This window comes from Heterodontus francisci, chromosome 3, assembly GCF_036365525.1.
Source record: "Heterodontus francisci isolate sHetFra1 chromosome 3, sHetFra1.hap1, whole genome shotgun sequence".
Lineage (NCBI taxonomy): Eukaryota > Metazoa > Chordata > Chondrichthyes > Heterodontiformes > Heterodontidae > Heterodontus > Heterodontus francisci.
In genome coordinates, this window is record NC_090373.1 from 137,472,955 (window position 1) to 137,614,537 (window position 141,583).

The 141,583-nt window shown below is 43.1% G+C and overlaps 1 protein-coding gene across 1 annotated transcript; it reads left to right on the plus strand.

The window, feature by feature from the left end:
* Positions 1 to 40,800: 40,800 nt before the first annotated feature.
* LOC137367143 (uncharacterized) lies at positions 40,801 to 116,052 on the plus strand. Its single transcript, XM_068028583.1, has 6 exons — positions 40,801 to 40,826; positions 42,691 to 42,768; positions 43,155 to 43,233; positions 48,121 to 48,336; positions 72,206 to 72,406; positions 115,810 to 116,052. The coding sequence occupies exons 1-6, from the start codon at positions 40,801 to 40,803 to the stop codon at positions 116,050 to 116,052; spliced, it is 843 nt and encodes a 280-aa protein (XP_067884684.1).
* Positions 116,053 to 141,583: the final 25,531 nt, after the last annotated feature.

Consider the following 141,583-nt stretch of genomic DNA (forward strand, 5'->3'; position numbering starts at 1 on the left):
CTGGTGCTATGCCTTAGTCTCAGGTGCACAGGGTGGGAAGCCAATAATTGAGGCAACTTACATGCCAGACTTTCCTCTCATTCTTTTCAGGAAGCACCTTGCCTCCCATTCAGCTTCTGACTGGTCAACTTGCCCAAGATCACTAATTCTTCAGGTAAGGAATCATGGGCCTGGTACCATGGTCTCTGTGATGCTAAACAATATGCTGTGCTAATTGGCAGCCCTTATTTTTATCACTTATTTCTTTTAAAAATCTGGTTTCTTTTCAGCAGACATCAAGTCAAGCTTGTTCTGCAACATTTTCAAATAGTACCATGAATGTCACACTGAAGTCCTAATTCAGTGGCTGATGGCTTGATGCTGCATCCCAGTAGTTAATGACAATACTATAATGGATATATTTGCCACAGGGACTGCAAAATATATCTGAAAGGAGTTTACAATTTTCCTACACCCTCTGCACAGAGGAAATCTTCCTCCATTGTGAGTAGCTGGCTTCATTATCAGACATGCAATATGCATCAATCTGAGGGGTTTGAGTGACTGTCATTTCAGTGTCTTATATTAATTCAATTTTACTGCATTTCAAGGCTTAATTACTCCACCAAACTAATCTTTCAACCATACTATTCCCACTTAAGGTTTTTATAATCCATTTACCATTGAATCATATGGCATCAAACTCTGATCAGTCATGTCCATTGTTTGGGCACTATGGTGCTGTTTGGTGTCCAAAGTGGTGTCTGCAGCATGTGCACACACTTTTGGGGGTGAGTTGCACCAGGTGCCATTTAGCAAAGGCATTAGTGCAGGCAATGCTTTGACACCAGAAGTGCCATTTTGGAGCTCAACACTCCAGCTAACACCCTCTCTTAACCTCACACAGCTGAACACATGTTCAGCAACAGGAAGGACCTCCCACCAGTGCTTTCAAAGAGATCATTAACTACTTACAGGTTAATTGCTGGTTGATTTCTTCTGGATGTTGCTTTGATTCTACAAGTGTTTGGTGCTTTCCTTAGTTGTTTCAAGTTGCAAAAGTCTGCAGGGAGTGGTATGGCAGCTGCTCGGGGTGTTTTTGCTGACTTCAAGGCTTCTGCACAAACCAGTTGCTCCCAGACGTGGGTGTACTAGTAGCCATTCCCTGTGATAACACCATGCAAAATGGTGAGGATGGGAATTCCTATTGGTTTGGGGCATGTATCCATACAGAGAGAAGCCATCCCTATGGTCAATGTTGTCTGAGATCAGCTTGCAGCAGATCGAGGATGTAGCAAACATCAGGCTTCTGTAATGTGCAGGTAGGTATGACAGGATCCATAAACGCAAGTTCTGAGGTAGTGACTGGTTTGGATATATGCCTCAGGCATTTATTGCCTTCTCTTGAACTTATCTTTCTCATCTAGATCGCACAGCATTATTGGAACCCCTATAGAATTTCCCATCCTTTTGTATGGGCTATTTAAATAGCAGCAGCAAGAATAATGAGGATAATTACTAGAAGGAACAAACCCAAGACATGTGTGCTACTCGACCACAAGGAACTCATGCATGGAGTAAAATGTATCAAAATCTGATTGCAAATAACATAAAAAATTAAAACCTTTTCCTGAAACTGTGTAACAATAATCGCCTTTCAAGAAACCTATTCAAGCAAGCAATCCTACAGGATTAATCCTGTCCTGGAGTGTTTTGCACTGAAAGGATGTGACTCTCTGTTGCAGGCCTTACCCATTATGTCTGCAAGCATATTATTATCATATTATAATATTATTGCAAGCGTAGGATCCCATTCAACACCTGGGCCCCGAATTTCTGTGGGATTCTTCTAGTCTTCTGTCACAGCTTTGGCAGAAGAGCTGCAGACACCCTGGAAATATGAAACAAATGTCATTTGTACTGATTTTCAGGAGTTTCTGTGGCTCTTCTGCTGTGGTCATACTGGGCAGGCAGGAAAACTCCTGCAGGAATTCGCCACCCAGCTCCACCACCAACCACACCCCCCCCCCCCCCCCCGCCCCCCACCGCAACCCCAACCCACCCCGGCACAACTCCAGAGAAGGATTATTTTACACTACTTTCAAGCCTTTAATGAGTTTGTTCCAGATCCACCGCACAAACTTCCCACACTCCCAAAAAGGTTTTCACAACATGTGGCATGGATTCACCCTTGGTGCACAGGCCCAATTTCATGATGCATTCTGGCCTATGGTGAGACTCTGCCTTGGGCAGCTTTGTCGAAATTGTCCTTAGAAGTTTACCCACAACTAAATTGAGAATATCTGGCCTATAATTTCCTGGCTTATCCCTTTTTTCCCTTTCCTGGGCTGGGATGTAACATTTTTTAGTCTTCAGTCTTTTGGCACAACTCCCATTTTTTGTGGAGATCTCTGATTACTCCCCAACCCTCCTTCAGTACTCCGAGATGCTTACCATCTGGGTGATACTTCTAGTTCAGTCCCAATCAATTCTTTTAACATGGTTTTTCTTTTTCAAAATTGAGGTGAAATACTTATTAAGCATCTCTGCCATCCCTTCACTTCCAATTTCAAGACGGTCCCCTCTGTCCTCATTTTTGTCTATTTTCTAAGCCCTTATTATTTCCCCTTACCTGTCTTCTTGCAGACTTGTTCTTAGCCTTTTTGCTTCCTTTTTCTTTTAGGTATTTTGTAGTTTCTTTCCCTTGTTATTCCCTTTATATTTATCACATCCTTTTTTCTCTGAAGAACAACATTTTAATGAACCCCCATCCCCAAGCAACCAAAAGAAAGTCACAGTTACTTTGTAAATGCTTCATCATTAAAAGAGAACTGCTGTTAAGAGGCCCTCTTGAAATGTGATACTTGAAGCTAGAATTATTTACAATGCACAATGACCTCTTTTCTTGAGTCATGTATTGTGGTAATAACTACATTTGGAAAATGAATGCTTATTATGTAATGAATGTAATGTGACTTTCAGGATCTGATCAAATAAGTGTTCAGTCAAGGATTAATATAGCACAGCAGCACATGATGAGTGAAAGCCAGCTCACCTTCCATTTACTGATATTTGACAGGCTTTTGCTGTAATTACTCTTGTTCCAGTCAGCTGAATAGGTACCAACCTCAGGGCTGATAGCCAGTTGCACAAGGATAGTGTAAGAATAAAAATTTAGTGACTTCACATCATCAGATTTACACCCTTGCTTAAGTGTCAGGCTAGGTCTGCTCTTATATCGTTGTAATATAATCCTACCAATGTAAAATGGAATAATGAGATGGAGAAGGAGATTAAACTTGCACATTTTCACTGGAGTGGAGCCTTTTCTAGGAAATACTTGGTGACTGGAGAAAGGTAGGAAAACAGACCCAGTCTGAGATGGAGGCAGATTACAGTTCTGAAGAAGGGCCACTGACCTGAAATGTTATCTCTTTCCACAGATGCTGCCCAGACCTGTTGAGTATTTCCAGAATTTTTTGTTTTTATTTCAGATTTCCAGCATCTGCAGTATTTTGCTTTTCTTTCTTCTGAACGATATGTCTAAATCTGTAATAATAAAAGCAAAATACTGCGGATGCTGGAAATCTGAAATAAAAGAGGAAATTTTTTTTTTCCCTTCCATCCTTTTTCCTGGCTCCACATTTGCTCAAAAACTGTTACATTTATCAGTTCTTCCCATTCTGATGAAAGGTCATCAGCCTGAAACATTAGGCTTGATTTTCAATTCAGAGTCGGAAACCCAAAGCCCAAATAATTTCTGGGTCCCAACCCTGCACCACATCTGCATCACTCATGTGATGCAATTGTCAAATGTAAATGCTCTAATTGGGCTGGAGGCAAGCTCGGCGTCCAATTAGTGGTGCCGAGCGTTACCAGGAGGCGGGAGTTGTATGCAGTGCATGACTGGCAAAGGCAGACGGCAGCCTTGATGGGGCCTGTCACTGCCTTGCAGAAGAGAGGTGGCCGCACAGTGGAATGTCAGCAGCCTCACTACGTACAAAAGCGGACAAATGGCCACCATCAGGTACTGCACCTGATTTGGAGCAAGATACCCAGGTCGCAAAAGTTTGCAGTATAATTTAAAAAAAACCTTCCTTTCTATCTGCATTGAGCCTGACAGCTGTGTACTAACATGCACCGGACTGGTTGGGTTCGGTGATTTGAAAATTGAAACTTGCCTTCTCGCCCTCACCAGCCCATTAATAAGCTCCTTAAGGAGCTTAACAGGCTGCTAATTGGAGGCGAGCAGGTTCTGATCTTATCCCCTGTGCCCTCACTTTGAAAATTGGAGCACTTTCTGGAGGCATCAGGACACTGACATGTCATCCAGCAGCACTATTTATAAAGCAGCATGTTCATGTTCCAGCCCCCACGGGCAACTGAAAATTCTGCCCGTTATCTTGCTTTCTCTCTCTTTCTCTCTTCACAGATGCCACCTGACGTTCTGAGTATTTCCAGCATTTTCTGTTTTATATCCTTCAGAAGAGTTTATAAAAAGCTAATCTGTCCAGGTATTCCACAACAGCTAAAACAACTTGCATTTATAAAGCACCTTTAACATAAGAAAATATCCCAAGACACTTCACAGGAGCGGAAACAGACAAAAATTAACACAAGCCACAGAAGGATATATTAAAAGTGATGATTCTGGTAATAAACTTTGTTTAATTTCCTATAAATGAGTGTGTCCTCCAGTTTATTAGTATTAAGGAAAAAAAACTCCATTTAATCAAAAACATTTCATTATAACAATCAAATTTGATAACAGTCCCAAAATAGTAGCAACAACATTCATTGAATCATTCAAAGTTCTCAGAATCAAGGGTCATAGTTTTTCTTGGATAAATCCCAGTAAAAGATAAATACGAATAAACAGTTGCAAAAAGAAAACTGATACAAAGTGTTAATGGACTATTTGCTGGTTTTTAGCACGACTCTCAGATTACTGCTATCTGAAGATGGAATCAAAAAACATAAAATTTAATAAAAACAATTTTGGCTTATTAAGGCCTTGTTAAGACTAATCATGCGTACTTTATTCAGAGTTCTGTCGAGACAGGGTGCAGGAGTCAGAGATGGAATATAAAGAAAATGTGGGACCTGGTACCAGCCCAGATCTGGTATTAATAAGTGAAATGAAGGGCAAGATTTCAGATTATAATCACACACTAACAACATTAAGTTGTAAATAGGAGCTTTCTGGAGATCAGCCCAAGAGCAACAATTATTACCAGGTGTACCTTAGTACAGTAGAAGTTTGAGCAGAAGGTGGCCTAGCTACTCAAAAGCAATTTGCAGGACAAGTTGCCCCACACAAGGGATCTACAAATCAGGCACCTGTGAATGATGTACGAGACACAGACTCAGCAGGGAACTGTGACTGAGGGCTGTCACTAGTCCATAGAAGACCTGCAGCTACAGTCAACTATTTGACCTGGCAGTATTACTATCCTAAACCTTTATGCAGCAGGTTCTTTTAAGTAAGGGCTGTCCAACATATGATCCAGCAGGCCAAACCTGATCCATAAGTTTTGTTTATCTACCTGGAGAAGACCATGCCAGTCAATATAACCTTTGAGTGCTTGTGCATAACAGTCAATTTAGATTTCAGTTCAGCTTCAACTTCCAAACTTCCGAGGCCTGGCAGATTGGAAAAAGGTGCATGCTAAATGATGGAGTTAGATCAATCAACATGCTGCTACTTTGTACCAATCAGAAACTGGTCTTGCCCAGTCTTTCAGACTAAAGGGCTGAGGTTGACAGCCCCAAGCTTTGGAGGTCTTGCATTTTTTGTAATTGGGTATCTTGCTTTATCGTGTATGAGGGACTCGGACAGTTTGCCAATAGCAGTTTGTTATTTTTCTCTACAAAACAGCTTGCACCTTGGTGGTTTGACAACTTTGCTCAGGGATTTTGCGTCTCATCTGTTGCAGTTCTTTCTGCAGTTTCTCCCTCTCTGCATTCATTTTCTGTTGCGCTGCATTCAGTCTGCTAACATACTCTGTTGCTTTTCTCAAGATAACCACTTTTGGGGTCTCGTCATTCTTGAAAAGTTCCGGCACCTCATCTCGAAGAGACAATAGACAGTGCTTCAACTCATTCTTCCTCTACCTCATCAGGACACTGCGTATCCTTCACCTCTCCTCATCCTCCGCGTCTGAAGACTTGGGGCTCCAGGTTGAGGACTTGTTGGGGTAAGAGTACTTGGCCTCATGGAGATACCTGTCCGTTCTGGCTCATTGTGGTGCTGGCGGTTCTCTAGAGAGCAGAAGTGAAGGCACAGCATTGTTGTGTTGTTACTGGGTTTCCAGACTGTACCATTTGACGCTGGTCAGAGTCTTTGAGCAGGTTCCGGTCCTTGGAGATTTCCCCTTGGCAAAGCTCTCGTGGATGGTTATGATGTTGAGGTCCTTACATGCTGGTAGTGCTGCCACTGCTGGTCCGCTCATGTCTACTAGGTAGAACGTTTGTGGTTTCCATGCTGACTTGCCATATTTGCATTGCATTGTTAATGTGCCACTGCAAGGGATGGGTGACCCATTGTATGCAGATAACTTGGGAGTTGTCGATTGTATCATCGATCTCCAACGATTCCGGTACATATCTTTGAGGATTCAGACTGGTAGGATATTTGCACTAGCGCCAGTGTCAACCTTAACCCTGAGTGTGTGTTTGCCAGCTTTCCTTGGGCACGTGATGTTGATGGTGGTGAAAGCTTCCAATTGTTGGACTTCATCAAAATGATGTGTCAGGTGTACAATGTGGAATGCTTATTCATCTTCTGACTGAGACTTATTTCTCACTGAGTCTTGTCCCAGGTCTGTTTTGCTGTGGACCTCATGCATCAGCTTGTGATTTTGCAGGTCTCTGGCGCTTTCCTTACTGCTGCTGCAGTGCTGCTGTGCCTGTCTTCTGTTGGCCCATGTCCTACCATGGCTTCTGGGCATAGGCAGGCCCAGTGTCCTTTTACACTGCATGCCTTGCACAGTTCTCAAAATGTAGGACCATTTCGCTGTGAGTGGGACCAACCACACAGCTTGCTTGCTCTTTTCGACCTGGTCATGGTGCCGATACTGTTAGCTGCACTCAATACTGGTAGATGCTGTTGTTCAGCTACAATGGTTTCATATTTTCTACCATCTTCCTGCAGTGCAACAACCTTTCTTTTTTCCCCCCAAGAGGTCTTTCTGAAAAACTTCAATGGTTGCTGATACAATCACCAGCTCCATTCTTCGGTCTAACAGCTCAACTTCTGAGAAATCACATTTGTTGCCCTTACTTCGGCATCTACTGATGAACTGATCTATTGATTCCTGTGGCTGTTGCCTGTAGGACATCAATTCCAGGCAGTGAATTTGAAAATTCACTCTTAATCTGAGCTGATCTTTCAGCACTTTCCATATTTTTGCAGGATCTTTCTGGTCCTGTTCAGATAATCCAGAGGTATTGATTCTGTGCAATCCGTCATTTCCAATCACTATCATTATTCTTAGAGCTTGCTTCTCTGGTTCTACCATCACTTGGTCTGTGAAACACCACTGCATTCTCTATTTGAACAATTGGAACTCAAATAGGGTATCCAAGGCTTTCCAGCTCATGCTGGGAAAATTGGTATCAATTTTTCTGCTGTTCTTCTGCTTTAAACATTGCTTTAACAACTTTCTTTGTGACTGCACTACTTTCCCATTTAAGAGACTTGCTCATCTGGTTTGATTGACAGAAGCAGCTTGTTTGTTTGTCTAGCTTCCAGCACTAAGCCTGTTTGCTTATACAGCTGTCCAATGGGCATTTTAAGTGCTTTTTTTTGCTAGTTTGTTTATACCGCCATTCAAGAGGCAATTCTTAAGGCTTGTGTGGTTTTATGAGTTTTTTAAAAACTCAGGCTGAATGATTGAAAAGTCCTTCACGTTTGAGTGGTTTTAATGGTGTTTCTTTATTAGCTTCAGTGGCGAGCTGCAATAATGGAGGATTCCTGCGCTTTTTTGCTGTCGGGTGCCTGCTGTAATGGCGCCGACCACCATTCAGCCTGGGAAGGGAGTCGGGTCTTCTCCATATTTTTGTTGAACAGAGGCTTTGAAAAAATCAATTTTTAGGCACTTCACAGCATTTTGGGAAAAAAAATCCATCTGCTGAAGGACCTCAAAGCTTTTTTTTAAAGCAGTATCTTTCGTCTGTCAGCAGAAAGGTTGTTGGAGGTCAATCATTTCAGCTCCAGGGCATCACTGCAGGAGTTCCTCAGGGTAGTGTCCTAGGCTCAACCATATTCAGCTGCTTCATCAATGCCCTTCCTTCAATCATAAGGTCAGAAGTGGGGATGTTCGCTGATGATTGCACAATGTTCAGCACCCTTCACGACTTCTCAGATACTGAAGCAGTCTGAGTAGAAATGCAGCAAGACCTGGACAATATCCAGGCTTGGGCTGATATTTGGCAAGTAACATTTGTGCCACACAAGTGCCAGGCAATGACTATCTCCAACAAGAGAGAATCTAACCATCTCCCCTTGACATTCAATGGCATTACGATCGCTGAATCCCCCACTATCAACATCCTGCGGGTTACCATTGACCAGAAACTGAACTGGAATAGCCATATAAATACCATGGCTACAAGAGCAGGTCAGAAGCTAGGAATCCCGTGGTGAGTAACTCACTTCCTGACTCTCCAAAGCCTGTCCACCATCTACAAGGCACAAGTCAGGAGTGTGATGGAATACTCTCCACTTGCCTGGATGGGTGCAGCTCCAACAACACTCAAGAAGTCCGACACCATCCAAACAAAGCAGCCCACTTGATTGGCACCCCATCCACCACCTTCAACATTTATTCCCTTCACCACTGACGCACAGTGGCAACAGTGTGTACCATCTACAAGATGCACTGCAGCAACGCACTAAGGCTTGTTAGACAGCACCTTTCAAACCCGCGACCTCTACCATGTAGGACAAGGGCAGCAAATGGTTGGGAACACCATCACCTGCAAGTTCCCCTCCATGCCACACACAATCCTGACTTGGAATTAAATCACTGTTCCTTCACTGTTGCTGGGTCAAAATCCTGGAACTCCCTTCCTAACAGCACTGTGGTTGTACCTACCCCATATGGACTGCAGCCATTCAAGAAGGCAGCTCACCATCACCTTCTCAAGGGAAATTAGAAATGGGCAATAAATGCTGGCCTAGCCAGCGATGCCCACATCCCATGAATAAAAAAAAGAATGACTCACCCGATTTCCTTGCAGCCTGTCATTCAGCTTTGTCTTCTACAGCTTGAGATCAGTGTTTTCTTTCTTCTTTGTGTGGGCCAGTATTTCTTTTAACTTTCTCTCTTTCAGCTGTAGTGAGGTAGATTTTAAAAGCTGTTTTCTTGTGGTCTTCAAACTTGGATTTTTTTTTTCTCACCACAACTGCTACCATGCAATGAGAAGCTTTTTAATGTTCTCTGATGCAACATAAATGAGATGCGTGGAGTTCAGGTTAATTGAAGATCTCATACAGTTTTATTAACAGCTAACTAATATATACAGTACACAGCTAACTAGAACAAGTCTTGCCTCTTGGTGTTACAGTAGCAGGGTGAGACTGGCATGTAGTCACATGACTATGTCCTGGTACTTGGCTCATTAGCATATTAAGATTTTAAAGGTACATTACTCTTAAAGGCAATCACACAACAGGTGCAACAATCCAGAGCTGGAGATGCAGAGGGATCCAGGATGTGCAACAATCCAGAGCTAGGGACGCAGAGGGATCCGGGATGTGCAACAATCCAGAACTGGGGGCGCAGAGGGATCCGGGATGTGCAGCAATCCAGAGCTGGAGACGCAGAGGGATCCGGGATGTGCAGCAATCCAGAGCTGGAGACGCAGAGGGATCCGGGATGTGCAGCAATCCAGAGCTGGAGAAGCGGAGAGTTCTGGATCACCTGAAGCTTATGAAGGTTGAATGAGTGAAGAAACCTGTCAAGAAACCAGTCCTTGATTTGATGCTGTTGTGGATTAGAGTTTTGGCAGCAGGAGCGATACAGGGGCTCAAAAGGGCAATGCTGCAGAGGTGGAAAAATGCAGTCTGTTGACTGACAGGTTGTGGTGTCAAAAAAGCTCAAGGTTGAACAGTCAGGGTTGTCTACTAACTAATTCAACATGAGCAGACAGCTGAGGAGGTGATGGAGCTGCAGCCAGAGGTATGCAGGTGCAGCTGGGAAGTGAACTCCCATTGACCTCTAATGTACGGCCTCTTTAAGTTCAAAATTACCTTTTAATTTCATGCACTCATGATTTCTCCCGTGTTATGTCTTAAAAAATTATTTGATGCAAATGCAGAAAACTCTTTCAGCAACTCTCCACGTGCTTATATCAGAGGCTGCATCAGTGCTTAAGGATCTTTGGCTTTGGCTTCACACTACGAACATCAGCCTCATATTGAACCTCTTTGTCTGTGTCAGCTAGTGTACATGGAAAGTTTTATCTGGATCAGATCCAAGTTAAAGGGGAACTGGAACTGAAAGGCTATGGTCTAGATACACAGGAAGTCTTGAGAGGCAATTAAAGTTCTCCCATCTCACTGGTGTGTTAATGAGAACTGTGAGTGTGCATAATGACTGAATTAAAATGACCAGATTTGCCACATGCAGAGCTCTATTTGAACAGGGTTTTTGCAATGCCAGCCTTGCACAGATCTGCATTATTTAGTGTCAGGAGGCAGCTAGTGATAACTCTGGCCTTGTGCACTTTATGATATTGGTCTGTACTGCTCTGCCTGACAGAATTTATAGGGAAAGCATTGCTTAGCTATGTCCAGTACTGATTTCCTGCAAGTTCCCTATTGTCAGAAAATTTATAACCTGCTGTGAAAGAATTTCAGCATAATCAGTGCAGCTGTTAACAGTGAACTGCTGCCAGTTCTTTCCTGACAATGGGAACAAATCTATAGCAAGGTCACAGATAAGATTGTCTTTTCAGTTTCTCTTGTTCTGTATAGTGAAAATAGTTATTTTATTATTTACTCCACCTAGGCCTTGCGTTCCTTTGGTTGCTAATAAAAACATCAAAACGCAAATGGCCCTTTCAAACACACAAGCATTTATTTTACAAAATGATTGATGATATTGGATAATGAAAAGAGACCACAAATTAAATGAGCAAACGGTGTAACTATGGTATTGATTATATTATGCAATACTTCCAGGACAATTTGGAGACAGCAAGAGAACGAGGCGTATCTATCTTTCCCATAATACCGCCTTCTTTCCTGAAGGCAGTGACTGTTACTGAGATACAGTGTGTGTGCACTGGCAACTCTCTGATACCTCATCCAAGGGGCCATTTATTTGTTAAGTATTAGCTTAGACAACATGAGCCTAGAATTCCCACAGGATAGCTCTGCTCGCGCAAGAGTGACGAGTGGCTTTGAACGTCATCAATTTCCGTGGTGGGGGGTGGGGGGGGGGGTGGTGGTTCCCAACTGTTTGTAGTAATTTCAATGGAAGATCTGTACAAACACTGGAGAAACAGCATAAGCAGTTAAGGTAGATGATTTTAAAATTTTTTATGAAAGTTCAACTCTGAAGTACGCCATAGTGGAGAGGCCCAGACCCAGTCCCAAATTATAGAGATGGAGGAGTCATCTACATACGTGGCTTAGGCAGCCTTGAAACGTCCATTCCAAACAACCACTAGAGATGTCAGAGCAACGATTTGCCTGATGGCAGAGAGAAGACCTTTAAATGGACAACTAAAACCTTTATTTCAAAATCTTCTGCCTTTCTGCATACTTTATGGTATCAATTATTTTTTCTTAATAAAGGATGGCTAAAGGCCACTATTCTGCAAAAGGTGTGATCAGATACCACCTGAACATTCATTTGAGTGTCAACTCTTTTCATTCATGTAGACGATGGGATGAGTATGCGGATTATTATTGTTCATATGGATGCCATTTGTAAAGCTCTACACTCGAGGGAATCCAGCCTCGTGGTACACAAACTGTACTCTTTCCACAGGGAAAATTCTGAAGATGGTATTTCTTGCAAACATAGCATTTGTCTCTTGCTTGCTAAATATGGACTCAGCGGAGAGCCTGATGTGGCAGATGTTTCCTTCAATGGCTTGGAAGGATCTGGTAGCATAAAAGCTTCAATAGTGTGGTAACCAGTGCTTCTCTGGGAAGAGCTTTCTCTGATACATGGGTTGTCTCTGTGACAGTCACGCTTGGAAAATGGAAGATGTGAAGATAGATCTCCTCTAACATCTCCAGGTACCTGTAGGGATCTCTAATCATGAGTCTTTGGTTAGTGAGGAATGAGTAGGAAATGCCTGTTTTTGTTGTTCCTTCTTGAAATTGTCTTTCTCTTCTAAATCCTGTAATGCTGTCAGGACCCACAAAGGAATTCCCATCCTCACCACTTAAACAACAACATTAGGCAAGGAAAGCATTGTTAGAGAGAAAGAAAATTCTAATAACAGTGTGTTCCCAGTAAAAGCATGGAGCAAAACTCTTCAAATCAATTTCTAAAAGATACAAAACAAAATGTACCAAAATAATCTCCCTATAAGTCTACTTTACAAGACTAGATTCGGTCAATTGAAAAGATGGACTTTTGCAAGACAAAGGTGTTATGGACAGGTGGTAAGGGGTGTGAGCGCTTCCCACTTTTCACCTCCCATACTGAGGTATTAATACAAATTATTAATTCCATAAGCCAGTCAAGCTCCAGTTCCAGGTTTGATTTTGCCATTTTATTAACTCTTGAAGCTAAAACCCTTCAAAACCTCAAAGACCTTAGCAACTCACTCATAATATCCTAATTTATGAGTTATCTTCTCCACCTGTGAATTAAGTGATATAACTCACAGTTCCTCATAAGCAGGCTGTAGTTATCACAGTTTAGTGTTGCCAGACTATTTCCCCGTAAGGTACATTAAAATTAGCATCAATAAAGTTAAAACAAGATGACAGAGTTGCCATCCATGTCCGCCATGAAACCCTCTAATGGTAAAAAGCCTGATGACATAACACTGCAAAATAACAGTGTTATTTTGGTAGGGTGTTTCTCTGAGTTCAGATGTTGTTGACAAACTATTTGAGCTCCACCTCCATAATCAGAATCAGGAATCTCATCTGCTAACCTCTCAGTGTGCTATTGCTTAAAAATATACTGCAGCATTTTTATTACCCCATACATCATAGATACCAATTATGGACAATCTTGTACTATACTGAAAAAATATAAGGACCAATCCTGCACTCCCAGTGGGGAGTGATGCATGCAGGGAGTGCATCGGGGAAACTCACCAGCTCACAGCCCATGATTTGCCCTCCACACCAGTTAACAGATGCACTCCCTGTAAGTGCTATTGGGAGTAGTGAACAAGACCTGTAAACTCAAAATTATAAATGACTAACATGCCCCAAAGGAATTAAATACTGTACGTTCATCTACCTTTCTTCCTCTCCTGAAGAACAGTCTAAACTCTTCTTCTTCTTAGGCAGTTCATTGGGAACGTGGATGACTTTCTTTCATTCCAGGGATGTGGGTCCTTAGGTGACCAAATAGTCCAATCCTGATATTACAAGTCCTGAAGTTCATTTTGAGGGAGTGGAAGATGCCTGTGTGTGGGTTCTTTTAACGTGGAGTGGGCATTGCACACTACCTCACGGTCCGAGTGAAGCAAGGTCATTGTCCAATGGCAGGGATGGCCGAGATGATTGGCGACCAGGCTCCGCTACACAGTTGGGGACTAATACACACACATGGCCCGCATGTCCAGCTGGCGAGCCCAGATGCAGGCTGAGTGGATCTGCGTCAGGATGTTCTTGAAGGGGTAGCTGAATGCCTACTCCAAGGGCTCCTAAGGCCTCCCTGGGACCCTTCATGCAGCTGGCAGGAATAGGCTGAAGCAGAAAAAACAGTAATAGCCTAAACACTGCTGTCTCCAGTGACATGTTTTCAGTACCTGAGTTGTGCCACATTTCCACTTTAGCACTTGAGTGCCAATAATCGTCTGGGCAGAGGAGATGGGTGAACAGCGGTTGGGCTCCAATTGGGTATGTAATCCTCTTCTCTTGACTCTCCTCCACATACCCCATAGGGAAGTATTTCTTTATACAAAGGGTAATCAGCTGCTGGAACAGGTTGCCAGGAAGGATAGTTGAGACCAGGGCACTGGAATCATTTACAAAACAAGCAGATGCTGTGATGGGAAACAATAGAGTTGTTTTTCCAGAAGGTAGAAATCAATGGGCTGAAGGGCCTTCATCTGAACTTAGCCAATGACTTTATAAACAGGAGTATAAATAAATGTGATCCGTACCCATAATTGCAGACAATTCTACTGCTGCACTTGGTAACAAGAACACTTCTGCTTTATCCTGGCTTCTCAGTTATGTCAAATATAAAGCTATTCATAGTGTCCATGAATCAAAGAGGTGGACATTTAGATTACAACATCTGTCAGCAGAGGCCATTTCGTTTCTCCACCATCAGCACTTAGCTGTCCACAGCAATAACACCAACACCTTGCATTTATATATCATTAACGTACAAAAATATGCCAAGGTGCTTCACAGAGGCGTAATCAGAAAGAACTTGGATATGAGGCCAAAGGCGGAAGTATTAGGAGTTGTGTCCAAGATGGTGGTCAACGAGGTGGGGTTTTAATAGTGTAAGTGCCAGTGCTCATTTAAGTAGTGTCATAAAGGATGGAAGGGAAGTGGAAAGGTGGAGGGGTTTAAGCAGGGAATTTCAGAGTGTGAGGCTTGGCCAGCTGAAGGGCAGAGCCACCAATGCTGGAGTGAAGGGACGCTGGACAGAGGAGAATTCCCCTGCTCTTCTTCGAAATTGTTCTATTGGCAGATGCTATTATTCTTTCGAACTCAAGATGTTGTATATAATGGAGTATAACTGCCCTAAGAATGCAGACATTTTAAAATGGAGGGAAATAAAACAGAAGTAAGTTTATGATATTTACCAGATTAAAATAAAAGCCATTACTAATTAAAGAACGACCTACACCCTCAGGATAGGAGGGTAGAGAAAAGGAGTAAATCTGTGTGGAACAATAAAAAGAGGAGGAACCCCTCCCTCACTGATGGTTTAGCATTTTATTTAGCCAACAGCTGAGCCACAGAGGCCAAGAGAGTTCCAGATTCAATACCCAGTTTGTACTGAATTAGTTGATCTCAGCTGAGATGTCGGTAAGGGTACAAGAGTTTGCCTCAGTACCATTGAATTAGGTATGGACCAACTAGCTGAGGTTCTTAATTCTGATCATGTTCCACTGATGCCTGCTATATCACATGAGGCCAGAACTGGGCTCAGATGTGATGCCACGGAGGGAGAATAACCTGCCAGAACCCTCTGTCATGGCTCATAACTAAATAATTGTCATTTGGGTGATGTACTAGAGGGCTCCAGGTGCCTGTAGAACCCATACCCTAGTAAAGGAAAAACAAAGGAAAAAAGGCCATCTTTGCAAAGACATATCCTTGCCCAACCACAATATCAATCACCCAATAACATTAATATCAAGGTGTTGGAGGAGGAGGGGGGTTGGGGAAGTTGGCAAAAGCTTGGAGCAGCCTAACATAATAGAAGAGACCAAGAGGTCCACCAGACATTTTGGTAACAATGACTACATTCCATTGAGCTTGCACTTCAAGGGAAATCTTGAGCATTGCTTCACTGATCGGGTCAGGTGCATTCACAGCCCAGTTAAACAAACAAGAGGTTCTGTACCTGGAATCTGCTTGGTAGTTCAGAGTAGAACATACTGTACAGTAAAACAATTTGGTGCAGCATGAGATGATGGGACAGCAGGTTAAATTGTTTAATTATTGGATCAGTAAAGGACAGTACATACTACGCTGCAGGGACAAAGCTGTCGCCATGAACCAGGCTTGCTTTTGTCCTGGAAAGTGTTCTTTGCAGCAATGTCATTCATACACTGTGCTAAGGAAGAGAGGGACAGTTATGCTATTAAGCTGCTTTATGGCTAGACGAAAGAATATTTGCATTCAATTTCTTTAAGCTGAATAGCTGTCGGCAGAAATCCAATATGATAATTTAACTTTTTGAAAGTATATGTGGTGTGGTATTTGGCCCTTAACTTAAACTGTGGCTATGGTTCAGGTTTGAAAGCAGTAGCTGTTTTCAGATTGACGAGAGTAGGCAGCACCTGCACTGCCGTACACACAGCGCTCCTCACTGAGAGTTAATGGATGGAAAGTCATATGAGGCACGTTGAATTCCATACACAGGTTCCCAAACGGACAGCATTCTCAACAGTGCTTTTTTGCTGGATCCACCCAATGCTGTGAATCTTATGTTGTTGCTCTGCGCAACTGCACTATTATCGGCATTGATTCTGCCTATGAAGGACTGAAAGTAGTAACTTCCAACAAGTTATCTTGCAACCTATATCATTAAAAACAGTAGAACTGGTTCTATCCTTCATTGCTGCTAGTAGGATCTTGTGGTATGAAATTTGGATTCTTTAACACATTTCATGTCAGAAACTGAAATGGACCGGCCACATAAATACCATGGCTACAAGAGCAGGTCAGAGGCTGGGAATTCTGCGGTGAGTAACTCACCTCCTGACTCCCCAAAGCCTGTCCACCATCTACAAGGCACAAGTCAGGAGTGTGATGGAATACTCTCCACTTGCCTGGATGGGTGCAGGTCCAACATCAGTCAAGAAGCTCGACACCATCCAGGACAAAGCAGCCCGCTTGATTGGCATTAGAGGCCTACTTTAGGTCGGGAAAACAAACCTGACCCGAGCCCGACCGAACCACCGTGGACCCGAGCCCAACCTGGCCCGAGTCCCTCCGCTTTTGCCCCAAGCCCGACACAACCCAAGCCCACCCCGACTCGACCCAACCCAAGCCCAACCCAGCCACCCGATTTGGAACCTCCACGAAGCTGCCGCGCATGCGTGATGACGTCATGGTGACACCACCCGCTCACTGCGCAGACTCAGTTTCGTCCAGGACTCCCAGCTCAGGTCAGTTTTTTATTTTTAATACTTACCGCACAGCACTGACCCTGTATGTCCGGCCTGACCCGATCCGACTCGACTTGGACTCGGCACGACCCAGCCTGAGCCCGAAAGCCGGAGCCTGAAGATGGGCCCGACCCGACCCGACCTGAACCGAGCCCGACACATGTTGTCGGGTCCCGTCGGGTTTGGGTCGGGTAGCAGGCCTCTAATTGGCATCCCATTCACAACCTTCAACATTCACTCCCTCCACCACCGATGCACAGTGGCAGCAGTGTATACCATCTACAGGATGCACTGCAGCAATTCGCCAAGGCTCCTTTGACAGCACCTGCCAAACCTGCGACCTCTATCACCTGGAAGGACAAGGGCAGCAGATGCATGGGAACACCACCACCTGCAAGTTCCCCTTCAAGCTGCACACCATCCTGACTTGAAACTATATCGCTGTTCCTTCACTATCATTGGGTCAAAATCCTGGAACTTCCTTCCTAACAGCACTGTGGGTGTACATGCACCCCAAGAACTGCAGTGGTTCAAGAAGGAAGCTCACCACCACCTTCTCAAGGGCAATTAGGGATGGGTCATAAAAGCTGGCCTAGCTAGCGATGCCCACATCCCATGAGCAAATAATTAAAAAAATGGCTCCTCTGCATATCTACAAAACAACAGTAACTACATGTTAACAATCATTCGTTGGCTGTGAAGTTCTTTGTGTCACACTGAAGACATGAAAGGTGTTAAAGAATCTAAATTCCTTTTCTTTCCTTTCTTTCTTAACTCAGTAAGATATGCCAGTAAATATTATGTGTTGAAAATGTAATATTTTTGTCCTGACTTTGTGGGTTCTCAATTTGTATTTTAATTCTCATCTTGAAAAGATGTTCTTTTAAGAAAAATGTCACCCTCACAATGGGTTTTGCAATGGCATGCTGCATGTTGGGAAATTGGCTTCTATTCTTTTTTGTTATGTTTTGAGAATATTCAAGAAAGCCAGTAAAGCCATTATTGTTGATTACTAACAGACTGCATGCCTGTTTCAGTGCTGTATCTCTAAATAAATAAAATAAATTTTGTTATGGAAGTGATTCTGTTTTTTTGTTAAAATATTTTTTGAGGAATTCATAGTCAAACTGAATAAATGTTGGACCAGTTTTTTTTTAAGATGGTATTGCAAGAACTAGTTGGCAACAATGTCACTGATTGTCACATGACTCGGGTTAAAAATAGAAACAAAATCCTGAGAACAGGGAAAAATGTGGGCAGAGAAGTCAGCAGCGCCCCTTGATTGGACAAGCCTGGCAGCAACAACATGTACCTGAGAGGGCAGAAAATTCACAAGCCTTTGGTTGTGTGTCAGAGTGTGTTTTAGTTTCTGGAGTGAGTGGCTGATAAAGTTCACCTGAAGAAGTGTTAAGGAAGGAGAAAAGACCACAACCCAGCTCACTTTCCAGCAAATCTCTAAAAGTCCATGAGAAGTCCACTGTGTCAGTTCATCTCATCTTCCGTCTTTGAAGAAAGCCTGCTACATTAATTCTCAACGCTGCCTGAAAAGAACTGTTCTAAAAGTTCCCAGCGACCTGTCTATGTGTACTCAGAAGTTAACTGTATGCCAGTTTTGGAACAGCATATCTCATCTGCTGTTTTCTTCAAAAGTGAGCAAGGAATCAGCCCAAGTGTTTTTTTTTGTCTGTAACAGAGCTCTGAATTTTTAAAAATCCCTTTTATTTTTCCAGTTTTCTGGTGTATGTGTATGTGTGAGAGAGAGAGCATGAGGGGCTAAGGTAAAAAGAGACTTTAAAATTTGGCTAAGGTAAATAGGGGACTTTAAAATTTTAAATCTGTGTGTTTATGTTTTACTTCATTACTAGTTAAGACTTATTCTTTAATAAACTGATAATTTTGTTGTTCATTAAAGAAACCTGGTTAGTGTGTTCTATATTGGAAAAAGTAAACTATATGATTGACTGTATTAACAAGTGGGAAAATTTAAAATATATGTTGTGAGCTGTGGAGAAGTGGGACTAGAATAAACAGTGCTCTCCTCCCACCTCAGCTGTAACAATTAAAAAAAACAATCAACCAAGTAATAGCAACAATTATAGTTTATAAGCGGATGAAATTGGCTGTGCACTGTTCAAGTAGGGGTCTCAATCTCACAGATTGCTTTCTCAAAGAACTTTAGGGTGTATAAGAGTTATAAATCTTCGATATACAAAGCAGATTTGGTTTTAGCTACTCTGCAAGTGGAGTCGAGAAAAACATTTATCTACAAGTAGGAACACATAAGCAATTTTTAAAAAGCCTGTTACTGGTGGGGTTCAGACACATGCTTCATTTTCCAAGAAATGTTGGCCTATTGTTCATTTGAAAGATATGCAAAGAAAGCCTTTTTAGAGTAATTCGGCTGATTTTTTTTGTGGAGCTCTTTCATGACCTAGTTCCAAGTTGCTGTTATTTGGACTACCTTCAACAACTCTTTGTTACTGCCAGTTGGTCTGAATGACTTTATGACTAAACCTGTTTTAGTCTATTACAAAAGTGTCTGGTGCAGTTGATATTAATCATCCTCTGAAGTGGCGTCACAAAGTAGAAATCTTAGGTAGAAATCCAAAGAAAACAAACTGGGCTGTCTGCCCTAGCAATGATACCTCAGACTACTCTGTGCACAATGGTTTTAGTTTAGTTCATAACAGATGAAGCTTACTTAATTTTGTGTTGGGCAACAGAACAAATATCTGCAGAAGCCCAAATAGTAACAGAACATAATATGCTTGGACTTTTAAATGCAAGCTTTATTTTAAAGGGATTTATACCTCCATTAAGATAGTGGACAGAACAATCTCATATGAACGTGCTAAGCAATTGTCAATTGATATCACTGTTAATAATGTTTAGCCTTTAGATAGGGAACACTTCTGGATGTTGATGTGATTGGTATTCAAGGTGACTTGCAATCTTCATTGGACGAAGGATAAACAACCATGCCTCAGCTAGATGCCAGTTCTGAAAAATCATCTTTCAGTTTGTTTTGGCATTCCAACATAGGACATCCAGCAGCATGTTGCCATCCACCAGCCCAGTTCACATTCTATCAGAATGCATGGGGATGAGTTTGCTGCCCCTTCTAGCAGTGGCTTAGCTGAAAATGCACAAGGAGCACAAAGAGAACCACCTCGAATATGCAAGGGGAAGGAGCGTACGGGCTTCCTGGGGTAGACACACTAAATGCAATCGCTGGGGTTCATTTTACACAGCTATTTTGTTAGATATACAAATTAGTACAATGTATTGTGCTCAGTTTTAATCGCATTATATCATGGGTATGGTACTGTGATGGCTATGATAATGGGCTAGCAAACTAGAGATTGTGTAATTGCAATCCCAGCATGGCAAATTGTGAAACAGATTTCAATAAATCCAGTATATTGTGGCTGGCATCAGAAAATAACATGAAAGGCCCACAGATTGTGACAAAAAGCAAACTGAGTCATTAGTATCCTTCAGAGAAAGGATCCCGCATGCCTAACTGGTCCAGGCTATAAATGGGGACCAAGTGAAAACTCTCAATTCTGTTCAACTCAGGCATCTTATCTATTGGAAAAGTCGTAAAAATGCCTCCCTTAGCAAATATAGCATTTTTCACTCACTTGATACAAGTGTAGACTACCCAATGTGACAGGTGCATCTTGGGGGACTTGGAAAAATGTGATGACATGAAAGCTTCATATGTTTGTAATGTTCACTTGTGCAGGAGAAACTATACTTGCTCCAGATATCTGCAGATGACTGTGCAGAAGATGACACAGCTCAGTGGCAAATTGTCTAGTGAAGAAGAGGCAACAAAGACAGATCACATCTGTCACATCCCTCTGACATGAGGTACATGAGAAGAGATCTATTGACACATTGTGGGGCATCATCAGGCGTGAACAAAGTGTCTCACAGGCTTTGAAGTTGTACTTGTTGGCCCCTCACAAACTCCTCTCCCTCATTTAAATTTTGCAATCCATTCCAATTAATGGAATACTCATACTTGCCTCCTCAAATGGTGCAATTTGAACTCCAGTAGCATTTGAGAATGGTGATGAATAGTATTGGCAGAGAAATTAACTCAAAAAAGCAAAACTGGAAGAACATGCTGCAAAGCCAACTAATGCCTGGAGCAAAATCAAATTACCATGAACAGGACTTCTATTGTTCTAAGAAGCCTGCACGAGCAGGTTAGTTCTGGGTTGCCCAAAGATTTTTTTTTTATGGGTGAGGCTTGAGCTGTGAATGGAGTATTGCTTGAAGGTGTGAATTTTGCAGTGGGAGCATTAATGAGGTAATTTACATATTACAATGAAGATGCACATTGCTGGTAGCAAGATTTTGGGTTCTGCCTGAAATATCCCAGTGCAAAATTGAACACCTTACAACTTGGTCACATGAGATCGGGTGCCCATTTGTCTGAATGCAATTTGTCTGAAAACATTACGTATCTGCTTGTTTTGCTAGTTGAAGGGTTACAAGGTGTCAGCAGGGTGCAGTTTTTAAGTAGTAGGGTGCAGTCTTATTTTTGTTCTGATAACCATAACCAAACTTCTTGTCATAGTTCCAAAGGGATTCTCCTGAGTGGTTGAAATAAATGGAACTACTCTCTTAGGATGTAAACTGTTTTCTTCACTGTTTTAATCTGCATTGTTTCTGATGGTTTTTGAACTCCATGTTTTGCTAAGGTAGCATTCAGCAGGGATAGAAACAGCTTCCATAATACATAAAAATTCATATGGTCTTTTTTCCATCAAGGTATTTCTCAATAATATTGCTGTTTGTGTCCCTGGGCACCTCCTCCTTTTTGTAATTGCTGAAGCATTTTCACCTTCCCCGAATTTATTGATACGCATGCACGCTAGGTAGTGAAGTTATGAGTGGTTGAAACAATGGAACTATTTGCTTAGGGTGACAAATATTTTCTCAACAGTGTTGATTTGTATTGCCAGATGTGCTTTGTTGTATGTAATCTCACCTGAGGGTTGTGGATAGGCACTGCAACCATGTGTTCAAACGATTCTGTACACAGATTCCTAGCACATCCTCAAGTCCTAGCACATCTTCAAGTTCCAAGTTCTAACTTCTGAAATTATACTGCAATAAAAATAATATCTATTAAGTCAACAAATTCAGAAAAACAAGAACACAGAAATTCGCAGATGCTGTGCTTACAATACGCAGCGTACAAGGCTTCAAACAGACAAAATCTGATCATCTTGCAGACCCCTGGAACCTGGTCATGGACTCCCCCTGGTCTACAGACTTTAATTTGAAAAGAATAACTAGCAGGGAATTAGAAATAGTCATTCAGCCGATAAAGCATGCTTCTCCCAGAATCCAGTCTATTTCATGGAATCTCCCTACACATTTAAGCTCCGGAAGGAAAGTTCTGCATAAACTCTGTGATCCCATTTTGAAGGTCCTCAGTACCCGCATATGAATGAGTCAGAGGGCAAGCTAGGTAAACTCACAGTAATCTAATAATTTGGTGCTTCCAGGCAGAATTTAATGCGACTGTTTAAAGCGGAGATGGTGGTGTGGGGGGGGGGGATGAAGAAATGCGTCAAAACTGTCCGTCCAGAAATATGGCATCGTGATATCGGTTCTAGGTTTTGTCAGCGGTGGAAAAGCACCTAGGCGGCATTGACGCCCCGCGCAATGGGAAGTTACTGTAAATGGTAGAGCAGTTATTTTAAATGCATTTACATCTAATTATCCTTGATTTAATGTTTGGTACTTGATTTAGTGGATGGCGGGCGGCACTCATATGCCTTTGGATTCATGATTGTTAAAAGCTGATGGCACTGAGGTGAGAGGCTTCAGTGCCAAGATGGGGAAGCAGCTGCGAGCATTGCTGCATAGGGGAAGAGGAGAGTGTGGAGGCCATTGCCACTGTGTGGCTGTGGGCTCTGCAAGGGGGTTCGGAGTTTCAGGGGCTCTGCATGGGGCTCAGGGTCCCGGGGCCTCTGCAAGGAGATTCTAAGGTGCACTGCAAAGGTTGTGGGGGGGTGGTGGTTGGAGCCTCAAAGGGGTTTGAATGGGTTTGTGGAGCTGTATTGAGTAACCAAACTGCTATTTGAGATGTTTCATTGCTGATACTGCTGGATGAGAGGGTTGGCTATCAGCAAGGGTGGGCACTGAGGGTCATCATGAACTCTGCCGAGAGAATTGTCAAAAGCTCAGCTATCAAGGCAGTGTTGTCTCCACATCGACAATGATCTGTAGGCCCACTGGTTACTTGGCATGTGTCTCATACAGCCTGTCTTTTTGGACCCCCGTGGCGTGATGTGGCACTTCTGACAGAGGGAGGGCCAAGCTGTGCTTGCCTGTGAAGCTCCACGACAAGAGCTGCAGTATCTTGTCTTGCATCAGAGAGTGTAAAAACTCAAATTAGCTACCTCTAAATGTCCAAGTGCCAATGTCAGTGAAGTCTACAACTCTCCAGGGAGGCCGTGACCAATCTATGCGCCCTGCTATGGGATGAGTTGTGACCTATGGGATTTGGGGGAGGTTACCCTATGCCAGTAGGCCTGAAGGTCACAGTGGCACTAAACGTCTATGCATGTGGATCTTTCCAGGGTTCCACCAGGGACATGTGTGGTGTCTCCCAGGCATTAGCCAACCGCTGCATCAAGGAGGTGACCAATGCCCCGTTCAAGAGGGCCGGCGACTATGTATGCTACCGGACCGACCCTGAGGCCAAGAGGGCCATCGGATTTTGGGGCCATCGCTGGCTTCCCCCAGGAGCAAGATGTAATAGATTGCATGCATGTGGTCATCAAGGCTCCCACGGACCAGCCAGTCGCCTTCATCAACAGGAAGGGCTTTCATTCAATCAATGTTCAACTGGTCTATGACCACCAAAAGTGTTTCCTGTAGGTGGTGCCTGCTTCCCGTGAAGCAGCTATGATGCCTACATATTTTGAGAGCCGCAGCTTTTTAGACCCCCAGCTCACCTTCAAGGATGCATTCGCGGAATCAATGGCTACCCATTGAAGACTTGGTTTCTGTGGCCTGTGAGGAACCCTTGCAATGCAGTGGAGGCGCGGTACAACAATTGCCATTGCTCCAACTGAGCGACCATCGTGCAAGCCTTTGGGCCGCTGAAGATGAGATTCTGTTGCCTCCACCACTCCGGTGCAGCCCTGCAGTATGGCCCAGCGAGGGTCTTGTGTATCGCTGTGGTCTGCTGTGCTGTGCACAATCTAGCACTGCAGAGCGGGGAGGCCTGGCCTGTCAATGAGATACCTGAGCGAAACTCCACCACCGATGAGGAGGAGGGAGAGGAGCAGGCAGCACTAGATGTGAAAATCTTGCATGGAGGCCAAGCAGATTGAGTGACGTGCCAAGGAGGCAAGAGACAATCTCATAATCACTCACTTCCAGCCACCCTGATGTGCAGTCACAGAGAATCCAATAAAGACTTAATGCATATAGTCTGTCGCCTCCTTTCCATTTGTGTTCCCTGACCTGCAACCAGCTGCAATCCGCACTAGTGCACATCGGGGAACATATGTTAATGAGGCCTGTTGTCACATTGGCACTGCACTTCTAGAGCGCTTCAATCAGTGCTGCCTCCGGAGCATCCTCAAGATCTGCTGGCAGAACCGCATCGCAAACATTAAAGTCCTGGAAATTTTAGTTTAGTTTAGCGGAGGTGGTAGATGCGGGCACGATGGCGTCTTTTAAGATGTATCTAGACAGATACATGAATGGGCAGGAAGAAAAGAGATACAGAACCTTAGAAAATAGGCGACATGTTTAGAGAGAGGATCTGGATCGGCGCAGGCTTGGAGGGCCGAAGGGCCTGTTCCTGTGCTGTAATTATCTTTGTTCTTTGTTCTGGAGATACAGCACTGAAACAGGCCCTTCGGCCCACCGAGTCTGTGCCGACCATCAACCACCCATTTATACTAATCCTACACTAATTCCATATTCCTACCACATCCCCACCTGTCCCTATATTTCCCTACCACCTACCTATACTAGGGGCAATTTATAATGGCCAATTAACCTATCAATCTGCAAGTCTTTGGAATGTGGGAGGAAACCGGAGCACCCGGAGGAAACCCACGCAAACACAGGGAGAACTTGCAAACTCCACACAGGCAGTACCCAGAACTGAAGCCGGGTCGCTGGAGCTGTGAGGCTGCGGTACTAACCACTGTGCCGCCAACATCACCAGCATCGAGGCCATCCTCTTGCAAAGTCAACTGAGTTGGGCAGGTCATGTTGCCCGGATGGTGTTGTATGAGAGCTGACCACTGGTAAAAGGAACAGAGGGGCCCCACGCAAACGTTTCAAGGACTCCCTGAAAAAGTCCCTCTCTGTGTGCCACATTGACCATCGCCAGTGGGAAGTGCAGGCCATAGATTGCGATGCCTGGAGATGCTACATCAGGAAGGCTACAGACACCTTTGAGACTGAGCAAAGAACAAGCATGAAAGAGAAAAGGAGGAGAAGGATAGATCCAATTGACCCCAGCAACGACAACACCTTCTCTTGTACCCGCTGTGGAAGAATCTGCCAGTCACAGATAGGCCTGACTAGTCACCAGCAGGCCTGCAACTGATGAGTACAACCTTTCCAAAATCTTCATCCGTGAAGAAATGCCAAGAAGGGGGAAGGGGAAGTCAGCAGCTCATTATTAAAGCATAATGATGGCTAATGATTTGAACAAAAGAACCTCTAATTAATCAATACATGTAAGATTTCTGACACCCATAAATCCCCAAGTGTGGCTAAGTGGTTTTCTTAATATGTTTGCATGTGCTCCTACACGGTGTGATCCCAGCGACAGCAGCTGGGCTGGAGGCAGGCTGCTGATCAGACTGCTCCTAGGCCTGTGAAGACTTTGGCGGCCGTCCTCTGGCTGCCTGAGGAGTGGAAGGCCCTGCTGCCTGAGGGTGTGCTGCACAGGTGCAGGACTCTCTTCAGGCATTGCGATTGCTGGAGCTGGGCTTACAGGGGGAGAGGCTGAGGAGTTGGTGTCCACACTTAGAAGGCCCTGACGAGAGTCCCCAGATGTGGAGGACAGCTTCTTTTCCTCTCTTTCAAGACTCACTTGAACCTCCCTGCTCATCAGAGAAGGACATGGAGTGGGAGAAGTCTCCAGGCTCCTAGTCATTCTCTTGCCTTGCAACTGCTGCATCGAGCTCATGGCCAAGGCAATGGTGTGCAGGTCTGCACACATCTGAGGGATCTGGCTCTCCATGAGGGTCACCAACCTCTCAATAGAGGAAGCCATGTGCTCACATGCTTGAGACATGGCAGCACTCATGTCATGGATGGACTCTTCCATCGTCTGATGGTGTCCGCCAGACGTTGCCTTATCTCTCTCTGCAACTCCCGCATACCCTGTGCTATCAACACCAGAGGTTCATCATCAGTTTGGGGCTCAGCATGGGCCTGGCCACCCACAGTCCTCGGCTGTCAGAGGCCTCGGCTGTCTCAGCCTCAGCCAACTGATTGGGTGCGTGTGTGGTGTTCTCACCAACTTGTGACCCTGATTCTACAGCTGAACAGAACCCTACTGAGGAGAAAGTATTTGTGCTGGTGGAAGGTGCAGGAGAGTCATGGGATGGTGCATCCTCTGAGTGCTCCTCCTCCTCAGAAGTGGATGGCTATCCACCTGTGGCTGCAGTCTCCTGTGATGCCGACCTGCCCAAGAGAACACAAACGTGTGTGGGTTAGGCTGTACCGATCTCATCATGCCAACCAAAAGTGATGTGTAGTTGATGGAAGCCAGAGACTCCAGTCTCTCCATCCAAGATTGCCTGGCCACCCTGGGGTCCCGCCAATTCCAAGGCTTTTTCCTCATCTGGGTTGAGAGACTGTAGATCAGGAACCCCTCTGCCAATCTGGGCCGTCTCCCTCCTGTTGTGGGCCCTGTTATTCTGCAAGAAGAAGGATGGAGATAACAGAGATTGGCAGAGAGCTTAACATGACAATTCTGCTCGTGTCAGCCCCTCGTCGCCTACTGGGATATCTGATATCTCTCATGCTGACACACACTGTCAGGGGAGTTAATGGGGGCGAGCTATGAAAGAAGGTAGCCTGTGGCCCAGATGCTGCTGTGCATCTGTCAGGATCAGGTAATACCCTAGCGCCTCTGCCATCACCATGAGGTTGTGCCACCCTCCCCATGCTGCTCACCCTTCTGTGTAGTCACATGCACACCCCAAAAAGGCGAGTGGTATGGAACACTCACCTTGGCAGAACACAGCAGGTCATTGACCCTCTTCCTGCCCTGCACCCAGTTGCATTGGGTGACCCCACAGCTCCTCAGCAATCTCCATCCAGACTTGCTTGGTCAGGTGGGAGGACCTCTTCTTGCCATTGCTGGGGAAGAGAACCTCCCACCTTCCCTTGCAGCCTGAAGGAGAATCTGCAGGGAGGTATCACTGAACTGTGGGGCCAGCCAGTGTCTTGCCTTGGTCATCCTGTGCTGTCCACCATGGGGGGTGTGTGAGGGGTTCAGGAACCAGTCCAACAACATTTTCAGCAGTATACTGAAGGCTGTCAATGACCCTGAGGCAGCAATGAATGTAGAGCTGGCAGGCCTTTAAATATGACACGAGCACCTGCTCTGGAGTCATCTGACGCCGTAAACGGTGACTCGTCACGCACCCCACCCCAGGACTGGTGGCGGGCTCATTAAATTTGGCCAGTACAATGCCAGATTATTAGCCCTTATAATTAATATGTATGAAAGTAACTTGAACCTTGTGGCCCCGGTTTTCACATGCAGCGCAGTCCGCCACTCCAGAAACACAGGAACTCCAGCCCTATATAGAAACCATACTAATTAGCAATCTGTATCTCTGTTGATCTTCTGAAGTCTCTCTCTCTCTACGTCTCAGTAAAATTGCATCCTTTATTTCATCAATTCAATTGGGCACTGCTGACTGTAATGCCATAAAATTCTACAAAAGTGACTTAAGGATAACCTTCACTGTTAATAATAGGGCTGTGGCAATTCAGGATGGCAATCAGGCTCAAGACATTTGACAGATGTCAATGATTCATCCCTGATGAGATAAAACTACTGTACAGACTGCTGTTCAGTGAGTCACATCCTTTGGGCAGGATTCCCTCATTTCCTTTAACCTCCACCTCCTCCCTCAAACTCGGTTATCACACATAGCATCAAAAAAAGTTCCTTTCATATACATTAAAAGGATTATGTGTCTGGGCAATAATGTCCAACCATGCTTCAAATCTGATGAGACACCCCAGATGAAGTTGGTTGGAATTTCAAAGGGAGCCTATTTTTCTCACTTTATTTAGATCTCCCCCTTTATAATTATCTTTATTCTGTGTTGTCCAACAGAAATCGTTGACTATTCACCAGCATGGCTATGGCAACTCCACTGTTGGCACATCAGTTAATCTTAATAGAAAATGCCTTATGCACAATACAGTATTCACTTTACTTAACAAACATCTACCACTGCACTGTTCAGTACATAACTTTGTAGTCTTTGTCCTAAAGTTTGGAATTCTGGCATGAATTTTTATCAAACATGGAACATGTTTGTGCAACTATAAGGTTTGTGACCAGCAGTTGTGAGCTGTACTTTGCTGAGAATGTTGGCTTCTACAATGAGAAGCACCATACCTGCCACTGCTTCCATCCCAAACATGGGTGAATGCTGCATGCCCTTTGTCATCTACTGCCCTGCTGGATTTGCTTGGTATTAGTTGATCATGTTTTTTTCCATTGGTCTGGAGTGATTATTCCAACTGTTTGAACTGATTGTGATTACAGCTTCCCTCTCCATTGAATGTTGTTGGTGTTCCCATAATGCTGAACTCTGGCATTTTCACCTGTGCCACCTACTATTTTACTAGATAATCAATAAGCAGTAACCAAAATGTAAGCATACACAATAATTAAAAAACACTCTACTTTTCATCTTCCCATGTGCACAAAAAGGTTAAAGTGCACACGCATACGCTGTGACTATAAATATTAAGATCACATGCCCATTGACAAGGCTAGATTTTGTTCTCCCCCAGGCGTTGGGGTCTGTGGCAGGGGGGACCTGATGATACTCTAGGAGAGGGCCGCCACACATCCCAATGGCGGGAGGACCCAGCCTGATATTACTGGCGGCGGCGAGGCCTCATGGCGGTCCCTCCGCGGCTCAGCAATAGGACCCCCATTTGAATGTATAAATAAATTAAAATAAATGGATAAATGATACTTACGTCGCCGTCTGGTGTCCCACCACGATCTTTGGCCAGCACTCCTGCGCTTTCCCCATTGGGGGAAATGAGACACCACACTGGTGGGGAGGGGGAAGGAGGTAAATTTATCAATGTGGGGGGTAACGGGGTCAAAGTAACATCATGGGTGTAGGGGATGGTGGGAAGCTTTGGAGTTTAAAGTTTATGCAGTTTGTAGGGGGAAGAACGGAAGGTCAGATGGACAAGGTAAGTGTTTTATGGATGGCAGAGGGCAAATAATTAATTTAATTGTTATTGGGAGGTGGGAGAGGGGCAAAAGAGATGTCTTTATTTATTTATATTTTCTTTATCTTTTAAGTTAAATTTCCCGCTAGGGCTGACAGCCCTTTAAAAACGGTGCCAGGGCCTGCGCAGAGGCAGCTGATGTCATTGCTGGAGATGGACAGCCAGCCCTCTCCAAGTGATCGGGGGGGCGGCCCACCCCAACTATTTCAATGAGCTGCACGGAAGATTGCGGCGGCTCCACGACCTCGCGGGCCGCCACTTTTTCGCCCGCCGCTGACATGAACGGTGGGCACAGAAGATTCATCCCACAGTATCTACTACTCATTTTTTATTCATTAATCAATTAGCCATCTGGAATCCCAATTATCTGCCTTAATATGTATTTGCATTAATGTTTGATATTCAACTCAATTTATGGAAGGCTTACACAGCTGTTGTAGGTTGTAGTGTTCATTGTATGTGGGCCTTGATATTAACGCAAAGGCAGGTTCCGAGCAGGAGGAATTGTGGGCGCAAAATCCCAAAGTAAAATTAATGGGTCAGATTCTCCAATTTCGACTTGATTGAATCAGTAAATTTTTGCATTCAGGTTGAGCGTCTCCAAGGTGCACAATGGGCGTGAAGCACACCCACATAATAATCTGAAGTCTGCAATTTAAAGGGCCAATGCAGAAATGGAATTTGGAGGAGCGAGCAGGTGTTTATCATGGATTCATGAAAAGCAAGGGCAGCATCCAGATTTAGTGATACTTCCCTGGAATTACTGCTGGGTGCAATCAGGAGCAGGGGGGACATCCTTTCCCTCCAGCAATGGGAAGGAGAAACCTGTGGCTGACACCAAGAAGTCATGATTGGAAGTGGCTGAGTGGCAGGAATATTTTGCCCAGGTATTGAATGCAGAGAAGGAGGCAATTTAATGATCTAACCAGGTAAGGAAAAAGGAGTACATTCGTTGATTCACCTACACCCTGTGGTGTAAAGCCCCCACCCCTTCCATTCAGTTTGGTCAAGTGTACTCTGTCACATCACTTCTCACACTTACTTCAGTTTCAGCAGCACCCATCCTACACTTTCTGTGCACTTCCTCACCACCTCATGTATCCATCCACTGCCACTCACCTCAAACCTGATGCAATGTGTGGAGGTGGTGGCGTAGTGGGATTGCCACTGGACTAGTAACCCAGAGACCCAGGGTATTGCTCTGGGGACATGGGTTTGAATCCCACCATGGCGGAAGGTAGAATTTGAATTCAATTAATAAATCTGGAATTTAAAGCTAGTCCAGTGATGGTCATGAAACCATTGTCAATTGTTGTAAATACCCATCTGGTTCACTAATGTCCTTTAGGGAAGGAAATCTGCTGTCTGTACCTGGTCTGGCCGACATGTGACTCCAGACTCACAGCAATGTGGTTGACTCTTAAATGCCCTCTGAAATGGCCTAGCAAGCCACTCAGTTATACCTCACCACTATGAAGCCAATCGTGGGAAGACCACCACCTACAAGTTTCCCTCCAAGCCACACACCATCTTGATTTGGAACTATATCGTTGTTCCTTCACTGTCACTGGGTCAAAATCCTGGAACTCCCTTGTAGGTGTACCTACCCCACATGGACTGCAGAAGTTCAAGAAGGCAGCTCACCACCACCTTCTCAAGAGCATTTTGGGTTAGGCAGTAAATGCTGGCTCAGCCAGTGACACCCACTTCCCATGATCGAATAAAAAAAATGTGATCTATCTATCTATCTCACAGTCATGTCATTGAATGTACTGCATCCTTCCTTCACTCACTCTTAGATCTGTTTTTTCACCCCTTGTAGGAGAAGGGAGCACAAAACACATGTGAAAGGGAGAGAACTGGAGGTAACCTGCCACAAATTGTGCAGCTTAGCAATGCAGAGGAGGATGCTATGGAGATATGTGGTACATCTACATCCCACTTAATCGGAGATGGAGAGAATGGGAACTCGCAAATACCTGATGACAGAATTCAAAATATCTCTGACACATGCTGGCTTAATTTCATCAATGACTGAATTCTGAGAGGCCTGCACAAGGTGATTGTCAAGATTTTTATTTTACCTCAACAAATGTATATCCTTTTCCTTTGTCTTCTAGAAATTTCACGTGTACAAGAGTCACTGGAAATATATGAGAGTGATTCCTCAGAGGACCTCAGACATTCTGAGGGTGCATAGGCACAGGATGTACAACCATGCACTAGTGCAAATACTTGCACTTTGGTGGGTCCAGTTAGGGAGTTGGTTGGGTTTTCACCTGGTGATTCACAATTCACAAGTGAGCATGAGGAGACACTGGTGGCAGGGCCAGCTGTGGAGAGTCCATGTCAGGGGGCACAATCCTCTCTAAGCTCTGCTCAGCTGCACTCATATGCTGAGAACCAGGGGCTTTCGCACAGAAGGAGAATGATAGTGATACCGGAACAAGTTCGCCAGGTACCGACAAATGTGCCACACATAACCTCCATAATAGTGGAGAGGATGGAGGAGTCCAACTTGAGTAATAGTAAATTAGTTATACAGACACAGTGACAGGCAATGCGTGACAACCAGGTCCAGCAGCAAACAGCTCTTCTTGAAGGATGCTGCAGATGTCTATGACCACCTGCCGTACCAACCAGTTCCTGTGGAAACACTGCTCTTCAGATAGGTCAAGGAAACTGAGCCTTTATCAATGACCCCATCACAGATGATGCTTCCTGTGACCTCGGCCCCTCTATTAGAGCCATAGAATAATTAATGGATAGAAGGAGGCCTTTTGGCCCTTTGAGTCCATGTTGGTTCTCCGCAGAGCAAACCAACCAGTCCCACTCCCCTGCTCGATCCCTGTAGTACTGTAATTTTATTTCCTTCAAGTGCCCATCCAATTTCCTTTTAAAATCATTAATTGTCTCTACTTCCACCACCCTTGTTGCTCTCCTCTCTGCTGTTCTCCAGATCTGTATTGTGCACCTCTCTCTTGTGCACCTGCTGATCCCACCACAATATGACGTTGCTGCTGTTGATTGTCCTCCTTGTCTGATGTCCTCTCAAAAACATTCATGGCAACTCCCATCCTGATGTTGTCTGCTTGAAAGGTTCCAAACTGCTCAAAATCCTCTATTGATAAAGCAGCTGTAAGCATTGAGAATTTATTGTCATTGGGCAATCTGAACTTTTAACACCCCTGTACAATGTCGTTCAATCTCGCCTCCATTTCACTGGCAAGTTTCCCGAGCCCCAGAAAACTCATGCTGGAGGCGTTAGATTCAATTGCCTGTTTAACCGTCATACTAATTACCAATCCTTCTGCCTTAATGATTGTGTCGACTCTGGTGAGCTGGTAAGTCAGACGCCACCAAATTCACCTCTGTTAAGCCCATGTATTGGAGGCAGATTGTAGCTGTGCTTGAAATTGCTACAAGTTTTACTTCCCACCCAACCCAAACCCACCTGTTCTTGGAGGTTAAAATTCTCCCCTGGGTCTTTACTGTCAATCTTGCATAGGACCTAACCTGCATAATTTATGTATGAAATTATGAATATTTGTTTTATTTTGAGGTTACAAAATGATTAATATTAAATTAAAATAGAATGGATGAAACATTCAGAAGGGAGATTATTATACTGTCATCACAACAGTGATAGAGTAACTGGAGAAAAAAGCTGAAGGTTACCAAACAAGAATTTTTAAATTTAAAGGTGGCTCTTAACAAAGATTTGAAATTTTTCTTGCTTCAAACAAACACAAGTTTGGTGATATTCCCTCTGGTCCTAACTTTGCCCATTCTGGTCTCATCTGAGTACTCTTGCTGCAGCTTTATTAGTAAAAAGCACTGTCGCTGATAAATGAAGCAGCATCAATGAATGGCTGAGGTAGGCTGCACCCATCAGGCACTCTGGTTTCTAGTGAAATTCAGAAGCCTGCTTTCTGCCTATAATGGATCTTCTGTGTAATCTAAAATTTACAGCCCACAGTGCATGTACTGTTACCTACCATGCTTCTGCATGTATAATGGCACATTGAATTTCAGTAGAAACTAGAGTGCTCTGTTGATGCAATCTGCCTCAGCCAGCTTGTACTAAAATCTACTTATTGATACGACTCTACTGACCTTCTTCAAAAAGAAATTTTCTGGGGCGGGTGGGGTGGTTGGGAGATGGATTTTTTTTATAACATGCATCAGTTTGTGGAAAACTTTGTCAGTCCTCGCACCATACATGAGGTGCTTTCAGCCACCTCTTTCTGCCTGTTAGTGGCATTAAAACCAGATTAGTAGTGAGGTGGTGTCATATTACAGACGTATGGCCAATTTTATGCCAATACTGATGATACTAATGTCTGCGGTTAATTAAGCTTCCTTCAATCCTGATTTCACCTAACCAATAGTGCAAATGAAGCTTAAAAGCTTTGCTTGCTCCCAGCTGTGACAGATGGAACACTGACCAGATTAGTTTAAGGAGGCTCTGCCTACAATTGATGTTTATGTTGATATGCTACATTTTTGGAATTGCTTTAAGCTGCTTACAGATAACACAGCCATCAGGTTCCAGGTTTGGGTTTTGCTGGGTATCAGGTTTAACCTATTTTCTCAGATAAACCACAAGCAAAAATGTTGTGTTGATAAAGAATCCTGTCTCATTCCCCTTCCCTGAGAAAACTCATAAATCCAGTTCTTTACTCATTCAGCCTTGCAGCCCATCAGGATTCAGAAGATAGGAAGGCTGAAAACATATTTGAATACATTAAATACAAGACTTGATTAATCAAGTATGTATTTTCTATATGATCTTGTAGGTGATAAGACAATATTGAACACATTGAGAAGCTACACAGCAAAAAAAGACTGAGTACAGCAAGCCACTTGAATATGGTAATAATCTTAACCAAAACATACTGAAGATGATTGCAGGAAATTAAAAAATGGACTTGTTTATCTGAAAAAGTTGTGCTATGTCTCTGATTTTTATTTTTGTATTTTTCACTCCCCTGATATTTAGGAGGCTGCTTGAGAACTATTATTATAATAGTGCTGAACTGCCTAATGTATTGTGCAGCCTCAAAATGGGGAATTTATTAATGCAGCTATTCGGAACAAGGAACATCCCTCTTCTATTCAGACAAGAAAGGGATGCTCAAAAGAAAATGCTAATTACTCAAGGAACAGGTGTTCCTCACCATAGTCCTGACAAATAAGCCCGATTTTCTGAGTCCAGGAAGTTTGGGGTTCCCACCGCCCATGGCAAATGGCATGCCTTTAGGAGATTTTTAGACTCAACCTTATTAGAATGAGCTCCATCTGCATAGAAAATATGCATAGGAATTTAGGACATAGTGCTGATTAGCTGTCAATAGGAAAATTGGACCAGTAGATAGCACTTGAAGGTCTGAAGCTGGCACATAAAGGGAAAACACATAGTGGCTGGATTTGGAGCTGCAAAACTCTGGTATTTGTGAGATGGTCATTGGAAAGACTCCAGCATTCACCCAATGCACAATAACAAGAGGGCATGGGATGAAGCTCAGAAAAGAGAAGGTGAATAAATCAGATCAGATGTAACTGTTTCACATAGAGAGTTGTGAATATTTGGAATAGACTTCCTAAGAAGGTGATTAAGGTTGATGACATTAGTAATTTTAAGAGGGCTTTGAACAGTTATTTGACAAGAAAATCACTTGAGGGATATAGATAGTGCACTCTACTTTCTTTTTTTGTATTTTGTCACTGGGCAAATGGACCAAATTCCTGCCCTATACATTCAATGTTCCTACGATGCATTGGATGTCAGGATAAGAGAAGTGCACAAAGGAAGATATCCCTCTTCATGGCCGAAGGCCACAACCTAAAAATATAGGCTCAAGCTGTGTGGGAAGAAATTGCTGGGCAAGTTAATACTATGAGACAGATCTGGGAACAAATAAAGACATTCTGTTGGACCAGGGATGCCAAGGTAAGCACTCCTTCCTCATACTAGGCATATTCCCAATATAATTGTTTATTTGCTGGATTCGGAGTGAGAACAGCTGTGAAGCTACTACACTGTATTGTTGCTGTACACCTTCATTCTAAAGAACAACAACAGCAAAAACTTGCATTTATATAGCATTTTAACATAGTAAAAAGGCCCAAGAAGCTTCACAGGAGTGTAACCAAACAAAATTTGACACTGAGGAGATATTAGAGCAGATATTCAAAAGCTTGGTCAAAGAGGTAAATTTTAAGGAATGTCTTAAAGGAGGAAAGAGAGATACAGAGACAGAGAAGTTTAGGAAGAAAATTCCAGAGTTTAGAATTTGCAGCTGGAAGCACAGCCATCAATGGTAGAGCAATTAAAATCAGGATGCGCAAGAGGATCGAATTGAAGGAACACAGATATCTCAGAGGGTTGCAGGGCTGGAGGAGGTTGCTGATAGGGAGGGGCAAGACCATGGAGGGGTTCGAAACCAAAGATGGAAGTTTAAAAATCAAGGTGCTGCTTAACTGAGAGCCAATATAGGTCAGCGAGTACAGGGGGGTGGGGTGATGGGACTTTGAGAAAGTTAAGATGCATGATGATAACGGCAAAAGTGGTGGCATCACTAGTACAAGAACTTGACAGAACAGTGCACCATGCAGTCCACTGGCCCCAGCACCAACACAGATAATAGCAGATGGACAATGATGTTAGTGATTGAAGGAAGAGGCACTGTTTGAAGCACAACACACAAGAGAAAAGGAACAAGTAGAATTCCAGGAAAGCAAAAGGAACATCCATTCGCGCTGTGGATCGACACTGTTTTCTAGGAACAAGGGAAGGAAATTGGTATCCAATTGAATTTGCCTTCAGAAGGGAGCAATTACAGGACCAGAAGATTCTTAAAGCTCTATCAAAGAATGTACAGCAGTGCATCTCTGACATCTTTGCAGTCTTACAGGAGAGATTTACTCAAATTGATAGAATGGAGCAAATTTCATCTTCATGGTCCTTGTGCCCGTTTAAGTTTATCCTCGTCATCCAGGTTATAAGTTGAATTGGAATTCCCAGAAGGTTTTCCATCCTTTCTTATCTGTACTACCAATGCCGGTAGCCAGAAATGCTCAGTCAAAAAAAAATCTTTCTGAAAGCATTATAAATTAAACAGCAACAAGCCAGCTTTAAAACAAGTTTCAAAGCAGGTCAGGCTACTTTCTAATCATACATCTATTTTAAATGGGTGGGCATTTTGCTGTGGGTGGAACCCTGCCTGAAATGGCAGAGAGTCAAGCATGGAGTCTTATTCCCATAATTGCCATGTATAAATAAGAGGAGCTGCAGTGAAGCCTAGTTTTGTACTGGGCACAGAGTCAATAGAACATCAGGTGTAGTATGACAGAAAATTTAACCCTCAGAAAATCCTTTCCAATTTTTTTCAGTCCAACATTTATGAAGATTTAAATCTCTATAAAGTATCAGAAGAACTAATATGAAATTGAAGTGTCTGTGTTGTGGGAGGAAGTTTATTTATTTAATATTATTTTCTGTTTTGTTATGTGTAGCAAGTAGAGGAAACCATTGTCAAGAATGGCACATTTTTCCAACTTAGGCATCCATTGTTTGCATGACCTCTCAGGTCAAGTGTAGCATGGGAGCTGCAGAGTGAAGCTCCCTTACTGCTGGTCAAGCAACATGCTTCAACACTAACCTTTGCCTCAATCTTCCAACCCACTACGTCACCTAAGTATAACCATTTTTATAAATGTTACTGATTTTTCTGTTGGATAACCTTATAGAATAGCCTGTAATGAAATATCAATCATGTATGCCTAACTTTGCTAAAATATTCAGGGGGAGCAGGTGTTGCGCTCATTTCTCATCCAATTTCTGCATAATGCCAAGTTGCCTGCATTTGCAGCCATCTCTGATGAAATTCGGGCAGCACCTATGCTTGCTAATACTAGTAGGGTGTGCACAAGTGCAATTGCTGATCCATAGAGTATGGTAGTATAATTATACCCTAGGTTGCAGTAGCATTTTGGTTATGTGACTGGGCTAGTGATCCAGAGAGATGAGTTCAATCCCACCATGGCACCTGGGGAATTTAACTTCAATTAATTAAATAAATCTGAAGTAAAAAAAGTCAATATCAGTAATGGTGGCTATGAAACTGTCGTATTTTTGTAAAAACTCATCGTCTGAATTTTACTGACCCTCGACTCTGCGGGTCATGGCGCCGGGGCCGGTAAAATGATGCGGGGGGAGGCCCGCCTCGACCCGCAACGATGAGAAGGACCCGCCACATATTACCGGCAGTGGCAGGACATTGGTGCGCCCCCTCCCACACCCACTGTTGCCAGGTGGCAGGTCCTTCATCTCCATATTAAAATAAAACCTAATGAAATGCAAATTCACCTATCTTCAGGCAGCGGCCATCCCACTCCGATAGTACGGCCGTCATTCGTGCCCTGCGCGGCTTCGGAACTCCGTATGGAGTTCCGGGCAAGAACCTGATGGGGATGGGAGAGTAAGGTCGGCACAGTGGCGCAGTGGTTAGCACTGCAGCCTCACAGCTCCAGCGAACCGGGTTCAATTCTGGGTACTGCCTGTGTGGAGTTTGCAAGTTCTCCCTGTGTCTGAGTGGGTTTTCTCCGGGTGCTCCGGTTTCCACCCACAAGCCAAAAGACTTGCAGGTTGGTAGGTAAATTGGCCATTATAAATTGCCCCTAGTATAGGTAGGTGGTAGGGAAATATAGGGACAGGTGGGGATGTGGTAGAAATATGGGATTAGTGTAGGATTAGTATAAATGGGTGGTTGATGGTCGGCACAGCCTCGGTGGGCCGAAGGGCCTGTTTCAGTGCTGTATCTCTAAAAAAAAATAAAATAAAATAAAATTGTCAGGGCGGGAGAGGTGGAGGAGTGGGGAGAACACATTTTATTGGATTTGGGGATGGTGGGAAGGGGTTAGACGCCAAATGCTAAAAGGTTCGGGGGGAAAGTTTGGGAAGGGAACAAATTATTTTTTGAGAATTAATGCCACTTCAGTAACCATTGGAGGGGTTGGAGAAGGGCCTCAACATCTTTGTTCATTGCCAATAAAACTTCCAAATGACTGCACCTTTAAAAATGTAAATTACTTTGTAAGGGCTTAAAGCCCTTTAAAAATTGCAATGGCGGCCGGCGCCTGCGCAGTGGCGCTGGACGCCATTGCTAGGGACGCGGCGGCCACCCCCTTATGTCATCGGGGATGGCCACTCCACCCCCTCTATTTAAATGAGCCCCCCAAGTGTAATATTGTGGGGGCTCAGGGACGGTGCATCCATGTGAGATGCATGCCATTTTTAGAGTGCGCTGCTGCAAACTGCAGCGTCCCCAACATCTGGGGACTTGCACCAAAATTGGGAGAGCTGTCCCACAAACTAGTCAAGCAACAGCCTGACATCGTTATACTCACGGAATTATACCTTCCGATGTCCCAGATGCCTCCATCAATGTCCCTGGGTATCTCCTGTCCCACCAGCAGGACAGAGACACCAGAGGTGGCAGTAAGGTATACCCAGGGTGTACTGTTGGGAGGGAGACCCTGGAAGTCCTTGACTCCGGACCCCATCAAGTCTCATGGCATCATGTCAAACATGGGCAAGGAAACCCCCTGCTGATTACCACCTAGTGTGCTCCCTCAGCTCCCTCCTCCAAGTGAACACCACTTGGAAGAAGCACTGTGATCAAGGGCACTAAATGTACTCTGGGTGGGATATTTCAATGTCCATCACCAAGAGTGGCTTGGTAGCACCACTACTGACCCAACCTCTACCATCTAGAAAGTCAAGGGTATACAGGTGCGTAGGAACACCACCACCTGAAAGTTCCTCTCTAAGTCACACATCATTGTGCCTTGGAAATCTATTGCTGTTCTTTCAACATTGCTGGGTGAAGATCCTGGAACTCCCTGTTTAACAGCACCCTGGGTATACCAACAGCACATGGACTGCAGTGGTTCAGGAAGGCGGTTCACCACGACCTTCTCAAGGCAATGAAGGATGGTCATTAAGGGCTGGCCTTGCCAGTAACATCCTCGTCCCATGAACAAATAAAAATAAAAGGCCGGCGGAGGGAAAAATCTTCTTGACCTCATCCTCACTAATCTACCTGTCATAGATGCATCTATCCATGATAGTACAAGTAGGAGTGACCACTGCACAGTCCTTGTGGAGATGAAGTCCTGTCTTCACATTGAGGATACCCTCCATTATTTTGTGTGACACTACCGATATGCTAAATGGGATAGATTCGGACAGATCTAGCAGGTCAAAACTAAGCATCTGTGAGGCACTGTGGACCATCAGCAGCCAAATTTTTTTTATTCTTTCATGCGATGTGAGCATCGCTGGCAAGGCCAGCATTTGTTGCCCATCCCTAATTGCCCATGACAACTGAGTGGCTTGCTAGGCCATTTCAGAGGGCAGTGACATTACCACTATGCCACAGCAGAACTGTATTCCACCACAAGCTATAAACTTGTAGCCTGGCATATCCTTCACTCTACCATTACCATCAAGCCAGGAAGCTAACCCTGGTTCGATAAGGAGTGCAGGAGAGCATGCAGGAGAAACACCAGGCATATCTAAAAATGAAGCGCCACCCTGGTGAAGCTACAGCACAGGACTACATGCATGTTAGACAGCGGAAACAGCATGCAACAGACAGAGCAAAGCAATCCTAGAATCAACGGATCAGTTCAAAGCTCTGCAGTCCTGCCACATTGAGTTGTGAATGGTGGTGGACAATTAAACAACTTATGGGAGGAGGAGGCTCCACAAACATCCCATCCTCAACGATGGGAGAGCCCAGCACATCAGTGCAAAAGATAAGGCTGAAGCATTTGCAATCATCTTCAGCCAGAAGTGCTGCATGAGGATCTATCTCAGCCTCTACCTGAGATCACCACCACCACAGATGACAAACTTCAGCCAACTTGACTCACTCCATGTGATAGCAAGAAACGACTGAGTGCATTGGATACAACAGAGCCTACGGGCCCCAAAAACATTCCAGTTGTGGTGGTGCAGACTTGTGCTCCAAACTAACTATGCCCCTAGCCAAGCTGTTCCAGTACAGTTACAACATTGGCATCTGCCCAACAATGTGGAAAAATGTCCAGGTATGTCCTGTCCCCAAAAAATAGAACAAATCCAATCTGGCCAATTACCACCCCATGAGTCAACTCTTGATCATCAGCAAAGTGATGGAAGGAGTCATTGACAGCACTATCAATTGGTACTAACTCAGAAATAACCTGCTCATAGATGCTCCGTTTAGCTCCAGACCTCATTACAACCTTGGTTCAAACATGGACAAAAGAGCCAAATTTCAGAGGTGAGGTCAGAGTGACTGCTGCATCAAGGCAGCATTTGACTGAGTATGGCATCAAGGGCACTAGCAAAATTGAAGTCAATGGGAATCATTGGGAAAACTCTCCACTGGCTGGAGTCATACCTAGCAACCTGGTTGTGGTTATAGGAGGCTAATCATCTCATCTCCAGGACCTTGTGGCAGGAGTTCCTCAGGGCAGTGTCCTCGGCCCTACCATCTTCAGCTGCTTCATCAATGACCTTCACTCTATCGTGAGGTCAGAAGTGGGGATGTTTGTTGATGATAGCACAATGTTCAGTACCATTTGTGACTCCTCAGATAATGAAGATGTCCATGCCCACATGCAGCAAGACCTGGACAACATTCAGGCTTGGGTTGATAAGTGGCAAGTAACATTCGTGCCACACAAGTGCTAGGTTATGACCATTTCAAACAAGAAAGTCTAAGCAACAGCCCGCAAAACCATCGCTGAATCCCCCACCGCCAAAATCCTGGGGGTCACTGTTAACCAGAAGCCTAAATGGACCAGCCACATAGATATTATAGCTACAAGAAAAGGTCAGAGCCCTGATATTCTGTGGCAAGTAACTCATCTCCTGACTCCCCAAAGCCTCTTCATCATCTACAAGGCACAAGTCAAGAGTGTGATGGAATACTCTCCACTTGCCTGGATCAGTGCAGCTCCAACAACACTCAAGCAGCTTGACACCATCCAGGATAAAGCAGCCCGTTTGATTTTCACCCCTTCCAAATCACACACCATCCTGACTTGGAAATACATCGCTGTTCCTTCACTGTCGCTGGGTCAAAATCCTGGCAATCTCAAGGACAATTAGGCTTTGCCAGCAATGCCCACATTCTGTGGAAGATTATAAAAAATTCTCAGTTATTCCCCTCCAGGATTTGAATTTACCAGCCCAGGAGACTTAAGTCGAAGTCGGTGGCCTAGCTCAGTAACTGATTGGATCATACCATACCTGCAGGTTTTCAAATAACCTTGAGATCATACTTTACACATGATACATTCTAAGCTCCCAAAAGTTCCAAAGAAAATTGTACACTCTGGCGTTTTTAAAGCTCCAGTTGATTATTATAGTATACTTTTTCAAAACAACTGGTTATGCTGAGGCAGTGTTAACAGTCACAGCAGTATTGTAATTGTTGTCTCTAATTATACATTCTAGAAAGAGGAAATGAAGGTTGGGTGCTGCGAGGGTACAAATTTTGTTAGGCGGCTCATTTAAATAACCAGGGCGGGCCACCCTCCCCACCCTCCCCACCCTCCCCACCCTCCCCACCCACCAATCACGTGGAGGGGGTGGCTGTCTGTCCCTGACAATGGTGTCAGCTGCCTGTGTGCTCATTTTAAAAGGGCAGCCAGCCCTACTGGGAAAATTAAATATTTAAATTGCAGTCCTGTAGCCGGGGTGGGGGATTCCACGAGGCTTCGCCGCCGCCAGTAATATTGGACACGCCCTGCCAGCATTGAGGTCTGTGGCAGGTCTCATCCGGGGCCATCTTCAGGCCCCCCACCCCCGCCATGGATCCTGACGTTGAAGGCTCCTTAAAATCCAACCCAAAGTATACCCAACCTTCCAATGTGTTTGTAATTGGAAAAAGAGGCAGACTATTTAGTCACACTTTAGACACATAAGATATCTTCTGCTCAAACTATCCCTTTGCTCAAAGAAATGATAAGCACATGCCAGCATTACATTTCTCAAAGGAACAATAGAGAGACTCTGCTAAATGAAAGGACCATTTAGAATACATCACTGACTGATGACAAATACTATTTGAGTGAATCTGATAGCATTTCCCAGAATTTTCCACTAATGTTGTTCTTGTTTTGCTTTTTCTTTGCCAGCTCATTGTTGTTTTTGCTACCGATCACCTCTGAGGCTCACAAGAAGCCCCTGAAGGAGTCTGAGGAGCTGTATCCTCTGTAAGAACACAGCACGATGAGATAAGCAATACAGCGTTCAGGAAAGCCTGAACTGCCTTCATTTGCACTGCCTCTTAAAAGTGAAGCGATAAAACCACTTTACTGGCACATACTCGACTGCATAGTGATTTTATTTCATAATGAACTCTGTGCTGTGACTTAACAGGCTGTCACATTGGGGCTGAGGAGTGGAATGAGACTGATGTAATACAGCTGTGAAGAGGCAAAAACATCACCTGGGCTTCAGGGAGTCCCACCGTTATCAACTGCTGAGCACTTTCTCTACATTTCACAAATGACTGTTAGTGTGGAGAATGGAGAAAAGCAGCTGTACTGACTAAGCAGATTTAGCAAGCTGTTGGACCTGGAGTGCTGCTTCATTGCAGGATTCTGATGATGAAAAACAAGACAATAGCTGGCTTTTCCATCACCAAATGTTCTGCATTTCAGTTTTTAAAAAAACGGGTAAGAAGATTTAATTTTGTTTCAATTCATATTTATTATTCTGCAGCTCCCCTGAAAGAGCAATTATCTCAATGTCACAGCTTTAATCTGACAGTTAAGGCATTGGATCAGAATAACTGGGTTGAATATAAATGTCAAGGGATAGAGTTTCAAAAGCCATTAGTCTCAGGTGTCAGTTAAAATTAAGGATCTATTTTTCAAAAATTTAAACCTTCAAACAGTTTGCAATATTATTATTTGGAACTCTTGTTTTGTACAAATTTATTTGTGTGAATGATTTTCCTTGTGAAATCTTCTATATTATAACTTCTGAATATTAGAAACATATCATTTTACTTAATTCATTTACTATGATTCTAAGGTTATAATTAAGTTGTAGCTTAATAACTTCATAACCTAATGTCGTTGTTCACTGCAGCGAAAATGAAAACGACAAGTAACTGTATTTTAATTTCACTCAATGACCTCCATAATGTAAAGTCTTTTAGTACATAATTTAAAAGAAACCCCCATATTGTATTAAAATAGAGCATTGCTTGATTGATGACTTGCGCAAAAGATCTCAACTAGTACACTGTTGCATTCAATATTGTCTATTTCTGCCTGTCTTTCTTTATATTTATAAATATTCAATGATCTTTCAGGTTCATGTGATTGAGTTTCAGACTAATGCATGGCTATTATTATAATAATTTAAGTTGTCATTTTTTAAAAAGCCAATGTATGCATGCCTACTGGATGCCTAGTTACCTCTCTTCATATTCATAAACTATGAATTAGCTGCACTCAAACCTATGAATAAAATATTCAAATGATTTGTTTTAAAGGCACAAATTCCATGTTGTTGCTTAAGTCCATTGACTCATATTTTAGATCAAAGCACCATTGTCACTTACATTTGTTTCTATGAATGAATGTTGTAAACACTTATCAGAATGATATCCAGCTCACTTATAGTCAGTCAGTCTTGTTATCTTTGACCTGAACCCTCATTCTAGCGTCAAATAGCATTAGGTGCTTAGGGATAAGAAGTCAGTCCAGTGCATAATCAATAAATCACCCAGTGCTGTGCTGCACCAGTAATAATAGAGAATCATACCTATTAACAGACATGTTTTTCCATATCGGCACGAGCATTTAAGAGCAAAGAGGGAAATGAGGGCCCTATTATTTGAGATCACATCTTAGGTGACTTTGCAACATTTATAAAAACATACTAAACTAATTCATATCTAATTCTTATCATAATAGTATATTGTTACATTGATTTAATAAAGAATTTCATATTACAAAAATATTTTTCAACTTATACTATAGCTGTGCTTTGTAATGGAAATGTTACATGTACGTAATCAGTATCACCCTCACTATGTTTGGTTTCCAAGAATATTAAGGCATGCTTTCTGTACTCTGGCCATATTTTCTAGAAAGCCTGAGCTGGTTGGCAGCAGCTACAAAGCACACCTCAATCCCTCTGATGTTCCTGACTAAAAGCACATCTTTGAACTTAAAGATTTAAGCTGCGATGCAATCATTGATTACAAATAATAGGTAAAATGCCAAGATCACATGTGCTGCCTGCTGACATGAACCAGGTTTAGCTGGAATCATTCTTCCACTAGTTAAACTTTCAAAGCAGGGGTTGCGTTATTATATTAAGAGTCCAACTGCATGTCATATTTTGAAAGAAAAAATTGTGAATAACGTCCAAGGGACCATGCCACTTGAAGTCAAGGTAAGGATCTACAAGTGATTAAAACAGGTAGGAAGATAGGAACACAGGAACAGGAGTCCGCCATTTAGCCTCTTGAGCTTGTTCCATCATTCAATCAGCTCAGGTTCGATCTGCAACCTATCTCCATTTACCAGTTTTGCCAGTAAACCCTTGATATCTTTGGTTAACAAAAATCTATCAATTTGAGCTTTAAAATCAACAATTAATCTCGCATCATTTGCCATTTGCAGACGAGAACGCCAAACTTCTACAAGAATTGTTTTCTAATTTCACTCCTGAAAGGTGGCTCCAATGTTTAGACTATGCCCCCTAGTCCCAGAGTCCCTGACCAGCAGAAATAGTTTCTCTCTATCTACTCTCTCTGTTCCCCTTAATATCTTGAAAACTTTGATCAAATCACCCCTCAACCTCCTAAATTTCAAGAAATACAGCACTAGTTTGCGTTATCTCTCCTTGTAATTTAACCCTTGGAGTTTAAGTATCATTCTGATAAACCTACACTGCACTCCCTCCAAGGGCAATATGTGCTTAGTAAAGTGTGGTGCTCAGGACTGCTGACAGTATGCCAGGTGTGGTCTAACCAGGGCTTTGTATAGCTGAAGCACAACTTCTACCCACTTGTACTCTAGTTCTCTAGATAGAAAGGCCAGCATTCCATTAACCTTTTTGATTATTTGCTGTACCTTTTCATGACATTTTAGTGATCTATGTACCTGAACTCCCAAGTCTCTTTAGATCGCCACTGTTTTTAGCCTTTCACCATTTAGAAATTACCCTGTTCTATCCTTTTTAGGTCCAAAGTAGATGGTCTTGCATTTGCCTACATTGAACTCCATTTGCCACAGTTTCGCCCATTCACTTAATCTATTAATATCTCTTTGTAATTTTATGCTTCCATTATTTCAAAGTGTTTAGTTACTCTATCCTTAATTATGACTTTAGTAATTTCCTGACAACAGATATTACGCTAACTGGTCTATAATTCCCTGGCTTCTCTCTCACACATTTCTTAAATAGGTGAATGAAATGCACAGTTTCCCAACTTAAATGAATCGCCCTCGAATTGAGAACTTCGGAAGATTATAGTTAGGGCATCTGCATTGTTCTCACTTACTTTCTTTAAAACCCTCAGATGGAAACCATCTGGTCCTGTGGACTTGTCACTCTCTAGTGCCATTATTTTTTTCATTACTGTTATCTTGCTTACGTTAATTTTGGCGAGTCCCTGTCCTGATTTAATATTTGTTTCATTGGGATGTCTGGCATGCTAACCTCTTCCTCTACTGTAAATACTGATGCAAAGTAATTATTCAACATGTCTACCATTTCCTTATTTTCATTGACACTATCACCATTATTAGTTTTCAAGAGGCCCACATTGCTCCTGATCACTCTTGTTTTCCTAATGTAATTGTAAAAATTTTTGTGTTGCTTTTGATAACCCTTGCAAGTTTCTTTCCATATACCCTTTTGTAGCCATTAGTATCTGTTTAGTCACCTTTTGTTGCTCTTTGTATCTCTCCCATTCACCTGGATCTGTGCTAATGTTTCTGTTTTTGCATGCTTTTTCTTTTAGTTTTATGTTATCTCTTACCTGTTTACCATCTGCGGCTGCTTTGTTTTGGCGAGTAGAGCTCTTACCCCTTTAAGTTTTAAACTAGTTCTGTATCACATTAAACTCTTTTTTGAACACCTCCCATTGATCTTCTGTCTTTTTACCTATTAACAGTATTGCCCAGTTTACTGTGGACAGTCTCTGCCTCTGTGCTTTGAAGTCAGCCTTATCTAGTCGCTGTTTCATGTTTATCTCTTTCAAACATTATATTGAATTCAATCATATGATGATCTCTATTAGATAAATGTTCATGCACAATTAGGCTTAAAACTACCACTTCATAGCTGCTACCAGGTGGTCTTAAATCCTTTTCTATTTCTTAATTCTACCCACAAAGTCTCCAGTTTTTGCTTACCTCTCGTTATATCCTCTGTTAACATTGAAGTGATTTTATCCTACTCCTCCTCCTCTACCATTTCCCCTATCTTTCCTGTAGACCTTATAACCTGATACATATAGTTCTCAACCTTGTTTTGCAGCCATGTCAAAGTAATGGCTACCATGCCATAACCTTCAAGTTGAATTTGAGCCTGTAATCCATTCTATTTGTTCCTGATACTCATGTAGTTGTATAAAGAAAGCAGCACACTATGCAGCACAAGGCACTGAGCCACATACTGGTAGGGTCCCAGTTGGCACCTTTGATGTTCCAACATAACAAGTTCCTGTTTTGAGTTGTATAGGAAGGGTTGGGTGGAGGCCAGGTAGAGGCCAGTCACTTCCCCACAGGGGCAAAGGAAAGCAATGCACTTTTATTTAACTCCATCTGCCCTCTCAGGTGGATGTAAAAGATCCAATGGCAAAGTTTGGAAGAAGAGCAGGGGAGTTCTCCTAAAAACAGAAATTCTGGTAATTATCTCATTGCTATTTGTGGGATCTTGCTGTACACAAATTGGTTGTCGCACTTCCTACATTACAACAGTAATTACATTTCAAAAGTACTTCATTGGCTGTAAAGTGCTTTGGGATCTCCTGAGGTTGTAAATGCAAATGCAAATTCTTTATTTTGGGTCACTCACATGCATCTCCTAATGATTAGATTGAGAACAACATTGAAAAAGACGTAAATGCAGGTTATCAGTTTGCCCTTCTAATTGAGGAGTGGTATATGCCTTGGGGAACCTAAACTTTGGGAAGGGAAAAATAAAACGTGGACTGTATAATGGGCAGCCAATGCAATCTCGCTGGTTTTACAGTATTGCCCAAAGTCAAAGTGACTTCCCTCATTTACAAAAGGAAGTAGACAAATTGTTGGCTTAGTAAAGTGTCTGGCACCAAATTATAAAGAATTGAAAAAATCCTGAACATTATGGAACATAAACAACAGTGCAAGCTATATGGGTTGCATGGTCTTTTCTCTTTCTTACCATCTTAATTTTGCTAGCATCCTTCACTTGGATGTTGGTGATTAGCTTGGCGCATTGTTTTCTACAGTGTAATATTATGATTTTTATATTAAAAACTGAAGCTTTGTGGTATCATTTCTGTAAATGTTCTAAAGCTGTATTGTATCTGAGACTGTGATTGCCATATGCAGGTGAGGAGATGGATCAGGAGCCCAAAGGTCAATGTGGACAAACATCAGCACACACATTTGATCAATTCTGATACCTTTGTGAAGGCCACATCGCAAAATGATGCAGACCCACAGTTAAGATGTCAGTCTACATGTCAAGAATGCCATGTTTGTCAAGTAATGGCTATCAATCAGGACATCAAGGTTGGAACCCGGGCAAATGGAAAAATCTGCAAAGTAAGCCAGTCAATCGGAATAAACTAACATTTTACGAACTCACTTTCCACAAGCAGTTTAATATTTAATACACTGTAGCACTAGGTGTTCCACGTTTATCTCCAATACCCAAAACTCAACAACAGGCCTTTGGAAATCTGGCCATTTAATTGGATGCTTCAATATGTATGCCCAATGAAATAGAGCTAAAAATCCAATTATCAGATTGGACCATTTGAATCTGAAGAGGTGGGTCCCTTCTGCCACATCGAACCATTCTGGAGTAAAAAAGATTCTTATTACGAAAATGTAAACAGTGTTACAGTGAAAGGTTGATTGCCTCAGATACATTTTAAAAGAACTGTACCACTTTGACTGCTCCTTTTGTCAAGCTCTAAATTTTGTAAACATTTAGCTTGTGACTTATCCTCCACAAGCCTTGATACACATTCAAAACCATATTGTGTCTGCTGTTTTCAGAGACATCCATTGAGAAAGAAGATAACTAAAGCACAATTAACAGATCATGGCAAAAAACCCTTTTAAATATAATTTATTGCATTGCCTCCTGTAATTATATCACATATAGTGAACACCGTTAAATTGTAATAAACTGCAGTACGATAGAACTCATTAATAACCTTTAGTCAATGTTACTAGGCATTGCAGTTCTCCATATTATCACAAACCAAGTGCACACAGTATATTAACAGCTGCCACCAGTACAGAAGTAGCTGCAAAATTAAGAACTGCTCTCATTATAACAGCTTATATATTATTAAAAATATATAATAGTTACCAGGAAGTTAGTTCACAGCTGTGTTCTAACCGTAGGATCCAAATGAAAATCACAAATTGTTTAAACTTTGTTTCTAGGATGCAATTTGGTAATCCCTCCTGGGTATCTATTAAGCCTATATAACACAACAACAACAACATGCACAGCACCTTTAACGTAGTAAAATATCCCAAGATGTTTCACAAGAATGTTAATAAACAAAATTTGACACTGAGCCACAGAAGGAGATATTAGGACAGGTGAGGTTTCAAGTCTTAATGGAAGAAAAAGAGGTAGAAGGGTAGAGAAGTTTAAGGAGGGAATTCCAGAGCTTAGGGCCCAGGCAGCTGAAGGCACATCAACCAATGGTGGAGAAAATAAAATCAGGGCTATGCAGAGGAGCACAGATATCTTGGAGGGTTGGAGGGCTGGAAGAGGTCAGTCCACTCAATTTACAGTAACAAATAGGGCGGCACAGTGGCGCAGTGGTTAGTACCGCAGCCTCACAGCTCCAGGGACTTGGGTTCGATTCTGGGTACTGCCTGTGCGGAGTTTGCAAGTTCTCCCTGTGACCGCATGGGTTTTCGCCGGGTTCCTCCCACAGCCAAAGACTTTGCAGGTTGATAGGTAAATTGGCCATTGGAAATTGCCCCGAGTGTAGGTAGGTGGTAGGGAATATGGGATTACTGCAGGGTTAGTATAAATGGTGGTTGTTGGTTGGCACAGACTCGGTGGGCTGAAGGGCCTGTTTCAGTGCTGTATCTCTAAAAAAAAAAGGTAGTCATTTAATTAAATTGTAGTGTTGTAACCATATGTATTCTAAGAAATTATCATGTAATATCAAGTATCACTATTCACTACCTCTTATCCTATATTCATTCAACATTAATTTACTGTTTTTATCTATTAGTTTATCTATAAATATTAGTTTATCTATTAGTTTAAATGTAAACTGTTTGCTCGTAATTTGGTCCTGGTCTCTGATCTGATTGAAAGAGTGGGAGGGGCATGGCCCACTTTGAGGCTACTGGCAATGGCCCCTTTAGCTGGCTGGCAGCAAATGCTGGGGCATTCTCAAATCTCCTCTTAATGTCCCTCAATGTGAAATTCAGTGGATTGGACATCATGGCCCTGTTCACTAGTTGTGAATGGAAACGCTCCATAAATTATTGCCAATGCACCATGTTTAATTTGTCTTAAATGAGGCCTCCGGTAGTTTCTCAATCATACAAAATGGAATAAATACTGTATTTCTGAAAATTGATTCTTTTTATTCGTTCATGGGATGTGAGTGTCACTGGCTATGCCAGCATTTATCCTTAATTTCTCTTGAACTGAGTGTCATTTCAGAGGGCATTTAGAGTCAACCACATTGCTGTGGGTCTGGAGTCAGAGCAGACAAGGATGGCAGATTTCCTTCCCGAAAGGACATTAGTGAACCAGATGGGTTTTTACAACAATCGACAATGGTTTCATGGTCACCATTAGACTAGCTTTTTAATTTTATCGCTTGAATTCAAATTTCATCATCTACCATGGTGGAATTTGAACCCATGTCCCCAAAGCATTAGCCTGGTCTCTGGTTACTAGTCCAGTGACACTGCCACTATGCCAAAGCCTCCCCATAGGATTGTTTCTCATGCATTAAAGCATCACCGGTCCTCCTTGTAGATCTGCTATCCATTAAACAGCTACAGGGTTTGGCACTTGCTTAGGCTGCCAGTTAAACGCCACACCCACTATTCAGTTTTCAGTTCCATTGAGGAATGTTATGCTCGCACCCATGTCGGGTTTGGAGGTGGGGAGACCATATAGTAGGGTGGAAATGGTGACGGGAGGAGCCCACAACCTTCCCGCCTCCACCCAAATCAGGCAGGAAGGCCTTTTTTTCGTTATTTAGTTCACGGGATGTAGGCGTCGCTGGCCAGGCCAGCATTTATTGCCCATTCCTAATTGCCCTTGAGAAGGTGGTGATGAGCTGCATTCTTGAACCACTGCAGTCCATTTTGGGTAGATACACCCACAGTACTGTTAGGAAGGGAGTTCCAGGATTTTGACCCAGTGGCAGTGAAGGAATGGTGATATAGTTCAAAGTCAGGATGGTGTGTGGCTTGGAGGGGAACTTTAAGGTGATGGTGTTCCCTTACATCTACCCTTGATATTCTAGGTGGTAGAGGTCACAGGTTTGGAAGGTGCTGTCTAAGGAGCCTTGGTGCACTACTGCAGTGCATCTTGTAGATGGTACACACTGCTGCCCCTGTGCATTGGTGGTGAATGCCAATCAAGCGGGCTGCTTTGTCCTGGGTGGTGTCGAGCTTCTTGAGTGTTGTTGGAGCTGCACCCATCCAGGCAAATGGAGAGTATTCCATCACACTCCTGACTTGCGCCTTGGAGATGGTGGACAGGCTTTGGGGAATCAGGTGGTGAGTTACTCACTGCAGGATTCCTAGCCTCTGACCTATTCTTGTAGCCACTGCATTTATATATCTACGCCAGTTCAGTTTCTGGTCAATGATAACCCGCAGGATGTTGAGAGTGGGGGATTCAGCAATCGCAATGCCATGAATGTCAAGGGAAGATAGTTAGATTCTCTCTTGTTGGAGATGGTCATTGCCTGACACTTAAGTGGCAAGTAACATTTGCACCACACATCAGCCCAAGCCTGGATGTTATCCAGGTCTTGCTACATGACTGCTTCAGTATCTGAGGAGTCATGAATGGTGCTGAACATTGTGCAATCATCAGCGAACATCCCCACTTCTGACCTTATGGTTGAAGGTCGGTCATTGATGCAGCAGCTGAAGATGATTGGGCCTAGGACACTACCCTGAGGAACTCCTGCAGTGATGTCCTGAAGCTGAGATGATTGATCTCCAACAACCACAACCATCTTACTTTGAGCTAAGTACAACTCCAACCAGTGGAAAAATTTCCCCCAATTCCCATTGACTCCAGTTTTGCCAGGGCTCCTTGATGCCATACTCAGTCAAATGTTGCCTTGATGTCCAGGGCAGTCACTCTCACTTCCACAGAAACCATAGAAAAATTACAGCACAGAAGGAGGCCATTCAGCCCATCATGTCTGCGTCAGCCGAAAAAACTAGCTGCCCAATCTAATTCCACCTTCTAGCCTTGCAGGTTACAGCTGATCCTTAGCCTTGCAGGTTACAGCACTTCAGGTGCATGTCCCAGGTGCCTTTTAGAAGAGTTGAGGGTTTCTGCCTCCACCACTGATCCTGGCAATGAATTCCAGACACCACCATCCTCTGGGTGAAAAACCTCACCTCTTGAGTTCAGCTTTTTTGTCCATGTTTAAACCAAGGCTGTAATGAGGTCAGGAGCTGAGTGGCCCTGGTGGAACCCAAACTGAGTGTCACTGAGCAGGTTATTGCTAAGCAAATGCCGCTTGATAGCACCATTGACGATCGAGTAGACTGATGGGGTGGCAACTGGCTGGTTTGGATTTGTCCTGCTTTTTGTTTACAGGACATACCTGGGCAATTTTCCACATTACCAGTTAGATGCCACTGCTGTAGCTGTACTGGAACAGCTTGGCTAGGATTGCAGCAAGTTCTGGAGCAGAGGTCTTCAGTACTATTGCTCGAAAGTTGTCAGGGCCCATCGCCTTTGCAGTATCCATCGGTCGTTTCTTGATATCCCGTGGAGTGAATCGGATTAGCTGAAGACTGGCATCTGTGATGCTGGGGACTTCAGGAGGAGGCCGAGATGGATCATCCACTCGGCACTTCTGGCTGAAGATTGTTGCAAATGCTTCAGCCTTATCTTTCGCACTGATGTGCTGGGCTCCCCCATCATTGAGGATGGGGATATTTGTGGACCCACCTCCTCCAGTTCGTTGTTTAATTGTCCACCACCATTCACGACTGGATGTGGCAGGTCTGCAGAGCTTAGATCAAATCCATTGGTTGTGGGATCGCTTAGCTCTGTCTATCTCTTGCTGTTCACACTGTTTGGCATGCAAGTAGTCCTGGGTTGTAGCTTCACCAGGTTGACACCTCATTTTGAGGCATGCCTGGTGCTGCTCTTGGCATGCCCTCCTGCATTCTTCATTGAACCTGTGAATGGCCTTCCCGCCCTGCTGACAATTGAGGCCCTTAAGTGGGCAATTAATATCCAATTTAGGGCTCATGCTGCCGCCGCCAAATTAGCATCGCAGTGGGCAAGCCTGTTTACTGCACAGGAAGCATACGGGCTGCTTGCCGGCTGCAGGGGGAGGTCACTACTTAAAGGGCACTTAGTGCCTGAACGAGGGACCTGGCATCAAGAAGGGGGGTGCCCTTGCTGCCGAGCCCCCTACACCATCCATCTCCCACACGACCCCCACCCCACAAAACCCCTCCCGCTGTGACTTACCTGTGGCCTGGTTCCAGGGCCTCAGGTGAGTTCAGTACTGGCAGCTGTCACTGCCTCCGCTGTGACACTGCAGGTGGGACCTGTGTCACTGGGATCCTTGATCTCAGGGAAGGCCCACCACTGTCCACTTAAATGCCTAGTTGTTTTGGCAGGCCTTCCCCAGAGGAGGCAAGGCTGTACTCCCGCCAGCACTTTTGCTGTTGGTCAAGACCCCTGTCGCCAAGACAAACTCCTGGCCATTGACTTCAATAACTGCTGGTTGAAGTAATACCAGCCATTTTGCATTAACTCCCAGGACAAATCTCTATCCCACATCCTCAACAATCCTCTTGTAGGGAACAGTTAAACAGTCAACATATTTCATTAAAATAAAAGCAAAATACTGCAGATGCTGGAAATCTGAAATAAAAACAAGAAATGCTGGAACCACTCAGCAGGTCTGGCAGCATTTGTGGAAAGAGAAGCAGAGTTAACGTTTCGGGTCAGTGACCCTTCCGAAGACGAGAGAAACGGCGGAGCAGCAGAAAAGGCTGGGGAAATTATGGCGTGGCGTAAGTAACGGCTTCTTCTGTTGCCACTAAGATGTTAACTTTGTCCTGAGTCTTGGAGCAAGTTCCTCTTTCTCCTTTGCTCAGGTCCGAGACAGTAGCTTAAAAGCAAAATACTGCAGATGCTGGAAATCTGAAATAAAAACAAGAAATGCTGGAACTCCGAAGTTCCGAAGAAGGGTCACTGACCCGAAACGTTAACTCTGCTTCTCTTTCCACAGATGCTGCCAGACCTGCTGAGTGGTTCCAGCATTTCTTGTTTTTATAACATATTTCATTCCTTTATTACTCACTTTCACTAAGATGAAAAGCACAGTAACAGTATTTTGCCTCATTCGTTAGCAAATGTTTCTGAAGCTGAAGGGCACATATGGAATTTATTTTGTAGGGTAAGATTTTCCTGACCTATTCCTGAGCGTTTATTGGAACTCGGTCAGAAATCAGCTGTATTCCAGCTGGGGAACGATTCAACGGGCAGTGCTCAAAAAATCTGGCCACTTCTAAAAGAATTGATGACTGCCTCACACACTATAATGAGAACCAGCTTTTCATGTCTTCTTTTCTTCTCTTTTTCCTGCTTGACACAGTAACATGAAAACCTTTTCAAATATTTGTTTTCTTCTTATCCTTCAATATCCCCATACCCTGCCCCACTTGTCTAAGCCATTAGAAACGGCCCCTAGTAGGTTGACAAGAGTGGTCTGAGCATAATTTCCATCTAATCCTTGTCTCCTGCACTGTGAGAAAAGGTCTGGCTCCATGAGGTACCCTCTGCTGTAGTACAACAGCTCACCCAGATCCAAGTAGTGAAACACGGCCACATCCAACAACTTAATGGCATGACACACCACGACTCCAATGCACTCTGCAGCCAGGCCACTATCTTATGCCCTTCTTTACTTTCATTATCAAAATAGGAGCTGTGCCTTTCTGCACACAGATGCAAAATTAGTTCATATGGTAATATTGACATTTACTGTAAACATATTTGCACAATAAAATTATCAGAACCAAACGGTTCGCACTGATTTAAACTTGCAATTTCAATAGAAAGGAAAATAGAATAGTGTGAATAATAGCCAGGGTGTAGAATGGACAGGGTGCAGAATGGACAGACTACATAATAGGCAGGGTGTACAATGGGCAGGGTGTATAACAAGCTGCATGCACAAAGAGCAGGCTGTACAAGGGACAAGGTGTATAGCAGGCAGTGTGTCCAATGAATAGGCTGTACAATGAATAGGTTGTACAATGGCAGGTATACAATGGACTGGGTGTAAAACAGAGTGTACAATGGGCAGGGTGTACAATGGGCAAAGTATATGACAGGCAAGATGTATAACGAGCATGGTGTACAATGGGCACAGTGTATAACGGATAGGGTGTTCAATGTATAACAGGGAGGATGGACATGGATGGGGTGCACAGCAGGAAGGGTATATAAAGGACAGGGTGTATAATGGGCAGGATGTATAATGGGCAGGATGTATAACAGGCAGGGTATACAATGGGCTGGGTGTGAAATGGGCTGGGTGTGCAATAGGTAGGGTGTAAAACAGGCAGGGTGTAAAACAGGCAGGGTGTACAATGGGTGTATAACGGGCAGGGTATACAATGGGCGGCATGCACAATGGACAGCGTGTGCAATGGGCGGCGTGTGCAATGGGTGCCGTGTGCAGCAGGCAGGGTGTGCACCAGGCAGGGTGTGCAATAGGCAGGGTGTACATGGATGGGGTGTATAAGAGTGAGGGTGTATACAGACAGAGTGAAAAATGGACATGGTGTGGATTGGCAGCGTTTATAATAGGCAGGGTGCACATGGACGGGGTGTATAACAGTGAGGGTGTATATTGGACAGGGTGTAGAATGTTCGGGTGTACAACTGGCAGGGTGCACAATAGGCAGGATTTACAATGGGCAGGGTGTACCAAGGGCAGAGTGTCCAATGGACAAGGTGTACAACGAACAGGGTGTACAATGAACAGGGTGTACAAGGGGCAGGGTGTACAAGGGGCAGGGTGTACAAGGGGCAGCCAAAGTAATATAAATCCCCAGGGCCTGACCAGGTGTATCCTAGGATGCTATGGGAAGCAAGGGAGGAGATTGCTGGGGCCCTGGCAGAGATTTTTGTATCATCATTAGCCACGGGTGAGGTACCGGAAGACTGGAGGATAGCTAATGTTGTGCCTTTTATTTAAGAAGGGCAGCAGGGATAAGCCAGAGAACTATAGGCCGATGAGCCTTACATCAGTGATGGGAATGTTATTGGAAGGGATTCTGAGAGACAGGATTTATATGCATTTGGAAAGGTAAGGTCTGATTAGGGATAGTCAGCATGGCTTTGTGCGTGGGAAATCATGTCTCACAAATTTGATTGAGTTTTTTGAGGAGGTGACCAAGAGGATTGACGAGGGCAGGGCGATGGACGTTGTCTACATGGACTTTAGCAAGGCCTTTGACAAGGTCCCGCGTGGTAGGCTGGTCCAGAAGGTTTGAACACATGGGATCCAGGGTGAGCTGGATACAAAATTGGCTTGGTGATAGGAGGCAGAGGGTGGTAGTGGAGGGTTGCTTTTCAGATTGGAGGCTGGTGACCAGTGGTGTGCCGCAGGGATTGGTGCTGGGCCCTCTGTTGTTTGTCATATATATTAATGACTTGGATGTGAATGTAAGGGGCATGATTCGTAAGTTTGCAGAGGACACCAAAATTGGTGGTATAGTGGACAGTGAAGAAGGTTGTCTAAGGTTACAACAGGATATAGATCAACTGGGAAAGTGGGCAAGGGATTGGCAAATGGAATTTAACGCAGACAAGTGCGAAGTGATGCATTTTGGGAAGTTAAACCAGGGCAGGACATATACAGTGAATGGCAGGGCCCTGGGGAGCGTTGTTGAGTAGAGAGACCTTGGGGTGCAAGTACATAGTTCCCTAAAAGTGGCAACACAGGTGGACAGGGTGGTGAAGAAGGCATATGGCATGCTTGCCTTCATCGGCCGAGGAATTGAGTACAACAGTTGGGATGTCATATTACAGTTGTACATAACGTTGGTTAGGCCGCATTTGGAGTACTGTGTGCAGTTCTGGTCGCCGCACTACAGGAAAGATGTGATTAAGCTAGAGAGGGTGCAGAAAAGATTCATAAGGTTGTTACCTGGTTTGGAGGGCTTGAGTTATAAAGAGAGATTGGATAGGATGGGTCTGTTTTCCCCGGAGAGAAGGAGGCTGAGAGGGGACATGATAGAGGTATATAAAATTATGAGAGGCATAGATAGGGTAGATAGCCAGAGTCGGTTTCCCATGGTAGGGGTGACTAAAACTAGAGGGCATAGATTTAAGGTGAGAGGGAGGAGGTTTAAAGGGGATCAAAGGGGTAAATTTTTCACACAAAGAATAGTGGGTATCTGGAATGAGCTGCCAGAGGAGATGGTGGAGGCAGGAACAGTAGCAACATTTAAGAGGCATCTGGACAGGTACTTGAATGAGCAAGGCATAGAGGGATATGGAATTATTGCAGGCAGGTGGGATTAGTATAGATAGGCATTATGGTCGGCATGGACGCGGTGGGCCGAAGGGCCTGTTTCTATGCTGTACGACTCTATGACTCTACAATATTGGAATGAATATCATAATTTCCTTGCTTTCCATTGAAGTCAGATGCTGAATAATTTACAATAACATGAAACTTGCAGGCCTCTGATGTGTGATTTATGGATTAAATGACAAGTGTGGAACTGAGCCATAAATAAGGTGAGAGGGCACACCCCATTGAAATTGGCCCTCATCCAATAAAGTTCTTTTACTTTAGATTGCTCCTTATCCTTTCCCTTAGATAACCTAAACCTTATTAGTTTCCATGTGCTACAGACAGGAAAGTGAAATGGAGACTTGCTACATCAGATTGTCACCTCATTATGTTGCATTGGGATTTATGGGTCCTCCCTAGTGAGGCAGACATGGGTTTGCACCTAAAACAGGCACAAGGCTCGAATACTGATTGAAGGGAGCACACGTTGAGTATCACCTCAAGAAGCTGACATTAGGCCTGTGCTCAGGACCCTCTCAGGGAGGCCTGAGAAGGGAAATCCTACCTTCTTTTCAGCCTCCCTGTGGATCTTCAGGCCTGGAGGTATTCTGCCTGGTGATTTCCAACTGCAACCGGAAAGCCCCAACGTAAACAGCCACTCCCTCAGCTGCAGGCCTCTGTGCTCCAAGCCTCATTTCTTTAAGCAAAACTCTACTATGGCCTGAAGAGGTGCATCACTCTTCAGGAGGGTTGTGATCTGAAGTGAATATTCATGTCTTTTTTGCATGTGTACCCACGTATCCCTCCAATCTTTTGAAGTCGGACTGAGAAAACTATCAGTAAAGCAAAGGCATATGTGAATCACGAAGCTGCTTTATTTCATAGGAAGTGAAATACAGATCAAGAGTTATGATTGGACACACCTAATTCAATCAGTACAAGAATACAAAATCGAAAAGTTATGATGCTTCACATATCAGTGATCCGTCTTGCTTTACTTAAAGAAAATAATTTCCAATTATCTCCCTACATTCTTTTCCTGTGTCTGGTAAAAGCTAGCCTGCACAGCTTCTGTTTCTAAAGCTGATTAACTTTGCAGCCAATGTTGGAACTGACTGCCAGCTTAGGCCTTTCTCCTAACCTTTTATCTCCCTGTGTTCACAAGCCGATGGGATGCCGTATACTAGATACTCCACCCCCAACACCCACCCGAGCATTTAAGATCAAGCACTTCCCAATTCAATGGGTATGTGGTGTTTATTGATGATCAAGTCAGAATAGCAGTGAACAGCTCAGGCTGTTTCTAGTTTCAAATGCATCCAAATAATGTGACCTGCATTATGAGCAGCGAGTTGGCATGTACCCAATAATTATATTGTTGCACAGTAATGCAATCAAGGCAATGGATGACAGAGTGACTTTCTGTGTTCAATGTCCACTTTTCCTAATGATATCTTTGTAGGAGATAGATGGCAATTGCTGGCAATTTTAAGCTCTAGGTTCAATGCATTTGACGGGTTTGTTTAAACCTAAGGCTGCTCTGCGACTCTGTTCCAGGTACAATTTTTTCTAATCTGAATCAAACTTTTGGAAGTAGGCAGAAATTAAAAGTTCAAGATTATATTGGGTTGTTTCTGGTCACTTTCAGTTCCTAAGAGAGCAAGCTCCAAAACTTTGTTTCAAACTGTTAAATTGGCTGATAACTGAAGTATGTGCGTTAGCAGATGCTTTCCCTGCAGCAGGGTGGACTCTGCAGCATGTCTTGTTCTTGTTTTGCAAAGGTAAATGTAATTGCAAGCTCAATAATATAACAATGGAGGATGAAATTACAAGCATATTTGTAGAGAAGAGGCTTACGATTTCACTGCAAATGGTAGACAGAGGAAACCTTCAGCCCTGTCATGTCAAAAGCAGCACTACCTTCTCCTTTACTTACAAACTCAGGAAAAAGGATCTTGTAAGACATTTTGGGGAATATTTTCATATTATGAACTCAAATCTTGTCAGACTTGAACACACCAGCTTTTAACACATATGCATATTTTGTTACAAGAGCCTAGAAATCATTGCAGGCAATATTAGTGAATGATGCTTAATGCATATACCATTCCTCCCTTTCCCTGTGTTAACAGAGACACTAGCCCATTTAAAATAAACAAGTTTACACCTGCATTCAAAGAGCAGACAAAGTAATGGGTTAAACATATGTTTACTAATACCATCATTAATAATTTCTAGGCTCATGTATTTATTTAGAGATACAGCACTGAAACAGGCCCTTCGGCCCACCGAGTCTGTGCCGACCAAGAACCACCCATTTATACTAACCCTACAGTAATCCCATATTCCCTACCACCTACCTACACTAGGGGCAATTTACAATGGCCAATTTACCTATCACCTGCAAGTCTTTGGCAGTGGGAGGAAACCGGAGCACCCGGTGAAAACCCACGCGGTCACAGGGAGAACTTGCAAACTCCGCACAGGCAGTACCCAGAATTGAACCCGGGTCCCTGGAGCTGTGAGGCTGCGGTGCTAACCACTGCGCCACTGTGCCGCCCACCATGTATTACCTGTGCGCATGTCAAACCAACAGGAACTGCTGAATGAGAAGCTGGGAGGAGAAGGAGTGCTCACCTTTGAACTGTCTCACATAATCCAGCCAAATTATGAGACCCCACATCTGGAATACTGTGTACAGTACTGGTCTCTTTATTTAAGGAAGGATGTAAATGCGTTGGAGGCAGTACAGAGAAGGTTGACTGGACTTTTACCTGGAATGGGCGGGTTGTCTTACAAGGAAAGATTGGACAGGCTAGAAGAGTAAGAGGTGACTTGATTGAAACATATAAGATCCTGAGGGGTCTTGACAGGGTGGATGTGGAAAGGATGTTTCCCCTTGTGGGAGAATCTAGAACTAGGGGTCATTGTTTAAAAATAAGGGGTCACCCATTTAAGACAGAGATGAAGAGAAATTTTTTCTCTCAGAGGGTCGTGAGTCTTTGTAATTCTCTTCCTCAAAAGAATATTTTTAAGGCAGAGGTAGATAGATTCTTGATAAGCAAGGGGTGGAAGGTTGTCAGGGGTAGGTGGAAATGTGGAGTAATCAGTTCAGCCATGAACTTATTGAATGGCGGAGCAGGCCTGAGGGGGCCGAGTGGCCTACTCCTGCTCCTAATTCGTATGTTCGTATGTATGATCGTATGTATTAACTTTCATGCAAGGCAACCCGATCGCAACTCGAATAGAGTGAAGTAGATTTAACTTCTGCTTGCTGCAGTTATCACAGATGAAGTTGGTTGAAATGATGCATTTATTAACACTACTTTATTTACCAATACCTTGGGTTGACACGACTAAAACCAAGACAAGTTTAACTTATTAGTCAGTACAAGGTTGCATCTATTCTTCTATAATACAAATATAATAAATCACATTCATCTTACTAGGTTTGCTATTGTAGTGTTGAGCTTTTCTGTCTTCATCTACAATGCTTAGCTTCTTCTCTAAAGTACTGTGACAAACCAGAGTTATTGCCTTCTTCTTTCAATTATCTTCTTCTTGTCCAAGGTTGATTTACCTTGCACATGGCTTATCTCTCTGTAAGTAATACAGAGGCTTTAACTAACAGCTGTGATACACATTACACATTTATTTCTGTTCAATCAGGCACTTAAGGGGTTGAGATTCCACAGGGCTTCACCCCCTCATCTCCCATAACTTTTGGTGGAAGAGCTGCAAAACCATCATCAATGCAGTTAAAATTGATAGAATGGAGATCAGGTGAGTTCCTTAATGGGTTGTCAATTCACTTTGCCAGATGATCGCTCTGGGAGTGAAGATGAAAATTTAACCCCGAATTTCTGACTACTTTGTTGCCCACCTCATTTTCCTCTGCAGTTCTGCGGGGAGCATCTGTCTATTTTTGGGTGGTTGTGTGCAAGTAAATTGAAAATGCTGTCATGAGGTCATGTGTCTCATTTTCTATCATTTGCACTGTTTCATCTTTTCCCTGATATAATTGGGCAAAGTGATAACGTAAGTGTTTCGTGATATAGTTTACTGACAAATAATGCAAGGAACAACAGAATGAGAAGAGAAGCAGAAAATCATCTCAGACCCACTGCTGCCTCCTGCTTTCCTATTTTCTCATTTCAGCATCCTTTAGAAAGGTGTGATCTGCACCGCACCTTACTTCAGGCTGGGATCACAGTGAGCAAAAACAATCTAACTCCTTGCACTCAACAAGACTTGGGTGTGTAGGGGGTTAAAACAGGAGCAGAGTACTTAGCTCTCAGTTTGTGCTGCATTCCCACCAGCCTGAAATTTAACCAGCAGGTTTCGGGAGACACGTGAAGCACTTGCCACAGACAGGCAAGTGCCTTGTAAGACTGTATTCAATAAGGTCAGGAGTGTTCCTCTGGGACCTATAAGAAAGCCTTGGGACTTGGCTGGCCCAGACTTCCCCCTGTTTCCCACAACCACCATCACCACCCCCCTACCTGACCCGACCCCTCCTGACGATTAACCTTCACACCAGTGATTATTCCTGGCAATGGCTTCCTGCTGCCTGACATCTTGCTTCTGTCAGACAGCCACCTTGTCATCCTTGCGGGTTCAAGCAAGAGTCAAACCTTGAAGATGAAAAGGAAAAAAAAAATTGCATTTATATAGCGTCTTTCATGATCACAGGATGTCCCAAAGCCAACAAATTACTTTTGAAGCGTATTCACTGTTGTAATGTAGGAAACACAGCAGCCAGTATGTGCACAGCAAACTCCCACAAACAGCAATGTGATAATGTCCAGTTGATCTGTTTTTGTGATATCGATTGAGGAATTAATATTGACCAGGACACTGGGGATAACTCCTCTGCTTTTCTTCGAAATAGTGCCATGGGATCTTCTGTGTCCACATAAAAGAGCAGATAGAACCTCAGTTTAATGTCTGATCTGGAAGACAGAATGTCCAACACTCTCAGTACTGGTCTGGAGCGTCAGCTTGATGTTTGTCCTCAAGTGGAACTTGAATCCACAACCTTCTGACTCACCGGTGAGAGTGCTATCAACTGAGTCATGGCTGACACATGATGATGAAGGTGGTACTGAAGTCTGGGTCTCAAGCCGGTGTGGTCTTGTCACTCGCCCTTCTTCCCTTTGCAAATTGTGGCTTAAGTTTCTTCATTTTTTAAAAAATCCATTCATCGTTCATTGGTAAGACCAACATTTATTTCCCATTCCTATTTGCCCTTGAGAAGGTTGTGGTGAGCCATCTTCTTGAATATAACTAAATGGCTTGCAGAGGGCATTTAACCATATGGGCCTGGAGTCACATATAGGCCAGGTAGGGAAAGGATGGCAGATTTCCTTTCCTAAAGGCCATTTGTAAACCAAATGAGTCTTTATGACAATCTGGTAGTTTCATGGCCACCATTACTGGTGTTAGTTTTTTTATTCCATTAATTATTTCATTCATTGTATTTAAATTCCCCAATTACCATTTGAGATTTGAACTCATGTCCCTGGATCATTAGTTGTCCAGTAACATAATGACTATGCTACCAAACCACCTACAAAATTTACTACTCTTTGAAGCTCCAGCATGTATGATATAGGTACTAGGTAAGTATATTTCACCCCATAATAGACCACTAACACTGAGAAGATTAGCCCCTGAGAGGATTTATGGAGTTTGAATGGCAATTCATCTTAAATTGGTAGTATTACAGAAAAAAGACATGTTGGTACTTAGGGAGGGAAAGTGACAGGAAAACAACAGACAGACAGTTATAGATTTGAAACTGAGAGAAGGAGTTGACATCCACCAAAGCGGTGCAAGGCATTGGTAATTTATTTATTTACATGTAATATATGAATAAAATAAAGTTTACAATGAGCTCTAATCTATTTTATAATGTTCCTTGTTATATAGAAAATAACACAATAATCTACATTATCCTTGTTGCTGGCCTAAATTGACTTTACTGATGAGCAAATCTCTGAGACTGGTTAGTGCTAACCTTACGCCACAGGTTTTCTCTCATTGTCCAAGTCTTCTACACCAGACTTTTGCAACTTGAGTTGTCTTTCATCTAAGCAGGAAGACAAAGATTTAGGGTTTGATTTTTCAAATCAAGGTCGGGAACCCAATGCCTTGATAATTTCCGGTTCCCAACCCCATGTTGCAATTGCGTCACTCACACGACGCTATCTTGAAATCTAAGTGCCCTAATTGGGCTGGAGGTGAGCTCAAAAGCCAATTATTGGCACTGAGCATCACCAGGAGGCAGGAACTGCCTGCAGAGCACGAGCAGCAAAGGCAGGCGGCAGCCATGATGGGGCCTGCAGCAGGCATCTCCTTAGAAGGCCAGCAGCCTCACCTGGCCCAAAAGTGGCCAAACAGTCAAATGGAAGGTAATCTAATCTGATGCAAGATCCCCCAGCTCCCGAAATTTTTTATCATCAATAAAGAAACTTTAACCTCTGCCCGCTTTGAACCCAACAGCTGTGTGCTAACATGCACCAGACTCGCCGGGTTCCGCAATTGCAACTTTGAAAATTGCCTTCTTGCCCTCCCTAGCCCGTTAACAAGCTTCTCAAGGAGCTTAATGGGCCTTTATATGGAGGCATGCAGGTTCCCCGTTCCCCTCCCTCCCTTTGAAAATTGCCTCGCCTCCTGGATGTGGCGGGATACAGAGCCGCCCTCCGGGAACTTGATTTTTCTATCGTACCTGCACCCTTTCCCGACCCCACCAGCAACTGAAAATCCTGGCCTTGATATCTGACCCTACACCAGCTCTCTCACTCAGGGATTGGCCAGCTGAATTGATAATTAAGCATGCTTCCTCAAATCAGACACCTCTCATATGGCACCTTCTAGCCTGGTCAGCTAAGACCACATGTTGTGCTTTGTGAGGAGAGACCATTACAATATTACACACAGCTTCCTTTCTGGAATGTGCGAATGAACTTCATTGTCTCAAGCTGATATGGTCAACACAGATGTTTCGACTGGATTTAATTGACATTCCTGAAATTTGTGTGCTTTATAGATTTAATCCTTTATGTGTTGAATTTAACTTAATAGCATAATCTTGACATAATTAGTGTGAAATCCTTCTGCTCGCAATAGTCTCTTTGGAGCTACTCCTGCTCCGCTGCTGTAACTTCATCGGACATCCGGCGGGAAATCTGTTCACATGTATACAGGGGATTCCTGTGCAAGACACAAGAAATAGGAGCAGATGTAGACCATATGGCCCATCAAGCCTGCTCTGCCATTCAATACGATCATGGCTGATCTTGGGCTTCAATTCCATTTTCCTGTCCGTTCCCCGCATCCCATGATTCGCAGCGAGACCAGAAATTTATCTAACCCAGCATTAAATATATTCAATGATGGAGCATCCACAACCCTCTGGGATAGAGAATTCCAAAGATTCAAAACCCTTTGAGTGAAGTAATTTCTCCTCATCTCAGTCCTGAATGATTGACCCCTTATCCTGACACTGTGTCCCCGTGCACTTCCAGCTAAGTTGTTGCTGCAGAGCAGCAGCAGCTTGGAAGGAATTCCAAGCCATAATATCGGAAAAAATCTAATCTTGATTTTAGTTCTACTCACCTTACCTCCTCGAGAACATAGCAACATTTCTCAATTTGCAATTTTATACTAAGTTGGGTATTCTTGGTGCTTAAACAGGAGACATTATTTGGGCACATTTTCCTGTTATTTTACCAGGACATATTGGATCATCTGGGCACAACCCATGGAAGGAAATTAGGCGTAGAGGATCGCACACCCACACATCAGCAGATTATTTTATCAGCGTGTGATCCTTCCTGTCTGTTTCTCCTCTATGTCCTGCACCCAGGCAATCCAAAAGCCCAGGTATATTACAGGAAAATTTGCTCCATTAGTTTTTTTTAAAAAAACAGTTTCTGCATTTTATTCATGCTTTGAGGTGCTGGAAAAAATGTCAAAACTTAACTGCAAGCAGAAAAAGACATTTAAGACGATCCACTGAATCAATTGACTTTTTGGTGAACATGTTAAGTGCACTTAGATGTGATAGGGAATGACATTTTGGCCATAATGTAGAACATCTATTGGGAAGTCAGAACCCCATGCTCAGGTTAAAAAAAGAGTGAATAGCTCTTTAGGCTCCATGAGTAACGATTGCTTTTAATACATTCCCACATCCTAATTTTGCAGACGTTTCAAACACTTGAGATTTAATGCTAAAATGAAAAAAGGCCAAACTTGACAAAATGTGAATTAAGCCAAAATTCTGATAATTGCAGAAATCTGAACCTTCAAGTATTTCAAACCATTCAGATTTAGCACCACACATTGACAAGAGGACAGTTTGCAGGCTGGTTCCTTTGTGTATGCAGGTACTATTTTACAAGACTGAAAACTGAGCCTGCTTTTGTAAAGAAAAACTTTAAAATAATTTATTCATTATTTTCATTATTACAGGCTAATAGCTCTTTGGTGATCTGGAGGCAGAAGAGTGTTTCTTGGCACTTTAGTAGAAGTGAGAGAAGGAGTTTCAAAGCTTCCTGTTTACTTGAAGTCTGCTTTTGTTTCAGGTTTGATATCTGGGACAACGAAACTTTAGGTGTTTTTTTTTATTGATTCACAAGATGCGGGTGTCATTGGCAAGACCAATATTTATTGCCTATCCCAAATTGCCCTTGGGAAGGTGGTGGTGAGCTATCTTCTTAAACTGCTGTAGCCCATCATAGCAGTTTTGATATCTGAGTGGCTTGCTAGGCCATTTCAGAGGGCATTTAAGAGTCAACCACATTGCTGTAGGTCTGGAGTCACAAGTGGCCAGACCAGGCAAGGACAACAGATGGGTCATTATGACATTCTGGTAGTTTCATGATCACCATTACTGATCCTAACTTTTCATTCCAGATTTATTTAATTAACTCAGTTTAAATCCCTCAATTGCTGAGGTGGAGTTTGAATGTGCATCTCCAGGTCATTGGTGCAGATCACTGAATTACTAGTCCAGTTACATAACCACTGTACTACTGAGACATTCAAATTATGCAATGCAGTGTAGTTTGTGAGGCAAAACATTTAGAAATGTTGATACTGACATTGTTCTATGTTCTGGGTATGAGAGACTCTAAAGTTATTTGGTGCTGTGACTAAAGTTGTAATTTAGGAGACATTCTGCCCCTTTGTAAAGATTACCTCATTCCACCTTGGACTTTCTCCTCCTTTACTATTCTTAAGCTTTCAAGGTACAATTAGCTTAAGTGATTTCACTTAGGCGTAAAGCCTTGGTTTCCATTTGAATCACCTTAGATACAAATGAGTAAACAGCATTGTTATCAAAGTTAAGTACATAGATATGAGAATGAAAATGCATAGTCAATATAACCTTACTTTTTTATGTAACATTCCATTTACTCTAATACCTTAGCGCTAAATGCCCAAATATACTTTTTTTTCCTGTTCTTTCATTTTCTCCCCATACTTCTCTTCTGAAAGTAGCTACATAGGGGTACAGTTCCATCTGCAGTAATCCCCACCCACCCTGTGCCTCACCCAAGTTTTTTTTTTACATTTGAGCATGGATAATGAACAGACTACTGGATTAACGCTTGTGATGAAAGCTCACAACCGATCTGAAACAAGTTCTCATCCAATCACCACACAGGTATTTCTATAAGGAATCACCTGAATATATGAAGTGGGAACCTTGCCTAATGCACACTTAGCTGATGCAGAGATGCTAAAGCTTATTATAACTCCCTGTGACTCCACTGCTCCGATCAATTAAATTAGCATAGATAAGGAATTGATTTTGGAGCCTTTCTGATCCTCAAATCTTCAGTGTCATGTGTCCAAGGAAGCTAAGTGTTCTTAGGACACATAGCACCCTTTTATTTCATGCACTGAGACACTAGGTAATATATATCCTGATCATTTTTGACTTTTTTCCCTCAGTAACAGTTTTACCAATGATCAGATTCTGCAAAGTTTTCTTTCTGCTAATTAAATCTGGGCGGAGTTGGCTGAACCAGCACAAAAGATTGGTGAATTGTTAACTTGAGTTATGTCAAAAACTACCTAGACTCTTGTTTCCCTCAATCCTTTACACTGCTTCGAGATTCAATTCACCTGAATCAGGCCTCACCTACAAAACTGGCCTCTCCACCCCACCCAGAAATGTAAAATTCCGACGGTTGCGCTTTTTTGGGAAGACTCTTTAAATTGCCGTAATTTTCTTGGGCCCTTGGGTACTAGTAGGGCTATTTTAAACGTTTTTTTAATATCAAAATTATCAAATTTATTAAGAAACTGACTAATGTAGACAAATGAAACTATTAAATGGTTCGGTACAGTTCTTTAAAGTCATTTCCACTGATAGTTAAAACAGGTTACCCACAGACTAAGCGCTGGGCAGCATTATTAAAACGTTCATTTTTTATGCTAAACCCATTTTCAACAGTATTAATAAAACAGGTCACCACCCTCAAATGCAGCAAGAAATATTTTTTTGGAAAGAAAGAAAATAATTAAGTTCTAATACACTACTCGATTGAGCTGGTTTATGGAAGATTTGACATTTGTGATAATGCAAATGAGTTTGATAGAAAACTTGAAATGTAACCTGACCAGTGCAATTTCAAGTTCACTTTGGATGTTGGAATGGGTGCCAGCAAAATCAGCTGCTGTTACTATCACTAATGTGTCCGACTGGAAAGTTCAATACTGATATGCAGACTAAGGTTGGCGAGTCTTTTACTGCACTGAGTAATTTTGTGCGTTCATGACTATAAAGGCAGTTGATTTTAAGAACACTTTTATAACAAGCTCGCTGTTTAAAAGTCTATATGTTGGACAGTAGAGTTACTAATGCTGGTGCGATACAATCCCCGCGATATTTTCTCGGGGCTATGAAGAAAGTGGAGGGGACGAGTTCCAAACTGGAAACTCGGAAGTACAGGTTTCCTGAAGTCATACAGTCATACCTGCAGGATTTAAATATTCTGGCGGCATCTGTGGAGAGAGAAGCAAAGTTAACGTTTCAGGTCAGTGACCTTTTATCAGAACTGGCAAAGGTTAGAAATGTAATAGGTTTTAAGCAAAGTGGAGGTGGGGCAAAAGAGAAAAAATGGGTAGGTATTGATAGGACAGAGGGTCACAGAGAATGACTGACAAGTAAGCCATGGGGCAAAGGCAAAGAGTGTGTTAATGGTGTGGTGAAAGACAAAGCGCTGGTACAGAGAGGGTGTTAAATGACAAAATAAGAAATAGCCCTAGCCAAATGCAAAACATGCAAAAAAAGTGGGCAGGCACATGGTTAAAAAAAAGTGTAATGATGAAACAAATAAAAATAAAAATAAAAAATACGAAGTAAAACTAAAAGAAAAGGTAAAACTAAAAAAGAGGGGGGCCATTATGCTCTGAAATTATTGAACTCAATGTTCAGTCCGGCAGGCTGTAGTGTGCCTAATCGGTAAACGAGATGCTGTTCCTCGAGCTTGCATTGATGTTCACTGGAACACTGCAGCAATCCCAGGACAGAGATGTGAGCATGAGAGCAGGGGGGGGGGGGGGGGGGGTGTTGAAATGGCAAGCGACAGGAAACTTGGAGTCAAGCTTTTGGACTGAGTGGAGGTGTTCTGCAAAGCGGTCACCCAATCTGCGTTTGGTCTCCTCAATGTAGAGGAGACCACATTGTGAGCAGTGAATACAGTATACTGAATTGAAAGAAGTACAAGTAAATCACTGCTTCACCTGAAAGGAGTGTTTGGGGCCTTGGCTAGTGAGGAGAGAGGAGTTAAAAGAGCAGGTATTACACCTCGTGCGATTGCAGAGGAAGGTTCCGTGGGAAGGGGGACAAGGCGTCAGGGTAATGGAGGAGTGGACCAGGGTGTCGCAGAGGGAACGATCCCTTTGGAATGCTGACAGGGGAGGGGAAGATGTGTTTGGTTGTGGCATCACACTGGATGTGGCAGAAATGGCAGAGGATGATTCTTTGGATATGGAGGCTGATGGGGTGAAAAGTGAGGACAAGGGGAATCCTGTCGCGGTTCTGGGAGGGAGGGGAAGGGGTGACAGCAGAGGTGTAGGAAATGGGCCAGAAACAGTTAAGGGCTCTGTCAACTACAGTGGGGAGGAATCCTCGGTTAAGGGAAAAGGAAGACATATCAGAAGCGCTGTTGTGGAAGGTTGCATCATCAGAGCAGATGCATCGGAGATGGAGAAACTGGGAGAATGGAATGGAGTCCTTACAAGAGGCAGGGTGTGAAGAAGTGTAGTCGAGGTAGCTGTGGGATTTGGTGGGCTTATAATGAATATTAGTAGTTCTGACAAAAGGTCACTGACCTGAAATGTTAACTTTGCTTCTTTCTCCACAGATGTTGCCAGACTTGAGTATTTCCAGCACTTTTTGGTTTTATTTCAGATTTCCAGCATCTGCAGTATTTTGCTTTTATTTAACTGCAGGACGTTCTTTTAATTTTTTTTCCATAAGTTTACTGCCTGACAGCCAGCTTGATTGACAACCCTGGGAAACCTGGCTGACATTAGTTCAAGAGGCACACAGCCTCCTTAAAAAATTCTAGTGACCCCCTGACATATCACTTGAGAGTAGATTGGTCATCCACCTACCAACCGCCTCTGTTAAAACAGGAAATGGGTGATTGGAGGTTAGTTGAGGTCAAATTTGAGATTTAAAAATTTTTTACTTCTTACCTGAACCAAACCAACTCATTCTTTCAGGTTAAACTTACCCACAATATATTTATTTAATGAATGACAATGCCTGCATAAGTATCGTATGACATCCGTATTCATCAAAATGATGTGAAATGTCAATACTTACATTGTACTTAAAGAAGATTTTTGCTCAATGTCATTAAAACACATACCTGTATTAGAAGTCTTGCACCTAGGATGCACTTACTGCTGGTCACAATCACTTCCTGTTGCTACACTATGGTTGTCACACATTTATTATCACAGTTTTACCATTACACTTTGTTAGCTGGCTCAAAGTAAGCCAGCAGCAAATCACAACTGAAGTGAAAGTGAGGGAATGTATGAATCAAAGGTGGGGAGAACAACAACAAAAAAATGAGCAACTACAAATAACGTTAGAAAACAATCAATCTTGAATTACCAGCCAAGAGAGTCTGTCAATTAAAAAAAATCAAATAAAAATGCAACATCTAAATCACTCAAATGCTTTTTGAAAAAAAAAACTATATTTAGAGCTTCATGTTCCATCTCCAAAAATAAGGTTTTAATAAACATTAAATCATCAAAGTAACATATTCACAACAATATGATTACATTTACCTATTGGATTATCTTTTGTGTGTTTTAATACCTTCATTGAAGTTTTGAATTCGAAGTCTCAAAAGCCTAGGCTTTGACTGGATAATTTCCCCAACAGTTGGCCCATGGCCAATTTCCCAGCATGCAATCTGTGCATTCTGAGTAAAAGTAGCTTGTAGAATGTCCCAGAATGCATCAGCACCTTGAACCATCCTGTGAGGATTTGTGAGTTTCTTTGTTTTTTCCAAAAAAACAAGCATGACCTTCTAGGGTTTGCATTCTGAAAATTTCATTTTGAGCAAGTTTCACATTTAAAATATTAGTAGCTCCTCTTTTTCTATTAAGAACAGCTCAATTTTACCTCAAGGACAGTTGGCCAACACTTGTGATTAACAACACCTGTCTATCTTTGTCAACATTTAGAAAGGAAACCAAAATAATGTCTTACTGCGAATGGATTTATTTTTTGCAGTAGATGAGTTGAAGAGGATTATAGTTTCCCCCTCCCCCACCCCCAACTGTCATGATTTAGTTCTAGCTAGAAGATGAACTTAAATTACTATGTTCCTCTTGATTGGCTTCGGTCCTTGTCAATGATAGAAATCCCTCTCAACTACATCTTGGCTCAAAATTCAATTCAAAAATCCCAGGATTCCTTTCCCCAGAAGTCCACCTCTGCCCACTGCTGGGCTATCCATCCCTAGAAACCTTCTGGTGCTCTCAGATCAGATGCTCACTGGCCCTAGCACTTCTTTCGTAATTTTCCCTAATCTCAGGGGTTCCACCAATGCAGCCAAATCCTAGGGACTTTCTCCCACTAATCCTAGATCCTACTATGAGCCATAGTGCTCTCAGATCCCTTCTCCACAATGCTTTGCCTAGGTCCTAGGGTCACCTTTAAATCATTGTCTCTGGTAATAGTACTTGACCCCTGTGCTTACAAAACAAAAATAAATGAGCTATTAGAATTTAAAATGTATTGTAGGGATTAAGTGGTCACATACTTGTGACTTTTATGCATTCATTGCTTGTTCATGCTGTGTGTTTATGCATTCAAATACCTATGGATTACAGTTCTGCCCTTTTCCCAAAAGTTTTGTCTTGTGCTTATGGCAAAAGGATAACTTCATGTTGTGTATGGATTAGCACGCCTAGGACTAACAATTGACCCTGAACTGCAATATCTAATTCACACGAGGTCATGTTAGAACCCATCATATGCTTCTGCAAAATGTTGAACTATTTGAGTCTGATGCAGCTATTTATCCCTGTTGATCTATCCTTTAGGCTGAAGAAAAGTGAATATAGGTCTGGTGGTCTTGCAAATAACTGTTAAATTATTACTATTTTTTGGATAGGTCAGAAGATGGAAGAAGAGTGAAAAAGTCAACCCAGACAAAATGGTGACAATAAACACAGACAATCCAGAGCCCTGTGCATCTCAGAAGGACAAAGTCCCTAAATTAGCAGCTCAGTCATCCATAATGGAATGTCACTGTTGCCAAGTGAATATAACCCATAAATCTGATGGACCATGGGAAACAAGAAAGAGCTCCAAGGTATAGTAGTTAAAGTTGTATAAACCTAATTAAAAGAGGAACTGTCTTTATCAAAATTGCATGACTTTGTTTTGTTTGGGAAGGAAGAGCCCTATAACATTTTCATCGTTATGTTAACTGCAACTGGTACCATGATGTGGGTCACTGCTATTTATCTCACTGTGTCGTGGGTTTGCAAACAAGAAAGAACTTGCATTTATATAATGTCCTTAGGGCAGCCAATTAATTAGTTTTGAAGTGCTGTCACTGTTGATTTACAGGCAGATGCAGCAGCCAATTTACTCACAGCAGAACCCCACAAACAGCAAATGAGAAAAATTACCAGTTAATCTGTTTTGGTGGTATTAGTTGAAGGGTGAATGCTTGATTCAGTTGTCCATAATATATCTCTCCCAAAAATCAGGATAAATGTAATACTTGTGACAATCCCCATTTCACACTATCTCTCAAAGTCAAAATTATCGCTCAGGTGCACTTCAAATAGGACACTGGGATTTTTTTTATGTCCACATGACTTCAATTTAATACTGTGATCAAAAGATGGCATCCCTGACAATGCGGCACTCCCTCAGTACGGTACTTAAAAGTCAGCCCAGATTACTGGGGTGAATTTCCATAAATGCTGTTTTCCCAGGATCTTCTGCCGAAGTTACAGTGGACAAGTTGGAGAAGCCTCACGAAAATTCAGCCCTTGCCTAGTCAAATCCTGGAAGGAACTAGAACCCATCACCTTCAGATTCAGAGGTGAAAGTGCTACCCGACAGAGTCAATCTAACCTTGAAACAAACATTCTTTTCATTAAGGGTAGGCGATGGCGTAGTGGTATTATCACTGGACTAGTAACCCAAAGACCCAGGGTATTTCTCTGGGGACATGGGTTCGGATCCCACCACAGTAGAAGGTGGAATTTGAATTTAATTAATAAATCTGGAATTTAAAAAAACTAGTCCAATGATGGCCATGAAACCATTATCGATTGTTGCAAAAACCCATCTGGTTCACTAATGTCCTTTAGGGAAGGAAATCTGCTAAACTTACCTGGTCAGGCCTACATGTGACTCCAGACCCACAGCAATGTGGTTAACTCTTACATGCCCTCTGAAATGGCCTAGCAAGCCACTCAGTTGTACCTAACCGCTACGAAGTCACACTGTGGGGTATACCTACCCCAAATGGACTGCAACGGTTCAAGAAGGCAGCTCACCACCTCAAGGGCAATTAGGGATGGGCAATAAATGCTGGCCTGGCCACTGACGCCCACATCCCATGAATGAATAAAAAAAAAGAGTAAGTCCTCTGTTTCCATTGTTTGTGATGGTGTGTGATTTGTTCTTGATTTTGTCGAATCTGGACATGGGTGTGGAACTATTTATGTTGTACTGCCTTTGAGAGCCATAATTTGCATATAATATAGTCAGACGTCTTACATACTTTCTCTATTAATGAGGGAATTATAGACATTTCTTCAGGTTAATGAGTAAGTATGACAGTCAAGCACAATTTTATTTTATGTATCAAAAATATTTTAGCAAAGTGATATAAAAATTTAGGTTAAATGTATACGCACTAAACAAGACACAAAAGCCAAAATACCCAAAGAACAAAGAACAAAGAAAATTACAGCACAGGAACAGGCCCTTCGGCCCTCCAAGCCTGCGCCGATCCAGATTCTCTATCTAAACATGTCACCTATTTTCTAAGGGTCTGTATCTCTTTGCTTCCTGCCCATTCATGTATCTGTCTAGATACATCTTAAAAGACGCTATCGTGCCCGCGTCTACCACCTCCGCTGGCAACGCGTTCCAGGCACCCACCACCCTCTGAACCAGAGGGGTACCAATATCCTGGGGGGGAGATTTGCTAGTGCTCTTCGGGGGGGTTTAAACTAATTCAGCAGGGGGATGGGAACCTAAATTGTAGTTCCAGTGTACAGGATGTTGAGAGTAGTGAGGTCAGGGATAAGGTTACAAGGAAGCAAGAGGGCACTGGCAAGCAAGAACCTGGTTTAAAGTGTGTCTACATCAACGCCAGGAGCATCCAGAATAAGGTGGGTGAGCTTGCAGCATGGGTTGGTACCTGGGATCTCGATGTTGTGGCCATTTCGGAGACATGGGTAGAGCAGGGACAGGAATGGATGTTGCAGGTTCCGGGATTTAGATGTTTCAGTAAGAACAGAGAAGATGGTAAAAGAGGGGGGTTGTGGCATTGTTAATCAAGGAGAGTATTACGGCGGCAGAAAGGACGTTTGAGGACTCGTCTACTGAGGTAGTATGGGCCGAGGTTAGAAACAGGAGAGGAGAGGTCACCCTGTTGGGAGTCTTCTATAGACCTCCGAATAGTTCCAGAGATGTAGAGGAAAGGATAGCGAAGATGATTCTTGACAGGGGCGAGAGTAACAGGGTAGTTGTTATGGGGGACTTTAACTTTCCAAATATTGACTGGAAATATTATAGTTCGAGTACTTTAGATGGGTCAGTTTTTGTCCAGTGTGTGCAGGAGGGTTTTCTGACACAATATGTAGACAGGCCAACCAGGGGCGATGCCACATTGGATTTGGTACTGGGTAATGAACCCGGCCAGGTGTTAGATTTAGATGTAGGTGAGCACTTTGGTGATAGTGATCACAATTCGGTTAGGTTTACCTTAGCGATGGGCAGGGACAGGTATATACCGCAGGGCAAGAATTATAGCTGGGGGAAAGGAAATTATGATGCGATTAGGCAAGATTTAGGATGCGTAGGATGGGGAAGGAAACTGCAGGGGATGGGCACAATCGAAATGTGGAGCTTATTCAAGGAGCAGTTACTGCGTGTCCTTGATAAGTATGTACTTGTCAGGCAGGGAGGAAGTTGTCGAGCGAGGGAGCCGTGGTTTACTAAAGAAGTTGAAGCGCTTGTCAAGAGGAAGAAGAAGGCTTATGTTAGGATGAGACGTGAAGGCTCAGTTAGGGCGCTTGAGAGTTACAAGCTAGCCAGGAAGGATCTAAAGGGAGAGCTTAGAAGAGCGAGGAGAGGACACGAGAAGTCATTGGTGGATAGGATCAAGGAAAACCCTAAGGCTTTCTATAGGTATATCAGGAATAAAAGAATGACTAGAGTTAGATTAGGGCCAATCAAGGATAGTAGTGGGAAGTTGTGTGTGGAATCAGAGGAGATAGGGGAAGTGTTAAATGAATATTTTTCGTCAGTATTTACAGTAGAGAAAGAAAATGTTGTCGAGGAGAATACTGAGATACAGACTACTAGGCTAGATGGGATTGAGGTTCACAAGGAGGAGTTGTTAGCAATTTTAGAAAGTGTGAAAATAGATAAGTCCCCTGGGCCAGATGGGATTTATCCTAGGATTGTCTGGGAAGCCAGGGAGGAGATTGCAGAGCCTTTGTCCTTGATCTTTATGTCGTCATTGTCGACAGGAATAGTGCCGGAAGACTGGAGGATAGCAAATGTCGTCCCCTTGTTCAAGAAGGGGAGTAGAGACAGCCCTGGTAATTATAGACCTGTGAGCCTTACTTCGGTTGTGGGTAAAATGTTGGAAAAAGTTATAAGAGATAGGATTTATAATCATCTTGAAAAGAATAAGTTCATTAGCGATAGTCAGCACGGTTTTGTGAAGGGTAGGTCGTGCCTCACAAACCTTATTGAGTTTTTCGAGAAGGTGACCAAACAGGTGGATGAGGGTAAAGCAGTGGATGTGGTGCATATGGATTTCAGTAAGGCATTTGATAAGGTTCCCCACGGTAGGCTATTGCAGAAAATACGGAAGTATGGGATTGAAGGTGATTTAGTGCTTTGGATCAGAAATTGGCTAGCTGAAAGAAGACAGAGGGTGGTGGTTGATGGCAAATGTTCATCCTGGAGTTTAGTTACTAGTGGTGTATCGCAAGGATCTGTTTTGGGGCCACTGCTGTTTGTCATTTTTATAAATGACCTGGATGAGGGTGTAGAAGGGTGGGTTAGTAAATTTGCGGATGACACGAAGGTCGGTGGAGTTGTGGATAGTGCTGAAGGATGTTGTAGGTTACCGAGGGACATAGATAGGCTGCAGAGCTGGGCTGAGAGATGGCAAATGGAGTTTAATGCGGAAAAGTGTGAGGTGATTCACTTTGGAAGGAGTAACAGGAATGCAGAGTACTGGGCTAATGGGAAGATTCTTGGTAGTGTAGATGAACAGAGAGATCTTGGTGTCCAGGTACATAAATCCCTGAAAGTTGCCACCCAGGTTAATAGGGCTGTTAAGAAGGCATATGGTGTGTTAGCTTTTATTAGTAGGGGGATCGAGTTTCGGAGCCACGAGGTCATGCTGCAGCTGCACAAAACTCTGGTGCGGCCGCACCTGGAGTATTGCGTGCAGTTCTGGTCACCGCATTATAGGAAGGATGTGGAAGCTTTGGAAAGGGTGCAGAGGAGATTTACTAGGATGTTGCCTGGTATGGAGGGAAGGTCTTACGAGGAAAGGCTGAGGGACTTGAGGTTGTTTTCGTTAGAGAGAAGGAGGAGGAGAGGTGACTTAATAGAGACATATAAGATAATCAGAGGGTTAGATAGGGTGGATAGTGAGAGTCTTTTTCCTCGGATGGTGATGGCAAACACGAGGGGACATAGCTTTAAGTTGAGGGGTGATAGATATAGGACAGGTCAGAGGTAGTTTCTTTACTCAGAGAGTAGTAGGGGCGTGGAACGCCCTGCCTGCAACAGTAGTAGACTCGCCAACTTTAAGGGCATTTAAGTGGTCATTGGATAGACATATGGATGAAAATGGAATAGTGTAGGTCAGACGGTTTCACAGGTCGGCGCAACATCGAGGGTCGAAGGGCCTGTACTGCGCTGTAATGTTCTATGTTCTGCGTAAAGAACTTTCCACGCATATCCCCCCTAAACTTTTCCCCTCTCACTTTGAACTCGTGACCCCTAGAAATTGAATCCCCCACTCTGGGAAAAGGATTCCTAATTTACAGCTTGGGTCTGAACCTAGATACATACCTATTGTTATAATTCAACAATCCGGTAGCTAATTGGTCCTGAGATTCCACCCCACCCCCCCCCCCCCATGTCCCCATCCCCCCCACCCCACCTCCAAACAAAATAATTTGTTCCAAAAGGCAGGTGGAGGTTATTTTCTTTGATGTATACATGTTAGGTTAGGTCAGTCCATCCCTGAAGGTGTGCAGCAACTTTATTACATATACCCAGTTCTTTGTCAGTAAAGTGAGTTATCTATAAATTATCATAAGTGGAATTTTTCACATGGGGATAAAAACAAGTGATTGTGGGCAAGATTTAACTATCAGGTGGCCAACTGGTGGAGTGCCGCAGTAGGACAACCCAATATGCCAGCAGGAGGTGCAGACCATTTCCAGGACCAAGCCTCAGTAATACATATATATGGCAGACGTTGGAGGCCGAACAGTTGTCCTGAGGCAGCTTGCCGACTCTAGGCCGACACAATGTCAAATGATTTAAATGTATATCTGGCTATTGTGATTTCAAAGCAGTCAGTATAAGCCAATTACTATTTGGTAGTCATATCAGACAAGGCCCAACAGAGTACTATAGACCATTAACAGAATGAATTGTCATCTGAAGAATATTCGCTTGAAGTACCTTATATCTCTATTTCAATTCTAATGGTAATATAGTTCATCTTGTACTAATGGACACAGCCACTCTGATCTTGTTGACCATCAGGAGCTTGATTGCTTGGAATCAGGGATTGCCTTTTGAAAAAGGGAGAAAGTCAATCCCCTCTTTGTTAGGCCAGGTTATTTCATGAATGTTAATTTGATATTCAATTTAATGTGGTAAGCCACAGAATTATGACCCTGTATAATGTCTCAGTCTATTACATAAGATTGATTTTTGCTAGTGAAGAATAGTGACATTTGTTTTACACAAACTTCAACTTTAAAATGCTGAGGTTAGGCTGGGTATCTCATGAATAATTTGATTTATGTCCAACCAGCTCTGCTAATAAATTAATATATTCTTTGAAAGGGGTGAAATGTTATTTGAGAATTCATTATGCAGATCTATGCTGGAGGATCCTAACGTGGGCCTTGCTTGAGATTTATCAATGTCAACAGCAAATATTTCCATGTACTTTGACAGACTTCACCAGCACCAGAGCAAAGGTTTTAACAAAGATAAAGTATTGGCCAGTTCAAATAAGCAAGGATTGAAACAGATAAATGGGAGAAAAAGATGGATAATCCTGAAGCATCTGATTTTCATTTGGCTGCATTGACGTTTAGCAATGTTCTGTAAATCGGCTGAAAACAATGCTATCAAAGCCTATTATTTCAGTTTTAGACACAATTATAAATATTAATCCTTACAGAGATGGTTTGTAGTTAGAAGTACAAGTATCAGGATTTATGCTTTATTTGATTAACTGACTGGATAATTTAGGCCCAATTTTCCTGGTCCATGTCCCTGGGAAAGGCCAAGTCCCTGCACCTAGTTCATCGGATCACCCCTTTTCCAGGTGAATTAGAATTAGAATTAGAATTAGAATTAGAACATTACAGCGCAGTACAGGCCCTTTGGCCCTCGATGTTGTGCCGACCTGTGAAACCATCTGACCTACACTATTCCATTTTCATCCATATGTCTATCCAATGACCACTTAAATGCCCTTAAAGTTGGCGAGTCTACTACTGTTGCAGGCAGGGCGTTCCACGCCCTTACTACTCTCTGAGTAAAGAAACTACCTCTGACATCTGTCCTATATCTATCACCCCTCAACTTAAAGCTATGTCCCCTTGTGTTTGCCATCACCATCCGAGGAAAAAGACTCTCACTATCCACCCTATCTAACCCTCCGATTATCTTATATGTCTCTATTAAGTCACCTCTCCTCCTCCTTCTCTCCAATGAAAACAACCTCAAGTCCCTCAGCCTTTCCTCGTAAGACCTTCCCTCCATACCAGGCAACATCCTAGTAAATCTCCTCTGCACCCTTTCCAAAGCTTCCACATCCTTCCTATAATGCGGTGACCAGAACTGCACGCAATACTCCAGGTGCGGCCGCACCAGAGTTTTGTGCAGCTGCAGCATGACCTCGTGGCTCCGAAACTCGATCCCCCTACTAATAAAAGCTAACACACCATATGCCTTTTTAACAGCCCTATTAACCTGGGTAGCAGCCTTCAGGGATTTATGCACCTGGACACCAAGATCTCTCTGTTCATCTACACTACCAAGAATCTTCCCATCAGCCCAGTACTCTGCATTCCTGTTACTCCTTCCAAAGTGAATCACCTCACACTTTTCCGCATTAAACTCCATTTGCCATCTCTCAGCCCAGCTCTGCAGCCTATCTATGTCCCTCTGTACCCTACAACATCCTTCGGCACTATCCACAACTCCACCGACCTTAGTGTCATCCGCAAATTTACTAACCCACCCTTCTACACCCTGACATTCTACACCCAGAATGACAAGGCTTTCTTGGGGCCAGAGCTGGCCCTGTGCCAGTGTTGCAGGCCCCTGAAAACTGTACGGATGAGGCGAGAAAGAGCATTCACAGCCTGCCGCTACATTTTCTGAGACTAACACCTGATGGATCTCCGGTGCAGGGGCAAGCAAACAATCCTGGGAGCAGGCTGAAGATTGACACATAGGTAGACTTTTGTAGCCTTAAACATCCCTGCTCCTTTCGTCGTGTGAGGCCTCGCTGGAGATTTGGAAACCTACACCATTGGATGTCCCGTTTGAGCCTGTGCAATGTGGACAGTAGGTTTTATTTTTAAAATTTGTTTTTGGGATGTGGGTGACACTGGCAAGGCAGTATTTACTGCCCATTCATACTTGCTCTAAGATCAGACCAGATGGGGGAGTCAAGACCCCTGAACAAGTTCAATATTTATGACAATCAGCAGATTTCTATAATTACTCATAAAATATCAGAGCATATCAACACCAATCATTTGCCCTTAACATGGAAACACACCATATCCCACTGAATAATGGTTCCACCAGTTGAAATATGGAATCAGAGGTTCGAAGCTTCAACAGCAATTGCTTGTATCTCTGCAGTCCAATTATGATAAGCACCAAACCCTGGATATATAAGCACATGGGGCTGAAGTTTTGGGGCTTCAGTTTTGGGGCTCCCCGAAGTCGGCAACGGCAGGGAAGGGCGGGACAGGAATCCTGGTCACCTTCTAATTGAGACCAATTAAGGGCTTAACCAAGTGAAAATATTAACTTTAATCAGTTTTTCACCAGAGGTGGGTTTCTCTGATTACAACCCCAACTCCAGTTTCTAGCCTCATGGTCCCATACAGGCCTCCAGCTAAGCTGTCAAGAGATACAGAGGACTCAATGGTGGAGCTATTAACAGTGATTGCTGGTGATTAAATGTATGAGAAACTAACTGTAAATGTCAAGTTATCACCAGTAGTGACACACTGAAGTGGTTAGCCCCATACTAGAGAATTCAGGCAAGGGCCGGAATTTAACATTGAGGTGGTGTTTCTCTCTCCACAGATGATGCCAGACCGCTGCTCAGTATTTCCAGTATTTCTTTTTTAATTTCAGATTTCCAGCATCTGCAGTATTTTGCTTTTGTACAGAAAATTAGGACTGGAAATTAAACATGGCAGGATATAATATATTTAGGAAAGAAGGAGAGGGAAAAGGGGAGATGGATTGGCTGTACTTAGTACAGAAAACATAATGACAGTAGCTATCAGTGACGCAGCTATCAGCAAGACAGAAATAGAAGCCATGTGGATAGAACTAAAAGATAATAAAGAATCAATCACACTAATAGGGGTAGTCTCATTCATTTGTTGCTGTCATCTTCTTCCCAGAAGGTTGATTGCCATGGATCTCCACCTCTGTCTGTCCTGTGCTGCCCTTACATATTGTACATAGGTCAACTACATCCAGTCCATTATATCCGTCATCTATTTTCTTCTCTGCTTCCCTCCATAATTACTCATAAAATATCAGAGCATGTCAACACCAATCATTTGCCTATGTTTTCCATCGATCTTTCCTTCCAATAATTGTCTCTATCTACCTTCTGCTCTAATGATGTGATCAAAGTATTGTATCTTTCTCTCTTTTCTCCAGCCATTTCCAGCACTTCCTCATTAGTCTTTCTGTCTGCGTAGGATATGCAGAACATCTCCGATATGTCTACATCTTGAATACATTCAGTTTATCAATAGTCTCTTTGTTTGTTGTCTACGTCTCCAAGGCATATAACATAGATGACAAAGTGTAGCACCTCAGTATTATTTTCCTAAGATTCGGGGTCAGTTCCTTTGATGTTAACATGTCTTTCTGACAAAGCTGGTCTTGACTATCTTAATTCTCCTTCGGATCTCACAGTCACATCTCCCATCACCTGTGATAAGCTGCCAAGGTATGTAAACCTTTTCGCTTGTTCCACGACTTGTCCATTTACCTCAATTTTCACTTCTGGGGTTAGGTCCCTGCTTATCACCAATGTGTTGGTTTTCTTCACATTCATTCTTAACCATATTCCACACTCCTTGCATTCACTTTGTTCACAATTTCCTGTAGTGCCTCTTCTGACTGCAATCAGTGCAGTGTCATTTGTGTATCTCAAGTTGTTAATGTTCAACCCACCAATATTGCAACCTGGTAGGCGTTCTATGTCTCTGAAGATAGTTTTAATGTACAGGTTGTACAAGGGGTAGTCTACAGACCACCTAATAATGTAAGGGAGGCAGAGGAAGAAATATGCAAACAAATTAGGGAAATGAGTAAAAAAAAAACAATCATAGGGGATTTTAACTACCCTGATGTTAATTGGCCAGAAAAGATGGTTAACAAGGATAAGGGAATGGGTTTCCGACAATGTACACAAGACACCTTTCTAACCCAATATGTAAGAAGCCCAACAAGGGAGTATTTGCTACAGGATCTAGTAATGGGAATGAGCCTGAGCAAATAAAAGAGGTAATAGTAGTGGAACATTTATGCATTGGTGACCATAACATTTTAAGATAGTATTTGAGAAGTATGGTGAAGACCAGGGTAATAGATTGGAGAAGAGTTGATTTTCAGGGCTGAGAATAGAACTTAAGAAAATAAAATGGGCAACAATTTTGGCAAACAACGATGTAGAATAACAATGGGAGACATTTTAAAAGGTGTTCAATAGTATCCAAGGAAAATATATTCTGCAAAAACAAGAACAACCTAAGCAGTAATGAGTCACCATGGAGGAATAAAGACATAAGGAAAAAGTTGAGGATATGGAAAGAGACTAAGTACATGGACAGCAGGAGTAAGCATGACAAGAGAATGAAGAAATTAGAAGAGAAGTAAAAAAAAATTTAGAAGTACAAAGAGGAACTATTAAATTAAATTATCAAGGTGCATAAAGCAAAATAATAAAATATTTTACGGGCACATAAATAAAAAAAGGAAAGTTGGGCTGGGAATAGGGCCACATAATGATAGAGGATAATATCACTGGCAACGATGGAGAAATGACAGGAATATTAAATAATTATTTTTCTTCAGTATTTACCAGGGAAACAGGACAGACGAATGTGACATTGGATGATGAGATGAGAAATGAGATAACTGCATTTAAAATAAAAAGAAGTGAAATGTTAAATAAATTAATCAAATTTAGGGGATTAAAACCATTGGGTTGAATGGGTTATGCATCCATGCATTTTAAAAGAATCTAGGGAAGAGATAGAGGCATTACTACACATTTTTAATAATTCATTGGAGCAAGGTGCAGTGGTAGAAGACTGGAAGATAACTAATGTTATACCTATATTTAAGAAGGGTGACAGAACATGTCCAAGGAACTATACAGCAGTTAGCTTAGCATTAGTAGTCGGAAAAATAATGGAATCCCTACTAAAGGAGAGAATAGAAGAACATCTAGAAACCAACAATACAACATATGGATTTCAAAAGGGAAAGTCTTGCTTGACCAACCTTGTTGACTTTTTTAAAGAGGTAGCAGAGATAGTAGATAAGGGTAATGTAGTAGATGTAGTATATCCAGATTTCCAAAAGGCCTTTGATCAGACACGACATAATAATGAATAAGGTCAGAGAATGCAGAGTCAGAGGACAAGTGGCAGAATGGATAACCAGCTAGCTTCAAGACAGAAAGCAGAGAGTAGGAGTAAAGGGTAGTTATTCAGAGTGGCAGAAGGTGGGAAGTGGTGTTCACAAGGATCAGTGCTGGGACCATGTTGTCCACAATCTATATTAACAATTTAGACTTTGAAATCGAAAACACAATATCTAAACTGGGGGATGACACCAAACAGTGGGGTGGCGGGATAGTAGATACTGAGGAGGACTGCAACAAATTAGAAAAAAAGTAGCAAACTTGCAGAATGGACGTATAATTGGCAAATAATTTCAACATAGATAAATATGAGGTATTACATTTTTGAAAAAAAATAAAGAGTTTGCATATTACTTCGAAAATAAGAATCTAAATGGGGTAGAGGAGCAAAGGGATCCTGGAGTACAAATGCACAAATCACCAACAAAAATAGGTTAACAAGGCCATAAAAAAAGCAAATCAAACACTCAGGTTTGTTGCTAGAGGGATGAAATTGCAAAGTAAAGAAGTTATGCTAAACTTGTGTTGAACCTTGGCAAGACCACACATTGAGTACTGTTTACAATTCTGGTCACCATATTATAAAGAAAATAGAGACACTGGATAGCGTATAAAAAGATTTACAAGGAATATGGGTATATCTATCGGGAGAGTTTGAACAGGCTGGATTTCTTTTCTCTTGAAAAGGGAAGGCTAAGGGGTGACCTAATGGAGGTCTTTAAAATTATGAAAGGTTTTGATAGAGTAGACACAGAAAAAATGTTTTCATTCATGGGGAAGAGCAAAACATGAGGCCATTAATATGATAGTCACCAGGAAATCCAATAGGGAATTCAAAAGAAATGTCTTGACCCAAAAAGTGTTGAGAATGTGGAACTCACTACCACAGGGAGTGGTTGAAGCAAATAGCATCAATGCATTTAAGGGAAGATGAGACAAGCTTATGAGTGAGAAGGGAATAGAGGGTTACGATGATAGATTTAGATGAGGAAAGATGGGAGGAGGTTTGAGTAGAGCATAAATGTCGACATGGACTGGTTGGCCAAATGGTCTGTTTCTGTTCTTTATATACTATGGAATTCTATGTATTGCTATAACACCAAGAAAGACCATTCTGCATTTGAGCACATTTTCTTTGCAATAAATATCTATCTATTGTTAGTAAATAATCCTTTTTGATTTCTAGGCAAGACACCAGAAGTACTCCCTCATCCCACTACCCTCCCACCCTGACAAGCTCTATCCTGAGTTAGCAATGGTGTCACCCACCTTTTTTCTTCCTCAAATGGAGACAATGCTGCCTGGGACTCTCTTACTGTGCATTGCAGCTGGTATTATCACATGTCTATGCAGCATGTACCAGTGATCCATGAATTTAGTTTTAATACATTTAATTTGAATCAGATTTCACTCTGCACACAATTCAAAACATCCTCTAGGGCATGAATATGCTGACAAGGTACAATGTGGGCGTGATGAATCATTGAGGCGTCCTTATTTCATCTGTCCCCATTTGCTTTATATTCTAGATGTTCTTTATTAACAATGCCGTCAGTCTTTACAATACATTTTACTCTATTATATTCTTCTGTAAATTGAGATTGAAAAGACATAAGTATCTGGAAATGAGCAAAAGGGCATATGGAACCAGAATTATTGGAGGAATTTTAACTCCCCGCACCCAGTGGAAATTAGTTGCAGTAGGAATTAAATTCGACCATGTCCATTTCCCCTCCACTCCCACTCCAGGTCGATTTCAAGGCTATTGTTTTTTTTTCTCTGGAGGACACGGGGCTTGCCTGAATCCTATGGAAGCCACATATATTGCAGCCTCTGTGCTCTCCAATCTTGACCTCCACCATTCCTCCCAATTACCACCACCCTCCTTTTAGATTATCCCGCCCCAGATGCCCCACTTCCCGATCCATTTTACGAACTTACCTAAGGGCATCAGCATAGCAAGTTGTTCTCTTCAATGATGTGCCTGGGGATGCCTATCAGGTGTCTGCAGCTCGCTGGCACATTGAAATCTGAGGCCCAATTTTACATGCACCTGATGGCTATCCATTCAAGTGTAGGGAGTTTACCCTATGCACACTCATTCATATCATTAGACTACTGTTTCTTGAAAGACAAATGCAATTTGGAGGCAGCAATTCACTCCATTCAGAATTGGCCGATCCGTTGATGCTGAGTGGTGAATCATCAGAGAATCGTAGAATAGTTACAGCAAAGAAGGAGACCATTCAGCCCATTGTGTCTGTGCTGGCTCTGTCCAAGAGTAATTTTGCTAGTCCCTTTCCTCATAGCCCTGCAATTGTTTTCTCTTCAGGTCCTTATCCAATTCCTTTTTGAAAGCCACAATTGAATCTGCCTCCAATACAATCTTTTTTCTTATTCTTTCATGGGCTGTGAGTGTAGTGTTCAATGGTTTAATTGATCTGTTTTTGATTGTATTAGCCTGTTCACTGATCAATGTTCACTTGGCTAAATTGCTTGTGCCTGTGTGTGGAATTTGAGAGGTAATTTAGGGAAAACATTGAGAAGGTTCTGGATAAAGAGAAGTGAGTTCCAGTAAACACAAAGTGCAGAAATCTTGTAAGTGCTGAGATATTTTAAAGTACTGTAAATAAATCTGTTGTTGATTTAGAACTAGTGTTATCTCTGCATTGCTCTATGATAAATCAGATATATAAAATATCCAGCTAACCAGCAAATACATAATAGTGAACATCGTTGGCAAGGCCAGTATTTGTTGCCCATCCCTAATTGTCCTTGGAATTAGGTGGTCCACAGTGCTGAGAGGGAGGGAGTTCCAGGTTTTTTGACCTGGCGACAGTGAAGGAACTGCGATATAGTTCCAAGTCAGGATGATGTGTGACTTGGAGGGGTACTTGCAGGTGGTGGTTTTTCCTTGTGACTGCTGCTCTTGTTCTTCTAGATGGTAGAGGTCCAGGACTTGGAAGGTGCTGTCGAAGGAGGCTCAGCGAGTTGCTGCAGTACATCTTGTAGATGGTACACACTGCTGCCACTATGCACTGGTGGTGGAAGGAGTGAATGCTTAAGGTTGTGGATGGGGTGCTGATCAAGTTGGTTTCTTTGTCCTAGATGGTGCTGAGCTTCTTGAGTGTTGTTGGAGCTGAACTCATCCAGGCAAGTGGAAAGTATTCCATCACACTCTAGGCTCCTGCCTTGTAGATGGTTGTCAGGCTTTGAGGAATTACTTGCCACAGAATTCTCAGCCTCTGACCTGCTCTTGTAGCCACAATATATATATGGCTGGCTCAGTTAAGTTTCTGGTCAAAGGTAACCCCCTGGATGTTGATGGTGGAAGTTTCAACCATGGTAACGCTGTTGAATGTCATGGAAGGTGGCTAAATTCTCTTCTGTTTGAGATGGTTATTGCCTGGCACTTGTGTAGCGCGGATGTTATTTGCCACTTATCAGCCCAAGCCTGAATGTTGTCTAGGTCTTGCTGCATGCTAGCACTGACTGCTTCAGAATGTGATATTATGCTCGAAGGAGCTGATGAAAATAAACAATGAACTGGAGGAATTATGAAATAAAAGTCAACTGTTGAACTGAACCACAAGAAAATGGGCACATTTGTACTACAGACAAAATGGAGTAGAGGTCAGGTGATCCCTCCTGTATTGTCAATAAACAAGCCTGTCTGCAAAGACAAAACTCATTAACTGCGTCTGATTGTGTTCGGGAAAACACATTGAAATGGAAAGAAGCCCATTTCTTGTTAATGACTCTTACTTATAGGAAGGAGACTAACAAAGGTTCTGTAGACAGACTAACGCCATAGCCCAAACTGAGATGAATAGCTATAAAGTAGGGCCATTGTAACAGAATGGTCTCTATCCAGGTGCCACCAGATAGCAATGGTTTCCATATCCTGGACCATTGTGTGATCACACCAGGGGAGAGGACCATGTGTCACCTGACAGGGACTCAAATGTGATGGATTTTTACCTTAAAATGTAGCTCTGGAGAGAGAGAGGAGATTAACCAAAGACCACAGAAAGCCAGTTCCAGCCAGAGGCTGTGAGATATGGTCTGGCTAAGCAGAAGAATCCTGCTGAATAACAAATTGAACAACCACTACTGCAGAGAAATTGCAAGGTGACTTTGAGACTCTCTATCTGTGAAAGTAAACCAGATTCATACCCTCAACTTTGGGCTGAGTTTTAACCACAGAAGACTACAATACAAGACTGCAACACCAAGACAAGGAACATTCAGGCCTGCAACACTGTTATAACATTTCCTCCCAAAAGAAATGCTGTAGGTTCTTTAAACAATGGACTCTTGTACAGTAATTTGGAATTTAATTGCATCCTACCCTTTTCTCTCCATCAATCCATCTGTGCGTGTGAATGCATGTGTGGGTGAAGTTGCGACCATTTCGGAAATGGTTTAAAAATAGTTATCTCGCTTTTTATAACCTACGAGAAAACCTGTCATTGGGCTGTTTATTTGACTATAAAAGCACTCGGGGACTAATTCTGTTTTTAACAAAACATTATCTGCGGTCAGTTGGGAGGTGTAAAGTGGAAGCCAGCCACACCACTTACAACCAGTCTGTAATATTGGGGAATTGCGAATGGTACTGAACACCATGCAATCATCAGCGACAATCCCCACTTCTGACTTTATGACAGAGGGAAGGTCGTGGTGAAGCAGCTGAAGATGGTTGGGCCTAGGATACTGCCTTGAGAAACTCCTGGGGTTGAGATGATTGGCCTCCAATAACCACAACTCTCTTCCTATGACTCCAACCAATGGAGAGTTTTCCCCTGATTCCCATTGACTCCAGTTTTGTTCCTTGATGCCATACTCAGTCAAATGCTGCCTTGATGTCAATGGCAGTCACTCTCACCTCACCTCTGGAATTCAGCTCTTTCGTCCATGTTTGGACCAAGGCTGTAATGAGGTCTGGAGCAGAGTGGTCTTGGCAGAACCCAAACTGAGCATCAGTGAGCAGCTTATTGCTGAGTAAGTGCCGCTTGATAGCACTGTCAATGACACCTTCCATTACTTTCTGATGATTGAGAGTAGACCGATGGGGCAGTAATTGGCCGGATTGGATTTGTCTTGTTTTTTATGGACAGGGCATACCTGGGCAATTTTCCACATTGTTGGGTAGACACCAGAGTTGTAGCTGTACTGGAGCAGCTTGGCTAGGGGTACGGCTAGTTCTGGAGCACACGTCTTCAGTACCACAGCTGGGAAGTTATCAGGGCCCATAGCCTTTGCTGTTTCTACTGCCTTCAGCTTGATATCACCTGGAGTGAATCAAATTGGCTGAAGACTGGCATCTATGACTTCAGGAGGAGGCTGCGATGGATCACCCACTTGGCACTTCTGGCTGAAGATGATTGCAAATGCTTCAGCCTTGTCTTTTTCAGTGACGTTCTGGGCTCTGCCATCATTGAGGATGGGGATATCTGTGGAGCCTCCTCACCCGGTTAGTTGTTTAATTGTCCACCACCATTCGTGACTGGATGCAGCAGGACTGCAGAGCTTTGGGCTGATCCATTGATTGTGGAATTACTTAGTTCTATCTATCGCATGCTGTTTCTGCTGTTTAGTGTCATGTAATCCTGTGGTGTAGCTTCACCAGGTTGACACCTCATTTTTCGGTATGCCTGGTGCTGCTCCTGGCATGCTCTTGTGCACTCCTTATTGAACCAGGTTTGATCCCCCACCTTGACAGTAATGAAGGATATGCCGGGCCATATCCTTGTGGTTGACTATAATTCTGCTGCTGCTGATTGTCCGCAGCACTTCATGGATGCCCAATTTTAAGCTGCTGGATCTGTTCTGAATCTATCCCATTTAGCAAGGTGGTAGTGCCACACAACATGATGGAGGGTATCCTCACTGTGAAGACAGGACATCGTCTCCACAAGGACTGTGCGGTGGTCACTCCTACTAATACTGTCATGGACAAATGTATCTGCGACAGGTAGATTGGTGAGGGCAAGGTCAAGTAGGTTTTTCCCTGGTGTTGTTCCTTCACCACCTGCCACAGGGCCAGTTTGGCAGATATGTCCTTTAGAACTCGACCAGCTCTGTCAGTAATGGTGCTACCAAGCCACTCTTGGTGATGGACATTGAAGTGCTCCTCCTAGAGTACATTCTGTGCCCTTGCTACCCTCAGTGCTTCTTGCAAGTAGTGTTCAACATGGAGAAGCACTGATTCATCAGCTCAGGGAGGGCAGTAGGTGATAATCAGCAGGAGGTTTCCTTGTCCATGTCTGACCTTATGCCATGTGCCTTCATAGGATCCAGAGTCAATGTTGAGGTTTCCCAGGGCCACTCCCTCCTGATTGTATACCACAGAGCCACCATCTGTTGTGGGTCCATCCTGCCAGTGGGACAGGACATACCCAGGAATGGTGATAAAGGAGTCTGGGACATTGGCTGTATGCTGTGACTTTGTCAGGCTGTTGCTTAACTAGTCTGTGGGACAGCTCTGCTGATTTTGGCACAAGTCCCCAGATGTTAGTGAGGAGGACTTTGTTGGGTCGACTGGGCAGGGTGTGCCTTTGTCGTTTCCAATGCCTAGGTCGATGCCAGCTGGTCTGTCTGGTTTTATTCCTCTCCGACTTTTCTGTAGCAGTTTGATACAACTGAGTGGCTTGCTAGGCCATTCCAGAGCAGAGTTAAAAGTCAACCACATTGCTGTGGGTCTGGAGTCAAGTAGGCCAGACCATGTAAAGATGGCAGATTTCCTTCCCTAAAGGACATTAGTGAACAAGATGAGTTTTTCCAACACTCCGGTAGTTTCATGGTCACCATTACTGAGACTAGTTTTTTATTCCCGATTGATTAATTAATCTTGGACCTGGGGATTAATGAACAGAAAACACCCTTGTGTTAAGGGTGGAAATGGGATCATCGCTATTCAAAATAATTCTAAACCAAGTTTCTTTTAACTGAACACTACAACCCTGACTTTAACTGGATGTGGGGGACGAATGTGGGGCTTGGCTCAGCTCAGCTCACCAATGTGAGACCTGAGCCATTTTAGTTCCCAGGACTCATTTAAATATACCAGGCCTGACTGCCACCTCAAACTAGCATCTTTGGTTGGTGGGGGGGCAGGGGAGGGGTTGTGTCAGACGAGCATTGCCTTAGACCTGCAGGAATGCTACATGTCAGTCAGGTAAGAGGTTGTGGGGTGGGAGACGGTGGGTGCCATTCCCATCGCCTTCCCGCCACTGCTGCAATTTTATGTGCGGCAGAGGAGGTGACAAATGGCCCATCCACCCCAGGCCAATTAAGGCCCTTAAGTGGCCAATTAATTGCCACAAAGGGGCCTCCTCCCACTGCTGCTGTTATCTTACCAGTGGTGGGTGGGTGGCTCAGCACCTCAAGCAGCAGCCCAGTAAAACCTGGTAGCATCCTTGTGGGCTGGTGATCAGCCCTCCTGATCAGGCACCCTGTAGCCCATAGAGGGCCCCTCCATGGCACAAGCTTCCCCCGCTGGAGCACCTTCACCCCCCCCCCCCCCACCTTGACCGACACCCACCTGCCTCGCCTGGGGCCCAGCCCATTGTCCCCGTCGAGGCCGCACACACTTAACCCTAATTCTGGGGCCTCTTCCATTGCTGCTGCTCTCGCTGGATGCAGTCCCAGCAGTGGCCACTGCTCCAAGTGGTGCTGTTGGGACTAAAGAGCTGGTGGCTCAGTGATTGGCCAGCAGTTCATGGAGGTGGGACTTCCTGCATCAGAGGGGTGGAAGACCTGCCCGTAGCCAGTAAAATCATGGTGTGGTTCCAGGCTTGGCGGAGGCGAGCTCGCCCCCAAATTTTTGGCCAGTATGGCGGGGCCTTTGCCCCGACGTAAAATTCTGGGCGTAAGATTCTGAGGGAGCTTGACAGAATAGATACTGAGAGGATGTTTCCCATGGTGGGTGAATCTAAATGTAGGGGGACACAGTTTCAAAATAAGGGGTCTCTCATTTAAGACAGAGATGAGGAGGAATTTCTTCTCCTAGAGGGTCATTAATCTTTGGAATTCTCTTCCCCAGAGAGCAGTGGAAGCTGGGCCATTGAATATATTGAAGGCTGAGTTTGACAGATTTTTGATCTACAAGCGTTATGGGGGGACTGGCAGAAAAATGGAGTTAAGGCCACAATCACATCAGCCATGATCGTATTAAATGGCAGAGCAGGCTCGAGGGGTCAAATAGCCTACTCTTGCTCAAATTTCCTATGCTGAGACACCATTAAAATGGCAGGCAAAGGAATTTTAAATGTGTTATCAAGCAGATCCTACTCACCGATAACCTGCTCATTGATATTCAATTCAGAACCTGGTTCCAGGTCTAATCACAACATTGATCCAGAGATGGATGCAGGAGCTGAATGCCACAGGAGGCAAGAGAATAGCTGCTATCAATAGCAAGGCAGTATTTAAACAAGTACAGTACCAAAAGAAACCCTAGAAAACCTGAGGTTAAAGGGTGTCAAACGGAGAGCCCTCCATTGTCTGGAACTACACCTGATATATGGGAAGAACATCAGGATTGTCAGATACCAGTCACTGCAGCCCCAAGGCATTGCGACATGGGTTCCTCAACTTCTTCAGCTGGCTCAGCAATATCCTTCCCTCCATTATAAGGTCAGGAGAGGGGCTGTTCCCTGATGATTCTACAGTGCCAATCCTGTTGGCAACCCAATGTGAACACATGCACATGGTGATGAGGATCAAACCGTGGCTTATTTTTGTTCTCCTCTATGGCCCAGAGTCACTTAAGTTAATTATGGTCTTCCAACTTCTGGCTGGCTGAGATCAGTGAAGTCAGCTCAGGGCCAGGAAATCAAGCCAGAACTTCTTTGTCTATAGGTTAGTGCAACCCATGTTTATGTCATTACCCTTTCTGGTTTTTGGTAGAGCTTCCCATAAGCAGAAATAACAGCATTTAATATGTACTGAAAAAAGATGCTCTAATACTTAAAAACTATACCTTCAAATTTGAATCATCAACTATCTGGAGTACATTGTTAACTAATCAGATTTCAGAATGGATAAGACAGGCCACAAAAGGGACATGAGTAGGGAGATGAACTCATGATGAGCTTTTTCCACAGACTAGTCTAAAAAAGTGTTTCTGATGAGACTGACAGAGAGGCAAAAGACAGTTAGAGGAGCAGGGATCTCGACTTGTTTGAGAATCTCTAAACAATGCCAGAAGTAATGAATATTTAAAAATTCATCCTTGCTTTATCTCTATAAAATATTTTCAGAACTATCTCCACATTCAACTTAGGTGTTACTGTCACTTTAAGACATTTAGCTGATTTAATTTTTCAGTTTTATATAACACCAATAATGTTAGTAGAATTTGTATTAGCTGAAAAAAAATCACATGGCATATCAACCGAACATTTATTGTTATGGAGAAAATGACTTCAAAGTAGTTAAGGAAGCTTCACTTTGAGCTGTTGAAAGAGAGCTTCCTTTCTGTTTGAAGTTCATTAACTGGGTTCAGAAGAGAGCCATGAGGTTAAAAGAAATGCTAAGTGAGTCCATTTCTAAAATGATTTATTATGAAATGATTGATGTTGAATCCTTAATTAAGATTAAGAAGTTAGCGCTGTTTTTAAGTCACAATGCTATTAGCTCCAGAGTTTTTCTGAATGCGGAGACTGCACGTACAGTATCCTGCAGGTCATGCATTTTGAAACTAGTCATATTCTAATTTTTAAACGGGAAGAAGATGCTGATAATTATTGCAAGCACCACATGAAAGAGGTAATGAAATCTCAAAAGTGATTGAACAAGTAGCCACCAAAGCATAAAGACCAGGACAGTTCCAAGCTCAACCATTAATCTTTGCTGAGCTACCTGGACTCAAGTTTTTTAAAAATTCATTCTCTAGATATGGGTATCACTAGCAAGGCCAGCATTTATTACCCATGCTACTTGCCCTTGAGAAGGTGGTGATGAGCCAGCCGCCTTCTTGAACCACTGAGGCCCATCTGGTGTGGGTACACCCACTATGCTGTTAGAAGGGGAGTTTCAACCCAGCAACAGTGAAGGAACTGCCATATAGTTCCAAGTCAGGATGATGTGTGACTTGGAGGGGCCTAGCGGGTGCTGGTGTTCCCATGCACCTGCTGTTCTTGTTTGTCTAGGTGGTAGAAGTTGCAAGTTTTGGGAGGTGTTGTTGGAGGAGCCTTAGCGAGTTGCTGCCGTGCATCATGTAGATGATACACACTGCAGCTATGTTGCACTGGTGATGGAGGGAGTGAATGTTTAATGTGCTGGATGGGGTACCGATCAAGCAGGCTGTCTTGTCCTGGATAGTGTCGAGCTTCCTAAGTGTTGGAGCTGCACTCATCCAGTAAAGTGGAGAGTATTCCATCAAACTCCTGACTTGTACCTTGTAGATGGTGACAGGCTTTGAGGAATCAGGGGTTGGGTTACTTGCTACAGAATTCCCTCTGACCTGTTCTTGTTGCCACAGTATTTATATGACTGCTCCATTACGTTTCTGGTCAATGGAACCCCTCAAGATGCTGACAGTGGTGGATTTGATGATGGCAATGCCATAAAATATCAAGGGGAGGTGGTTAGACTCTCTCTTGTTGGAGGTGGCCATTGTCGGGCACATTTGTGGCAAGAATGTTACTTGCCACTTTGCAAGGTTTTATGTTGTCCCGGTCTTGCTGCATGCAGACAAGGACTGCTTCATTACCTGAGAAGTTATGAATGGTGGAAACAGTGAGTGTATAAACTGAAATAATATTGGAGTGCTGGTACCATGCTTTGTGAATCTGATGTTATACATGTTGGACTAGGTAATAGCAGTGAATTTTACAGCATAGAAGGAGACCTTTCTGAAAGACCTTTGGGTATGGATTTAGAGGCCTCTGGGTAGGGATCAGAGGCCTCAGCGGGGGATGGATAAGAAGCCTGGAGAGGGGATCAGAGGCCTTGTTGGTAAGGTCAGGTGGAGGGATCGGAAAGGTCAGGGATGGGGTATCAATCGCAGTGGGATGTTGGGGGAGGGGCCGGTGCCCAGGCCAGCACACTTGGGCTATCAGGTAAGTGGAAGGGCAATTATCTCCTGGAATTGACAGTCCAAGCTTGAGTTTCGTGCCAGGTTTCCTGAGGCTCGGAAACCCAGGTGTCCATAGTTAATTTTAAATTGTTGAATAACAATGAGGCTCGCAGCCTCCTTGGAGCAGGTTGGTCGCCCACACTCCCGTCCTGCCTCTGTTAAAACCGCAAGTGACAGATTGGAGGCAGATTGGTGCCGGGATTCTTATTTATAAGTCTTTAGCTCTTACCCACCAGCTGACCCAAACCCGCTCATTTTTTGCTGTTAAAATTCCCTCCATGGACTCCATTCATGAATAACCGTGACTTATTCTTAGAAAAGCCTATATAAATCTGGAATGAAGGAATCTGGTGGTATTAAACCAAAGCAACTACAAAGAATTTTTACTTAAATCCAAAAAGGAAATGACTGTGTCTATATATATATATATATATGGGCGGCACAGTGGCGCAGTGGTTAGCACTGCAGCCTCACAGCTCCAGGGACCCGGGTTCGATTCTGGGCACTGTCTGTGTGGAGTTTGCAAGTTCTCCCTGTGTCTGCGTGGGTTTTCTCCGGGTGCTCCGGTTTCCTCCCACAAGCCAAAAGACTTGCAGGTTGGTAGGTAAATTGGCCATTATAAATTGTCACTAGTATAGGTAGGTGGTAGGGAAATATAGGGACAGATGGGGATGTTTGGTAGGAATATGGGATTAGTGTAGGATTAGTATAAATGGGTCGGCACAGACTCGGTGGGCCGAAGGGCCTGTTTCAGTGCTGTATCTCTAATCTAAATCTAAATCATAAACCAGATTTTGGGTCACTCTAAGTGTGGGATTTACCCATATAAATCAGGAAGTCTGATCCTGGTTTGTGCTGATTTCAGTGGACATGTACTACAAGCAGCCTCAATAAGCCTTGGTCTAGGGAGGGAAGTATCAGCCAGAGTCCCTCCTCTTGATTACAGTTCAGTGATCCATGTTGGAAAGTGTGAACAGTTGCAAAGGACAGGATTTTGCTTGGTTATGAAGCCTTGTGTGGTCAATGACCTGCTGACCACCTTGAAACGCACATGACAAATGGCCACCTGATGAGGTGCATGGAACCACTAACCTGACAGGATAAGAAGGAAGAAACTTGGAGGATGGGGAAAGAAACATGTTTTTAATTTTGCATTGCATTTTATATTGAGGAATTATTGTGCAAAAGTCTCCTCGTCAAAGTCTAGAAGCTCCATGTATTATTGCCATCACATGTGTATCACGCCCATGACAGCCTGTATTTGAAGATGATGCAAAACGTTGAAAACAGAGAAAGGGTTTGTTTTTCGCAACATTTTCTTGATCACTCATGCATAGTAAAGTAACACAATGAAGTAAAAGGTATCAAAAAATACCAGAACATCAGACATTTGCCTTTGCATGAAGCAGACACAAGTTACTTTCTAATTCAGAAAGAAATAGTCACATTGGAATTTGACAATAGAAGAGTCTTTATTAAAGAAAGAATTTATTTCTCTAAAACATGGCCGATATTCCATGTTGTTGAAAAACCCCAGTAACGTTGTTATCGTTCTTTGTATACTTAACAGATGTTTCATTCTGGCTTTTACCACAGTCATTAATCTGCCCTCCCTGCCATTAAGGCAATGTCTAAATTTTTCAGTTGTCAGTATCTTGTGAGTGGAGGAACTGGGCAATAATGTCATTGGATACAACTGTCGGCAAGACAGGATTGAGGAGATGGCAGATTTTGAGGTTTTATTTTAAACACTTACATTAATTATGAAGGAAATGCATGCTTTTTTATTCATTCTTGGGGTGTGAGCATCGCTGGCAAGGCCAGCATTTATTGGCCGTCCCTAAATGCTCTCGAGAAGGTATATTGTGTAATTGCTTGACAGACACAGTCTGTGAGCCTCACAAATACATTTTTTGAACTGCAAAGTCTTTCTCGTTGCTAACAAATAATGTAATTTTATAAACTGATTCCAGATGAACATGGACCTGATCCAAGCAGATTTTGGATTTCAACTTGCTGCAATTGTATAGAGCCTTGGTGAGATTGCACCAGGAGTATTGTTTACAGTTTTGGTCTGCTTATCTAAGGAAGGATTTACTTGCCATGGAGGAAGTACAATGGAGGTTCACCAGACTAATCCCTGGTATGGTAGGATTGTCTTATAAGGAGAGATTGGGAAAACTGGGCCTGTATTCTCTAGTTTTTTCAACAATAAGAGGTGATCTCATCGAAACTTACAAAATTCAACAGGGCGTGACAGGATGGATGTAGATAGAATATTTCCCCTGGCTGGTGAGTCTAAAACCAGGGGATATTCTCATAATAAGGGAGGCCATTTAAGACTGAGATTTTTGGAATTCTCTACCTCAGAGGGCTGTGGAAGTTCAATTATTGAGCATGTTCAAGGCAGAAATTGAGAGATTTCTTGATATTAATGACATCAAGGGATATGGGGATAACACGGGAAAGTAGCGTTGAGGTAGATGATCAGCCATGATCTGTTTGAATGGTGGAGCAGGCTTGATGAGCTGAATGGCCTACTCCTGCTCCTATATTCCGATGTTCCTAGCTACAAGTGGGATTCCAGTACAGCAATTTGCTTCTCATTCATACAAGAACACAAGAAATAGGAGCAGAAGTAGACCATATGGTCCATCGAGCCTGCTCCACCATTCAATACGATCATGGCTGATCTTGGGCTTCAATTCCATTTTCCAGCCCACTCCCCATATCCCTTGATTCCCTGCAAGACCAAAAATCTATCTATCCCAACCTTAAATGTATTCAATGATGGAGCATCCACAACCGCTGGAACAGAGAATTCCAAAGATTCACAACCCATTGAGTGCAGTAATTTCTCCTCATCTCAGTCCTGAATATTGGCCCCTTATCCTGAGACTGTGCCCCTGTGTTCTAGATTCTCCAACCAGCGGAGACAATCTCTCAGCTTCTACCCTATCAAGCCCTTTCAGAATCTTGTATGTTTCAATTAGATCGTCTCTCATTCTTCTAGCCTCCAGTGAATATAGGCCCAATTTACTCAGCCTCTCAACATAGGACAACCCCCTCATCCCAGGAACCAATCTAGCAAATCTTCGCTGCACCAACTCCAGTGCAAGTATACCCTTTCTGAAATGTTGAGACCAAAATTGTACACCGTATTCCAAGTGTGGTCTGACCAAAGCCCTGTACAATTTTAGTAAGACTTCTTTATCCCTGTACTCCAACCCCCTTGCAATAAAGTCCAGCATGCCATTTGCCTTCCTAATAGCCTGCTGCACCTGCTTGTTAACTTGATGCGTTCCTTGTACGAGTACACCCAATTCTCTCTGAACATCAACACTTACCAGTTTCACACCTTTAAAAAAAAAATTCTGCTTTTCTATTTTTATGCCCAAAGTGAACAACTTCACACTTCCCTACATTATACTCCATTTTCCATCTTGTTGCCCACTCACTTAACCTGTCGATATCTCTTTGCAGCCTCTCTCCCCGCAGCTTACCTTTTCAAAAAGCTTTGTATCATCAGCAAACATAGATACAGTACTCTTTATCTCTTCATCCAAGTCATTAATATAGAGTGCAAATAGCTGAAGCCCCAGCACTAATCCTTGCGGCACCTCGCTATTCACTGCCTGCCAACTTGAAAATGCCCCATTTATGCCCACTCTCTGCTTCCTGCTCGGTTAACCAATCCTCTATCCATGTTAATATATTACCCTCAACACCATAAGCCCTTATCTTGCCAATTAATCTTTTATGTGATACCTTATCGAATGCCTTTTGGAAATCCAGGTATACTAGATCTACTGGTTTCCCTTTATCTTCCCTACTAGTTACATCCACAAAAAATCTAATAAATTTGTCAAACAGGATTTCCCTTTAGTAAAACCATGCTGACTTCTTCTAATCATACGATGCTTTCCGAGTGCATTTTTAAAACTTCTTTAATAATAGTTTCCAGCACCTTTCCAACTGTTTACTATTCCCTAGTGATTTTATTTTGTTACTCTTCATAGTGCTGATTGTAGGATTCTAGTGAAAGGTACGGCATCGGATTGGTAGTGTCTGTTGTTTGAGCATTGCTGGTGCCGTTTGGTGTCCAAAATGGTGTCAACAGCTTTGGGATGAGTTGCGCCGGGTGCCATTTATTCATTCAGAGCTAACTATATTTCATTCTATTGTTCCAAAGAGAAGCAGGTGGAGTGAGCCTGTGGCTTCGTGAGGATTGCAGGCTTCCCCATCGTGCAGGGTGCCATGGACTGCACACACATCGCTTTGCGAGGGCCACATACACTCTGCCCTAAAAGGGATTCCACTCTCTCAACATCCAACTACTGGTGTGTAAACATAGGCAGAGAATCATGCAGGTCAATGCCCGTGATCCTGGCAGCACTCAATTACCTTCATTCTGCAGCAGTCCACTGTGCCAGCTCCATTTGAGCCACCATGGCAAACCAAAGGATGGCTATTGGGTGACAAGGGCTGATGACATGGTTCCTGACTCTGGTACACAACCCACACACATGTGCACCGTAAACATATAAAGAAAACAATGCTGCCACATGAAATGTGATAGAGCAGACCATTGGAATGCTGAAAGAATGCTTCTGTTGCCTGAACCGCTCTGGAGGAGCTCTGGAGTACTCGGCAGAGGGAGTATCAAGATTCACTGTGGTCTGCTGCATGCTGCACAACCTCACCATCTTGAGGGGACAGTTCTTGACACTATTTATACAGTGAGTAGCTAAGGAGCCACTGCCACTCCCCTGGGGTGGTGACTCAGCAATCCTAGTAAACTGTTAAGGACAGATTGCTGGACTGCTGTGACACCTGGCAAGCTCCTTTGAACACTGGTATTCAAAACTATAATGGAGGTAGTCTGAACTTGCATGGCAGCAAGCTGACCTTGCATGACTTCAGTCTGAGCTTCCACAGCAGCACCCAGACTTCTGATGGAAGCTGCTTGTGCAGCAACAGAAGCTGAGACATCAGCCATTAGATGGTGCATCAGTGCAAAAGCAAAATACTGCAGATGCTGGAAATCTCAAATAGAAACAGAAAATGCTGGAAATGCGCAGCAGGTCTGGCAGTATCTGGAGAGAGAAACAGAGTTAATATTTCAGGTCTGTGACTTTTCACCAGAACTGGGAAAAGTTAGAAATGCTTTGAGCAAGTGAATGGGGGCGGGAGGGGGTGCAGGGGTGGGAAGAAGAACAAAAGGGAAGGTCTGTAATAGGGTGAAGGACAGGAGAGATTAAATTACAAAATGTTTCATGGTGCAAGGCCATACATAGTAAGTGGTAATGGGACAAGTAAAGAAACAGAAGATGTGTCTGGAGGAGGTGTGAATGGCAGGAACAAAAACAAGAAATGCTGGAATCACTCAGCAGGTCTGGCAGCATCTGTGGAAAGAGAAGCAGAGTTAACGTTTTGGGTCAGTGCTGAAGGGTTCCGAAGAAGGGTCACTGACCCGAAACGTTAACTCTGCTTCTCTTTCCACAGATGCTGCCAGACCTGCTGAGTGATTCCAGCATTTCTTGTTTTTGTTTCAGATTTCCAGCATCTGCAGTATTTTGCTTTTATTTTAGTGTGAATGGCAGGATCCTGAATAGCTGTCGTCCGAAAGCAAAGTGAATGAAGGAAGAGAGAAATCAAACCAGCAAAGAAAAATGAAACAAAATGGGGGCAGAAGTTACGATCTATAGTTGTTGAATTCAATGTTGAGTCCAGAAGGCTGTAAAGTGCCCAGTCAAAAGATGAGGTGTTGTTCTTCGAGTTTGTGTTGGGTTGCTGCATCATGCTTGGGTTCACAAGTGTACTGATGGAGTTGACTACCACTTTCATGCTGGAAAGTATGGGTCCAAGCTTTGTGGCAAGTCCTATGTCATAGCTATCTGCTCCCTCTGAGGTGTATGTCTGGAGGGTCCCCTTTCCCTCCGCAGATACATCTCTCCACCTTTCCATCTCCTCCACCAAGGCCTCCAGTGCACCATTGGAAAACTTTGCAGCTCAGTCTCTCCCTTGTTGTGCCATTCTTCTGTCTTTCTCAGGTCAGAATGACTTGTACACTGACGGCCCCCAGCACCGGCTCCAGGCACAATGCACGTCCCGTTGAAGAGGTGCAGGTTAGCTTTGACTGATTCTAGCCACTCACCATATTGAGCCCCTGTTCTAGCCATTCAATAGCACAGGTGACACTAACTGGATACTGCAAACATTATTAATAAGCAGCATGAAGTTGGCACGCTGCCTGCATTAAACTGAATCAGCATGGTTTAATCGAGCATTGCGATCCCCGTGTCTGTTTACGGGGATCTATCAAATTTAGGCTCCATAATATTTTATTATAAAGAGGCCTATATTTCAAATTCTGTTATTTAAGATAGCTTTCCCGGGACATACACAGCTTGGGAAGTAGAATGAGTTATGCAGGTCTCCAGCCAGTTTGTTTCTTACATGTGAGGATTTAGTTCAGAAAATTATTTCAGTCTTTTTCATTTAGGCTGCTACTTGACTACTGGACTAGATGGTCCTCCCTTTCCCTGGTCCCAGCATTATTCCTTATTTCAAGCTTAAAGATTAACATTACTGTTTGAGGGACTGGACTCCGGCTCACACTCAGAGTTTTTGTAGTTTGAATGGTGAACCTTTGCAATGTGCTGTTTTTGCTGACAGAGGGATTGGAACATATTTGCTCCTCAGTGTTGGTATGACTGACATTAGTGACAGATTCCCCCTTTACTATGTGAAGGACCAAATGAAATTCAGGACATCAGGCAGCCCAGTCTCTGACCTTAGATGACTACTGGGGGATCTGAAAAACTCTATCTAATTTGGTTTGGAGTCTCTTGGACAGGTCAAGGACTGTTTGGTCAACATTTTGTGGTGATGTGAATTTTAAACTATATATTATATGAAGCAGTAGTAGAGCCAGGGTGGGAAAATTTAATCTCACTACCCATCAGGATATTGCCAGGATCAGGTGCTACACTGGTTTTACACTGGAACTGATTTTACCCTCCATTGAAGTCAGTGGACAGTAATATTGGGCAGGCTTTAAAACCAGCATTCCACCCACTCCCAGGGGTTTCACACTCAGCGGCTAAGGTTATAATTATTTCCCCCCCAAGCACCACCACCCAACCCAACCCACACCCGGCATGCTGTTGCCCCGTAGGACAGCAGAAGTCCTGACTGCTTCCAAAGATAGACAACAGTCAATTGCACTTTCACCACAGGTCCATTTACAATACACATTTATCGTCATCACAAAGCAGTTATGAATTTTCAGCGATGCTAAAGTTGAAAATCGCCTTCCCTTTACATACACAGCTCAAGTAGTGGAATCAGCAATGCAGGACTCCAGACAGTTTGTTTCTTACACATGTCCAAGATTTAATTCAGAAAATTATTTCAATCTTTTACATCCAGGCCAATACTTGGCTGCTGGTCTGGATATCCCTCAAGTCAGGGACCTGGTGTGACTCTCTGCAGGCATTTGCCTCACACTCCTTGGGTTAGACATCACACTGACTGTGCGCTCTGGCTTTAGCAGAAGGATAGTTTGCTTTATGATAAAAGTAGTTGAAAGTTTTGAGTAGAATGCACAGATGGACGAGTAATAGTGATCTTTCTGTGACGTTCTATTTGATAAAGAGTACTTTATTGTCTTTCAGAATAGAGGTATGAAGACATAACAATGGGGAAGTGGAAACCTTTTGGGCAGCGAAAGGAAAGAAGTTACATTGGCAGGAGATTATGTCTGGAAAATTACAACACATAGAAGCAATTACAATTTAAGATAGTACTATCTCTCTGATGGACCTTGAAAGTTAGAATTACAGTCTGATAAGAAATCAAATAGCACCAAATAAAACCTGTAAAAGCAATTTTGATGATCTAAAAGTAGATATGTAGACTTTAGTCTACATATATTTGCCTTTTCTGAATATTTTAAATTACATCAAATCAGAAGGATTGAAAAAGAGGCAAATTGTTTCTTGATCACATTGTTAGGGAGATTAGAGAACTATAAGTTTGGGAAATTTCTAGAAGACAAACTCAAAGAATATTGCTCTGTTGCCTCAGTTTAAATACCGTATGATAGAGACTTGTGACTGAGGCTAATCTGACCTTGAAAAAATCAGCAAAAATTGGCGTGAGAATAGAGGCTGCTGATAAAGAAATGAAAGAGTTCGAACATGGCCAAGATATTTTTTTTCATTCGTTCATGGGATGTGAGCATTGCTGACAAGGCCAGCATTTGTTACCCATCTTTAATTGCCCTTGAGAAGGTGGTGGTGAGCTGCCTTCTTGAACCGTTGCAGTCCATCTGGTGTAGGTATTCCCACATTGTTGTTAGGGTGGGAGTTCCAGTATTTTGACCCCATGACAGTGAAGGAACGGCGATATAGTTTCAAGTCAGGATGGTGTGTGACTTGGAGGGGAACTTGCAGATGGTGGTGTTCCCATGCATCTGCTGACCTTGTCCTTCTAGGTGGTAGAGGTCACAGGTTTGGAAGGTGCAGTCGAAGGAGCCTTGGTGAGTTGCTGCAGTGCATCTTGTAGATAGTACACACTGCTGCCACTGTGCACTGATGGTGGAGGGGCTGAACGTTTAAGTTGGAGGATGAGGTGCCAATCAAATAGGCTGCTTTGTCTTGGATGATGTTCAGCTTTTTGCGTGTTGTTGGAACTGCACCCTTCCAGGCAAGTGGAGAGTATTCCATCACACTCCTGATATATGCCTTCTAGATGGTGAACAGGCACTAGGGAGTCAGGAGGTGAGTTACTCAGTGCAGAATTCCCAACCTCTGACCTGTGCTTGTAGCCACAATGTTTATATGGCTGGTCCCATTAAGTTTTGGTCAATGGTAACCTCAAGGATGTTGGTGGTGGGGGATTCAGCGATGGTAATACTGTTAAGTGTCAAGGGAAGATGGTTCAATTCTCTCTTGTTGGAGATGGTCATTGCCTGGCACTTGTGTGGTGGGAAAAATAAAGGTGAATGTTTCTAGTGGGACTCTAGTTGGAAGGCAAGCATCAGTTGACATCAGATGAGAAGTTCAGAGTTAAATATTTAAATTTTGCACAGAATATGAAAGCTAGAATAATCCTGCCTCCTAATGATATTCTTTTGTCTTCTCTTGCTCGTGAGCAAATAAAGGCAAGGGAACATTATTGAATTTCAACTTAGCCACCCATTTGGCAGTCAATCAGAACCTGAATGAAGGCCTGCTGGCACATGAGGCAGTGAGTTTGCCGAGAGCCACTGATGAAGTAGAGGTAGGCCCAAGACACATATGGTCTCTAGGTTCTTTTCAGAGCACCACTAGAGTCATGGGAAGGTTACTATCCCACTCATGCTATCTGTTCCTGATAGTGAGCCATGCGTAGACGGTGAATCATGCAATGATGATAGTTCATGAGACTGCTTCATGGCTGATTTTTATGCGTTTCCTTATTTCTAGAAAAAAGAAACCCAGAAAACACATCATCTCTGGTTTTCCCTCTCTGCAACATACTGAGGCTTCCACAAATTCATATAAGATTTTGCCAAGCTGAACATTTATTCAAAGTGTTAGTTTAGAAGTCGAACTAATCAAGTACAGTCTATGTCTTGTTTTCCAGCCCAGTTTACAAACCTTTGATGGCATCACATGAACATTGTACTGCAGTGACACACAGATCCCTTCTTCCCTGATAGTTTGTCCAATTCTAGAAGATGACACACTTGGGGAGGTTTACAATTGGCAGCATTTCCTGAAGTATCTCAATATAAACTCTGAGCAGAACTTTTGCCATAATGGCCACTGGGATTAGCTTGTGTGAAGAATAATTCTGTACTCAAAGTACTGACCTTTACTCTGCAAATTCTGGCTCTATGATTACTCACAGCAATCAGAATTTACTTTCATCCCTCAGTTTCCAGACCCAGTTTCCAGAAGTAGAAGGATTGTGTTTGTAAAGCTTAACCTATTGGTAACAGGTCATTTTATGTGCATCTAGAATGACTGGATTGTTTTTGCTTAATTACATAACTAAAGACAACAGCATATAACCCACAGTTGTACAATAAAAGCAGGGCAGCATGGAGTCTGTAATATATTTACAAATTTCAGCTTCTGTATATTTCTCTGTTACTGTGTCTTAATAAAATACGTGTGCCTGCAAATAGTGATAAGTCTAATCCATAATGCTGTCTAAACACCTGGAACAGGATCTTTTCATCATAGGGCAAAATAACATGAGGTTATACATTGTAGTGCTGAAAAGAGATATGTGCCTAGCCAAGTTGTAGGTAAAGGAGATTGTATCTTAATATACCTGATGAGAAAATATACTGTACAATTAATCACTTGTCTCTGGTTTACTAGAAAAAAAATAGTCTATTTGTTGCTAGTGAGAGAATTATTTATTTTGGACCGGTTCAAAAGATTTTTGTGGTATTGTACACAGGAGATAGATGCAGCGAGGTTACACCCTGACACCGCCTTAAGTTAAGCCAGGCCTTTCTGTGTAGAGAGCACCTAAAAGAGCCTCTGTTGTTAATGTTAATTGTGTATCAATTGTTTAATTATATGCAGGTGGAGAGTGTTAATTGAGGTCTTACTTGGGCACTTATAAGCAGACACTTACTGAGACTGGTGGAGGTTTTTGAGTGAGGGAGGAGCTATATGTTTGTAATCCATTTACTCTGTACAATAAATGCGAACCTGAGTAAAGATAGGCTCCAGCATTATCCTTCCACAACAACCTTTCTGGAATTTATCATGGTAGCAGAGGATGGTTACCTAAATCTGACAGTTGGAAACGAGGAAATCTTTTTTTACATAGTAAACTAAAATCTCACTGGCTATTGTGGAAAATATGACAGAAAGCAAGTGTAAATTGTCAGGGTATGATTACACTCCGATGTTCTCTTAGCCTGAACCATATGACCTGTGGAAGAATGAAGTGGATATGTGGACACGGGTTTCATCTCTACCAAAGAGGAAACAAGGTTTGGCCTTGGCGTGTCATTTCCTGAAGTAAGATCAGAAGTAAAGGATTTTGTAAACTGGATGCTTGTCAGTTGGATACTGATGAAGGGTTGGATCTTCAGTTAGAATTCTTGGATGAAATTTACAAGGAAGATGACCTATTGAAAGCATATGAGACATGTAGAGACTTCGATAAATTTCAGAATACACTTGGTTATTCTATGGAGGAAAATATCATGGATTTTAACAGACTGTATAGAGGATTGAGAAAATTAAATTTGGAGATCCCTGATTCAGTGCTAGCATTTAAATTGCTAGATTGTACTAGGGTGTCACATATGGACAGGCTCCTGGAACTAACTGGGGTTTGTTTCTTGGAAAGAGACTCCCTATTAGATCAAATGCCTGCATAAAGAAATTCCTGGGGAAACAATCATTTCCTGCAGGCCTAGTAGAACAAACAGGGCATTTTGTGGTGACAAAGAATGGAGGACTCAATGTTTACTGTGTTTCAAAATGGTCCAGATACTGGAAACTGGCATAAGTACAATGAAAGAGTTAAAGACTGGAGGAATTAGGATGAGAGCAGGTCTAATTATTAAAGTAGAAGACAGAATTGGAACAGCAGTCATAGGTGAATGAATCCCAGGAATTCCCAAGAAACAGTTAATAGGTGCTTCAGATGTGATTCAAAGTATCATTATGCAATGAACTACCCAAAGCGGAGGGGAAGAGTCCTCAAAATAACAAATGACACAGAGAATTCTGAGGCAGAAGAGGAAGATAATGATGAATTTAAATGAATTGTACTAGTCACAAGGAGTTTAAGTCCTGTGATGAATGCATTAGTTTTGGATTCGTTCAACTATGCTGTATTAGATAGTGCTTGCTCATCGACAGTATGTGAAACTGTTTGGTTGCAATGTTATCTGGATTCATTCAGTAGTGAGGATTGATGCAAAGTTAAGCAGTATATAAGTACTACCAGCTTTAGGTTTGGTGGTGCAACATATTGTAGTCACTGAAGAGAGTGGTAATTCCATGTAAAATAGCTGGAGTAAGCTGATGGAGGCTCTAATGAGATACCTTTACTGTTGAATAAATATTCAATGAAAAAGGCACAAATGAAACTTGATATGGAGCATAATAAGGCAATTGTTTTTGGAAAGTCTTAAAGTTACACAGATAATTTGCTCACCATTCTTGTCAGAGATTAAAAACCCTACTAAAGGATGCAGGTGTGATTGATGAAGAATATACAAAGATAATAGAAGAGATTAGTGAAAAGTGTGAAATCTGTAAAATGTATCAGAGGACATCATCATGTCCTATTATAAGTCCTCCATTGGCACGTAACTTTAATAAGGTAGTTGCTATGGATTTAAAGATATGGGACAAAGACAAGAATATTTTCATTCTACATATTATAGACCTAGAAACTAGATTTAGTCTTTCTACAATAATAAATAGCAAGGACAAAATGGTGATTATAGTGATAGTGATCACAATTTGGTTAGGTTTACCTTAGCGATGGGCAGGAACAGGTATATACCGCAGGGCAAAAATTATAGCTGGGGGAAAGGAAATTATGATGCGATTAGGCAAGATTTAGGATGCGTAGGATGGGGAAGGAAACTGCAGGGGATGGGAACAATCGAAATGTGGAGCTTATTCAAGGAGCAGCTACTGCGTGTCCTTGATAAGTATGTACCTGTCAGGCAGGGAGGAAGTTGTCGAGCGAGGGAGCCGTGGTTTACTAAAGAAGTTGAAGCGCTTGTCAAGAGGAAGAAGAAAACTTATGTTAGGATGAGACGTGAAGGCTCAGTTAGGGCGCTTGAGAGTTACAAGCTAACCAGGAAGGATCTAAAGGGAGAGCTAAGACGAGCAAGGAGAGGACAGGAGAAGTCATTGGCGGATAGGATCAGGGAAAACCCTAAGGCTTTCTATAGGTATATCAGGAATAAAAGAATGACTAGAGTTAGATTAGGGCCAATCAAGGATAGTAGTGGGAAGTTGTGTGTGGAATCAGAGGAGGTAGGGGAAGTGTTAAATGAATATTTTGCGTCAGTATTTACAGTAGAGAAAGAAAATGTTGTCGAGGAGAATACTGAGATTCAGGCTACTAGGCTAGATGGGATTGAGGTTCATAAGGAGGAGGTGTTAGCAATTTTGGAAAGTGTGAAAATAGATAAGTCCCCTGGGCCAGATGGGATTTATCCTAGGATTCTCTGGGAAGCTAGGGAGGAAATTGCAGAGCCTTTGTCCTTGATCTTTATGTCGTCATTGTCGACAGGAATAGTGCCGGAAGACTGGAGGATAGCAAATGTTGTCCCCTTGTTCAAGAAGGGGAGTAGAGACAGCCCTGGTAATTATAGACCTGTGAGCCTTACTTCGGTTGTGGGTAAAATGTTGGAAAAGGTTATAAGAGACAGGATTTATAATCATCTTGAAAAGAATAAGTTCATTAGAGATAGTCAGCACGGTTTTGTGAAGGGTTGGTCGTGCCTCACAAACCTTATTGAGTTTTTCGAGAAGGTGACCAAACAGGTGGATGAGGGTAAAGCAGTGGATGAGGTGTATATGGATTTCAGTAAGGCGTTTGATAAGGTTCCCCACGGTAGGCTATTGCAGAAAATACGGAAGTATGGGGTTGAAGGTGATTTAGAGCTTTGGATCAGAAATTGGCTAGCTGAAAGAAGACAGAGGGTGGTGGTTGATGGCAAATGTTCATCCTGGAGTTTAGTTACTAGTGGTGTACCGCAAGGATCTGTTTTGGGGCCACTGCTGTTTGTCATTTTTATAAATGACCTGGAAGAGGGTGTAGAAGGGTGGGTTAGTAAATTTGCGGATGACACTAAGGTCGGTGGAGTTGTGGATAGTGCCGAAGGATGTTGTAGGGTACAGAGGGACATAGATAGGCTGCAGAGCTGGGCTGAGAGATGGCAAATGGAGTTTAATGCGGAGAAGTGTGAGGTGATTCACTTTGGAAGGAGTAACAGGAATGCAGAGTACTGGGCTAATGGGAAGATTCTTGGTAGTGTAGATGAACAGAGAGATCTTGGTGTCCAGGTGCATAAATCCCTGAAGGTTGCTACCCAGGTTAATAGTGCTGTTAAGAAGGCATATGGTGTGTTAGCTTTTATTAGTAGGGGGATCGAGTTTCGGAGCCACAAGGTCATGCTGCAGCTGTACAAAACTCTGGTGAGACCGCACCTGGAGTATTGCGTGCAGTTCTGATCTCCGCATTATAGGAAGGATGTGGAAGCTATGGAAAGGGTGCAGAGGAGATTTACTAGGATGTTGCCTGGTATGGAGGGAAGGTCTTACGAGGAAAGGCTGAGGGACTTGAGGTTGTTTTCGTTGGAGAGAAGGAGGAGGAGAGGTGACTTAATAGAGACATATAAGATAATCAGAGGGTTAGATAGGGTGGATAGTGAGAGTCTTTTTCCTCGGATGGTAATGGCAAACACGAGGGGACATAGCTTTAAGTTGAGGGGTGATAGATATAGGACAGATGTCAGAGGTAGTTTCTTTACTCAGAGAGTAGTAGGGGCGTGGAACGCCCTACCTGCAACAGTAGTAGACTCGCCAACTTTAAGGGCATTTAAGTGGTCATTGGATAGACATATGGATGAAAATGGAATAGTGTAGGTCAGATGGTTTCACAGGTCAGTGCAACATCGAGGGCCGAAGGGCCTGTACTGCGCTGTAATGTTCTAATTCTAATTCTAATAGATAAAATCATGGAGAAATGGATAGGGACTGGACATGAAAATGCTAGGTATATCACTAAATCAGTGTCCAATATAGTGAAGTGAAAATAAGTCAATAAATTAGTCTTCTCATTTAAAGTTTCTTCATAAAAATGCACATTTGTCGTTTTGATTAATAGTAAGATATATTTTTAATGCCTATATCTTTCCAAAATTGTCTCACTGGCCCCTATGTAAGACAAAAATTGTAATGTCCCCCCCACCCATGTGAAAAGGTTGGACACCCCTGATTCATGCCTTTAACCTTGTGTTTTAAAATAACCTAGCAGCTAGGTTATTTTAAAACACAAGTTTAAGGCTTGTGTTAAGTAAACTCATTTTAAAATGGAAAAAGTCACTTCGGGAATGTCTCAATTTCTGCGCTCTGGCATACATTACTTTCATCTGGGACACAAGCTCAGTGACATGTTGAAAGTTGCTGGACCTTTACTTCTATATAAATGTCGCAATACTGCTGCTGTCCATTTGGAATCACATTGTTCCATAACTTGTATTGAGGGGAAAACAGGCAAGAAAATCCGAAGAATTTCCAGAAGTCAGCACTGTAAGATCCTTATGAATACAGGGGTACAGTGTAATGAGGCTGAATGGTATTGCAAAAAAATGATGCTGCTGACCGAAATGCAATAGTTAGTAAATACAATGTAATGGATATATTTAATAAACATTAATCTATGATGAGCTGTCTATGATTCCTTAACAAAATAAAAGTTGCATTTGCAATTTTAAAAACTGTTGGGGAAGGCATAGTAAAAATTTATTATGTTTCAATGACCATATTAGAAACAGTCATTAACTGATTTTGTTTTCTGCGAATTGGGATTAAAGGATAAGTTTTACTACTATGTCAAAGATCAGTAACTGCAATGTGCATCATTTACTATTCCGTTTGAGAACAGATGACCTGAGTGGCCAATATCATTTCAAAGCTATCTGTATCATATAATTACATTACATTAAAAGTGCACATTTGCTAACAGATAAGAGATTATACCCATCTGCCAAGTTTTTGCTGACTCACTTAACCTATCTATATCCTTTTGCAGACTCATTGGGCTGGATTTTACCGACACCCCGACATCGGGTTCCATGGCGGGGGTTGGGTGGGGGGGCCAAAAAATGCCTCCAGGAGAGGGCCGCCACACATTCTGACGCTGGGAGGGCCTGGTCCGATATTACCAGCGGCGAGGCCTTGTGGTGGCCCCCCACGCACCTACCTACCCCGCCGCTTGGCGATGGGACCACAATTTAATTATTTAACTAAATTAAAATAAGTGAATTAATTAATCTCATGTCGCCTCCTGCTGTCTCGCCATGACCTTCAGCCTGGTAGCTGGCAGTCCCGTGCCTTCGGATCCCCATCTGGGGAAACAAGGCAGGATACTAGTGGGGAGGGGTGAGAGGTATGTCTATCAGTGCGGGGGTGGGGGAATGGGGTCAAATTAGCATCTTGGGTGTAGGGGATGGTTGGAAGGGTTGCCATTGAAAGTTTGTGCAGTTTGGGGGTTGGTGCGGGCGGAAGGTCAGATGGTAAATGTAAGTGTTTTAGGGCAAAGGGCAAATAATTAATTAAATTATTATTTAATTTACTTTGTGCTCAGATTATCCTGCCATTCACATCTCCTCCAGACACATCTTTTGTTTCTTTACTTGTCCCATTCTGACTCCATTTGGCCTTGCACTATGAAACCTTTTGTCATTTAATCTCTCCTGCCCTCCACCCTCTCACAGACCTTCCTGAAATATTATTCTTCCTAACCTCCTGCCTATCACTTGCTCAAAACCTTTCTAATTTCTAATTTCTCCTATTTCTAATGAAAGGTCACAGAACTGAAACATTAACTCGGTTTCTCTCTGACAGATGCTGTCAGACCTGTTGAGTATTTCCAGCATTTTCTGTTTCTTTTATAGCACCTAATAGAGATTCTGTTTAAACAGCCCATTTTACTTTTTCGCTCTTGCAGGACAAAATGATCCCTGCAAATATTTTCACTTGGACTTCAATTCAAATGGTTCTTCTCTCAGGTTTCAGAACAAAACTGATAAATAACCATCTGTTACCCGACACTCCAAACACCAGCAACTCCAGTTTCAGTTAAACTCCTGTTCTTTCGTATTGATTCTCCTGAGTGTTTGCAAAGTAGATGTAAGGTGCCTTTCATATCACTTGACATATTTACAGAATACGTATCCATAATTCCATAATAATTTGCATATTTTTCATAGAAATGTATTGGAACATATGAATTTTTAATAGACTCCTGTGGAAGTCATGTCTCGATGAGAATACATCTGTGTGTGGGTACACGTGTGAGAGAAAGAGAGAGAGACAGAGCGATAAGGTCTCAACTTTCCTAAAACATGGGGCTAGATTTTAAGAGCCTGCTGCCAATCTCAATGGTGAGCTCAAAAAATGGTGGCATGCCCGCTCGCGCCACATGCCAAACAGCCACCACGATCTTAAGCGCAGCTGCTCATTTAAATAGCCAGGGCAGCCCCTCCCCCACCAATCCCATGAAAGGGGTGGGCTGTGCGTCCCCGGCAATGACGTCAGCTGCCTGTGCGCAGGCGCTGGCGCCATTTTTAACAGGCAGCCAGCCCTGCTGGCTCATTTAAATTTTTAAAGACAGACCCCCCCCAAAATTAAATAAATAAATTTCTAACGCCCCTTTCCCACCCACTGAATAGCAATTACATTAACTATTTTCCCTTTTCCTTCAAAATACTTACCTTTTAACATCTGACCTTTACCCCCAAACTGCACAAAGTTTATAGTTCAACCCTTACCACCATCCCCTACATGTTTGTTTGATCCCATTTGCCCCCACCCCGCCCAGAACTGAAAATCTTGCCTTCTCCCCCCTCATCAGTATGGTCCCTCCTTTCCCCGGATGGGGTTTTGAAGGCAGGGGAGTGCCAGCCTCCGTGGCCCTCAAGATCGCAGGTAAGTGTATGTTAATTCATTCATTTTAATGATTTGAATATTTTAATTGTGGTCCTGTTGCCCAGCGGTGGCGGAGTTGCCATGGAGCCTTGCTGCCACCAGGAGGATCAAGCCGGGCCCTCACAGTGTCAAGGTCCCTGGCGGGCCTCATCCGGAACCATTTTCAGGTCCCCCCTGCCACTGTACCCGACACCTGGGCGAGAACAAGATCCATCCCATAATGTGGATAAGGTTTGGTGTCAAATGTTCTAAAGAAGATGTGCATGTGGGGAGATTCTAATTTTCCATGAATTCCGAGTATGGGGTATTCTTTTTCACGCTCCATTGGTGATACTGAGTCAACTGCCAGACTGGATGTCGAACTTTATGTCAGCAAAAAAATATATGCAATTCCAGAGAGATAGGAAGAGTTTCTTTTATTAGTTTATTTAAAATGCTCCTTTTCATTTCTACCGATTTATCCTGCTTAAAATTAATTAATGATGGTATTAGCGCAATACAGAGGGATGACCTAAGTTCAGGAGACCAGGATGTAGAAGCAGTTTGGGTAGATATGAGAAATCTAAAGGCAAGAAGTCACTTGTGGTGTGCAGGCCACCTAACATTAACCATACTGACGGGGGCGGGGGTGGGGAGGGGGAGGGGGTTATAAAGGAAGAAATAATGGCAACTTGTCAGAAGAGTCATCTACATATAGACTGAAAAAATCAGATGGGCAGATGGGTAGCCTAAATGAGGAGTACATAGAATATTTTTGGGATAATTTCTTGGAGAGCAGACTATACTTAACCTGGTATTGTGCAATGAGATAGGACTAATTAATGACCTTATAGTTAAGGCGACCCTAGGTAGTAGCGATCATAATATGATTGAATTTTACATTTAGATTGAGGGAAAGAAAAGTGGGTCCAAAACTATTACTTTAAACTTAAATAAGGGCAATTATGAGGGCATGAAAGCAGAGCTAGCAAAAGTGAACTGGCAAATTAGGTTAAGGGGTAGGTCAATAGAGATGCAGTGGCAGACATTTAAGGGGATATTTCAGAATACACGGAATAGATACATTTCAACGAGAAAGAAAAATTCCAAAGGTGGGACCCACTATCTGTGATTAACTAAAATAGTTAAAGATAGTATCAAACTTAAAGAAAAAGCATATAATTGCACAAAGATGGGAGTCAGGTCAGAAGAATGGACAGAATATAAAAGAAAGCAAAGAATGACGAAAAGATTGATAAGGAAAGTAAAATTAGAATGCAAGAGAAAACTAGCTAGAAATATAAAGACAGATAGTAAGAGTTTCTATAGATATTTAAAAAAGAAAAGAGTTAACAAAGTGAGTGTTCGTCCTATAGAAAGTGAGTCTGGGGAATTAAGAATGGATAATAAAGGAGATGGCAGATGAATTGAACAGATATTTTGTATCGGTCATCACTATTGAGGATACAAGTAACATCCCAGTATTAGCTTAAGACAGAGATGAGGAGAAATTTTTTTCTCTCGGAGGGTCGTAAGTCTTTGGAATTTTCTTCCTCAAAAGGTGGTGGAAGCAGAGTCTTTGAATATTTTTAAAGCAGAGGTAGATAGATTCTTGATAAGCAAGGGGGTGAAAGATTATCAGAGGTAGGTGGAATTGTGGAGTAATCAGTTCAGCCATGAACTTATTGAATGGCGGAGAAGGCTCAAAGGGGTCGAGTGGCCTACTCCTGCTTCTAATTAGTATGTTCGTAAAACAAATTATTTTTGGAAGCAATACAGTTGAAACTACCAGAATCATTCTCTGTTTATGCAAATTCCCTTTAACCAGTTTGAAAAGAGGAAAACACAGCTCTTCTTTATCAATTCATTAACAAACAGCTCCTGACCCAATGGGAACAGGTAATAGGAGTTGGTGGGAAGCTCGTGTGGAATAGAAACTCCTGCATTGACTAGATGTGTCAAATGGCCTGTTTCTGTGCTGTAGTTTCTATGTAACTATGTGAAACAGGGTCCATATAACTTTAAATGAATATACTAACATGGTAAACACTATAAAAAGAATTTTGAAAAATCACTTTTCCAATTTCACAGTATTTACAAATTCTCGGAAGATACAGATCATTCTCTGAACTTAGTGGAGGTCGAAACTCAAACTTCTTTGCAATGAAATTGAACTGACAATGTCTCCACAAAACATGTTTCACCCCACAAATAAAAGAGGTTTAAATCAGTGTTTAAAATTGAGGCAACAGAGTAGTAACAAATTCCTGTGTGCAGGATCCTGCAAGGTGCAAAAGAACGCCAATGTGTTTTCAAATCATTCCAATATACAGAAATGAAAATGAAAGCAAGAGTCATCTTTATGAAGCCTCCAGTTGTTATCTTTTTTTTGCATTCAATTAGAGCCAACAGACATGAGGTATACTGAAAATAATTTCTGCACCCCCTCTCCAAGTACTCGGCCGAAGGGCCTGTTTCAGTGCTGTATCGCTAAATAAAAAATAAATAAATAAATCTAATACAAGAGAAAAGATCTCTTTGAGGATCAAACCTGTGAGAGTTTTTTTACATTGCCGATTTTCTCCTCTCTTCTCCTCACGAAACTGTTGTGCCTTTGCTGAGATACAACTACACAGGTGCTGGCCATTTTCCAGTGTTTCACCCCTGTGGTTATCAGTCATGGGTGACAATATCCAGATTAGGACCAGCATCGCTCAGCTTTAAAGGGGATGAGCCACCTAGTCTAATTCTAATGTCATTGTCAGTCCATATGCTCTTTAATAGTCCTCATTTTCAATTGTTTGTACTTAGTGAATAAATGCTGTGCTCAGTATGATACAGAACTATACTGAATCAGGAAGCTCCCAATGTTTAGCTTGTTATCTGTGCTGATCCCAGCTAAAGCAACAGGAAAGTGCCTTCCTCTACAATTGGCCTCTGTTTTCTTGGACTAAGGCTGGGGAAAACTCAGCCAGGGTTCCTGCTACTGATCATGATCTAGTGACCCATGCTGCAATATGTGAGCATGTGGATGTCATCTGAAAGGCATGTTCCAGGACTCGTGGTTGGGTTTTCCTCTGCTATCCTGTCCAAACTTGGGTAGAATACCTGAGGGAAAATCAGACAAGGCATGCCACCTTGACCTTTATGTTCTTCCCCCCTGGCTGGCTGGATGACCACATCTACATGTTGGTCCAGAAATAGGGTCTGGCAAGCCACTTTATTTCCCTACTTTATTGTCACTGTCTCTGCTGAACTTAAGGTCTGCCAGGGGAAATGTGCATGGAGTGAGATGGCTTTGTAATAGTTTTCCCTCCATATAGTAGGCCTCATACACCAATCTTTATAGGTCTCAGCCTCTTCTAACAGGAGTGACTATTGTTATGTGAGAAACAACTCTGACTGTGTGGGTATGTGCTCTGAACATGGCGGGAGTAAAGTGAAAAAGACATGAGGTGCTTTCTAACTGGTTGCTTGATAATTTATAATGTCATATTGTTCAGTGAACTGGAAGGCTAAATGGCAGAAAATGACAATTAATTATATTAATATTACTACAGGCAAAGAAGCAGTGTCAAGGTGAACATCAGAAACATCCCTCAGAGAAACTCTTCACCATCAACTGTAATCCAGGTACAGTTCGACTGAAGTATGCAGACATCCTCTCAAATCTCAAAACAATAACTATTTTTAAAAATAAAAACAGAAAATGCTGGAAATACTCCGCAGGTCCGACAGCATCAGTGGATAGAGAACTCGAGTTAATGCTTCAACTTGGTTTTGATGAAGGGTCACAGACCTGAAACATTAATTCTGTTTCTCTCCCCACAGCTGCTGCCAGACCTGCTGAGTATTTCCAGCATTTTCTGTTTGTATTTGATTTCCAGCATCTGTAGATTTTGCTTTTGTATAAGTATTTTTAAAAGTTAATTTCCAGTAACTCTGAAGAACTGTTTTAATTTAAAGCCTGGCTTATTACCTCCAGACAAAGTATTCGTTTTTATTGGATACGTCATAGCACGAAAGAAGGAGATAGTAAATCAGTCAAAATGGAGCTGAAGAAAACAAAGTAGAAAAGTTGAAAAGGCAGGTCAGAAATTCAAACTGGAAAAAAGAGATAAAGGAAGTCAAAGGCATATTTGAAAATGAACCCAGATTTTTGTCGGAAGCAGTTATGTGTTTATATGGAGGAGGGTAATGGAGTACTGAGATAATTCAATGGAGCTGGTCAAAAAATTTCCATTCACATTAATTAGAGCATTGCTTGGGGAGAGAGATGCAGAGCCTTACTGGATATGAGGGAGGGACACAGAAGCAGAGTTACGTACAGTACTGTAGATCTATCCCATGTTATCTGAGGGAATGGCAGCAGTACCTCACAATTTCCATTCTTATAGTTTCATTCCAAGGAACATATTCTGAAATGTAAAGAAAAGATTAAGTTTCTTTAAAACAATGTGACTGTTGAAGAACTTGGGCAAGGTTTGAAAATGCATCTGTGGAAGATACTAGGGTCTACTTATCTGCCTGTGGGCTACAGAAAATAGATTTAACAGTATAAATGGTGGGAGCTGGCTCCTGGAAGATGGGCTATGGAGCTAGATGTAAATGAAAATACCTTGAGATTCCCAGACTTCCTTCACCCTTCTGTTGGCAGCCATGTGTTCAGCTGCCAAGGCCCTAAGCTCTGGAATTGCCTCCCTAAACTTTTCCGCTACTCTACTCCTTTTAAGACACTTCTTAAAACCTACATCTTTGCCAAAGTTTTTGTCCAATGTGTCTATATGACTTGGTGTGAATTTATGTCTGATTATGCTACTGTGAAGTACCTTGGGATGCGTTACTATGTTAAAGGCGCTATATAAATTCACATTGTTTTTGGAGAGTGTGGTATACAGGCACTGTTCTAAAACCTGCAGGTTACTTTGTACTCCAGTGAGCAGGACCATCTATCTCTCTCCTTCCTGTCTTTGTACACAGGAAGTTTACTCTGTAAGATGCAGGAATTACAAAGGAGAGGCTGATGGAACGATTCATATAATATCTGCTTTGAGTAGTAAAATTAAGATTATCTGAGAGAAGCACTCATTGCTGCAAAACCTTGATTTGTAACAATTAGCAAAGATGAACATGTTTCTCAGGAGTTCAGTGTCTCTGACTTTGTAGCCAGTGGCAAAGCTAGCTGGAATTAAAAAAAAAAAATCAAGATTATATCCTGTAGGAAGATTTGGAATATGGACGAGTGATAACTGAAGCTGCAATTATACTATCACTATAGCATCATTGGGGAAGCAGTTTCATGTTGCTCCAATACTAAGAAGCTACACTGTGAATCCAGAGTCAGGGCCCAACTTCAGACCTGAGAAAAGCAGCACCAGACTTCCTGCTCTAGGGAGTATCACTCCACTTCACTCCGGAAGGGGAGAAAATCAGGTAGTGCTACAGCTATGCAATTATGCAGAATAATTAGATAGAGACAGGTCTCAAACTGAATCTCCTGACTTCAGGTATGTGAGGAACTCTGGGCTTAGCCTATTCAAGTAATTTCAATAAGGTTTTAGTTGTTGGTTAAAATGTTTTTACTTTCCATGTTTAATTGCATATTTCTTTCTGCATTAATTCTTTTGTCAGGTAGTATGCCATTTTTGCATTTTTGGGGCTATATCCTGCCAATAACCTCCTCCTTTATTGTATGCTGGCATCATTCATTACCTGCTGTGGGATGGCTTGCAAATATAATCTCAAAAAGGGGCGCTTTTCCCATAGAAATAAAGGTTACTGCAGCATGAAGTTTTCATACTAATAAATCTTTCCGAGTTGCCTTAGGACACTTCGCACTTTTGGCAATTTGTAAAGCGCACATGCATCAAGCAAGTGTCAAATTCCTTGGCCTAGAAATTGGCCTATATTGCATTTGTTAGCGACTGCTAAGTCCCCAATATGGTGGGTAGGAAGTGTGCACAGATTTCTGCCTCCGGAAGTTCGGCATCACCATATTGGGTAATATCAAACCAGAGGACAAACAAGGACTTGATCGCAGGTCCCAAAGCACCCCATCCCCATCAACATTGCCGCTCTTTTTTTATTCATTCATGGGATGTGGGCGTCGTTGGCTAGGCCAGCATTTATTGCCCATCCCAGCACAATCCCAGGAATCTCCAACTCAGACCCCTGCCATCTCTGACCCAAACTTTAACCTCTGACCCATGCCCCGGCCCCTGACAATGCCACCATCATGATCCCCAACCCAGGCTCTGATCGCCAACACCACTTACTTGAGGGGTGCTGCAATATTAGCAACGGTCCAAATATGGAGTGCTTTTCAACGGAGAGTTGTTGACGCTTTGCCAGCAATGCTGAAGAACCTCCAGAGGCCCAAAATCTGGATAGCCTCAGGCCTCATCATTCAGGGATTCAGGGGTGGCACATGCTAACTACACACACACCCGACACCCATCCCCCTCCCCCTCCCCCTCCCCCTCCCCCCCCCCCCCCCCCATTATGCGCTCCCCAAAATGGTTGCAGCCCAATTTCTTGGCTTATATTTATAAGAGGCAACAACTTTGTCACTTGCCCTATTGAAAGGAGAAATCCGCTAGAAAGAGCACAGAACTTTCAGCAAGTGGCAGGGTTCATTTGAGCACAAGTCATTGTGGATGGCACCCTATAGGCAGCATGGTTCCTTATATCATCCCCATAGGCTACATGAACACAAGAGGTTTCACCCAATTAATGTTCAAATGGTATCCCACTGGAAAAATATCATTATCCACCTCAATAACCATTAGCTAGGAAGCAGCTGTGATGCCTTCACATTATATAGCAGTCCACATTGCCTGTAGTTTTTGAACAAGCACTGAGCAGATGTAGGAGACCAGATATACCCTCTGTGCCCATGCCTGCTAGCCCCAGTGAGATATCCTTTAACAACAGGGGCACCTCGACATGGAAGTCCGGATATCTGTTTTTTTGCTCGATGTAAGCCAGCTCCACCTAGAAGAAACTTTGGCAGAATGAAAGAATATGTACTAGAGGAATGGTGTATGATGCTTAAAATGGTACTTCCCTGAGAGGACAGAGATCCAGATGTGAGGGATCCAGCTTTGAAAAGGATAGTGCTTCTTGCACAGCAGCAATTGCTACATATGTTGTACTGTCAGGGAGCTACTTGAATGTGTGAACTTTGTGACAGCATCCCTAAAGATGTGCAGCCTTCCTATGCTTCTCAGAGGTTGTCTTTTGCCTATAAGAGAGTAGGGATTACTGCGAGCTTGGCTCCTTTTAACTGGTCTCCCTAAAGCTAAAGCTGAACACCATTCAGGAACAGATAAAACTGCACAATAGAATGAGGTGCCTAAGTGATCGAGTCCCACTGTGCTTAGATTCTCTCTGCTGTGTTAGCTTTCTGCAAGATTAATATGACTGCCTCATGAAAAAGCAGCAGTAATATTTCAAAATATTTTAAATATAAAGTAGATAGGATGGGGATGTTGAAGAAAATTACAGTGCCTCGTGTCAAAAAGAAAGGGCTGAATCAAGTTCAGACCAAGTGAAATCTAAACATTCCCTCCACCTCAAATGAGAAATACCCCAGTATACTAGAGTAAACTTTCCCTCCGCCCAATGAGTTATTTTTGTGGCTTCTAATAATTTGGTGATTAACTCTATGCAACTTTGTGCCATAGGCCTGTGCCAAAGAGGACAAGGGTTAAACATGCCCCATCTCTTTTAGTTTTACAATCTTGACAGCCATCAGATAGAGGAGACTGTCCTGGGCTGGATTGAAGAATAATGGGCTGAGTTTTATGGACCCTGTCGGGACCCGTAAAATAGCTTGGAAGGCGGGGTTGGAGTGCCCATTGCCTTCCTGACGCCTTCCAATTTAGTCTGGGGCGGAGAAGGCCGAGGAAGGCCTTCCCACCCCAGGCCAATTAAGGCACTTATGATGGCTATGATCAGCCACCTGTACCGCAGAGAGAAAAATCAAATGACCATCTAATGGGTGGCTGATCTTACAGCCATAAGCTTTTCATTCATATCTGAATGGAAAATCTCATCCCTCTCCTTTATTAACATCTTGATGAATTAACAGTAACTGCCCGCTCAAATTTTTGTAAGAATAGAAACAAATGCCAGGATTTTATGGGCCCCCTGAGGTGGGGAAGGAGGTGGGGCAGCATGGAGTATCGCAACGGGTGGCACGGAGTTGGGGGGGGTGGCAAACAGGGTGGAGCGCCCATCGCCAAGTGATCATCCCGGGGGCGGGATAGGCCAATGACAGCCTTTCCGCCCAGAGGCCAATTGAGGCCCTTAAGTGGCCTGTTAATGGCCAATTAAGGGCCTGGTCCTGCCGCTGCTGGGGTCCTCCAGCAGTGTGAGCGGCCTCTGCCATGCAGAGAGGATGCCTTGCAATGCGAGGTGCCCTCCCTGTGGGCTTGGGGGGTTGGTGGTGGGGCGCCCTCCTCCATGGGCAATTTGTGGTCGACGGAGGACCCACACCTGGTAGAACTTTACCCACCCCCCTGACGCCCCCACTTTGGACTTCACGACCACTCTCCCAACCACCACCCCCCACCCTCGCCAGGGCCTTCCGGACTGGCCCAAGTGAGCTCGCCTCACTTACTTCATGTCAAGGGTTCCAACACTGGGCCTGGGCCTGAGGCCTCTGCAGTACCGGCAGTGACCACTCTCCCTGAGGCGCTGCCGATACGACTGAGCTGCCGGCCCTGTGACTTAAAGGGATAGGGATCGTGGCTTGTGAATCTTTAATTGAAAAGCACTAGAGGATCGCTCTGGCAGGCCGCGAAAATGCAGAGGCGGGGTTCCCCCTGCCTTTACAGTCCAGCACTGAGAGCCCCGCCTTCTACACAAGATCCAGCCCAAAATGTGTGGCACAAAATTCAGATCCGTAGCACCCATTTTTTGGGTGTTATGATAGCCCTTAGAAGTCCAAAATGGTGCCCATGGTGCACATGCACACTTCTGGTGTGAGCTATTCAGGCGCCATATTGGTGAGGGCATTAGCACGCACGCATTTAACTCCTGCCGGAAGTATGCAGTGTAGGCAAAAATGCAGATCATGACGTCATTGACTTCAGTGCTGCCATTTTGGAGCTCAAAGCTCCAGGTAACGCCACGTCTTAATCATGCGCAGCTGAACACATGTTCAGCCGCAGGAAGGGCCCCCAGCAGCTACTTAAACTACTTTCAGGCTAGTTGCTGATTGATTTCTATAGGCTCTTGCTGCAATTGTACAAGTGTTTGGTACTTTCTAGAGTTCCTTAAAGTTGCTAAATTCTACAGGGAGTAGTGTGGCAGGTGCTGAAGGACTTTGTCCTGACTTGAAGGCTTCTGCACAAACCAATTGCTCCCAGATATGGGTGCACTAGTAGTCATTCCCCTTGGAATAGACCATGACTAGGAGATAGAGCAGGGGGCATGCATGGCACGGTAACCTACTCGAAGAGGAAGGAAGAGGAGAGGGTGAGAAGGGCTCTCAGCAGGAGGTGGCCCTGAGTGTTCAGGGAGCAATTCACCGACCTGCACCTCATCAGGGAAGAGTGTGTGAGATGTCCCTGCTTCAGTAAAGGTATGCTCATTGAAATCTTCCAGCTGCTACACCCAGAGTCTCAAAGCAGGACGAGGACAACGTTGCCAGTGGCTGTGAAGGTGAAGGTGACTATAAACTTTTATGTGTCAGGCTCCTTCCAGGCTGGAGCTGGAGATAGAATCATAGAAAGTTGATGGCACAGAAAGAGGCCACTTGGCCCATCATGTCTGTGCCAGCTGAAAATAAAGAGCTACTCAGCCTAATTGCACTTTCCAGCATTTGGTCCATAGCCCTGCAAGTTACGGCACTTCAGGTGCACATCCAGGCACCATTTAAATGCGATGAGGTTTTCTGCAATTCTGAGATATTTGCAACATCTCCCAGTTTGGCATCCACTGTTGCATAAGGGAGGTTCACAAACACACTCTATTCAAAGAGAGCTGACTACATTTCATTCTCTCTTGCCAGAGAGCAGCAGGCAGAGTAAGTGCGCTGCTTTGCAAGGATTGCAGGCTTTCCCATGGTGTGGGGTGCCATTGACTGTGTGTACGTCGCTTTGCGGGCACTGCATGTCAACTCTAAGATGTACTGCAACCAAGAGGGATTTCACTTCCTCAAAGTCCAGCTGGCGTGTGACCATAGACAGCGAATCACGTGGTCAATGCCTGGTATCCTGGCAGCAGTCATGATACCTTCATTCTAAGGCAGTCCACTGTGCCATCGGCATTTGAGCCACCACGGCAAACCAAATGGTGGCTTTGGATGACAAGGGCTATCTGCTAATGACATGGCTTTGCTGCACAACCCATGTGTATGTATACAATGAAAACCATGCTGCCACACTAAGCATTATAAAGTGGACTATTGGTGTGCTGAAACTATGCTTCCGCCACCTAGACAGCTTTAGAAGAGCCTTAAACTACTCAGCAGAGAGGGTAGCAAGATTCATGGTGATTTACTTCATGTTGCACAACCTCACCATCATGAGGGCACAGACTTTGCCACCTGCAATACAGCGAGCAGCTGATGAGAAGGAGGAAGGGGAACTGAAAAGGCAACCTAGGAATATCCTTTCTGGCTGGGTTGTCCATAGACAACTCATCTGACTGCGATACCAGTGAACGCAATCCTGATTCCCCATTCACTAAGTACCACAACTAACATTCCCTCTGTTACTGACCATCACAGCATTCACTTGGTCACAATGCAAAAATAAAAAGCCAACACATAATAAACATTTCAAACCAAATTTATAAATCAAGGCATGCCATATCATCACCTTTGTGCATTCCTTTAGTGCATGTCTTCTGTGTGCTTTGCCTATCCTAGTGCTCCAATGCAGTGCTACCCCCATGGCTGCAGCATGTGTTGATTTGCAGTGGGGGAGATTGCAGGTAGCTTTGCAGGACAACCTGCAGCACCTCTGAAACTAGAAGGCCAGGCTTCAGATGCACTATCTCACCATGGGCAACAGCAGACTGGATTGGCTGGCTGACAGGCAACAGCAATGACACTGATGGAGTGGCAGGTGTGGGAGGATGAATGCTGTTATCCTGAGAGAGGACAGCAAGTTCATACTCCACGGAGCCACAACCACTCCACCAGGATGGTGCCTCAGCAATCATAGAAATCAGTTGGAGGGCAGATTGCTGGACACTGTGACACCCTGCAAGCCCGTTTGAACACTGGGATCTGCAACCACGATGGCAGCAAACTGAGCTTGCATGGCAGAAGTCTGCACTTTCATTGCAGCACCCAGACATTGGGTGGCTTCTGCTTGTGCTGCAATGGAAGCTGAGACATCAGCCATAAGACGCTACTTCGTGGTGGGGTCCACAAGTGTACTAATGGAGTTGCATTCACTGGCCTTGACCACTCATTTGAGGTCATTGAACTTTTTGCAGCACTGCATCTGGGTCCTCAGGCTTGACTCCTGGCATTTAGTGCCATGGCTATCTGGTCCCACTGCCATCTGAGAGTTTCTCTGGAGGGCCTCCAGGCTCCCCCTCCCCACCTCCGTAGACAGAGCACATCTTTTCTCCTCGACACTCCTGAATCAAGGCTCCAGTGCAGCTTCGGAACATCCTGGAGACCGCTCGCTCCCATGTTGTGCCTTTTGTTATATTCTAGAAAGACAGTTGGTGAAGCATATAACTGAAAACAATTTTTGTACACTTTTATAAGCATTTATTTACAGTTACAGATTACAAACAAGCACCTCCTAACCTAACAGCCACAGTTTAAGTTGGTATAGGGGCACAAGTGAATCCCCATTTAATGCCCACCACCTGCCTACAATTAAACACAATTAATATCCAATTAACAATATTGTTACATCTTTTTCCACATCAGAATGAGTTCCACAGTGTGACTTCCAGTATCTGTTCCAGTCACAATGCACCTCCCCTTTAAGAGGTGCAGGCTAGCTTTAACTGGTGCTAGCCTCTCACAATTTTGGGACCCCTGCTGAGGTGCGCAGCCACTCAACGACACGGTTAGCTCTGGCTGCAGGCTGTAATTGTATTAATTAGCAGGCAGTGAAGTTGCCATGCTGGAAGGTGGCAGAAAGTTGGCATGCCGCCAGTATCAGAAGTAATGCATGTGAATTAATCCCACATCGCAATCCCTGCACCCATTTTTGACTTTAGCCCTCACTGCATTTTTATAGCACCTTTCAGATCCATGACATCCCATAATTCTTCACGACTAATAAATTACTGTTGAGCTGTAGTTTCTAACCTACCAGCTAATTTGTACACAGCAATGTCCAACAAACAGCAAATGAGATGAATAAGCAGATAATCTGTTTTGGTGTTGTTGGTTGTTTTGGACAATATGTATGTGAGGTATGGACTAAGGCATATTGTGCTGTCAAAAATACTGTGCAAATGAACACTTGTCACATTTACCTGCTTGATGAACAACTTTCACCTGTTCTTTTGGTGACAAATGGGAAAGGAAGGTTACCTAACATTTAGTCTACGAAACACACAATGACACATGGGGCAGGATTTTACATTGGGCGGACAGGAGCTGGCGACTGAAGTAAAAGTCAGTGGCGAACCCGCATCCGCCTAGCCTGGGGATCCGTCCCGCATTTTACGGGCCCCCAGCTTTAATTGTTCTGAGGCGAGACTTCCACCTGCTTGAGGGAGGAAGTCCCGCTTCATTGAGCTGCCAGCCAATCAGCGGGCCGGCAGCTTTCAGTCCCAGCAGCACCACTAGGAGTGGTGACCACAGCTGAGACTGCAGCCCGGCCAAGGACATGGGGCCAGGAGTCCAGGTAAGTTTGGGTTGCCTCGCTGGGGGCAATCGTTTGGGGGGAAGTGGGGCGTGTTGGGTCCTGAGGGTGGTTTGAGAAGTTGGGGCAGCCCTCAATCGGGCACCCTGTGCCCAATTGTCAGGGCCCACCCCTGGGGCGCTGAGAGGCTGCCAGTTTTTACCGGGCGGCCTTTCCCATCTCCAGGATGCCTGCATGCCACACGTAAAATCTGTGTGGAGGCGGGTGAAGGCCCTTAAGTGGCCGTTAATTGGCAACTTAAGGGCCTTGATTGGCCTGGGGCAGGCAGCCCTTTTTTGCCCCACCTTCCCCGCCCTACATAAAGTGGGGCGGAGATGGGAGCGGGTCGGGAAGGCTTCCTGGAGCATCCAGCTCCATTTTACGTCACCCCCCACCATCTGGCTCGTAAAATTCCGGCGTAATATTCTGGCCATGGTACCTGTTAATGTTCTCAATCTAATGAAAGTCCAAAAGTTAAAAGCTATTGCAAAGATTACAGAGCCACTGAGGAGGTTCAAAGGTTATGTACAAATTATATAATTGTTGAATAAAATGAGATGAATGTGATACGAGCTAAAGTACAATTTTAAGTGAATTATATACATGCATACACAATTTAATATGCATAATTATGTTTTTTATTTTATTTATTGATACAGCACTGAAACAGGCCCTTCGACCCACCGAGTCTGTGCCGACCAACAACCACCCATTTATACTAACCCTGCAGTAATCCCATATTCCCTATCACCTACCTACACTAGGGGCAATTTACAATGGCCAATTTACCTATCAACCTACAAGTCTTTGGCTGAGGGAGGAAACCGGAGCACCCGACGAAAACACACACGGTCACACGGAGAACTTGCAAACTCCACACAGGCAGTTCCCAGAATCGAACCCGGGTCCCTGGAGCTGTGAGGCTGCAGTGTTAACCACTGCGCCACTGTGCTGCCCTGTATAATGGATTTTTTTGTTTCTTTTACTTCTCTCCAGTTGTCTCCCTTCCTTCCTCCTCACACTAGTCTATAGGTTTGAGGGTTTCAGCCACCCTTTGGTACGTCACCCAAGTGCCTATCTTTCACAGATGAACCAAGGCAGTGCTCACAGGCAGGGTATCGGACTGCAAAGGGTTTCACAACTGTGACTGAACCCGACAACCACACATGCGCACTTTCCGACAAAAGTCATTGGATAACAATCAGGAATCTTGGCTGATCTCTTTCTCTTCATTAATTCATCTGCATTGAGGCCAACTGTAGTACAGCAGATGCAATATTCCTGTAACACAGGTCTCTGACATTTTAAATCTGTCAAAGACTGATCTGGTTATGTCTGTGACAGATTATGTCAATCTTTGCAGTCCTGGTACTCACATGCCTGGGAAAACGGCTGTTGGGACAATTGTCAGCTAATCAGAGGACAATTCTTCCAATGTAGAGGTGGGATTCCAAAGGCAAAATGAACAAGTAAAAAAAATGGTTCAATGTTGTGTTTTTAAGTAACGAAAAAAAATCAGATTTATTAGTTCTAAAGTTAAAATAATGAAAACAAATGAGTGAGTAAATGGGGAAAAAAGAAAAGAACAGGGAAAAGGAAAGTCGAAGTAATATTTGAATTCAAAAATTGTGTTATTTATTTGCAGTTTTGTATTAACCACCTGGAATGCCTAAGAAATGGTCCTATTTCACAGTAGAACCAACACCTGTGCAGATTGGGTGCAGACTGTTGCACTGTTAAATCGGTACGCTTCGCACCTATTTTATGCCCCCAAAAAACTGGTGCGTGCACATCGATTTCTATCCTATGTATGTGCACACTTTAAAGTTACATTTTCCATTCTGAACCAGGTAACTCACTGGAGGCAGGACTCAGAAAATCGAACCCTTTTGACTCACTACAGTCAAGGCATGGAACTTGTAAATGTTGATGTTCAAAGAGACTTGGGTGTATTCGTACAAGGAAAACAAAACGTTAGCATGCAGGTACAGCAAGCAATTAGGAAAGCAAATGGCTTGTTAGCCTTTATTGCAAGGGGATTGGAGCACAAGAATAAAGAAATCTTGCTACAATTGTACGGGGCTTTGGTGAGACCATACTTGGAATACTGCTTGCAATTTTCAGTCTCCATATTTAAGGAAAGATATACTTGCATTGGAGGCAGTACAGTACTAAATTGATCCCTGGGATGACGAGGTTGTTTTATGATGAGAGGTTGAGGAAATTGGGTCTCTACTCTCTGGAGTTTAGAAGAATGAGAGGCGATCTCATTAAAGCATTCAATATTATGAAAGGGTTTGACAGGATAGATACTGAAATGTTGTTTCCCCTGGCTGGGGAATCTAGAACACGGGGCACAGTTTCAGGATAAGGGGCTAATCGTTTAGGACTGAGATGGGGAGAGATTTCTTCACTCAAAGGCTTGTGAATCTTTGGAATTCTCTACCCCAGAGGGTTGTGGATGCTCCATCATTGAATATATTTAAGGCTGGGATAGACAGATTTTTGGTCTCTCAGGGAATCAAGGGATATGGGGAGCAGGCAGGAAGGTGAAGTTGGAGCCCAAGATCAGCCATGATCATATTGAATTGGGGAATAAGCTCAAGGGGTCATATGGTCTACTCCAGCTCCTATTCCTAATGTTCCTCATCACCTCCTCTGTTACTGCTGCACTATGGACCTTCTCTTTATCTTTTGCATGCCTACTATTAGAGAATATTAGAACATTACAGCGCAGTACAGGCCCTTCGGCCCTCGATGTTGCGCCGACCTGTGAAACCATCTGACCTACACTATTCCATTTTCATCCATATGTCTATCCAATGACCACTTAAATGCCCTTAAAGTTGGCGAGTCTACTACTGTTGCAGGCAGGGCGTTCCACGCCCCTACTACTCTCTGAGTAAAGAAACTACCTCTGACATCTGTCCTATATCTACCACCCCTCAACTTAAAGCTATGTCCCCTCGTGTTTGCCATTACCATCCGAGGAAAAAGACTCTCACTATCCACCCTATCTAACCCTCTGATTATCTTATATGTCTCTATTAAGTCACCTCTCCTCCTCCTTCTCTCCAACGAAAACAACCTCAAGTCCCTCAGCCTTTCCTCGTAAGACCTTCCCTCCATACCAGGCAACATCCTAGTAAATCTCCTCTGCACCCTTTCCAAAGCTTCCACATCCTTCCTATAATGCGGTGACCAGAACTGCACGCAATACTCCAGGTGCGGCCTCACCAGAGTTTTGTACAGCTGCAGCACGACCTCGTGGCTCCGAAACTCGATCCCCCTACTAATAAAAGCTAACACACCATATGCCTTCTTAACAACCCTATTAACCTGGGTAGCAACTTTCAGGGATTTATGTACCTGGACACCAAGATCTCTCTGTTCATCTACACTACCAAGAATCTTCCCATTAGCCCAGTACTCTGCATTCCTGTTACTCCTTCCAAAGTGAATCACCTCACACTTCTCCGCATTAAACTCCATTTGCCATCTCTCAGCCCAGCTCTGCAGCCTATCTATGTCCCTCTGTAACCTACAACATCCTTCGGCACTATCCACAACTCCACCGACCTTCGCGTCATCCGCAAATTTACTAACCCACCCTTCTACACCCTCTTCCAGGTCATTTATAAAAATGACAAACAGCAGTGGCCCCAAAACAGATCCTTGCGGTACACCACTAGTAACTAAACTCCAGGATGAACATTTGCCATCAACCACCACCCTCTGTCTTCTTTCAGCTAGCCAATTTCTGATCCAAAGCTCTAAATCACCTTCAACCCCATACTTCCATATTTTCTGCAATAGCCTACCATGGGGGACCTTATCAAACGCTGTTCTATCTATTGTAGAGTAATGCAGAAATAATAACCTTTAATGAAGTTATTAAAAACCTCAAATTAATTTGATAAGTTTAATTATATAACTATGTTCATAACTATGTACTTTGTTCATTATTTTAACCTTATTTTGGTCATTTGAGATTTCAGTTACTGCAAAAGGCTAACAAGACGAAAACATTCAAACAAAGTACTTGGAGTGATTCAATTAGCTCATGAGTAAATCATGGCGCTGCTCTGTTTAGAGTTTTCACCATTATAATGTATTGACATGCTTAGTTAGTCTCTCCATTGTGACTTGATAGCCATATGAGTTTTTAATATAAAAGCCTGACAAAGGAACTAAGGTTACTCGATATGCCATGTACAAGATTTCTAATATATAGTTATGTGATTATACTCATTGGGCACACATTATTCTGGTAGCACATGTTTGATCTATGGGGGTAAGATCAGAAAGCAAGGAAAAATAGTAACTATGCTTCAAAAGTTCTTCTATGGCTGTGAAGTGCTTTAGGATGTCCGGATCCTAAGAAAGACACAAGATAACATTTTCTTCTCCCTGTCTTTGGTTCATCAGTGGTGACTTTGAAATGACCTGCTTGCACCAACTGAACCATGAATTTCCTTCCAGTTTGACCATTAACAAGTTTCAGAACAATTTAAAATACATTCAGTTATTTAGAGATGCAGTTTAGGGGAGCTGGTGGCATAATGGCAATGTCACTGAACTAGTTATCCAGAGGCCCAGGCTAATGCCGTGGGGACACAGGTTCAAATCCCACCATGGCAGCTGGCAGAATTTAAATTTAATTCATAAAAATCTGGAATTGAAAGCTAGTCTCAGTAATGGGGCCATGAAACTATCGTCGATTGTCGTAAAAACCCATCTGGTTCACGATTGTCCTTTGGGGAGGAAATCGGCTGTCCTTACCTGGTCTGACCTACATGAGACTCCAGACCCACAGCAATGTGGTTGACTCTTAACTGCCCTCTGAAATTGCCTAGCAAGCCACTCAATTGTCAAGGGCAATTAGGGATGGGCAACAAATGCTGACCTTGCCAGTGATGTCCACATCCCATGAAAGAATAAAAAAAAGTTCAGGAAGGAAAACCCACAGCTCAGCACAATTGACATCAATAAACTACTGATTTTATGCAGCATGTTTGATATATCCTATCGACATTTATGAAATTGGATATATTTTATCATTAATCGCATGATATAATGATTCTCGTATGATTTTGGAGCAGGCTTGTTTACAAGTTTGTTGGTTGCTATGGTAGCACAGTTATCCAGCCTGCGGTTACATAATTTCATCTGAAGGATCAGTGTGTATTTGGCAATCAGAAATATCAGATTGGAGATAGCAAAGAAGAACAATTTGTATTGAAGATTTGAATTGGTTTGGACAGCTGGATTTTACATTTGTCATGCTTAAAAGAGGTACTTTTCTTTTTTATTGATAAATTAATGGATGTAGTTTAATAACAGTTTCTTAGTAAGCGATCATGACTATTAGTCATGTCTATCACATGGTGAGATCATTTTGTTTTGAACACTACTGCAGTGAAAAAAGAAACCGCTAAAAAGAAATGAGTAATCCTCTTTATCTTTGCTTATTCCAATTTTCTGCTGAAGACAATTTCCCGGGTTGAAGTGCAGTTCCAAGGAAAGGGGCAGCCTCTGGGACCTTGCCCAAATTACTACAGATTCCAATTCAAACCAGTTGTAGCATTTGTTTATGTGTTTTTTTTATTATTCATTCACGGGATGTGAGCATCACTGGCAAGGCCAGCACTTATTGCCCATCCCAAATTGCCCTTGAGAAGGTGGTGGTGAGCTGCCTTCCTAAACCCCTGCAGTCCCTGTGGTGAAGGTATTCCCACAGTTCTGTTAGGTAGGGAGTTCCAGGATTTTGGCCCGGCGAGGATGGAGGAATGGTGATATATGGCCGCATGCAGCAACACTTAGACAATATTCAGCCATGATCTTATTGAATGGCGGAGCAGGCTCAAGGGGCCAAATGACCTACTCCTGCTCCTATTTCTTACATTCTTATGTAAGACATCCTGTGCTGCGCCAACATGACATTTTTCCCATAGCAGCCATCCTGAGGCATTTCTGAGAGAGATTTCCAATTTGTGCCAAATTACAGTCAGTTTGTAATATAGGCCAATGCACATTAGGGATTTTTGAAAAATCTCCTTTACTGTAGCCCCCTCCCTGCACCCCCCCCCCCCCCCCCCCCCACCATCCTCCCATAGCTGCCTCATGAACAGCAGGTGGAGAAAACTTACATCTTTCGCAAATGGCTTCGGTTTGAACCCAGGCCTCAAGAGTCATATCCAACACGAAATGTCAACTCTGTTTCTCTCTCCACAGATGCTGCCAGACCTGCGGAATATTTCCAGCACTTTCTGTTTTTATCCCACAGGATAGACCTTTGTCTTAGGTTATTACAGCAACTCGTTCTCTGGTCGGGTCCTGACAAGGGTAGGAAGCACACTAATTTTGGGAGAGGAAAGTTTTATGTAAAAGATTTTAAGGGATGGAAACAGTTAAGGGATGTCACAATAGGATCATGAAAATGTTTAAAGACTTAAAAGAGCCTTGAAAGGCATCTTTATCAATCATTGCTGAGGCTGAAGGAGCAGGGGACTAAGAAAAGAGAGTCAAAAATAAGGAGAAAGGAAATCTAATGCACAGTGTTTTGACCAGGTGGGAAAAGGTGTCTAGGGGTCCCACTCAGCCTTATACCAGTACCATTCACCACCATTCTGATGTTCACTGCATTCTCTGGGGGAAAGGTCGGGCCGTTTCCCAGTAAAAGGGATCTAGTGGCTCCTGTGTCGCTGAGAATTACTATGGGCTTGCTGGCCCCACTCGAGGGCTATGGGGTTACTTTCCCTTCAGACATAAAACCTTGATAACCCTCAGGAATCCTATTATATTTTCCTGCACATGCAGCCTTAAGCTTCCTGGGTCTTACTCTTACTGCAGTTAATGCTACAGCTTTTAAATTCCCTGCTTTATTACAATGGAAGCACACAGGTTTCCAGGTCTCACTCTTGCTCACAGCACCTTCCTTTTTGGCTAGAGGAGGGCACCCTGTGTCTCCTGCTTTCCTTTCTCTCCCAGGACTGCTTGGGCTCCTATCACCTTCCCACCCCTTTTCCCTTTCGGATTTGTTGGGGTGATTAGGAAAGGTTCTCCCCTGGGAAACCGACTTATAAATTAAAGCAAACTCATCAGCCAGAACGGCCATTTGCCAGGCATTCTGGACCCGCTGCTCCTCTACGTGGGTCTTTATGGAGAGTGGGAGAGACTTTAAATTCCTCTAGCAGTATTACTTCTCTGAGATTCTCATAGCTGAGCTGTACTTTAACAGCCCTCAGCCACTGGTCAAAAACCAGCTGCTTACCTCTTTCAAACTCCAGATAAGTTTGATTAGCTTGTTTCTTGAGAATTCTAAACTTTTGGTGCTAGGCTTTGGGTACTAATTCATATGCCCCGAGGATAGCCCTTTTTGTCAGTTCATAATTTGATGAACTCTCACCTGGCAACAGGGAATAAACCTCATGGGCTTTTCCAGTTAGCTTGCTTTGCAGTAAAAAGAGGCCAGGTCTCAGCTGGCCATTTTAGCTGCCTTGCCAGTTTCTCAAAGGAGACAAAAAATTATTCTACATCTTCCTCATTGAATTTTGGAATTAATTGAGCTAGTTTTAACAATCCTGTAGCCATCCCTGAATTACGCTGCTCCATATTGGCCATGCTTTCACTGGGGTTACTCTGTTGCCCCCTAGTTAACTCAAGCCACTTCAACTCTCTCTCTTCACATTCTTTTTGGAAGGTTCTTTCTCTCTCTCTCTCTCGTTCTCTCTCCCCCCTCTCTTTGTCTTCACGTTCCTTCTGGAAGGCTCTTTCTTTCTCCCTCTCCTGCCTCTCTCTTTCTCCTGTCTCTCCCTTTCTCCTTTTCTTTCCCTGTCTTCTAGTTCAAATTTCCTTTGTTCCCAGTGCCCTGTCTGGGTCTACTTCTAACCCTGTTTCTGCTTCTTCAGATTCCTGGGAAAAATGGTTGGCCACTAGCCTTAGGAATGCAGACTTCCTAGCCTTGCCATGTATAGTGATCCCACACTGCTCAGCCATTTTCCTCAACTCCTCCATCGACAGTACTTTTAACTTATCCCAAGTTACTTCACCCTGGCTTGGGGAGCTACTAGCTTTAGTTGCAGACATGTTAGTTTTCAATCACACACAACCACAAGAAAACCTGTATTGAAATCTTGCTCTTTTTTGATTGGGAACAATTTGGCTTCTCACTTCCAATTTCTCTCATTTGTCTGTTGGTCAATTCTGGACACTAGCACCCAAATTTCTGTTATGACCAGGTGAGAAAGGTGTCTTGGGGTCCCTTTCAGCTTTCACCTGGTCTTACCATAACAGGGTTTAATTTTAAACACACCGTGTTTTTTAGCTTCCCCTTGGTGAATCCTTGTTCACTGCTTTCCAATTATAAGGCAAAGAAACCAGGACAAACAGGCTTTATTAGGTTTAAAGAAGAAAAGTTAAAATTTATTAAACTTGAACTTAAACTCTAAGTCAGTTGACGCCTGTGGATACACGACGCGCCCGTGCTAGCGTGCGTACATGATACACACATGTAAATAGAGACAGGAAAAGAGCAGAAGAAAAATAAAGTGGAAAATTGAGGCAATATCTGAAGATTTTTTGTTACGGTTCTTTGAGTTCACTGTCGAGTCCTTGATTGTAGGTAGTTCTTGCTTTTCGTTGGGGCCCAGTATTCTTCTCAAACCTTGTTCGCTGTAGGAGACTTTTCTCTCTTGGGGTTCATGTGTCTTCAGTGGATTCAAAGGCTTGTGAGAAAGAGATGGGAGCAGGCAAATAGGAGAGTCTGTGGCAAGCCAGCCAGGAGAGATCATCTCAGTCCAGGAGCGTTCTGCTTTCTGCCCAAACTGTTTGTACAAATTCAAAAAACTCAGGTTGTCCAGCAGGTTAGTCACGTGACTAGCTGATTTGACCATGTCTGTTTGTGTATTCAGCCACCTTCGCAGTCAACCTGGAATGCGAGCTCCTCCCACCTTCAATATCTGGTGATCCAAACACTGTCGGTTAATATGCAAATGTCTTTCCAGCCAAGACCTGGCAATTTTTTAAAGCAAGTCCTTTCTTCACTTCAACAACAGTTTGAAATGTAAGGTCCATGTGGCGACATTAATATGCCTCATGCTTGGCAGGTGGGGGCCTGCATGACAACAGGCATGGATCTATGAGCAAGTCATGGTGCTGTGTAATGCCTGATGTTCTGCTTGTTTACTGCTGAAGTGAAGTGGTGCTGCTTAAGATGGCTGTGAGGAGAATGGTTGCCTGTGTACTGCCACATGAAACCATCTGTAAAGGTTAGTATTGAAGCTTGCCTTGAAGCAAGAGGAAGCCCTCTTCTGCTGTACGGTAGCTGCAGGGGTCCTTGTAGAAGATGGCACAGCTCTGTAGCTCACTCACCACTAACCCAGAACCTGGGGAAGACAGTTCCCCCTGTCTCTTGCCAAATAGACGTGCAATGCCCGATAGCTGCTGGTATTTTGGTAAGTTTGGCTAATCAGGTTGTGCTGTCCTGTTATTACCCTGACATGTCTTCTTACATACACTGCCACTGAAACATGGAAACTTTTGTTGGTGCTTGTCATTATCCAATGTTATGGTTAGCTTGGTATCACATATCTTAGTGGCACCATTATGCTTGTTGTGCCAACTTCTTTTCAGAAGAGGAATCTCCACCTGCACTAACTATCTACTAAAGCGAGGTATGCTCACCTCTGTCTGCAGGTGTGTGGTACCAGCAGGCATCGGGCATCTGTCACGCAGCCTGACATCTCTGGCATCCGTCCATATTCCTCTTCTTCCAAACACTGAGAAACCCATTGGTGTGAGTGATGGTGCTCTAGGGGAAAATAAATAATTTACAACAACTAGCACAAAGGTTCACATGCTACCAAGGGGAGAAAAGAAAAAGCTTCAGAAATGGCTGGAATAAACTTAACTTTAAGTTACTGTACTATTTCTATGACTGTTAGCATATATTTTTCGGCTTAGGAAACTTGGATAACTATTTCAAATGGATACGATTTACCCTGGACTTCATAGACACTGCAACAGCAGGATACAGTATGCAGGATACACATGGCCCAAGTTAATATTTAAATTGTATTAAATTAAACAGCCACCTGTTTCAGTTGAACAGTTCTACCTGCCCATGAAAAATATCTGTGCAAAAAGTAGACACAGCTTCTGTTGTAGTTTGAACTACTGCTTGGAATGATAAGCCAGAAAACATGAGTTCAAATCCCATCGTGGCACTTTGCATTCAGTTTACAACAAAAATCTAGTATCAATAAAAGTGATCATGAAGTGTGCCATAAAAACAGGAATGTTGTAAACACTCATTAATGTCCTTTAGCAAAGAAAACCTGCTCTCCTTTCCCAGTGTGTCCTATCTGTGATTCCAATTTCACAACAATGTAATCTTTAAAAATGTATTCATGTATCTCCATTGCAGCAGGAAAATTAGATCATTTTTATTTCTAACTGCAGTCAAGGAGCAAGATTCATGTTTTTCTGTTTACCGCAGTTTTTAAACATGAAAGCACTTTAATTGCTTTTGTGTTTCTCTGTTTGTTTTCCTTTCTCTCTTCTCTCTGCTGGCAGTCACACATTGTGATATCTATCTCTCTATTTATTTTGCATTCTTTTTCTCATGCTTTGTCTAAGTCTGTGTTTTGCTGTGGGTCCTCTCCCTCTGCATATCTCATAATCTCTATGTGCAACTCTTTAACTATTTCTTACCTTTTTGGAAGCCCAGCAATTGATGCAATCATATTCCTGGTTTTAGGTGGGTACCAGGATCAAACAGGGAAAGGATGCCCAGTGCTACTGGAACATGGTGCAGAAGGAGGTGTGAGGCTGACAGAGAAAGTGATAGGTTAAGAACTCAGGTTGGGATGAAGGGGTGGAAACCAGGTGGTTAAGACAGGGGATGACATATAGGAAGCACATGGTGGGTGTAGTGGAACCGAGGAGGATGCTATGCAGATCTGGGAATTTGGCACACTCATGGGAAGGTGGGGTCTCTGGGAGAACAGGGATCTGAGACTTAGGAACATGTGGTGAGGCTCATCTTTGAGCACTGGGCAGATGGAAACGTCGGTCATGCGACATTGGCAAGGAAAAGACTGGAATGTGAGGTCAGTGATTATTGAGGGGAGGCTGGGAACCCTGGTGTTAGGTATGAAAGTACTCTAGGAGCTACAGTTTAGGAGCTGTCAAACGATTTGAGATTTGGGCGACTGGGGGGATGGCTGTGGTGTATTTTGCATGACTGTGGTCAGGGTCTGAACATGGGGTAGCTTGCAGTTTACAAGCACTTGGGGTAGCTGGAATCAATAAGCATAGGGACGATGGGACTACTGGGGCAACTGAAGAGTGGAAACTCGGTATGAGTACTGGTTTTGAGAATGGGAGCATTTTAGGGGAACAAACCAACATACTGTATAGCTCTATTCTGAAAGAGATTGGCTAGAAAGCAACATGTTACATGGATATTATTGCTTCATTACAATTAGCACATTTTCAGAGCAAGAGAGTGTGTAGCTACACTGACAAGAGAGAGAGCTGCCAAACCAACAGGAGTTTGAGCTTCTCTACTGGCAGCTGCAGTGGGCACACAAATAGTGGCTGTTCTGGTAGATTGGGAGAGAGATTACAGACATCATGATGGGATGAATAGTAGTACTTGTGTGTAGGTCCGAAAGTTTGTACATATATAGAACTGGGATGACACTGAGATCAGAGACACAAAGAATATTGGGAGCTAAAGCCCAGCTCCAGGGTTGGTGCAGATGATAAGTCTGAATCATTCAGCTAGGGGAGGTATGTCCAAGGGAAAGGTACAGGACATATTGGACAGGTAGGTGATGAGCTATTTTGTAAATTTTTAAAGATGATTGACTATATTATTTGCTGATAATGTTTCAAACTTGAAGAGTGTTTAGTGGGGTAGATAGGAAAACAGCATTCCTGCTCAGGACTTTGAATTTTTTTACAGACATCTGATTGGTTGCTTTAGTGATGGATTTTTTTTTAGCAAATTAGGAGACGATAGCTTTTTATTTATAGGTGGTGATTTTGATTAATTGTTTTTTTAGAGAATGTGAGATTTGAATCAACCAGCATGCTTTGAGCTCAACAGAGACGTCAGACAGGCACTTTCCCACAGCCTACGGATTTGTTGGACACTTTCTCACACTTTGTGGATACATCACTTTCTCACACTTTATGGACAGGTCAGACACTTTCCCACGTCTCATGGACACATTGACACTTTCCCATATCATATGGAACCTTTGGACATGTGCCAGATGAAATTCTTTTCATTATGAAATAAATTTATATAAAATTACTGAAAAAGGACAGTGCCGATTAAAGTGGTAAATGTGAGAATTTCAGTCATACGTTTGTTTAAACAGTTTAGGATGGAAATTTGACTGATCCTTTTTGAAAGGGTAGAAGAGGGGCAGGCAGCACTTCTATCCATTGCTTTGACTTGCTGCTGACCCAATTCTAAATCCCAGGGATGGGATCATTAGAATATCTTGTTCAGATGCCAGCCCCAGTAATGGTGCAACAGAGCCGCATGCCCTTGCTGAAGAGGTGGCGGGTTTAGCATCTTCTGTTGTCCTGTTGCTCTGAAAAGGGCGTTCGACGCCCGGATTGGGCTGAAGAAAAGAAGCCCTTAAACCTTTATGATACCCCTCGGGAACAGAGGGAGTTTATCAGAGGATCGATGACCAATTTTTCAGTTCTTGGTACCTTCATTAGGCCAACAACAGAACCCACACCTGGTCTCAGCAGACGTAGGTCCCAGGCATCATATCCAGGGAAACTGAGAATTGCTGGGTTTGTTCAGAAATGCTACAGTCACAGGCCCAAAGTTGGTCTTCAAAGTAGTAGGAGCAGCCATGAGAAGCATCCATCCTCAGGGAGCAATTTGTGGGGCAAATTGTGTAAGCAGAAATCAAGCAGATTGGGGCGCCACCCCTAAATAATTCCCCCCACTGGAACCGCACCAAAGTTCTCCTTCCCCTAGCCCCTCTCCACATTGTGTAATTTCTAGTCATTTACTTTGGCCTGGAGAATGGCATTTCCCTCCCAATCCAGGGTATGCCTGGCTCCAAGGAACTCCAAACAACAATTTCCGCTCAACAAGCAATATCTATTTCCTTATCCTGCCATGTATAATCTTCTCTAATTCTTTCCTCTGTTTACTTGATGCATCAATAAAGAGTTGCATTTATATAGTGCCTTTCAGAATCTCAGCACTTTGCAGCCAATGAAGTACTTTTGATGTGTAGTCACTTCTGTAATGTAGGAAACTCGGCAGCCAAATAGTGCACAGAAGGTTGGCCAGGACAGCAGAGAGAACGGTGCTGTCCACCTGAGAGGACAGACATGGGCTTCAGTTGGCACCTTCAACACTGCAGCGCTCCCTCAGTACCACACTGATTAGATATTGCATCAGGTACACTAGGGAATTTATTCCACATAATTTCACTTTGATCCAGCACTAAAAAGTCACCCTGTGTAAGTGCATAAAATATATGGATGTTACTTGTGGTCGTCACCTCTCTATCAGTATTCCCTGTTACCTGGATACAAGTGTAGCAGTTCCAAATTACAATCTGGAGTAGGAAGTAGGTAGGGCAAAGGGTTGGCTCACAGCTTGAATTCTCTTCTTTAATTTCCTGCCACTAATTTCAATTAAAAATTTTTAGTAATTACGCTGGCAGATCATAAGCAGAAATAAATTGAAAGATGGAATTCTGCTTTTAAAAAACTGACATTTGGATCTAGAAATTCATCCCTACAACAGTCATTCCTCAGGCACTAAATGGCCTCCTAAGCCTCCAATTTGGTGGGTAGGAAGAGCACGCTCGATATAAGCCAGAAGTGCACCATCCACCATTTTTGTGAAGGCCAAAAAATCGGCATGAGGTGAAACAGGTGTTACACCCTTTACTAATGTAAATAAGGGACCTAACAACTGTTTGAGGCCCTCACTGAAAGATTATTTTACCCTGAGGGCAGCCGACGCTGGCTGCACTCAGGAAAACTGGGTCTACACATGGTCAACAGGGTGTCCTTAAAGGGACTGCTTCAGATCACAACCAACAAAGTAATTGTTTAAAATATATAAGCTGAGCATAGCAGGCTACTACTAGCCACTGCTACCCTTCCACTTCCACACTGCTCACTGCTACTCACCTTCCCATGTTGAATGCCGCCACTATCCCTCAAAAGACTATTCAAGAAATATTTTCTGATGGTACAGCATATTGAAGGAATAGAGCCTTTTTTAATTAAAGCTCTGTGCAGCGCTCTAGGATGTTTTTCTATGTTAAAGGTTCTATGTAAATGTACATTGTTGCTGTAGAGGGTTGTTCCTGCAATCCTTCACATTTCATAGTTTCAGCTCTATCTTTTGTTCCTTCTAATTCAGTCAATCCTGAGTTTTTGCTAAACCAGCACCCCTGTTGTATCTTTGCTTGGGTTATCTGCTATGCAGCAGTAAGAAACAATGTAAGCATTTCAGACTTTGTGGCATAACGAGGATACTCGACAGAAAACAGCTGAATGTAGAGTTAATCTTGCAAGTAGGCAGGGAAACATTATAAATGCAGGTGAGTTTGAGTCCCACTCACTGGTCATTGGATAAAATCTGTATTCAGCAGCTGACCATTGAGTAGGCTGTTTATTGCACATATCTCTGCCATATAATTTGATCATTCCTGTAGAAGAATAGTTTAAATTATTATTAAATTAGTTGTATTTCAGTCTGAAGGGGGCATGCAGAGCCCAGGATGCTTTGAGACCTGTAAAGCCTGGTAGCTGCATTGTGATTTTGGTGTAGGGGGGAAGGATGAGAAGTTGCTGGGGGCCAGTTTGTTTATTTTTAACGTGCTTGTTATATGACAGATTTTATTTAGTTTTTTATTCGTCCTTGGTTTGTGAACATCACTGGCAAGACCAGCATTTATTGCCCATTGCACTTGAGAAGGGATTTTTAGAGAAACTTATTGGAGCTGGTGAGGAACTGTCACAGTGAATGTATCCCAAAGAACTTTGTTTTGGTGGAATGTGACAGGAGAGAATTGAAATCGGAGAGAAGGGTTTTGCCCAATAAAATTGGTGACGAACAAAAGTAGAACCTAGCTAAAATAATGAATTTAAAAATGAGAGAAACACACTTAACCAATCAGAAAGAAAACTCAATGGTCAGGATTTTGATGATAATGAAAAATCCACAAAAGGTTATCAGAAAGATAAGTACATTTATTTTTTGGAAATTAATCTTGGGTTACAGTTGATAAACTTGATCATCAGAAGGAGCCAATCATGAGAGTTTATTGGGTAAAATAGCATTTTATTGTTCTAAAAGCCTTCTGCTCTATACTTTCTAAGGGTGCTTCACCATTTAGTGAGGACTAGACAGTGAGCTTTAGCAGGCTATTCAGTGTCACCACACATCAACTACATGGAACAGACTGTCCATGACACTCAGTGCTGGCAAAAAAGGACCATCAGAGACTCCACAATATATTGTAAAAGGTTAACTGATATACAGGAGTCATTTCAAGGCTGTAATTTCATTTTGAGTTTCAGAGATCAGTTTTCTTCTTGTCAGATTTCTCCCTAAATTTTCTCCTCGTGCTTTCTTTTCTCCTGAAAGTGGTGATTCATGCTGGGGTAAAGTTGTTGGTGCAGCAGAGCTCATCCATAGCTTGATCAAGTCCCCTTCTTTATGTGAGCCTGGAAAGTGAGCATCGTGGGTTGTCATAGACATGTAACTAGTAGAGTTCATGAGGGAGAGCCAGTGGATGTGGTTTATTTGGACTTTCAGAAGGCTTTCGATAAATTCCCACACCAGAGATTAGCATGTAAGATTAAAGCGCATGGGATTGGGGGTAGTGTATTTGCGATGGATAGAAAATTGGTTGGTGGACAGGAAACAAAAAGTAGGGATAAATGGCTCTTTTTCCGAATGGCAGGCAGTGACTAGTGGGGTACCTCAGGGATCGGTGCTAGGACCCCAGCTATTCACAAAATACACGAATGATTTAGATGAGGGAACTAAATGTAATATCTCCAAATTTGCAGATGAAACAAAACTGGGTGGGAGGGTGAGTTGTGAGGAGGATGCAGAGAGGCTTCAGGCTGATTTGGACAAGTTGAGTGAGTGGGCTAGTGCATGACAGATGCAGTATAATGTAGATAAATGTGAGGTTATCCACTTTGGTAGCAAAAACAGGAAGGCAGATTATTAACTGAACAGCTATAAACTGAGAGGGGAATATGCAGCGAGACCTGGGTGTTCTCGTACACCAGTCGCTAAAGGTAAGCATGCAGGTGCAATAGGCAGTAAAAAAGGAAAATGGTATGTTGGCCTTCATAGCAAGAGGATTGGAGTACAGGAGCAGGGATGTCTTGCTGCAATTATACAGGGCTTTGGTGAGGCCACACCTGGAATATTGTGTGCAGTTTTGGTCTCCTTATCTGAGGAAGGATGTTCTTGCTATAGAGG

What these genes read in the sequence shown, in the direction of transcription:
- LOC137367143 (XM_068028583.1), top strand. Translation starts at nt 40,801, where the DNA reads ATGGACAAAAGAGCCAAATTTCAGAG. An exon ending in TCTGAGGAGCTGTATCCTCT is followed by an intron (nt 42,769 to 43,154) that starts GTAAGAACACAG and finishes GCTTCATTGCAG; the next exon opens with GATTCTGATGATGAAAAACA. An exon ending in AAACAAGAAAGAGCTCCAAG is followed by an intron (nt 72,407 to 115,809) that starts GTATAGTAGTTA and finishes ATATTACTACAG; the next exon opens with GCAAAGAAGCAGTGTCAAGG.